The sequence below is a fragment of the Schistocerca cancellata genome, chromosome 5 (assembly GCF_023864275.1).
Source record: "Schistocerca cancellata isolate TAMUIC-IGC-003103 chromosome 5, iqSchCanc2.1, whole genome shotgun sequence".
NCBI lineage: Eukaryota > Metazoa > Arthropoda > Insecta > Orthoptera > Acrididae > Schistocerca > Schistocerca cancellata.
Window position 1 is genome coordinate 588,556,702 of NC_064630.1, and position 139,376 is coordinate 588,696,077.

The 139,376-nt window shown below is 42.9% G+C and overlaps 1 protein-coding gene across 1 annotated transcript; it reads left to right on the plus strand.

Moving 5' to 3' along the window:
• Positions 1-33,787: 33,787 nt before the first annotated feature.
• On the plus strand, positions 33,788-92,840 carry LOC126188187 (carboxypeptidase B-like). The gene is made up of 9 exons (XM_049929720.1): positions 33,788-33,858; positions 49,247-49,456; positions 55,110-55,206; positions 64,381-64,686; positions 70,561-70,648; positions 76,496-76,641; positions 85,309-85,365; positions 85,492-85,576; positions 92,435-92,840. Exons 2-9 carry the CDS (start codon positions 49,383-49,385, stop codon positions 92,623-92,625), a joined length of 1,044 nt encoding a protein of 347 aa, XP_049785677.1. The 5' UTR covers positions 33,788-33,858; positions 49,247-49,382; the 3' UTR covers positions 92,626-92,840.
• Positions 92,841-139,376: the final 46,536 nt, after the last annotated feature.

Sequence of the window (139,376 nt, forward strand, 5' to 3'; positions counted from 1 at the left end):
CTCATAAACTAACCTTAATGACAACAAGTGATATTCCAAAAGTTCTGAGAAAACGGATTACTTTACATATACCGTGCAGTAATCCTTAGTCAAAATTAAATACTTGAGGCAATATATGTACGGCAATTGGAAAAAAGTTTTCGCTCTCGAAAAGGTTTTCCATCCACGTCTGAACGTCGCTTAACGGCGAGTGGCTCTGGAAACTGGATATTGGACGAACCAGTGAAAAAAACGCGATTAACGGCAACAAGCACTCTACGGAAATCTCAACATTAACAGCGAATCACCAGTAATATCATTGTTTTCGTAACAGCTACGTGTACACAAAAAATGATTAAAATGGCTCTGAGCACTACGGGACTTAACTTCTGAGGTCATAAGTCCCCTAGAACTTAGAACTACTTAAACCTATTAACCTAAGGACATTACACACATCCATGCCCGAGGCAGGATTCGAACCTGCCACCGTAGCGGTCGCGTGGTTCCAGACTGAAGCGTCTAGAACCGCTCGGCCACTCAGGCTGGCGCACGTGTACACAAATTTGAACTTTAAATGACATGACCAACATCGTCGTTCTGGACCTGGATTCAAACCCAGCACCTATAGCCATTTCTAACTAAGCTAAGCGTTGTTTGTGCCTTATTGAGAACCGATCACTATTCATAAAGAGACGTGAAGCATAGACGTTTGCACCAGTATCAGTTATCAATTCAAATCCTGAAAATAAATGACGAAAATGTTTGTACTGAACTGGTAATCCTGTCATAACAGTTACCTTCCCGAGAACTACCCCCAACAACGTTTAATATGGTGCCATTCACAAGGAACAAGGTATGCTCATGTTTAAAATTGAAATGCCATCATGTCAAGCTTGTGACAGGGATGCGAACCCAGCATCTAATCGGATTGTTAACGAAGTACGTAAAATCATAAGTTAAATAACAAATGTTTGCACCAATAGCGAGATGTTGGAACCTTAAATGTCAATAGATTTGTTTTTGCCTGACTGGGATTCGAACGCAGCATCTAGCCCCGTCGTTTTCTAGCCAGGAACAGACGATAAATAGCTGTTTTTGGTTCACCAGTAGCGAGATGTGCGCATGTTTAGCTAGACATCAGGTGACGAAAAGTTCTGTGCTGAATGGAATTCAAACCCCGCACATGTGGTCATGAAGACACTTTAACTATCAAATTCTTTTCCAATAATAGCTAGGAGTGGCATGTTTGTACTTTCAATGATGTGATGGAAAATACTCTGCTGGCTAGAAGTTGAATCCAACAACATATCGTCGTTGGTGATCACAACGAACACAACGTCAAATCCAAATCCGTTTTCGCCAGTAGGATGGAAAGGAATGTTTGAACTTTAAAAGATGTAAGGAAACGTTTGATCTTGTTATGTTGTGATAAAAAGCTCATCATATGGCTGTGAGATGAAATGAACACGTTACAGCTGTCAACGCACGAAGAGACATTGAAAATGCAACTATTTTTCACTAGTGGTTCGGAGTGCACATGCTAGGGCTTGAAATGAAATAATGAATACTTTGTGCTGATCAGGATTCGAAACCGAATAGGTGCCTTTTGAGGAGGCCTAGAAGAGTTTGCAATCTTGGGGAACACAGTGAAATCGAATTTGAATCCCAGTCCAGCACCACAATTTCCAACGCCTCAATTTCAAATAAAGTAAGAGCCTTGTGAACTCACAAGGCCATTGGTTCATTAAATGAAATACGTTTTCTAGTTTACGACGGCTTGCTGGTGACAGAGTTTCTGTCTTCCGGGGTTTCTCCATCTATCACAGCTCAAACGAAAGCCGCTCTGCCCCAGTCGGCAGCAAAGGGATCTTTACTGCGGATATTGAACTACGGAGCTTACTGGTGTTCTGCACTTGGCGTTACTAGCGGTGAAGGAGAGTTACTTGTGTGTGTTAAAAATCTACGCCTGACGTGAGATGTGAACCTACATGTTTTACACATCAATACAAGATTAATCCACCAGACCACAGAACCCTCTGCCAAGCACATAATTATGAACTGCAGAGTATTCAATTAGATGTAGATGCATATGTCAATGGACAGGTAACAGGAAGGAGGGCAGAGTCTGGGAACGGATAGAAGTGCTGAAGTGCAAAATATAAGCGTGAAATGCTTGCAAAGTATTACTTACTTAGATGTGTGCCACAGTTCGTTTTATCTTAGGACCGAGACATAAAGAAGGACTGTTTTCAGAACGAAGAATGGGTTATAGGGAAGGGGAGACCAAAGAATAGGGTTTCATAGGTGTTGAGAGGAATGATAGAGAGTAAAGACAGCAGAAATTAAAAGAGAAAATGTAGAGTCAATGGAAACCGTTAGATTTGTTTATAAAGTTTTGGGGAAATGGAATAGAAGGGCACTTGCGGCGATAGTGTCAAAGGGAGAGAGTGTGAGAGAGAATAGAGGAGATATTAACAACGAGTAAACATAATATGAAATCGTTTGCGTATTGTGTGGAGGACGGAGGGTGTATTCATGGATGGAGGGGAAGAGAGAGCTGTCTGAAATAACAAAAACTGCTGTGACAGAGTCCATTTACGCTGATTAGTTTGTAAGTATCTAGACAGGGTATAAATGAAATAAAAATAGAATATTTAACAAACTGTATATTCAAAAGAAACCCACTTGAATTAAAAAGGCAACTCAAAGGAAAACTAACCCATATTGTAACTTTTCTGTTGCCACGCGATCTTCCACTAGCTCCCAATGAGGAAAAATGACGAAAAAGAAGACATAACAAAACATTTTGAGGACTCTAATATTTTATCCAGAATCCTTCATTATTTTGTACTTCTGTCATGCGTCTTGGCATAGAATGTATAAGCCGTCGGACGTAACAGCCTGAAGAAGCAGCTTCCTCCCAGGCTTCCAACACTCAGTCCCAAATAGTGTCCGCAGTAGTTGGTTGGTTTCGTGGCCATTTCTCTGTTAATGTTCTGGCAACCTCAGCGCACATGTTTTTAATGAGGTTTATATCAGCCGCCCGTGGCAGCCAGTCCATGACGTTGATGCCAATCATGAAGCGCCGCTGCTGAACAAATGCAGACTTGTGAATGGGAGAATGGTCCTCTTGCAATGTGACGTCCTCTTCTGCGTATAGCATTAGCACTGACGGAAGCATCATATTTTCTAATATGTGGGCATACTGCACGCTGTCCAGAGTTCTTTTATCCTGTAAAGAATTCCCGCCCCTCTCACAGAAATCCAACCACAGCAGGTAACAAATAGCCGGGCACTTTTTCTCGCCGTGTTTACATATTCGCGTCGATGGCGAGTCCCTTGCGGCTTGTAAACGATTCGTGGACCGTCGTTACTGGTGGAAAACACCTGCTCATCAGTGAAAATGACGTTGTCCCACGACGCCCTCAGATAGAGCTCCGCAAATGCCAGCCGGTATAAAACGTTGTCTTCGCTGAGCTCTTGTTTCACGGCGGATCGTCGTGCATCCAGTCCAGCGTCCCTCAGCCTTCGGCGAATCGTGTTACTGGAGCCGGGGAAGTTGGTCTCTCGCCGCAACTGCTTCGCGTTCAGAAAGCGATTTTCGCTGCTCCTAGACACTAGGTCCCTGTCTTCCTGCTGTGAGCTCACTCTCTTCCTGCCTGAGCCAGGAGTCCTGTTGGTGGTGCCTCTTTCAAGGCAGATCCTCCACCATCTCGTTGCAGTGGTATATGGTACGCCATACCGTCTGCCAGCTTCTATGATGGAACATCCTCCTTCTTCAATGAGAGCGACGACTCTGTCTCGAATAGACTTCTCCCAGTGGGCCATTATGAGAGACAGCCTGATATTTATTTATTTTATAAATTTTTTTTCTTGATTGTATTTCCATTCCCCATCGGAGCGGGCTGGCAGCAGCATATGCGCTGCTCTTCAGCCGAAAGACATAGAACAAACAATAGAAGACATTTAAAAATAACAAAGGAGAGAATATGGTGAACATGGATATAAAAAAGGGGGAACGTCATAGAAGGCAATAGACAAAAAAAGGGGCGATTGTAAAATGGAGATAAAAAACTGTTTAAAATTAGCGCACACAAAAAGCCACACACTGCGGCAATTAAAAGAACACAAGGCACAGGATGGCTGGAGCATAAAAAGTATCGACAGATGGCGTAGCACATAACAAACACTGACGTCGAACATCAAGGCAGTACACAATTAAAATTACACCTCTTGACGCACAGGAGAAACAGCACTAAACAAGCACCGACATGGCCCCCTGACAATGATCAAAACAGAGGATCTGCCTGGTGCAAGGTGATGAGGGAGAACGAAAGAAGGGTGGGAGGAGGGAGGGAGGGGAAGAGAGGGAGGAGATGGGTGGGGGGGGCGGGCTGAAGAGGGTCAGGTAGGGAGGGATGGGGGAAGGAAAGAGGCAAGTATAGGGTGCAGGGTCTCAGGGGGGGGGGGAGGAGGAAAATCCGCTCTGGGAGAAGGAGGGGAGAGGAAAAAGGGGGCCTTGTGGAGAGAGGGGGGGGAGCAAGGCCAGGTTATAGTTGGAAGGAAGGGTAGATGTCACGGCGAAGTTCGTCATCTGGGCGGGGGAGGCGCTGGAAATTGCCCTGATCAAGGAGATGGAGGATGTGGAGGTGGAGAGAGGGAGGGATACAGCGATAGAGGCGCGGCAACGGGTGGGGGGTGGAGAGGAAGGAGGAAACCAGAGGGTGGGGGAGGATCAAGCCTGCAGACAATGTAAAGGATGCGGAGATGGTGGAGGAACAGGCGGAGGTGGGGGAAGGGGATCAGTTCATACAAGAGCCGTGTGGGGGAAGGAAGGAGGATACGGAAGGCAAGGCGGAGCACATGGTGTTCAAGGATTAGGAGGGCCCTTTAAAAGTGGGTGGGGCAGAGATCCAGACAACGCTGGCATAACAGAGGATAGGATTGACAAAGGATTTGTAGGTGTGGAGGATGGTAGAAGGATGCAATCCCCATGTCCGGCCAGACAGGAGTTTCAGAAGGCAGAGGCGGGAATGGGCTTTCTGCTGGACAGTCTGGAGATGAGGGGTCCAGGTGAGGTGTCGGTCGAGGGTGAGGCCAAGGTATCTCACGGTGAGGGTGAGTTGGATGGGACGACTATAAAGGGTAAGGTAGAAATCATGGAGGTGAAAGGAGCGAGTGGTGCAGCCTATGATGGGTGCCTGGGTTTTGGAGGGGTTGAGACAGAGGGGCACTCGTTACACCAAGTGGTGAACTGGTTAAGGTGGATTTGGAGGGTACGTTGGGACTGTTGAAGGGTAGGATAGAGAGCCAGGAAGGCGGTGTCATCAGCATACTGGAGAAGGTGGACTGGTGTGGGTGGCTTGGGCATATCAGCCGTATACAAGAGATAAAGGAGAGGGGAGAGGACTGAGCCCTGGGGGACACAAGCCATGGGATAAAAGATACGGGAGTTGGTGTTGTGGAGGGTGACATAGGAAGGACAGTGCGAGAGGAAGGAAGTGACAAGATGGACAAAATTTATAGGCAGGGCGTAGGTTTGGAGTTTAAAGAGGAGACCGAGATGCCATACACGGTCATAGGCATTTTGGAGGTCAAGGGAAACAAAAATGGCGGAGCGACGGGAGTTGAGCTGGAGGGACAGAAGGTGACTGAGGTTTAGGAGTTGGTCTTCAGCAGAAAAGGAGGGTCGGAAGCCACACTGGGTAAGGGGGAGGAGGTAGTGTTGAGTAATGTGCTGATGGATACTGTGGGAGGGGATGGATTCAAAGACCTTACTAAAGATGGAGGTGAGGCAGATGGGACGATAGGAAGATGCGACAGAAGGGGGTTTGTTGGGTTTGAGGAATAACAGGATGTGGGACGTCTTCCACAGGTCAGGGTAGAAGGCAGTAGAGAGGATGAGATTATAGAGACGGGCGAGGACAGTCAGGAAAGAATAGGGGCTTTCTCGAAGGTGACGGTAAGTGACACAGTCATGACCAGAGGCCGTGTTGCGTTTGGACCAGAGGGTAAGTTTAATGTCTTGTGCTGTGATTGGAGTGTTTATGTCGGAGGGGGCAACTGCCCCAAGTACTGGAGACTAGGAGCAAGTGGAGTGACCGAGGCATCGGCATGTTCCATGACGGTAGGGAAAAGAGAAAAATCAAAGTGGGGATCATCTGGGATGGAGAAGACCTCGGAAAGGTGGGAAGCGAAGTGGTTGGCCTTACTGAGGTTGTCAGGAAGAGGGCGATCGTTATGGAGAAGGGCGTAGTGGGGAGCGGAAAGGGAACCAGTAAGGCGATGGGAGGCGGACCAGTACTTGGAGGAGTTGATAGGGAGGGTGGCGTTGAGTTGTGTGCAGGTCTGACGCCAGTCTCGGCGTTTCGTTGCTGTAACAAGGTTCCGTACATCTCGCTGTATTTGCCGGTGGCATTGGAGTGTATCCCTGTCACGAGTGCGCAGGAAGGAGCGATAGAGGCGACAGGATTCATGGAGGAGGAGGACAGCCTGCGTAGGGAGAGTGGGACAGTGTGGGTGGATGGTTTTAGTAGGTAAATGGGCCTCCACGGCGTCAGTAATTACCTTCTGAAGGAAGGAAAAGGCGTGGATGATGTCGTCAGGACAGCGATAGGTAAGAGGGTGGCTTTCGACCTGGGTGGAGATGGAGTCCCGGTAGGCATCCCAGTTGGCACGGTGATAGTCATGGATGACGTTGGGAGGGGGTGCAGGGTGCGGAGCCGGAGGGGGGCGGTGAGCGGACGTTATGGTGAGAAGGACAGGGAGGTGATCGCTACCTGTGGGGTCAAGGACGGCGACAGCGATACGCCCAAGGAGGTTGGTGGAGGCAATGACAACATTGGGGGTGGTGTCACTTTCAGGTCGGGTGTGCTGGGGAAGGGAAACAAAATCACCTTGGATTGTGGAGAGTAAGTGTTGCCACCGCCGAAGGGCAGCGGGAGTGTGGCTATGGATGTTGAGGTCAGCGGCAATCACATAGGTGGAGAAGATGGGGTCAATGTGTGAGATGAAGTCATAAGGAAGAGGAGCAGTGGAGCGGACGTAGATGGTGGCACAGGTAATGGTGAGGGAGGGGAAGAAGACGCTGAGGGTAAGATGTTCAATGGGGTCATTGAGGAGAGCTGGCTGCTGTGGCCGAGCCGTTCTAGGTGCTACAGTCTGGAACCGCGCTTCCACTACGGTCGCAGGTTCGAATCCTGCCTCGGGCACGGGTGTGTGTGATGTCCTTAGGTTAGTTAGGTTTAAGTAGTTCTAGGGGACTGATGACCTTAGAAGTTAAGTCCCATAATGCTCAGAGCCATTTGAAACATTTGAGGAGAGGTTGTGGCCGGATGGGGATATGCTTAAGGTGGCCAATCGTGACTCCACCCTGCGCACGAGAACCAGGAGTGTCAGTGCGGTGGAGGATATAGGGAGAGGTGCGGATAGAATGGTGGGACTGGAGAAAGGTTTCGTTCAAGAGGAAGGTGTCGACCTGGTGGTGGGTGAGGGTGTGCATGAGTAGGTATCTGTTGGAGTGGAAGGAGCGAATGTCCTGGAAGAGGATGCGATACTTGTGCCGCACTATGACAGGTAGGAGGGGGGGGGGAAGAGAGGGAAGGGAAAGGGCTTAAACTAGGATGTCGAGGCGGGTGAAAGTGAAGTGGGCTTGGTTGTGGGAGTAAGTGGCGAAGGTGTTCAGGTGGAAAACGGAACAAGCGGCAAGGGAGATTTGTTGGAAGGTGTGGGGGCACTGAAAACGGTGAATGTTTTGGAGTACAATGGTAAGGAACCGGATGATGTCCTTGGCCGTGGGGGTGGACGGAGGGAATTGTTGGGATGGACAGGGGGATCAACGGGATGAACAGGGACTGTAAGCTCTTGTGGGAGTAGGTGGGATGGGGGCCATTGCAGGTGTTACAGGAAGGAGGAGCAGAGAGGTTGGGGCAGTTCTTAAGAAAGTGGGAGGCTTTGCAATGGGGACAGGTGGGGGGGGGGGTTTGCAGTTGGGAGTCAGGTGGTCATTGTACATCAGGCACCGCTGGCAACAGTAGGATTGGGGAGGGGATTTGGAGGATTCAACAGGGTGGCGACAGTGGCATATCAGGGCACCCTGGGTGATGAGATGGTCAATGGATGGGGCAGACTCAGAGAAGACCTGCACGAGGTAGGTGGGACCAGAGGCATTGTGGATACAGGGAGCAGAGAGGATTTCCAAATCCGGGTGGGAGTTCAGTTCTGCCAACACTTCATCCTCCATGATCACTGGGCTGAGCTCAGTGATCACAGCGGTATAGGTGGGGGGGGGGGTGACAGGGAGGCTGGGGCTGACGAGGAGTGGGAGTGGAAAGAAAGGATGTCAGAGAGGCGTGGGGGCCAAACATAACTCGTGGGAGTTTTCGAAGGAGGTCTGTGTGAAAGGATGGGGACGGGGACTCGATAAGGACTGAGTCCCTGCGGGGAATGAGGTGGGAGATGGGAGCACCAGGTAAGTACTTTTGTATCTCCACGGTGTGGGCACGAGCGTCGAGGAACTTAGGATCGGGAGTTGACAGGACAAAGGTGTGGAGGGTGGGGGCCGGGATGTGGGTGGCTGGAGGAAGGGTGGTGTTCATGGAGGTGACAGGAGGAGGGGGAGGTGGTGTTGACTTTTTGTGGGAAGTGGCAGGAGCAGAGTCAGTAATGACGCGCTTTTGGAGTTTTTTGGAGACTGGAGGCTGGGAGGAGGGGAGAGGGACGGGGAGGAGAGGGAGGTGGTGGGTGGCAGATCCGTGTGGCGTAGTGGAGGTGCCGGAAGAAGGAGCCGGTTCAATGGTGGCGACGGTGGCTCGGCGCGACGTGATACGTGCGAGAGATGCAGATGACGAAGCGACGAGGTGTGTGAGAGAGGGGCAGCCGACCACTTGAGGGGTGGCAGCAGAGGTGGCAACAGAAGCGTATGTGAGGGTGGAGCTAGTAGTGGGAGCTGTTGAGGGTGTGGAGGCTGGTGGAAGGGTGTAGAGGTGTTGGTATACAGCAGGGGAGGAGGTAGGGGTAAGTGGGGAAAGGAGAGGGGAGGTGTAAGGAGGGAGGCCAGGGGCGGCACTCCAGGAAGTGACAGTGGAAGTGGGGGAGGTGGAGGTGCAGATGGCAGTGGAGGTGGGAGTACTCATGGCAGACGAACGGCGACGGTCAGACGGACGGGCAGCAGGTGGTAGCGGCGGCGACGGCGGCGACGACGACGATGGACGGCGAGCGGGCAGGCGAATGGACGAACAGCTACAGCAGCAAGCGGCGGGCGGGCGGGCGGGCTTACAGACAGACAGGCCGACAGACAGACACAATCTTCGAAGATGGAGATTCCACCCTGAGAGTAGCCCTGGCTTTGCAATCTGACGCTTTCAAAGGAGGGGATCCAACCCTCTAGATGCTGATATATATTTCTGCTTGCCGCTCTTATACTGATGCCAGGAGAGGAGGTAAACATATTTATGTCAAACGGAGCGGCAGAAGCAAGGGCATGAGGCGCAGCCGTGCTGGCGCGTCCCGGGCTATTGGCCCACCAACGCCACCACCAGCTCGCTCACCTCCGTTGCGCCTTGGGCAGCCTGGCTGGACCGTAGCTCGCAAGCCGCGGCTAGTACAGACCTGGGCCGCAAGGCCATGATCAACCCTTGAAGGATCAAACGTTACACCTAACCTACCCAAGTCTGTAGTATAAACTAACGCAGCTACAACTATTATGCTATGACATGTCCAGGCACACCTACAGGTGACGATTCATTCAAATATTTGACGAACAATACGTTCCAAAAAAACATTCATTTTAAACATAGCTACCACAAAATATTTCACCTAGCTAGCAATAGCATGCGCAGCAAACAATTCTTTCTTGTAAGCGCTCTGCATCAGATGTAGCCTTAAGAAAACGTGTATTCAACAACGAGTACTAAGCGGAATGTAAAAGTAAAGAGGTTTGGCGGCAGCTTCTCCAAATAATAGTACATTCGTAGTATATAATACACATTTTGTGCGCTTACAACATGTACTCAGTGTCTCTGAAACAATAAGTGCTGCACGACGGAAATTACTTTCTGCTGAGGCACTTCATTTACATCTCAATGATACACGACTACTAGAGAACGTTGCTCTTTACGGAAGTCAATCCACTTGTAAATTAACACCATGATATCGCAGATATTAGGCAAACGTTACTAGGGATGAGAAAGGCCTTAAAGTTTATAACTAAACATGCTACTCCTCGCTACTACTGAATAAGAATTTGATTATTAACGTTTCTTCATAACCATGTCGGCGGCGTCCGACTCTCAGTCAGCATAGACGTTTCGTCGCCTTATTTCTAGTTAAACGTGCGCACATCTCGCTAATGGTGGACCAACATTAGACATTTCCCGGCTGTTCCTGGTTAGACAACGACGGCGGTAGGCGCCTTGTTCGAATCCCGGTCAGGCAATACAACTTCAGTCGTCATTTAAGGTTCCAACCTCACTATTGGTGACAAACTATGATATCTACATTCTGATTTTAGGTACTTATTCAACTTTCCGATTAGGTGTTGGGCTCGCATCCTTGTCACCAGCATTACATGATGGCACTTCAATTTAAAACATGTGCATCGTTTGTTCCTTGACAATGCAACAATATACAACGTCTTTCGAGGTTAATTACCAAGAAGGTAACTGTCATGTTAGGATTCCTGGTTCCGTACAAACATTATCGTCATTTACGTTCAAGTTAAGAATTGATAACTGATACTGGTGCAAACGTCAATATTTGACGTCTCTTTCTGCCTAGTGATCGAGTCTCGATAAGGCACAAAGCTTTGCTTGGTTAACGATAGCTTTACATTCTGTGTTTGCATCTGGATCCAGAACGAAGACGTTGATCATGTCATTTAAAGTACAACTTTGTGTACAAGTAACTGTTGATGAGTAATGTGAACAATGATATTGCTTGTGGTTCGCTATTAATGTTGGAATTTTCGCCGTTAATCACGTTTTCTTTTAACTGCTTAGTATTACATAAAGTTGATGCGAAACCACTCCCCGTTGAACCTTGAACGACGTTCAGCATGTGTTGGGTAAAACTTTTAGACAGCAAAGAACTTGTTTTCAATTTAATAAATCCATATACTGTCTCAACTATTTAATTGTGCCTAAGGATTACTGAACGATTTATGTGACAAAATTAGATGTCCAATAATTTTTGGAATGTCACTTGTTGTACTTAAGTTTAGTTTACAAACGTTAAGGACTGTCTGATCTCTTCTGTACTGTCGTGGTGTTACTTTACATCTGAACGGTCTGTCATAAAGACTGGTGTTCTCAAGTAGTCTCTAGCGGTACCCATTGTGTATCTTACGACGACTGTACTGTGGAGAGTTGCGACGATGTGCAACACAGATGTGTTATGTTGGTTGCATACATGCAGGTGCAGCTTACACTTTGGAATTCAGGCATGAGCCACGTTTTATGCTGTCGAGTGTACTTTTCAACACGTTTATCAGTTGCTTAGAGAAGATCGTTTCTCTAACACGATCTGCAGTTTTCCCCTGAAGAATTATGGATATGTAAGGTGCATAATAGCGTGTCTCTAGAACTTGTACAATGAAACTACGAGGGTTGCCAAGAAAGTAATGAACCGCATTTTCTTCTTCAACAATTCTTTATTGAACATAATGAGAATTGCATATACGAAAGAATGGTGTTTTATCTATGCACCATATTTTTCCACGTAATCTCCACCCGGTTTTATGGCCTTCCTCCAGCGCGAAGCAAGGGCGTGAATGCCCTGCCGGCAACAATCCTTGTGGCGGTGGTGTAGCCAGTGCTTCACTGTGTGAATCACCTCCTCATCATCCTCAAAATGTCTTCCATGAGTGGCATCCTTTAATGGCCCAAAGAAGAGGAAGTCTGAGGGGTCTAGGTCAGGGCTGTAGAGTGGATGAGATAACACTGCCCAACCCTGTTTTGCGATGTGTGCAGCAGTCCTCAGACTTGAGTGGGGCAGAGCGTTATCGCGTTGCAGCAGAAAATCTCCTGGGTAGCTGTGGCGCGGAAATAGCCAGAAGTGGGTCTTGAGTTTTGTTAATGTGTTGACATATGCTTCTGAATTAATGGTACCGCCTCTTGGCAACACATCACTGGGAGTCACACATTCACAGTCCCAGAACACCGTGATCATGACCAACCAGCGGATGCAGTTGCTTTGAACTTCTTCTTCTGTGGTGAGTGGGAATGGCGCCATTCCATCGACTGTCGCTTTGTTTCAGGCTCAAAATGGTGAACCCAGGTTTTATCACGTGTCTCAACGTGGGAAAAGAAGACCTCCCTCTCAGCCGGCCGGTGTGGCCGTGCGGTTAAAGGCGCTTCAGTCTGGAACCGCGTGACCGCTACGGTCGCAAGTTCGAATCCTGCCTCGGGCATGGATGTGTGTGATGTCCTTAGGTTAGTTAGGTTTAATTAGTTCTATGTTCTAGGCGACTGATGACCTCAGACGGTGAGTCGCATAGTGCTCAGAGCCATTTGAACCATTTGAACCTCCCTCTCAGCTTCAAAACGTTGCAACAAATCAAGACAAATGTTTCTTTTGTGCGATTTATGATCCACCGTTAGACACTGCGGGTCCTATCTTGCACACACTTTTGAATATTCAAGAGTGCAGATAACTGCACCATCACTTCCTTTGCTGATTGACAGATACAGCGCCAACTGCCGAGCCGTAATGCGTCTGTCCTCGCGAGTGACACCAGCTCGCTGCAACATGTCAGATGTGACAGCCGTGGATGGTCTCCCCGACAGCTGCAAATCGTGGAGCTCCACGGAAGCGCCTTCTGATGACCTCACCCTCCGTGCCCAGCGAGTAACTGTACTTCTGTCGACGGAAGATTCTCCATAGACTTTGCAAAAGCGTTTGTGAAATTTCCCCACAGTTTCTTTCTCTGCAGTGAGAAAGTCACTGACGGCACGTTGCTTGTAACGTACATCAAATACAGACGCCATTTTGAAACTGTCCTGCAGCTATGCTATCTGTAGGAAGTGACAGAAACTTGGTGCACTCACTCAGGAGATTTCAGATAATACATTCGTAACGTTTCGCATTCGTAGCATTGTTTTCGGCTGAGAAAAAAATGAGGTACATTACTTTCTGGGCAGCCTCGTAATATTAATAGTGGACCTATCTGTCATGAATCCATTTCGGTCCCCTCGTATGAATACTTTAGCTACAATCTTTTATTTACTATTCTAGCATACAGTTTGTGCACGGTATTGAGGAGACTGAGCCCTCTGTAATCCTTTCGTTCTCCTCTGTTCCATATACTAAACAACAGAGTTATCGCTGCAGTTTTTCGCTTTGCCGGTAGTCTACCTGTTAGCTAGTTACAATAAAAAATGGCAGCCGGAACCTTTCTCATAGTTGTTTTGGACCCATTTCGATACTATATATAGGTTTGCTTCGTTTCAACATCATTGTTCTGCAGCGACTTTAAATAATACGTTTACGGACTTTTTGCTATTCTAGCTCAAAGTATCATTCTCTCAGTCACCTGGCAGATATTCAGCCAATATTTTCTGTCAGAACTGTCTGAAGCTCTCTTCCTGCAGTAAACGTATTTTATAGAATTCGTCCTGTATTGCCTTTTGTCCTTTTTTTATTTTTCTTCCTTTTTCGTCACAATCTAACTTTGGCTACAGAATTATAACGATTAGAGGTAATTCACACCCTCTGTTTACTGATATTTTCCACTTTAGCGGGTTCAGTTTATCGTTTATGAAGGCAAAAAGGGAAGTTTTTGTATGACATTATTGGCTGTGGTATCCCATGGGTTAGGTTCAGCCGGCTGTAGGAAGACCTATTCATCCCCAGCACACACCTTTTTTTTTATTTACAGCCAATATTCGACTCATGTTCGTGGATTGCTCATGCGTGGTGTGAACAAGTCGTTTCTGAAAGAAGATATCAGCGTCTTTCAGATTGTTTAAACCAGGTAAACTATCATAGCTCTAGAATATTTGAATGAACGTTACTCCCTACACAATTAGTAAGTACGTCTATTATAGTTAAATTTATCACGAGAGCGTTGTGGTCTCCTCAGACTTCTTTATATATTATATAAGCCTTGTCCTTGTGGATTCGTCTGTGTATTCGATCGTCACATGTATTGACCACACCTCCTCCTCTTGGCCCTCTAAGTGTCTACCTCTTCCTCCCTGTTGTCTGACGACCTCATCCTTCCACCTCTTTGACTTCTTCCTCTCCACTCTGTCTATCTCTCCATCTTCTCCCCCCCCCCCCCTCTCATTGTCCGTTTTTACGAACCACCCTCCCTGCCCATATCTTCTCCCACCCTTCCCTCTAACCATATCCTCCTCTACTCTGTCTTTCCATATCTACCTCCCCCTCTTCCTTTCCACCTATCCACTATTTCTCTACACCTTCCATCTGCTTCATGTATCTCCTGCTCCTTCCACCTCTCTGTCCATTTGTCATCCTCCTGCTTTGTCCATCCCCTTCTCTATCTATCTCAACCTACCCCCAGGCTTGTCTATCAGCACGTGTAGTCTCTCCACCACAGGTCGTAATGTAGACTGATACTACAATACTCTCATAACATGTACGTCATGTAGGGCAGGCTATACATCAGGCACTTGAGAATCATGCATTTACCAACTGATGTATGGGCTGCCAAGCAAAGCAGGTTGATAAATCAGGGTGATACTACTGCGACGCAAAACACCTATTATGCAGGGCAACATACATCTCAGAGGCCAGAAGGCCATTTCTTGCTCCTGACATGTAGGCTGCCCTGAAAAGTGGGTTGATTTGTTAGCATAGTAGTTCCCACACAATATTCCTGTTGTGAAGAGCAGCCTATACACCAGGATCTGGAAAAAACACATGTCTTTGCTCGTATTGGTATTATGAGGCTATAAACCCCACAGTACTGACACTCATGAGACCGCTGTTTCAATGCCAAATTTGGTTGAAGTAGATCTCAGAATTTGCAAGGAGATCACTGACATACACACATTGACATACACACTTTGCATTATATACTGCATATAATAACAGAATTATTTTTGTAACTGCATGCAGAATTGTTTCTATAAATATATTTTTCTGTTGTTGTTAGATAGTAACTACAACTTTCTAATATTAAGCATATTATTCTCTCATTGGAAATGATGCAGTATTTTATTCTGGTCTTACAATTTTTATGTATAGATATGAGTACCCTGGATTTAATTCTCTAATATTCTGTGACACACCCTATAAATAATTGCGTAGTTGGTACATCATTTAGGTCTTTTCAATTTACTTTTTCTGTATCTAATAGAATGTTAATTAATTTCTTATGAATCGTAACTTCTACTTCAGTTTCTTTAACATTTAATCGTCTTACGTTCCATGTACAATTTTTAATTACTTGAAGTATCAAAACATTTTTTCTAAGCTTGTATCTATTTCCATAGTCAGCAATTTTACCTTTCCTTTTACTGTGAAAGATTCGAGTTCTTTTCTGTCTTATGTGGATTATACTGGTCAACAAAAAACCTCTTTTTTGCTAGAATAATACACATTGCCTTCATAACATAATTCGCCCCCAGATCGAGATCTAATTTCCAAATGCTGCACAGGCCTCAGTTTTCACATAATAATGGTTTCTGTAAATTTTTGTGGCAGTCTATCTATTATATGGATCTGCCTAAATGACACATTCTCACAACAAGTCTTCCAAATACAAATGGCAAGAGAGTTGACCTTACAATAAGCAATCAAAGAAATCAGCAATCTAAAATCATACCTAAAAATATTTCATTTCCCATTCCCTACTACACTTTGTTCCAGAAACTTTGTTTCGTAAGGAACAGCAGTAGTCGTACTACATTGAGGTGCCCTATTTGCGTTAAAGAAGTACTTACATTTGAGATATGTCTGGGTGGAACTGTTCAGCAAGTTCATCACCAACGGCGCCCAAGTTACCCAAGAAGAAAGCGAAATGATCATTCAAGAAATTTAGATTAAATGAAACATTAAATCCCACAAGATGGTACGATGTCATCTGTGTCAGTACGCTGTCCTACATTCGATTAAAAAAAATTCTGCAGGCTGTAGTAAAAAAAAACTATGCAATTCTTTCAAAATCACACAACATATCAAGAAAATGTTCGTCAAACTATAGTTCCCCAATTTGCGGTCTTACAAAATCCTTGAAAACATCGCTCGCCAGTATATGAACCCACGTGAATTTTTGACCATGGCTTTCACAAAGTTTTCAGTGTTCCTTCAGAAAATTTCACTTTTCCTATAATAATGGTTCTATCTCTGCTCTCGCTCTTCCATAAAGAACAACAGTGCTTTATGTACGAGAACTGCACGAAGAGAACAGTTACAAGAACCTTAAGAGCTCCATATACAAGCAGTTTATATTTCTCTATCCAAATAAGTATGAGTAGCACTTTAAAGCTTTTTAAATGAGCAATCTGAACAGAATGAAGCATGTTCCCAATGTGCAGAAGTACTTCTTTAGAATATTTAATATTAAAAACAGTCTTGATCACGATTTATTTATCAAGGTGACAGGTTTCGACCACTACTGTGGTCATCTTGAGACCTTCAAGTTGTATAGAAAGCTTTAATTAGAGGGCTACATATATTACAGAAAATACATAAAGTTATAAAGCTATAAAACGATCAATTACCATTGAGTAGGAACTTGTTTCTGTTGGAGAATCATTACTGGAGAAACCAGTGCACGTCTTACTATATGTAATGGAGGCTCCGCCCACTTCTGATGGCATGATGTCATTACTAACCAATGAGTTATAAGTCGAATAACAATTTAAAATTTCTTAGTTAAAAGAACATTGTCAAGAATTAAAAATAAATACACACTAAACTTAGCTTATTAAACAGCTATTGTCAGTAAGAAGCATTAAAATATTTAATTATGTAGGATAAATGAACTTCGGTTTGGCAGTACATGGGTTGCCCTCTCAAGGCCTGTTAGTGGACCATTTGGAACCAGTGGTTGCCATGGTGAAGTTGGACGCCGTTCCAAAGATGTGGTAGCAGGCTTCTTTCTAACAAAGTTGTTGCGAAAGTGTAATGGCGATGACTGTCACATCAGACAATGTATTATTGAGCAGCAACATGTCTTTACCGAAACAATTTTCGATGAGTAGGCTGTAATATTCTTTAGCCGACATGTATACTACATGCTGCACAAATACGCTACGAAGTTGTTGTCCATATATATTAAATATTGTCTATGAAGTTCGTATGTAAATTACATGTGGCAGTTTTTAAAAGGCATTGCTATTCCTTTTAGCATTAAGTTTTATGCCAGTCTTATAAACCAATAAAAATAATGAAAATGGTAGGAATTTAACATTATAATACTACGAGGCATAGTGTCAAAAATAAAAGGATGTGAATTAGCAATATGCAGTCTGAAAGCATATAAGCAAAAATTCTAAAACAGATAGTCATTAATAAATTAATATTTGGTGAAATAAAATTACAATGTAAAGATAAAATATTTCCTAAAAGTTTTAATTTTAAAAAACAAAGGACAGAAGAGTAAACATTCTAAAGGAGATCATCGAAAAACTCAAACAAATGTTTGTCTTTGAATTGAGGTTGTTCGTTTAAAACAGGTAATGGATTACTTTTGTGAAGTGAAAAGATTTAAATTTCTTCTAAAGTATTTAGCAGTGGTCCTTTTGACACAGTATGTAATATTTTCAAATTGTTACAAATGCAACCCTCACAATGATTGTATCCATCAAGATGTTGACCAAATATTGATTTGGTACGTGCAGTACTGGTAGTATGTTCTTTAAAACGTGTTAGAAAGTTATGGTCAATTTGGCTAATATACTGTTTCTCACAAACGCCAGACTTTTGGTACATATTTGAGTCCCCAATTGTGTGTTTCAGTTTCATCTGTAGGGGGTTATTAGTTTTAAATGCTATTGTCACATTTGTATTCTTAAATAATTTATTTATTTTGTTTGAAATAGGTCCCATGTATGTCATTTTTGTAAATCTCTTCTTGGAATTTAAAACAGCATCATTTGTTTCTTGTAATTTTTGATATAACAGATCAACCTGATGGGAATTATAATTTTAGCAACTGCTATCGGTTATAATGTATCAATTTCCTTCTGGATTGCATCTCTTCAACCAATTCCCGTCCTGCTCGCCAACCTTATACTCACAGCTCTTACAAGAGAATTACTTGTAAGTTCCTGTTTTTGCGATTTCATAGTTAATCCTTCAAAGAAGGAACAAACAATTTACGCTATTTTGACAGGTGAGAGGCAATTCTTTTTCTGAATTAAAACAAACCACAAACACTCAAGAACACCAAGCAGTCACTGCCAGCAACTATCAGAATTGTCATTGCCGCGATGTAAGTGATAAAAAACAAAGCATGGTTGTACATGTTCAGGTACGACCCATCTGTAGTGCTGCCAAACCTCTTTAATTTTCTGGAGATTCATTTCTGAACTGAGGGCCATGTGTGATAATCCTTTATAGATATTTAGGTTATTTTTCGACAGTAAAATTCGCAGAATATTTGTGTTAAGCCACAGAAAAATAAACAATATTTCAGTGTTTCGCGGAATTCGAAGATGGTATAGTATCAAAGGGGACACCAAAAATTATTTTCGAACTCAGCACCCATGACTTAGCAAAGACTGCCATTCATATTGTTTGTAACAAAAATTCATTGACCAGTGTTACCAGTCCATAGCTAGGTAGCCACAGGCTGCTGTTGTCAATGTATACCCTTCAGATTTGCTTGTTGAGATGATTTGGATCTCTGGAAGGGAGATGAAAGTTCGTTTATGTTTTATGGTGGATTTCAAAGGGTGATTCTTCATCAGCGTCTCAGCTCAGAGTGGGTGCAGGTTTTGAATGATAGTTACTGTCACTCCTAGTTTTAAAGTACCAGGTGATCAAAAGGCCAGTATAAATTTGAAAACTTAATAAACCACGGAATAATGTAGATAGAGAGGTACAAATTTACACACATGCATGGAATGACATGGGGTTTTATTAGAACAAAAGAAAAGTATTGCAAGACGCGTGAAAGATCTCTTGCGCGCGTCGTTTGGTGACGATCGTGTGTGCAGCCGCCACTTTCGTCATGCTTGGCCTCCCAGGTGTCCATACCTCAGTCCGTTAGATTATGGCTTTGGGGTTACCTGAAGTCGCAAGTGTATCGTGATCGACCCACATCTCTAGGGATGCTGAAAGACAACATCCCACGCCAATGCCTCACCATAACTCCGGACATGCTTTACAGTGCTGTTCACAACATTATTCCTCGACTACAGCTATTGTTGAGGAATGATAGTGGACATATTGAGCACTTCTTACTTTGTTATGCTAATTATTGCTATTCTGATCAGATGAAGCGCCATCTGTTTGACATTTTTTTAACTTTTGTATTTTTTGGTTCTAATAAAACCCCATGTCACTCCAAGCATGTGTGTCAATGTGTACCCCTCTACCTACATTATTCCGTGATTTGTCCTGACTTTTTGATCACCTGGTACTACAAATAATAAAGATTTTACTATTAATACAATAGCAATAAAATATATTAAAATAACTATTAGTATTCGTTTATATCAGCGCTGGATACGTTCAACAGCACAAAAAGTCGGTCACCAGCGAGCTCCAACGTGTAGGTTGCATCTCACTGTATGGAACCAATATAGTACAGCTGTGTCGCAGGTCCTCTGAACCCTCTGCAGTACAGTCGTTTAACTATACACAGTGGGTACCACAAGAGACTATTAAAGAACTCTGCACTTTGTAGCAGTCAGTCTAGATGTAAAGCAATACTGACATTCAACAAATGTTAGAAAACACGTTATTAGAGATGAGACAGTCCTTAACGCTTGTAAATTGAACTTCATTACAATAAGTGACACTCCATAAGTCTTACCACAATCATTAAATAACATGACGAGTTGTTGTTCATGATCCGAATGTTAGGTCACTGTTAAAAAAAGCTTGCGCGTCTGATCGAGACTGAACCTGGCACAAAGAGACGTCAAATATCGACGTGTTCACCAATATCAGTTTCCAAGGTCGAATATCCGAACCCGGAAATAAATTATGATACAATAGCGCTGCACCTGAAACCCCATGGAGGTTATTTTACCCCTGACAAGTCACCACTAAAAGTCTGTAATAAAGTGCAATGCACAAGCGTGAAACGGCATGAAGGAAAGTTGTGGTCATGGACGCGAAGTAGAACACACTACCTATAAGAATTGTTGACTTTACAGAATCAGATGTCAGATGTTAAGTATATTCACCAATAGCGTGATATTGGACCCCGAAACGACAATACAGATGGTTTCTGTTGGTAAGGATTCGAAACCGGCATCTTTCGCTATCGTCTCATAGCTACGAATAGATATGAAGTATTTATTGATCCCCCAGTAGCTATATATGTACATGTTCAGCCTGGTACTCCAACTCCACGCATATCGTTGTAGTTGAGCCCGCACGAAGAGGTGTTTGCTATCTAATTCCCTTTCACTAGTAGTTACGATCGCACCATTCGTAGAGACGTGGAGGAGTTTGGCACCGTGAGGAAATAACGAAATGATAGGGCAGTTCCTTCTCGAGGAGTTCAAATCCAGAGAAAAACTGGACTCAGAGCTCGAATCCCAGTCCAGTGCTAAAAGGAACTCGTTAAACTTCGGTTAATCAGTCTAATCTAAAAGCCGTAAATTCAACTAAATACCTAGGTAGTACAATTACGAACAACTTAAATTGGAAAGAACACACAGAAAATGTTATGAGGAAGTCTAACCAAAGGCTGCGTTTTATTGGCAGGACACTTAGAAAATGTAACATGCCTTCTAACGAGACTGCCTACACTACGCTTGTCCGTCCTCTTTTAGAATAGTGCTGCGCGGTGTGGGATCCTTACCAGGTTGGACTGACGAAGTACATCGAAAAACTTCAAAGAAAGGTAGCAATTTTTGTATTAGCTCGAAATAGGGGAAAGAGTGTCACAGAAATGATACAGGATTTGGGCTGGAAATCATTAAAAGAAAGGCGTTTTTCGTTTCGACGGAATCTTCTCACGAAATTCCAATCACCAACTTTCTGCTCCGAATGCGGAAATATTTTGTAGACATCGACCTACATAGGGTGGAACGATCACCACGATAAAATAAGGGAAATCAGAGTTCGTACGGAAAGATATAGGTGTTCATTCCTTCCGCGCGCTATACGAGATTGGAATAATAGAGAATTGTGAAAGTGGTTCGATGAACCCTCTGTCAGGCACTTAAATGTGATTTGCAAAGTATCCATGTAGATATAGATGTCGATGGAGTGCCAATATTTTCAAAATCTCAAGATCACGTAAAATAAGAAACGAAGGTCCTATGAGCTTACGTGACGATTGGTTCGTGAACTAAAATAATATTAGTCGTGTAAGAAAGCTTGTTACAGACAGAATTTCTGCAAGCAGCGACTTCGTCCACTAACTGCTAAATCTCGTCCAACTCTGTCCCAGTTAGTAACGAATGGACACGATTAATGTTGATTTGGAACCACGATACAGTCCTGCGTTCTTTACTTGGCGTTACTGGAAGTGAAGAGTGTCTGTTTGTGGACGTTAAAAACTGGTACCCCCAGCGGGAATCGAACCCACACTTTACCCATCACAAGCTAGCCTCATTCCAACCAACCATCAAATTTCACATGTTATCATCATGATTTTGACATAATCCGGTATGCAGCACACGGTATGAGAAGTGTTGACTTCCACTAGAGCTGTTGTCGTGAATAACTTATTCGTCGTCTAGTAGTGAAGATCATGCAGTGCGAACGCAAAGCCGTAATGTCAACCCATACTCTTCTTCTCTTCCGTCTATATGCTAACAGCATCAGTTTGTCAGAAGGTCAGAGACAGTTTCGATCGTTTTCTAACCAGCGAGTAACATAAAAATCTTGAAGATACATGTTTCTGAAACAGCTCGCGGGTATCTGTCATGGGAAGACCAATTTCAACATCAACAGCCAGCGATAGCTTGGTATGGACTGGCGTCCGTCCAACTATTTGCGACGCATCAGACATAGAGCCTCTGAACTCCAGCGGACTTTTCTTTGGTCGAATTAGCAAGCATAACACTCCAGAATGAGACTTTCTCTCTGCAGCGGAGTGTGCTCTGATCTGAAACTTCCTGGCAGATTAAAACTGTGTGCTGGAGCGAGAGTGGGGCTCGGGACCTTTGCCTTTCGCAGACAAGTGCTCTACCAATTGAGCTACCCAAGCACGACTCACACCCCGTCCACACAGCTTTTAATTCTGTCAGTACCTCGTCTCCTACTTCCAAGCTTTACAGAAGCTCTTCTGCGAACCTTGCAGAACTAACACTCCTGAAAGAAAGGATATTGCGGAGACATGGGATAGCCACAGTCTGGGGGATGTTTCTAGAATGAGATTTTCACTCTGCAGTGGATTGTGCACTGATATGAAATATCCCGATTTCGAGTCTCGGTCCGGCACACAGTTTTAATCTGCCAGGAAGTTTGAAGCATAACACTATCTGGCGTTGCGTATGACGTAATACTATATTTCAGCATGCTCCGTGGCGACTTTGTATGGCATAAGCGTATTTAACTATATCTTATTTTGTTCAAGTTTGTGGTACAGCTCATATCACTGTTTAATTTATGAGGAGCTTTGTGCTCGCTTTAGAAAATAGAATCTAAAACGGAGTGAAAGCTAACATTTGTGATATTCTGTTCTGTTTGAGTTTAACAAAATGTTGAAAAGAGTGGAGGCAATTCCAAACACATGTGCCTTGTAGAGGCAATTCGTAACACTAGTGCTCTCTACGGAGTGAGTGCTATCGGCTAAGTCAAGTTGAATCGTTTGAAGTACGATAATTTTGAGATACATTTATGACCTTGTTCGGGAAGAGAGATAGGCGTTGTTGAACTAAGTTTCTGTGATTTATTAGTATGGTCAATGACAGTGTGACGACCAATTAACTTTCGTGTGACACGTCCCTTCAGCAGTCACATTGAGGTTAAAAGAAAGGAAGGAGGATTACGGTACAACTTCTCTTCAAAGACGAGATTGGAAGTGAGGCAGAATCTCGAGCTGGGAAGGAAGGAAGTTGTCTGCGCCCCTTGAAAGGATTTATCCTGCCATTTGCCGTCATAGCTAACGATGTCTTTGTAAACCTAAATCAGTACAGCATAATGGTGATTTGAAGTGCAGTATGGTAACTTTATGAGGATAAAATAGAGTAGTAGGTATGCCGTAACAAACTTTATCTCAAACAATGGCCTGTATATGCCCGCAGTATGTACTATTATCGATATGCATCTCCTCCTACAACGTTCAGTAACAAGTAGATCTAGAGGTAAGAAACATAAAATACTGCAGAACTGCTACAGAAAATACGCAGATCTGTTATTGAAAGCTTACCACTGAATATTCTTTTAACTCTGTCTCATTCAGCAACTACTCTCACAGTCACGTTGTAGTCTGGTACAACTACCTGAGTATCACAGAAGACTTCGTGTTTAATTAAGGTAGCCTTCGTTGTATGGTATTACTATGAGACACGAGTAGTATTAGAGTAGTGCATGTTAACAGCGCTTCCCCTTAGGTTATAGTCCAACATACACACAAATATCAGAGAAATTGTCAACATTGTATTCCACCTCCTTGTCGAAAACCTTCTTACGATGCGCAAGTAGTTTTTCGATCCCACTCATGTAGCTACTTGCTGATTCTGAGAATCCACATTTAAAGAGTATGCTGTACGGAGAGAGGGACTCCACATTGCAAGAGGACTATTCTACCGTTCACAAGTCTGCATTCGTTCAGCAGCAGCTCTCCATGATTAGCGTCAACGTCATGGACTGGCCGCCATGGCCACATGGAAAACATGTGAACTGAGATTGTCAGAACGTTGACAGAGAAATGGCCGCGAAACCAGCGTGCTACAGCTGACGCTCTTTGGGACTGCGCCCTTGCAGCTTGGGAGGAAGTTGCTTCTTTATACTGTTACGCCCGATGGCTTATACGTCTATGCCAAGATGTATGTGGGATTCTAGATAAAATCCTAAAAACGTTTTCTTGTGTCGTCTTTTTCTTCATTTTTCCTCACTGCGAGGCAGTAGAAGATCACTTGGCAACAGATAAAATAAAAAAGTTACTTTTCTTTTGAGCTGCCTTTTTAATTGTTGTTCTAACAACATTCCTTCCTTTTCTCTCTGTCCTAGACCTAGAATAAAACGAACTGTGGCGTACGTCTAAGTAAGGAATAATTTGCAAGTTTTTCACTCATATTTTGCACTTCTGCTCTCGTATCCATTGCTAGATTCGTCCCTCCTTTCTGCTACCCCTCCACTGTCATTTGCATCCACACCAAAATGGATACTCCAAAATTCACAATTAAGTGCTTGGCAGGGGGGTCTATGTACCACTGTCACATTAGTTCTCAACCGTTCTACTCCAAAAAAGTGCTTGGAAATAACGGAACAACCAAACCTTTTCGTGCAGGTACTGATGTCTCTTACCACAATGGTCAGGTCTCCTATGTAGTCGGGTAAACAAAACAGCGTGGCATTCAGCGGAGCAGGTTGGCGATTGTAATTTATTGAAAACACCTCGCCGCAATGTAAAACGCCTACGTTTCCATGATTTACACCATAACTTCTTTACCGTAGCCGTGTCACAATCTCTCCTATTTCGTGATAATACAAAACGAACTGCCCTTCTTCGAGATTTTTCTATGTCTTCTGTCAGTCCCACCTCGTAGGGATCAAATACCGCACAGGAATAGTGACGAAGAGGAAGGACAAGTGTGTTATAGGCGGTCACTTCAATTGATTTGTTGCATTTTATAAGTATTCTAACTATAAAACCGTGTTTTTGGGTTTTCTTCCCGCAATATTTTCAATATAACCGTTCCAATTTAAGTTGTTCGCGATCATAGCTCCAAGATATTTATCTGAATTGAAAAACTTTAAATGTGACTGATTTATCGTGTAAGCGAACTTTAATGGTATTCGTGTGGAGAACCTCAAAGGAGCGTCACGTTTTGCATCGCGAACATATATTTTAAACATCATTTTGCGATAAGCTTTGGTCTTCTGAGCAGTTTCCTAGACGGCAGCATTAACTGCCATAAATCTAAGAGACATGTTCTGATTGTCTGCGAAATAGTTTATATACTGTGTGTCCATAAATTCTGATGGTGAATTCTAATAAATATTCTGTACTCTATAAACATTAATAAATATTAATAAATAAATAAAGAATAATGAAATAAATTCTATTAATTCTAATAAATTTTGTTTTTTTTTCTACATTAAACGATGGCTGTGTCCAAAGAAGAATGAGTGGAGTTGGTACTCTTAACTGGACGAGAAGGGTGGTCGTATCGCTAAACTTGTAACGCTGGAAATGCATATCCTCTTATTTCCATCTAGTGTACTGTAATTTTTTTCCTTGTTTTGTTACCTCAAGATATGACATTTCTGTCTCTTTATATATTGTAATTGTTTTACTGTTTGTATATATATATATATATATATATATATATATATATATATATATTTATATTTATGCATTTATGTTGGTTTGTTTCGTAAATATTATTTGTATTTTTACGCTGGGTCTTGCCTAGGGAAAACTACGCTATCGAACGATTACATCGATAGGTCGTGTGAAGAATCAAAGTGTGTTGGATCTTTGGTAGTGTTAACCCTGCCGCGTGGCTGAGCAGAGAGAGTCTGGCTGGAGTAGCGAGTGGAGCAGGTGTGTTGTGTGAAGCTCCCGCGAGTTGCCGCGCTTTCGGGGTTTGGCAGCATGTAATTGCGCTCGACTTGCGATGATAGTTTCTGACATGGTGTCGCGGACGGGGAGCATTAGCTGGCGCACATCAAGAGCCCGTTTCGTCTGGTGACCGTACAAACTGCGGAAGAATTTAAGCACGTCTAATGTCGATCTCGCAAAACATTGACTGTAATTGGTCATTAATAAATGACTTTGAATATCTAATGGACTATTTCTGTTTAAAATAGGTAGTCCGGCTTTTAGGGCTAAATATATGGCTAAGTACACCACCAAGTCTGGCTTTTCTATTTTTGTGCCTAGCAAACCATATTATTCGACATACTGGTCCCTCCTAGCCACCACCAGGAGACGCGGGAATAGCACCACCCTATAAAAGCAGCTCACTCGCTCTTGATGATCAAAAATGGCTCTGAGCATTATGGGACTTAACATCTGAGGTCATCAGTCCCCTAGAACTTAGAACTACTTTAACCTAATTAACCTAAGGACATCACACACATCCATGCCCGAGGCAGGATTCGAACCTGCGACCGCAGCGGTCGCACGGTTCCAGACTGAAGCGCATAGAATCGCTCGGCCACATCGGCCGGCAAGAATTTTACCTTAGACACCCTCATCGTTAATCTATTTATTTTACTACTGTCGAAAAATTAATCACCAGATTTAAAGAAACAGGTAGTGTGTTGGATAACCCCCATTCCGGACGATCAAAGACTTCAGTGGAAATAATAGAGGCTGTCTTGGCCAAGGTTTATGGAAGACGAAAGTAATCGCTTCGTCGGACACTCAAGGAGCTGGCTGTTCCAAGGTCAACCATCCACAAAACCCTGTCAGAGGAGAGGTTTCATCTGTACAAGTTACAGATACTGTCACTTAAATGAAGATGACCCCGAAAGGCGCATGCAGATGTGTGAATGTTTTGCAGATAAGTTGGATGAAAATATCAGTTTTACTAAAGACCGTATTTTGTTCAGTGATTAAGCTGTGTTTTATGTCAATGGTGAAGTGAACAGACAAAATCTTCGATATTGGGCTCAAGGCAATCGACATTGAATGAGTCCATAGACACACCAGGGCTGCTGGAACGTGGTGGTGTGCTATGGTTTGTGGAAAGCTCATGTCATAGTATGGACATGTAACAGGTGAGACTTATCTGAACATGCTGAGACAAAAACTGATGCCTCAAACTCAGGGTCTGGGTGAGGGATTTCCAGAATGGTTTCAGCAGGGTAGGATCCCTGCCCATTATCAAAATGATAATGTTGGTTGAATGACAACTTTCCTCACTGGATTGAGAGAAGACGTCATGTGGAGTGGACCGCTCGTTCGTCAGATCTTTCTCCCCCTGATTTCTTTTTCTGTGGTATGCTGAAAGAAAAAGTTTAATCGATGAAGATTACGAATTTCAACAACCTGACACAACGCATTACCATTCAGTGTGCTAAAATCAACGCAATTCAGACCTATTCTATCGAGTTCACGTTAAGGGGCTCCGGAAAGGCTCAAAATCATGGAAAGTTCAATTTTTACTTTTTTGCGTTTTCTGAATCTGCAGACTATTATCTTTTGATAGATATATAATTTATTCAATTCCGAAGACTACAACAATTTTTAAATTTTTTTTGAAATGTGTTCTACATGGGCGTGACCCACTGTGGCGCTGTTAAACCGCTGTCAAATGGTGTTATTATTAACGTCCGTGTTCATCAGGTACATTTAAGTGATGTGAGATAAAGTATGTGTTGTGGCTAACCTGTGATGGTTCAATATATATCGCTGGTGTGATTGTCGATTGTTTCATATTTATTTACTCTGTATTATATCTCGAAAATATTCGTAATTAATTCTGTTTCTTGAGTCTCTGTTTTGTTGAAGTATAATAATGAGTAAAAGTAAAGTTATTAGAAATCCTCTGAAGGCTTTTAAGAAAAGGAGAAATGTTGGAAAGCCAAAGGTATGTGTTATTACTGTAAATAATAACATTCTAACATGGTACGCTACATTGCTTTAGACAAGGAACGCCTTCGGGCTGCAGACAGGGCTGTAAAGAGTCTAGAAATACAAGCAAGAGTAAACAGGAGGAGGAAGAAGAAAAAGCTGGAGGAGGAGTTTGCAGAGGATGAAGATAATCCATCCTATGGACCTGGAATGCACTAAAAAGTTAATCCAATCTTTGTCGCTCGATTCCCAAAACTTTTATTTTCTCATACTAATTACATGTTTTCTAAGGATATTCCAAACATATTTGTTTCAAACTTTCAGTAAATGTTACACAGTACCTTCTGCATAATTTAACAAGGCCTTTTTCCAAAAAACTGTATATTTTTGAATATATAAATAAAAAACTGCAAAAAAAAGTTGTGAATTTTCATTACAATTGAAAAAAATCATCTTTAATAACTGAACTAAAATTTTGTAAAATCCCTGTGTTAAGTTGTAGCCCATATTCCAATAAATAATCTGTAAAAAGTTCAACTTCCTACCTCAAATACTTTGTGATGAAAGATGTAATTTATAAGCGTTATTTTAACATTGCAAGTATAGGGCGTTCCGGAGCCCCTTAATCTTGCAAAGCGCATCAACTTATGCATTGAAAAGCACGGAGAACATGTTGAAAATATGATTTATTAACATTAAAGTGACTAAAATTTGCTTTATTATTTATTAGAATTCCCTATGTACCAGAATTTGGATACCTCGTAGATTATAAATAGCAGAAGTTCTACATCACTTTACTTGCGGAATCACATTTATCACTTCCGTTTCAGTAGGTGACTTCCTGACATTTCAGACAGGAAATGACGAGTCCAGTCCCAGAACTGAGACGATAGTCCACAGGAAAGGAATGTGTTTGGAAGCCGCTTATAAGGAATGATGTCAAAAGCCTTTTTGAAACTCTGAAAATCGAAATCCATTAGAAAATCTCTGTACGAAGTACGTCGTGCAAACAAAATGCCAGCTGTGTCTCACAAGAGTGAAAATTTCCAAATACAATCAGGTTTGATGTCAATAGGCAATATACTTCTGGGTATTTCATAACGTTGTGCAACATATTTGTTCACACGTCCTGCTACATGTCGATGTCAATGAAAGGGACCTCTGACTCAGTGCTTTTTTATTTCGCATGTACTGCTGTGTCCTGTGCAACGTACCATTCTTCTCCCTCACTATAAACACTAGAATACTCATCATGATCTTGTAGGAAAAGTCATTAAGCCGCTGCACAAGATGCACTCCTAAATTGTTATCCCACCCAAGAAAGACATAGTCTGTAGGAACATAATCGTCCTGCTATGACTACGAAAGGTCATGACAACGTAGTGGAATATGTCTGGTGACGCTGTGATAATTTTGTTGCTTCCTGGAATGCCAGATAATTTTCTTGCAAGATTCACTTGAGCTATTCGTGGTATACCAATCAAAGATTCTGAATGAATTCCGCTTTGGTGCGTCCTCGACTTATCAGATACATGTTTACACACAGGGAAGATTACTTTCTCACAGCAACTACAACTAATCTCATTGTCTACATTGCGAATTATCTGTATCAGTTATCACAAGGGCAGCGAGGACGCGATGAACGCTGCCATTGGTCGCTTGGTCCATGAAAATTTCAGCGCAAACAGGCGCGATAGAAACAATTTAACTCCTCAGTGACAGGGCTACAAACAGCTACATTGAGCTCAGAACATCTTTAGAAATTTTGTCGTTATAAGAAGTCTCGCTACGTTCAGTAACCAGTAGATCTAGAGATAAGAAACTTAAAATACTGCAGGACTGTTACTGAAAATACACAAGTCTGGTAATGAAACCGCGTCACTGAATACTCTGTTAACTGTTTCATTCAGCAACTACTCTCACATCCATATATTCGTATTTACATTGTAGTCCGGTAAAGCTACATGAGTACCTAAAAAGACTTCATGTTTAATTAGGATAGCCATTCGCTGTATGATGTTATGATGAGATACCAGTTGTATTAATGTAGTGCATGTTAATAGCGTTTCCCGTTAGTTAACTGAACAAAATAGAGACAAATATCATAGAAATTGTCAACGATGTTTTCCACCTCGTTTACTGACGCGCAAATAGTTTTCCAATCTCACGCATATAGCGAGTTGCTCATTCTGACTTAAGCCACGTTTAAAGGGCAATCACCAAAATTAAAAAACAAAAGACACCAAAAACTGTCTTTCTTGGTGGTTGATCGATAAGGGGCGATAAAGGTAAACACGTGGGTGTGCCAGATTAGAAGACGAGCGGTAAGCGTGTTTGCCAACCAAGTTCCTTGGTGCTGTCCTCCAGGTCGAATTTGTTATTCTGCGAGTGCAAGGCATCTCATTTGTTGCCAACGAATGTCAACTGTGAAGGACACATCCCTGTGAAGCAGTTCGTAACACAAAACACCTTCTTTGTGCCACGAGATGTATATCAATAAAAACAGTGCATTTTGAGGACGGATACAGGCCATCATTTGAGATAATGTTTGCTATGGAATACCCACTGTTTTCTCCTTATAAAGTTAGCATACGGTACTTCATATCGCCTTCAGGCCGCACTGATTTGGGTTTACAGTAGCCTCCTTAAATATAACGGAAAATGCCAGAATCAGTCCTTTGAATGGCCACAGATGACTTTCTTCCCCATCCTTCCCAGTTCGAGATTCTGCTTCGCGTCTAATCTCGTTTTCGACGAGACGTTGTTTCGTAATCCTACTTCCTTTCTTTTAACCTGAATATGACTACTGAAGGCAAGTGTCCATGAAAGTTAATTGATCGTCACTTTTGCCCATATATCGGATATACTGTCACTGACAACAGATTAAATCGCAGTAACGTCATTCACCAACACCTGTCTCTCTTCATGGATATGATGTGTAATTTATCTCAAAACGATCGTGCCTGAAGCACCTTTGTCGATAGTACACACTCCGTACTGTGCACAGGTGTTTCGAATTGCCTCTACCGCCTTCAACCTTCTAGTAAACATATACTTTACTCCATTTGTACTTCGTCTGCTAATCCATAAACGAGGCTCCTCATAACGTCAAAAATGAGAAATATTCAAGTTATCATGGCAAGAGCTATAATACAAACGTGAACAAAATAATACCGCAGTTAAATACGCTCATACCAAGATGCCATACGAAATCGCCATAGCATTAGATCATAATGTTATACTTGCTAATCCGAGCACAGAATAGTCCGCTGATGATCATAAGCTTCAAGATGATACTGTCCCATCATTTCGTTGTTTCCTCACGATGCCAAACTCCTCCAGGTCTCTACGAATGGTGTGATCCTAACTACTAGTGAAAGAGAATTTGATAGTTGACACCACTTCGTGTGGGGTCAACAACGACAATACGGGCGGAGTTGGAGTTCCAGGCAGCACCAAACTATTCGTTACGTTACCTCTAGCCGAACATCTGCACTTCTCGCTACTAGTGAAGGAAGAATAAATATTCCCTGTCTATTCGTAGCTATAAGACGATAGCAAAGGTTACCTGGTTCGAATCTCTGCCACGCAAAAACCATTTGTATAGTCGTTTCATTCCAATATCACGCTATTGGTAAACAATTTAATATCTGACAATTGATTGTGCTTAGTTAACAAATCGTATAGGTACTGGGTTCTACTCCCCGTCCATCACAGCAACTTCATTTGCGCAATAACGTTTGTTTTATTTTAAAATAGTTCCACATAAAAAATTAGGAGTCATTAATATTCAGCACGCCTTCGTGAAAGCTCATAAGTACACGTGTAAACTAATTTAAGACCAGTAGTAGCAACACTCCGTCACATCTTGGATCATCATTTGGTTATCTCCTTTGTGGGATGTTATACTTCATAGCCCTCCATTATTATCTGTCCTCTGCTTTCTCTTCATTCTTTGGTGCCCTCCTTGCGGTTTACTGATGTCATCGAGTGTCTGGTAGCTTCTTTTGCCCTTCCCTCACTCCTCTGGAATAAAATATTTACTTGTCCCTACTAGAAGGCACCTTTGACCCAAATTACGTCCTCTCCAGTTTCCTGTTCTTCATTGCCAGCAACGTCGTTCGATGATTTGCAACCCTCTTCAGTACCTCGTCATTCCTGATTTTCTTAGTCCAGCTGATCTTTTCCATTCTGCGCCGTATCCACATTTCATAAGCTTCAATTCTCATCTACTTTCAAAATTTCCATGTTTCTGATCTGTAGAAGGCCACGCTCCATATCCGACATTTCACTAGTCGCTTACTTAAATCTATGTTCAAACATTAGCTAAGAGAGTTTTCTGGTTTTGAAATGGCTCTTTCAATAGCGCCATTCTGATTTTGAAGTCCTGTTCACACTGCATATCTTCTCTGAGCTATCATCCCTAACTCTAGACTGCTTTCACCTCTTCTATGATTTCTGCCCCTAACTTACACGTCACTCTTCTTTTCCTTAAATCTGTAAATATACATTTAGTTTTCTATTTATTTATTTTCGTACCGTATACTGCAAAAGCTTCATTCAGCTAATTTAGCGTCTGAAACAGTGTCACTTCATTTTCCGTAAGAATCGCCATGTCATCTGCGGATTTTTGACATTTAATTTTCCGTCCACCTATCCTGACGCCTCTTCTCCCATCCAAAACATTATTATTTCGTCCAAATAACTGATAAGTAGGACTAGCGAGAGCCAGCAGCCCAATCTGGCTGCTCTCCCGATCTTGCTGTCTTGGAAGTCTCGTTTCCTATTTGTACACCTGCGCTCTGCTTCAAGTACAGACTAGCTGTCCGCCTTCCACATTATTCCCTTTCTGTTCAAGATATCAATCAGCTGATGCCACTGCACCCTGTCGAAGGCGTTTGGAGGTCTGCGAGGGCCGCAAATGCTTCTTTGCCTTCTACAATATTAGGTTGATGGTCCTGTGTTCTTCACACTTCTTACAATTCATCCTCTTTGGAACTAGCGCTATTGTAGAGACAAGAAATTCCTCTGGCCATTCCCATTTATCGTAGATGAAACTGCAAATAGAGTCAACTTCTTTCTGCCCGTTTGTCTTTGACAACCTCATAATTTATCTGTGCTACCACATAAAGACAAGTCGTTGTTTAACGTTTTTCTCGAAAAGTGCCTGACAGATTTATTTCAAATTTTTACGTGATACTCTAACAAACGTTGGACGGCCATAGGCTACAACTTTTTAATACGGGTTTCAATTCCGTCTGAAGACATATGTTGTGGAAATCTCTGAAGCAAATCGGTCAAGGACCTTTCGAAATTTATGCTAATAACATTGCCCCTTTACATAGAATATCTGGACAGATGGACAAGTAGGACGATGGGGAGGAGGGGGGGGGGGTGGAGGATGGACATAGACAGGGGGCAATAGGAGATTGACACAGAGAAGAGGGAGGAGGAGATGGAGAGAGTTGGTGGAATGGTGGAAATGGACAAAGAGACAGGGGAGACAATGACGGATAGAATTGCAAATTGCGAAGCACTGCCAGGTATGTCCGCATACTGTGAACATATTGTGTATACAGGTCTGGCAGTTTGGGGCTATAGGAACGTGAAAATGTGGGAATACCTCTTCTTTCGCTTGCTTCTGTATATGTGTGGGGAATTTTTTTGAACACCTTGCCATTATCGAGACTCGTAGTTGTTGTTGCCACTTTAGTCTACGATATTGACTGAAAAATTTGGAAATCAGTGTAAGTGAACATAGAAATGTTCGAAGGAAACAGAGAAATGCCTATGTAAACCATTCTTTGGGGAGGGGGCGAGAGGGAGGTGAGAGGGTTCCTGGCGCTGGTGACGCCAACATTGCATTCGCATTTACGCCGGGCTTTTCGAAGAGCGTGCGTGAGTAACAGCGGAAAGTGAGGTAAGCTGTCGCTATGGCCATCGGCGGCCCACTCAGTACGGTGATAACGCCGCCTATATATGCGACGACTGCGCGCCAAGGCGGCAAACGGCACAATGCGCTCCTCAGGACTAAGTCTGCTGCTGTTGGTAGCACTGCTAGCTACCGCGCTGGCAGCCGTCTCCTACCAGGGGTGAGTGAGTCTCGCATGTGCTCCTTCATATGCTGTGCTGGCATGTCTCAAATAGCATTCTGCACACACTTCTTATTTCAAACATTTCAGCCGTTGAAGAAAATAGAACTAATCTACATCTACAGCTGCATGACTACTCTGCAATTCAAGCTTTCGTGCCTGGCAGTGTGTTCATCGAATCACAAACTGTTTCTCTAGCATTCCACTCTAGAATAGCGTGCGGGAAAATGAACATTTGAATATTCCGCGCGAGCTCTGATTTATTTTATTGCGATAATCATTTCTCCCTAGATATGTGGGCGTTCGAAGGAATAAGGTGGTGATTATCGTCTGCGGTTGAATCGTGATTGTTTTAAATACTACATTAACAGTTCTGTTGTAATGGTTTAAGCAGTAGGACGTACAACATCTTAGTCCAATAGGCTGGTTGTCGTAAACTGATCACTACAATATATTCAAGTATTCTTGTGAAAGGAGTGAGCTAAAATATCTTGCATAATGCTGAGGTAGAGCACTAGCTTCAAAATGAAAGTCTCAAATCTTCAACAAAAAAGTAAGCAAAACACTACATATTTTCTCTATATTTCATTCTTAATATCTGCGTCTTAATATTTGTCACGGCAAATATTTTCCCGATGAACGAGAAAGTAAAAGTTAACCTGTCTCACCGTTGTAGTACAGATTGAAGGTTAGAGTTTACTCCTTTGGAGACACCATTCCAGTTAGATTATCATAACTGTTGGGTGTGCAGTTATGTACACTCGTAAACTGCATTTTCAGCAGCTGTACATGTTTGAAACTAGAGGCTGTTGGTATAGAGTGTAAAGTACCTTGGATGAAATCTGACGTATTATTTTTATCGCGTCTGATTTATATTTGCATTCAGCTGAAAATACTGTCTCTATTTTGTTTTTGCAGTGAAGTTTTGTATGTGGAGAAAAAAAATCGATGGTACGGTCATTATAACAACTGTTCCATTAGCGAATGGAACAGGGAAGGGGGGATCAGTTAGTTGTAACCGAAATACCTTCCGGCATACCAGAAGTACTCTCCGCCACACACTTTCAGGTGACTTGCGAAGTATTGATGTAGATGTAGATCGAATTTTCGCGAAAATGATCCCGTATGAACGAAACACGCCTTTGTTTTAATGATAACCACTTTAACACGTTTACTATATCCGCGACACTCTCTCCCATTGTGATAATGCAATACGAGCTGCCCTTCTTTGAAGTTTTTCGATGTCCTATCTGGTGAGCAGTACTCTTGAACAGGATCGATAAACATAAAGCAGGCAATTTCTTTACTAGATCTGCTGCCTCTTCTATTTACATTGCTAGTAAAATCCAGTCTTGCGTGCACTTTATCCTTTCAATTTAAGTTGTTCGTAATTGTTATTTAATTGAATTCACAGCCTTTAGATATTTATCGTGCAACCGAAATTAACGGGTCTCCTTTTAGTACTCACGTGAATGATCTAACAGTTTTCATTATTTAGAGTCAACTGCCAGTTTTCTAACCTTATGGATATTTTGTCCAAATGATTTTGTAATTGGTTTTGCTCTTCCCGTTATTTTACTGGACTTTAAACAACAGTACCATCTGCAAACAATCCAAGAGGGATTCTCACATTTTCTGCTTAATCGTTTATGTGGGTTAGGAACAGCGGAGGGCCTATAACACTTCCTTGGAGAACGCTAGATGTGACTTCTGTCTCATTCGACGACCTTCCGTCCGTAACTCCGAACTGCGAGTTTTCTGAAGGATTATCACGGATCCTGTCGTACAAATGAAGTGAAACTTCACAGGGACGCAATTTGTTTAGAAGTCATTTGTGGGAAACGAAGTCCATAGCTTTTTGGAAAACTAGAAATATGGAATCAATTTGTGATCTCCTGTAGGTAGCACTCGTTACTTCGTGTGAAAAAGAGCTAGTTCTGTTTTACAAGGACGGCAGTTTTCTGAATTCGTGTTGTCTATGTAGCAATAGATTATTTTCGTCTAGGTGATTCATAATGTTCGAACACAGTATGTGTTTCACAGTCGTACTGCAGATCAGTGTCAGTAACATAGGCCTGTAATTCATCGGATTACTCCTATTTCATTTCTTTAGTATTAGTGTGACCTGTCCAGTTTTCTAGTCTTTATGTACGGCTCTTTCATTGAGCGAGCGGTTGCAAATCATTGCTAAGTATGGAGATGTTATATCAGCGTACTCTCAAACGAACGTAATTGGTATACAACCTGGACTCGAAGGCTTCGCTTTATAAAGCGATTTAAGTTGCTTCGCTTCAGCGAGGATATCTGCTTCTAAGTTGATTATGTTCGCAGTTGTTCTTGGTTAGAATTCTGGAATATTTACTTCGTTTTCTTTGGTGACGGCGTTTCGGTTCAAAAGGTTCAAATGGCTCTGAGCAGTATGGGACTTAACATCTGAGGTCATCAGTCCCCTAGACTTCGAACTACTTAAAGCTAACTAACCTAAGGACATCAGACACATCCATGCCCCAGGCAGGATTTGAACCTTAGAGTTTCATTGTGGAATTATTAAAAACATTTCGCGTACAAGCACGCGTTAAATTTCGAGCTTCTTTAAAACATCGGGATGTTGCGGTATTCTCTCTCAGTACAACGAACTTGCGCTCACTGATCCCTGTAAACGTCGTGATGCTCAAAATTTGCTGAGGATTATTTGTTGCTAAGAGATTTAATATGTTTTCGCAACGATTTACACTTCGGCGAAAACGTTCAGTACGATTTCGGAGGATGTTTCATTTCGCTGCTTTACTGTCAACGTGTATTTCATTGCATCCTCACTCTTCTAATTTTTCTTAGCATTTCATGAACTTGTGTTTACCACTTCCAATGACCCCAGTCTGTATCAATTATTGGTTTATTCTTTGGTAAGAGCGTGACTAAGATGGGATTTTCCACTGAGTTCTACTCTACGGTAAATTTTAATTAACACATTTTACTTTAAATTAGGTATCTGTAGCTGCGTACACACTTACCAATGAAAACAAAAATAGTGATTGTTGCGTAATACGCCTCCATCTTGTCGACCAATTACAATAAACTGAAATAGTGTTTCAACTAAAGCGAAGTTTGTAACTGAGAAAATCACTCCGCAGGCAATACATCGTTCAGTATTGGAATGTACTATCAGCCAACCATCTTCTGGCATTCACGCAGCTGCGCGCTCTTCCGTCTGATATCAGGAGATGGAATGCGGCTAAAGTTAGGTAAACAATATATGAGAGATGATCGCATTCACTCAGTGACAATGCGCATGGCGTCGTTACGTGAGGGCTGTTAATCTAGAAAGACTCACAGTACTCTCCTGCTGAGTATACAAATCCGAGTGCTGATACCCGAAGAGTGTCTGTTGACGGTCCCAACGATTGTCATAAAGTTTATGAATATCGTTGTTTCTGCATTTGAGCTAAGCAGATGTTCGTGTCAAGTGTTCCTTAGAATAAAGTAAACTATCAAACGTGAACCCAAGGTATTTTGGATGCATGTTACGGTGAAGTTTATCCCCCTCAAAATAGACATCGAGGTCTCAGTGCGTCAATTTGCTGGAGAGACGAAAGCATGAAATTTCTGTTTTATTAGAGTTTGCTTGTAACCAACGAAAATATAGGCTTAAGATGTCTAGATCAGAAGTTTTGATCTTTTCAGCTGATTCCCAGTTGTTGCCCAGTCATCCTCACAGTCAAAGTTTCTGGAACGTTTTGGAGGAATATCATATACATATAAATTAAACAAGAGAGGAGCAAGAACAGATCCATGTGGTAACACATTATTCAATGCTTTTGGACGGCTAGTGTCTTTCCTTAGTATTACTGTTAATGTCTTTTCAGCTAACATGTTATCAAACAGTTCTGCTGTCAGTCTGCATGGAACAAGTTGTGATAATTTATAACGCAGTTCATGTGTGCCTACAATCGATGTCATATGCTCGTTGGAAGCCCCTACAGAAATAATGAGCTATCCTTCCTCCATAACCGACCATAATAGCGGAAATGCTGCCGCTACAGGATTTTATACACGAACTAATCTCACGATCATATCCCAAGAATGTTCAATGGGATTCATGTAGAGTGATCTGGGTGGCCAAATCATTCCTTCGAGTTCTTCAGAATGTTCTTCAAACTAATTGCGAACAATCGTGGTCTGGTGAATTCGCGCATTGTCATCCATAAAAATTCCACCGTTGTTTTAGAACATGATATTCATGAATGGCTGCAGATGTCTCCAAGTAGCTGAACATAACCACTTCCAGTCAATGATCTGTTCAGTTGGACCAGAGGACCCAGTCCATTCCATCTAAACACAACGCATATCGTTACAGCCACACCACTAGCTTACACATGCCTTGTTGACAATTTGAGTTTATGGCTTCGTGATGCCTGCGCCACAATAGAATCCTACCACCAGTTCTTGCTAACTGAAGTCGGGGCTCATCCGAGCAGGCCAGGATTTTTTGTCTAGGGTCCAGCCGATTCGCCGACGAGCTCAAGGGAGGAACGACAGATTTCACCGCACTGTCGTAACGGATACATTCGTTGTACGTCCCACATCGATTTCTGCGGTTATTTGACTCACTTGCTTGTCTGTTTGTACTGACAACTCTATGAAAACGCCGCTGATCTCGATAGTTAAGTGAAGGCTGTCGGCCACTGCGTTGTCCGCGGTGAAGAGGTTCTGCCTGCAATTTGGTATTGTCGGCACACTCTTTACGCTGCAGACCTCGGAATATTAAACTGCCTAACAATTACCGAAATGGAATGTCCCATGCGTCTTGCTCCAACTGCCATTCCGCGTTCAAAGTCTATTAATTACCGTCGAACGGCCATAATCAATTCGGAAATGCTTTCACATGTATCACCTGAGTACAAATGGCCGCTCTGCTAATGCTCTGCCCCCTAATACTTTGTGTTCCGGCATAAAGTCAAACATCGGCACGCCAGTCGGGAACGTTGGAGCAGAGAGGGCTGTGAAGTAGGCGAAGAGAACATTAGCACCGTGCCGACTGGCCACGGTCCAGTTCTACAGAAGCGTCAAGACCAGCGACTTGGGTGGAAGCATACACTGTATTACTTCACTTGTATTCGAATCGTTATACTGAAGTACACTGATTATATTGCGTGTCGCCCTTTGCTTGCGACACATCTATGTATTTCTCAAAGTCAGGTAGTGTTATTGATTTATTTCGTAGTAAAACTCTTTGAGACGATTTGCTTGAATTGTTGTCTATCGATCCGAGAAGCAGGTGTCCTAGACACCCCATCTTTTACAACTAGGCAGGATACAATACTTTGTTTGAGCGATACCATCGCCATCTGTATATGTGCATATGGCTATCGCATGACTTTTATCACCTCAATGTAAATGCTTAAATGTAACTGTAGAGATATGGTAAAATATGGTTCAAATGGCTCTGAGCACTGTGGGACTTAACTTATAAGGTCATCAATCCGCTAGAGCTTAGAACTACTTAAATCTAACTAACCTAAGGACATCACACACATGCATGCCCGAGGCAGGATTCGAACCTGCGACCGTTGCGGTCGCGCGGTTTCAGACTGTAACGCCTAGAACCGCACGGCGACTCCGGCCGGCTATGGTAAAATAGCTCAATGCTTAGAATACCTTGAAAATCTCAATAAATGACATTAAAAAGCAAAGTGGATAAGCATGATGAATCAGGTAATGTGGTACATCTAGGGAAATGAGAGGAAGAGTTGAAGATCAAGAGAGGGGAAGCTGAGTTTATACGTTTAATAGTAAGTGCGGGGTGTCAGATGTTTATTAACATCAAGCCATGTTTCGGCCTTTTTGTACCAAGCCCAACGTGCCTCGTATCTGTGCGGCTGGTACCTGAGACATTTATTTAGCACACGTGGAGGAGACTTCTATAACCTGCAGATACGTTCTAGTTTATGCAGTATGACTATCACCATCTTGCTCCTAGGAGACAATTATCAGCTATTGTCTGTAAACCAAAATGCTTTTCACTAGATGAATGGATTTTTAATGGTCCGCAGTTTGTGCCGTCATTTGCAAATATGTAATTTTTACGACAAGTAGCGACGACAGAATTCATCGACACACACACTTGCTCAAGATAGTTTGTTTCTTTATTACAAATCAGTACGGGGCCTTTGTTGGCGCTCTGTGTTAAAAAAAAGCTTTAGCTGTTTGTTGCAAACGTTTGTACTTTTTTAATCCCTTCCTCTCTTCGCTCGCTCGTTCCCATGTCACTGAAAGACAAAAGAATCAAATACTAAATGTGAAATCAATAGATGGTGTGCAGTCTCAGCCCTGTTTTTATCCCTAAGTGGTCTTTGTTTGACAATGCATGCAACTTTCTTGATATTCATTTTGTTACTAGAAGCAAAAAAAGTATTGCATAGGAAAGCGGTATCAATAAATGTTAAGAAGAAGTCTAAAACCAAAAAAGGGGCATGCTCTAAAATAATTTGCTAGCAATGGAGCTAAAAAGCGTTTCTCACTATACGTCAACATGCCTCTGCAATTGACCTGTATTTTCCAGTGCATTCTAAGACGGAGCATGCACGTCAGTTTGTAATATTGATACTGGTTCCAAGTCTGCGGAAAGTACTAAATTCTTGAAACATCTCTCACTGTTTGAAAATAACGAATGCTTATAACTGGAGAATTGAGCGGTCTGGTGCCAAAGGGATCTGCCCCCATAAGTAGATGACTGGGAAAATAAAGAGAAAAAAGTTGTGTTATAACAAATGTTAAGTTTTAAATTCTATATGTCCACCACATAATGTATCTAAAATCAATAAACTAATAACATTTCATACCTCTACTTTTTCGGACACTAACTCTATTTTTAAGGCAGTAAATTAGTGTTGCGAATGGGCGAATTCGAATCGGAACCGTTAAATCATTTTATTCATTTATTTATTTTTTTAAAGTATTAAGTCTCTTCGGCACATTCATTGGAATCTTCATTGCTAGCTACTGTAAAACCACCATGAAACTGGTAATAACTTCATGAAGAAAAAAAATTCATGAACAATAAATCTCATAGTTTCAAGGTAGCAGCGTATCTCCTTTGAAAGACAGGAGCTCAGTATCATCTTTACTTTCGCCCTTTGTTGCTTCGTTTTTTCCCATCACAACCTGAAGCTTTACCTTCTTCCTTCATTTACATGATACTGAGACTCTTGGATTCTTAAAATCAGTGCTTTCCTATTAGTAGCTGTGGATGGCAGGTGGAAAGTACCACTTATTTCAGCACCTGATACACTCATGTTCAGAAAAAACAGAACACCTTGAACAACTAGAGGTAGGGCGTTCATATTAACAGGGCATGTACATTAATATGTTCTCCATAAATGGTTAGCATCTGAACCATGTCGGCCCGCGGGTTTAAGGCCAACACCGATATCGGCGCGCAATACCGCCTGCCGGTAAAATGTTCCTGCAGCTCTCGTTGTCGCTATAAACCGGAGGTTATCGATCAGTGGTCGGCCGGAGTGACCGAGTGGTTCTAGACGCTACAGTCGGGAACTGCGAGACCGCTACGATCGCAGGTTCGAATCCTGCTTCGGGCATGGATGTGTGTGATGTCCTTAGGTTAGTTAGGTTTAAGTACTGAGTTCTAGGGGACTGATGACCTCAGAAGTTAAGTCCCATAGTGCTCAGAGCCATTTGAACCATTTAATGGATCAGTGTGACTCGAGCAGACATGTAGAGTGCCTCGCAGATGCATGAGCGAAACATACTGTCAAACTAGTGGGTTTGAAAGAGAGCGCATTATTGGCATGGGAGACTGTGATGCAGCCAACCGAGAAACTGCTGCTCGTGTGGGACGAAATGTTTCCGCAGCACAACGGATGTTTGCAGAATGGTTCACGGAAGGCTGCAGTACAAGACGAGATGCGTCAGGTCGTACCACTCATACTTCTCCCCGAGAAAATCGACGCCTCATTCGAATGGCATTGCAGGACAGATCTGCGTCCTCCTCGGTTCTGGCATAACAGTGGAACAGTGTAGCACGTCGTAGACTATCAGGTTGACAGTCTGTCGCCGTTTATTTTGGCATGGGTTACGTGCACATCGTCTACTCCTCTGCTCACCTTTGTGCAGAAACATGCCAGACGGCAATGATGTTTGGAACGACGTCGCTGGGGATAGGAATGGCATCAGATAGTGTTTTCGGACGAATCCAGGTTCTGTTTGTTTGAAAGTGATGACCGCATTTTGGTTTGCCGCAGACAGGGGGAGTGGCCTCACAGTGACTGCATTCGCCCAAGACGTGCAGCTCCAAAACAAGGCCTTATGGTGTGTTCTATTGGGTACAGCCACAAATCACAGTAGGTAGGTAGGTGTCCAGGGCACTGTGACCAATGTCATGTACGTGAATGACATCAGCAATGCGAACCTATACCCTTTCTGCACAACACTCCAGATGCCAATTTCCAGCAAGACAATGCACGATTACATGTTGCTGCAGGAACACGTGCCTTCTTGGTTTCACAGGCTGTCAGCCTTTTGCCCTGGCCCACCGGATCACTAGACTTGTCGCCAATCGAAAATGTATAAGATGTGGTGAAACGACGGTTACAGTGCTGGAACCAATGCCAACCACCCCAGATAAACTTTGGAACCAGGTGAATATAGCACGGATGGCTGTATCACAGGACGCCATTCGTGCCTTATACGTGTTGATGCCATCACGCAGGATCCATGGCAGACCCAGTGCCTATTGAGCAACAGGATACATGCTGAACCGAGGCGACAGAAATGCTCGTCATTTCTGAAAAACATACCAATATATATGTCCTATGAATATGAACTTTCTACCTGTAGTCATTCAAGGTGTTCCGTTTTTTGTCCGGAACGTGAGTGTACATGACGACATGAGCTCCGAAAACCTCCAAAAATTCATTTCTTTTCGAGGTCATATCTTTCTGTGACATCAGTCTTTTAGACTAACTGGTTAAAAGAAGTTGCTGAAAATTCGAATCATTATTTCAGAGTGGCTACTTAAAGCTCTGCTAGATAATATTGTAAAGTGAGTCATGATAGTTTCTCAACGGGTGATGGCGATTATCTTACTTGATTTAGAGCAGGCCATGTATGATAAGGCCGGGGGGAATTTTGAAGTAGAAAGATAAGTTTTTTACGAGATAATGCGCTTATATACGACAGATAAGAATTCAATCTGATACGCTGAACACTTCGTAAACAAAATGGACTGGGTTCCCTAGAAACTCAAGCCCATTACCCAGGCGAATACAACAGGTTATCACGTTGTCTTGAGTAACAAAAAGTTCAAACAGCTTGCATGTTCTTCGATTTTTCGTAGTGGATTTTTATAGACCTGTCCATGAATTTTTTCCTCTAAGCTAAATGGAGCTATGATTAACGCATACTGTTCCTTTTTCTTTCATGTCACTAAAGCTGATATTCAAGCTCGACTAGAGACACCAGCTGCAAATGGATGTGGGATGCGGTAATTATTCAGACATGAAGGGACTTGCACAGGATAGAATAGCTTACAAATCTGTATGAAAAACATCTTCTGGTTGGAGACCACAAAAGCAACATTACTAGTGAGCCTCTATTTGCGACATTAGTGCTTCCAATCCAGTCTATAAGTTCACATAACGCTATAAATTAATATTGGCTGGGTAGAATGTCGTAAATAGGCTCGTCGAACGCAGGGGCTACAAATGAAAGGTCTCAGCGAATATTTTACATTTCGTATGAGAAAACAAAACACGCATTCACGTATCAGACTGAACAACAAGAAGGATTGTGTGTGTTCCTCAATACTGTTGAAACATAGACAAATGTTTTTAGACGCAATTGAAATAATGGCACTAGCTGCCAGTGAGTATTGAGGAAAGTTGAAAATATGTGCTGAAAAGAACGAACACCACATTTATATTTAAGGTGGAGACGACTAAGTGATCACTTCAGTGCGGATGCACACCACTCTCGAACTCTTAGGAATCGAAGAAGTGTCGCGAGTAATGAGTATAATGGGCAAAGGGCACAACATGAGTTGTGCGGGAATTTAAGTCTGACAAGAGGTGTCGTCCGTGTAGGAACACTCGTCACTTGTGTGGAGGGCACGTTGGTCAGTATTTGTGCCAAATACGCAGGAGACGTGGGATCGCATCCCGATACGGCACATATTTTTAAATTTCCCCATTGAGTGTTAAGTCTATACCCACTGGCAGTTAATGTCATTAATTTATTTATGTCTTGATTCATAGTGGATGCAGAATCAAAATGGTATCTGTTTTTTCCGAACGTGTCCAAAAGAATGGACGCCACGGTTACAATTGTTTCTTTCTGTTGTGAGATGCTGCTCTATCTCAGAACTGTTTCCTGTTTCCGAGACTCTGGAGAGTGTTAACAGCGCGTGAGGGGAGTGACGTACATGTAATGAACAACGGAGACCCCAGCCTAAAAGCGTGTAGCAATATTTTACTTCCTGTTTACTAGTCTAGGAAAGTCTTTCACGAGACATCGAAGTGTTGGGAAGCCAGTCGAGTTCATTTTGTTACTTCTACGTCTGTTGGTGATTCCCCATACAAAATAACGTGATGCGTTCTCCCTGCCAAGAAATCCTCAGTCCAGTCACACATGATCAGGACTACTGCGTCTGTCTGATAACTTTGATATATGGTCTCTGCCTCGTGATGGCTGGGTGTTGTGTGCTGTCCTTAGGTTAGTTAGGTTTAAGTAGTTCTAAGTTCTAGGGGACTGATGACCATAGATGTTAAGTCCCATAGTGCTCAGAGCCATTTCAACCATTTGATACATGGCTTTCAAATGTCGTGTGAACAAGACACGAGTTGTGTTTCGCATAACCAACGTGTACGGAATCCATGCATGGAGGAGGTATTTCTGTTTGAAGTGCCTCATGACATTTGAGCTCAGAATATTTTCTAAGCTGCTGCCACTGACAGATGTCAGCGATACTAGACGGTAATTTTGTGATCACTTAAGCTGCCCTTCTTTTACAAGGACGTAAAGTCTGCTTTCGTCCATTAGTCACTTATTAGTGACTGTTTCTTGTTAAAGTTATGTACGGTGCCTTATGGTTTGTAAAGGGGTTAACTCAGCTACAGATTTCGTTTGACAGGAATTCCAACGCGCTCGGTGTTCCTTTCTTTATTCTAGCAATTTAAGCTATTTGTTAACGGCCCTGATACTAATAGCTATATCATTCATCTATTTTGGAGTAGCTCACCAAGTCAAGCTAAAATTTTCCGAGTCCGAAAACGTCTAAGATTAAAGAAATGTGGCTTGAAGTCATGAACGTCCTCCAAATAAATTTGGAAATTTATGGTAAGTTCCTATGGGATCAAACTGATGAGGTCTCACACTACTTAACCTAACTAACTTACGCTAAGTACAACACACACACCCATGCCCGAGAGAGGACTCGAACCTCCGACGAGGAGAGCCGCGCGGACCATGGCAAAGCGCCTGAGACCGCGCGGCTACCCCGGTCGGCTGTCCCGCGCAGACCCGTTTAGGGACTAGAGTTCGTGAAAGCAATACTAGCGCTGAATTTCTTAGCAGAACCGACTGATGTGTATATGTTACTAATAATATCAAATAATGTGATTATTACCTACTATCTGACTTCCGTACAAATTCAGAGAAGTAATGCGATGATTGTAAGTAAATGTTGTAAAATGATTTCTCTTTCATGATTCATGGCAACAACAGTCTAGAAATTATCATGTGCATCTCAGTGTATCGGGCCGGCCGCTGTGGTCGAGCGCTTCTAGACACTTCAGTCCTGAACCACACGGCTGCTACGGTCGCAGGTTCGAATCCTGTCTCGGGCATGGATGTGTGTGACGTCCTTAGGTTAGTTAAGTTTAAGTAGTTCTAAGTCTAGGTGACTGATGACCTCAGATGTTAAGTCCCATAGTGCTTAGAGCCATTTGAACCATTTGAATCAGTGTATCGGAAACTTACATATTTTGTGAAAGTTTGTTGTTCTCTATAAAATGAAAATATGTTTACAATTATTTGACTTATTTCACATACAGGAGGGCTGTTTCACTTGGGATCTTTAGAAAGTACTTAAGCATATCTGTTATTATTTGTAAATGTTTATTGCGTGTTCTTGTTTTATGAACTGTTCTACATCCTGGAGGTTCCCCCTCACTATGGCTAAGTTGCATCGAGTAATACACCAAATCTAGTGTTTCAAGTGACACGAGGATAAACTGGGTCAGTACTCGTTTATCTTCGTAAATAGACATTTGAAAAATAACATTCGAGTTCAGCATGACTGAGATTGCTTTGCTACTCTCACTTTCGCTGTACATGTGATCCAAGAGTTATAGATTTGGTGCCACTGAAAGACGTATTTCAGAAGCGCATTTTATTTAGCAAATATCTATATGCTAGCTTTGTTTTGCTTCCACTTTGTACTTGTCCCTGTTTCTTCAGCCACGTCTGAATTTGCTTGGCAGAGTTTCTGTAGTGAGGGGGTCTCTCCCTTCATATAGATTTCCATATATTTTCTATCCCATTATCGGCGCCAATAAATTAAAAAAAAACAGTATGCACTAATCGTGCAAATACCGGAGAACCCCTTGCAAATTTTTCGGATAAATCCAAGGTTGATGAATTTGCAGAAAATTTATTGCCAGGAAATGATTCAGATTACAAAGCAATGAACAACACAAAGACTCAGCAGCACACAGCTTTGCGTGGCAGGGGATCGTCTGTGTCAACAAGCAGCTCAACCAATACAGTCGTCAAACGATTTGGTAAATGTTTTATTTCATATATTTCTTCAAGCGTGTTCTAGTTTTCACAAACGCTATTGTTTCCTGTCTGATACAAAGTACCCGTACACTACTCCGTAATGCGGAATTAACCACTAGATGTCACGAGAGGTGGAGCCGCAAGAATATAAGAATTATATGAATTCGTTGTGTCTGTTTTTTCGTAAACGTGCGAAAGTGTAGACACCATGCATTCATATAATTGATTAGCCTAGCTGGGCAATGTATGCACCTTCTTCAGTCCGGATGCACAAATACGTTCGACCTCCTGTAGGAATCTCAGAGTAGCGAACGCGGAGGACATGGACAGGGACTGAGGGTAGGTGGCGCACGATGGGAATGTGGGACGGCCGTGAGATCTGCCAAGATATTCTGCGCAGTGGCGCTGACGCTGTGTACCGGATGGCGCAGTGGTTAACGCACTGCCTAGTACGAGGGGCGTTTGAAAAGTCCGTGCAAAGTCCGAGAGATGGCAGCACCGGCTCGTATCGAGGTCATGTTTAGTTAGTAGCACCTTTGTAACGAACGCATACGAAGTTTCAGCCGTATTGGTCTATTTATTTGTGTTTGGCATTCGTGTGAACCAAGGAAGTCGAGTGATTGTCAAAAATGGACGAAAAATAATTTTGTGTGGTGATTAAACATTACTTTATGAAAGGCAAAACGCCTCAGGAGACTAAAGAGAAGCTTGATAAACATTACGGTGTCTCTGCACCTTCGATTAGAACAGTTTATAAGTAGCTTCTAAATTTTCAGAGTGGCCATATGGGCACAAGTGATGATGAACGTTATGGTCGCAGTGTGGAGGTTACGACTCTAGAAATAATTGATAAAATCCGTGATATGGTGATGGATGACAGAAAATTTAAGGTGCGTGAGATTGCTAGTGCTGTGGGCATCTCGAATGAACGGGTACATAATATTTTATATAAACATATGGATATAAGAAAGCTATCCGCACGATAGATTCCACGATTGCTCACGCTTGACCAAAAACGGAATCGTGTGAAGTGTTGCAAGGATGGTTTGCAGCTGATCAGAAGGTATCTGCAGGACTTAAATCGTCGTTTCGTCGCTGTGGATGAAACGTGGATGCATTACTATACCCCTGAGACCAAACAACAATCTAAACAATGAGTTCCCAAGGGAAAATCTGCATTCGGCCGGAAAGGTTATGGCGACTGTATTTTGGGATTCGTAAGGGATAATCCTCATAGACTATTTGGAAAAGCGTAATACTATAACAAGTGAATATTATTCATCGTTACTGGACCGTTTGAAAACCGAGCTGCTAGAAAAACGACGGCGATTGGACCGCAAAAAAGTCCTTTTCCATCACGACAATGCACCGGCACACACTTCACCGGCTGTGGTCACAAAATTAATGGAAATAGGATTGAAACTCGTTTCACATCCCCCCTATTCTCCAGACTTGGCTCCCTTGGACTACTATTTGTTCCCCAATTTGAAGAAATGGCTGGCGGGACAAAGATTTTATTCAAACGAGGAGGTGATTGGAGCAACTAATAGCTATTTTACAGACTTGGACAATTCCTATTATTCTGAAGGGATCAACAAATTAGAACAGCGTTGGAATAAGTGTTGTACAAGTCCAAAAGGAGACTATGTCGAAAAATAAAAATGTTTACTCCATACACGTAAGTAGTTTTTATTTTTGCAAGGTCTTTTCAAACGCCCCTCGTAAGCAGGAGATCGCAGGTTCGAATCGCGGTCCTGTACACATTTTCGCTCTTCGTTGCGGATTCTGCGTAATGCCCCGATGCATCTGACAGCATTGATCGCCTTCCTCTCATAAAAGAAGGCGGGGAGTATTGTGCTGTCAGCAGAGAATCAGTAACAGCAGAATGGATCCCATCATTAGAACTCATTGACAACGAACGTGGACTAGTTATTGGATATCAGCTGAGTAACAAATCCATCAGTGACATTTCAAACTTCCCAGAGCCACCTTAGTCGAGTGTTACTCGTGTGTAACGCCAGCTATAACGTACGGAGGAGGTGGTGTTACGGTATTGGGATGTTTCTCGTAGGTAGGGTGTGGCCCTTTATTGGGCTTAAGAAACCGATAAAAGGAAAGAATATGAAAACACTTTATACCATTGTGTACTGCGTATTCTAGAGAAACTGTTTGGAGATGGCGGTAGTATCAGCACAACAACGCACTGTCATAAAGCAGATTTTGTGGGAATCGTTTGTGAAGGATAACATTCAATGAAAAACCTGTCCAGGGACCCGACCTCCACCCAATGGAATACCTTTGTAATGCGTTACAACGCCGACTTCACTCCAGACCCCGCTGTCCGATGTCACTACCTTTCTGTTTTTGACTCTTGACTCTTGACTCTTAGACACATTATTGAAAGCGTCTCCAGTAGAGTAAAAACCGCCATAAAATCGTAAGTTAGACACACACGATACTCTTCCTCATTAATAGGTGTCCATATACTTTTGACCTGATAGTATATGATCGTTCCTTGGCAGTCCTGAAGCAGTCTATATATTCAATCAGATGTTTGGATGAACGTAACGAGGCAGTTGTTGTGTTTCTGTGGCAGACACAAAGTCTACCGTCTGGTGCCGGCGGAGGAGCAGCTGCAGGCGCTGTCTCAGCTGCGGGAGCACCCGGCCCTCGACTTCTGGTCGCGAGCTCACCGCGCCGGCCACCCTGTCGACGTGAGGGTGCCGCCCGACATGCACGACCACTTCCGAGGATTCCTCGATCGCCATGGAGTGCTGCACCACGTGCTCATTGATGATCTCGAGCAGTAAGTTTTCGACTCTCTTTCACACGCTGAATGCCGCAGTTCTCTTTGATTTCGCAACTGTTCCGTGTCCCATGCTGAGGGAATTACATTTGGAAATGATACACTAAAAGTAGTAGATGAATTTTACTATTTCGCAGAAAAATAGCTGATGATCTCCGATACAGAGAGAATACGAAATGGAGACTAACTGTAGCAAGAAAATCATTTATGGAACAGAGGAATTTCTTAACATCGAATATAAAGTTAAGTGTTAGGACGCGTTTTCTGAAAGTATTTACACGGAGCGTAGCCTTGTACCGAAGTGAGACTTGGATGACTAATGAAAGAAGGTGAATAGAATCTTTTGAAATTGGGAGAACGCTGAAGATTAGATGGGTAGATCACGTTACTAATGAGGAGGTACTGGATAACATTAGGGGAAAATGAAATTTATGGCGTAACTTGACTAAAAGAAGGGATCGGTGAATGGGAACATGCTGAGGTATCAAGGAATTGTTAGTCTGGTAATGAAGGGAAGCGTAGGAAGTACCCGAGGGATTAATACAGAAAGCAGATTCAGAAGGATACAGGCTACAATAGTTACTCAGAAATGAAGAGGATTGCACAGGATACAGCAACGTAGAGAGCTGCATCAAACCAGTCTTCGGACTGAAGACCATGAGAACAATAAAAAGCACAGACTTTCACAGAAACTCTACTTTAAAATACGTTGTAATATATTTTTTAAAATGTTGTTACGCCTAATGCACGCAGCTATGATGAACGCAAATTATTTTCGTGCCTCTAGAACGTCACTGAGTCCAGCCAGCGTGGACATGCATCAAATCAAATAATTTGATACCCCTGATGATTCCTGAGCAACTAAAGGGAACTTAGAAAGAAAATTAATTCACGGCGAATAAATTCTATCTACAAAAGAAGGCAAATAATTTACAATGGTGAAATGTTGCTACTAATAGTAACTACAATTAGTTTGTTGACGCCGCAAGTGTTTATTGAGATAATTTACTGAACAGTTTTGGAACGTAAAATTTGAGCAGAAAGCCACTCCAGGCAGTGCTACTGACTTTACTTTTGAGGTGTGTCCATACCGTCAAACATTAGTATAGATAAAAGTACTACACGTTATTTTTTCCCTTTTTTAAAAATGCGACGTAAACTGCTACTGCCAGGAATGCAGATCCATCTCAACCAGCTTCTGAACAGATATTGCGAAGGGAACTGCATGCATGAGAGTTTTGATGCTCATAAAAGTCATTACTAAGAGCGGTAGATGAAGCTGCATGTCTGCAATTCATTCAGGTTACTGAGAGCATGAGCCAGGATGTTTATTTCATCATTCTGGGTGAAGAGATGTTTCCAATTGTTGTACATATAAGCTGTGGAGATATCTGTCTTACAGGATGACAACAGCTCTATTCACAGGACTGGACGCATTAGTTAGTAGTGTGAGGAACTGTTAGACACGCCATTGCACCTTGACTGACCCGCTAAATTATTCGATATTAATCCCACACAAAATGTCTGGACCATTTGGAACAGTGGGTAAAATTAAGCAATTCCATCGATGAGTGAGATACGGCATATCCACTGAAATTGGTGTACTCTCTTCCTAGCTGAACTGAGGCCATTATACTGTAGAGGCTTGCGTCGGTGTTACACGGTAATAGAGTGTGGCTCTGGCGGGTGAGTAAATTCCTGCCCGTGTGCTTGTGAGAAGTGTGGCCAACGTATCCCTATTCCCAACACAGACCTATTATGGTCAAAATTACAGCAGCTGTACCACCACGTACAGTATATCTCCAGCGGCAGTACAGAGTCAAGTGAGCTGATAGGAAAACACTGTGGAAAACATTTGAAGGGTTAGTCTGTGAAACATCCCCACTTAAACAGTCAGATGACACTTCTGTCAGAGACAGTGAGCTCGTCTCTACTCGACCAGCCGCCTATGTCCAAAGAAACAAAGAACTGTTTCTAGTCCGCAGCTCGTGGTCATGCGTTAGCGTTCTCGCTTCCCACGCCCGGGTTCCCGGGTTCGATTCCCGGCGGGGTCAAGGATTTTCTCTGCCTCGTGATGACTGGGTGTTGTGTGCTGTCCTTAGGTTAGTTAGGTTTAGGTAGTTCTAAGTTCTAAGGGACTGATGACCATAGATATTAAGTCCCATAGTGCTCAGAGCCATTTGAACCATTTTTGAACTGTTTGTACCTCGATGACGCAAATAATCACGCAGAGAAAATCATTTGATTAGATGGAACAAAAGATTACTGACCCGCTTGAATGTTTGTACGAGTACCACTGCTATCAAGACAAACAAATCCCGATCTACGCTATTGATCATCGCATCTAGAAGCCTCAATAAAATGATGATGTCATGGCGAGGTACGACACTGGAGCGCTGTCGCAATTCCATTTACTTGAGAATTATTCTGGAGAATTTGAATGTTCCAGAAACACTGTTCCAACATCAAATCGGAGATCGGTGCTGGAACTAATATACTTTGAACATTAAAGACCACTACTTGTAAAGCCAAAACATCGGTTATGAAAATTATAGCTTTAACAATGAGCGAGTATAGGAGTCCAGTGTGGTATAAAGTAACACATTCCATGAAAGTTGACTACGCTGCAAATGAAAGCTGCAGATTGGTGACTGGCTGACTACGACAAACCCTAATTCTATAGAACTCGGCAACCAAACTATCTACTTCCACACAACACTTACTCCATGATACAGAAATTTAGGCACAGTTTTATTAGATGTTGTGTAGATTTCAAGGAGCAAGACACTGATTGGAGAGGCGGACAGAATCCGAGGAACAACACCGGATTCCACAAGCGGAACAGCCCGCTGGACACAAACAGAGGTGGGCCACATGGAAGTCTTTTAGACAGTTTCGGAATAGAGATCATAGTGGCAACGTAACAGTATGTAGCTAGGATTTCGTTGACGGTAGAAGACTTTGCGAGTGAGGTGATAAACAGTTACGTATATGTACTCCGCTAACCGTTTTTCGGTGAAGTGATTATGTAAAGAGCTCATATCAGCTTAACCGCGTGCAGTCGGCGTGGCCACATTCTGAGTTACAACTTTATCATGCTGGAACCTGCAGTCATTTATTAGTTTTTTAGTTTATTATGAACCGTAGTGTTTATGATACATCTGACGGCATTAATAATAATAATAGTATTTCCACTAGAAACGCCCACAAAAATCAATCCAGTTTCACAAGCACTAAATAAAGGGTAAACTGCTAGACAAATTGAAAGGCTAAAAAATAACAAAGCATCTGTTGAAAACCTTAAATTAGCTGGTCCAAAAACCTTAAAGAAAATTACATTGTCCATGCAAAACTTTTGGAGAAACGTGAAAATTCCGCATGATTTGAAAATTGTAGGGATACTTCCACTACAGAAGACTGGAGACAGAACCGTCGTTAATAGTTACAGAAAGAGTTCCTTTCTTGTTGTCCCGCACCAAATTCTCTCTCAATGTTTCTTGGACGGAATAGAGTAACAACTTGAATGCAGAACTGATGAATGTAAAGGAGGTCTCAGACCAAAGGGAATATGCCTAGAATAAATTTCAGTTCTGAAACTAATTCTCAGACGTTAAGTAGTTTCTGCCTGTGATGATTTTTTTTCTTTAAAAAGTTGTGATTCTGTAGACTCTAAGTCTCCTTTCCAAATTTTGAAAGTTCAAGGTCTGAATCGCAAAATCACTGCAGTTATTAGTGAAAAACTAAGTAAATGGTACAAAATATAAGATAAAAATTCGGAGAAGAAATTTCCGAACATTTTAAAATTAAAACAGAAGTGAGAAAGGGGATGGAATCCCTCTATTTATTTTCAACTGCATCTTAGAGAAAGCATTTTAGAAGTTTCGGAAACTAAAATCGAAGTTTAAAATGGACGAACCAATCAAATCAGGCCGAACTAGTATTAGGATAAACTGCTTAGCTTTTGCAGACGATCTATCAATTCAATTTGAGGACCTAAAGAAAGAAAAACCCGTAAAGGAACAGTAGAAACATTATGTCTCCAATTATCATTTAAAGTAACAAAATTCTAAAAACTAAATACGGGAAAATCGAGAAGTTTTTCCCAATTCAAATGTTTAGGTGAAATCACTCAGGAATCTTATATGTAAAAGACTAGTCACGAAATTCGTTGCCACAAAACGGAAACAGCCTTCAGACTTAAGAAATAAATCTATAACGGAAAAGTACCTCAAAATACACAAAACTCAGACATTACAACACGGGCATAAAACCATATGACTTTATGGGACTTAAACAATCGTTTTAAACAAAAAGAGAATTCTCAAAAAAATCCAAAAGAGATAGTGAAATGTAATATGGATAATTTTAGCTGCAAATTACAAAAAAAATAGGACTATACAGATGAAGAGTAAATAAAGAAACTGGAAATACGGAAAAATGTGTTCTAAAATTGATGGGCATATTGAAAGAATGGACCAAAACCTGGTTAACTAGAATGCTGTGAAATTCTACGACGGTCGCAGAAATAGTTGAAGTGGAAACAATGAATCGGATCAATGCGGTAAAAGTAGCACTGAAGGACGCAGGAATAATACAAGATGCTATACCAGACAGAAAAAATTTTAGGCAAATAATTCACGACTGGACTGCTGGTGTGCCACAATTAAACTTGGTCTGGCGAGAGGGAGAGAGCCCATTCTGAGAAAATGAAGGTGATATAGGAACCAAGGAAAGCTGACACAGAACTCCTAAAATTTACATTGTTGCACCAATACATCACTTGTTTCAAACTATGTGAAACACTTCCTCATAGAATATAGTCATACTGAAATAAAAACACCTCAAAAACATATGAGCAAAGTGATCGAGGCGTACAAGAACTTTATGCAGATCAAGATTACACTTCATTCATGTAGCAGATTCCTCACTGTGTACTGCCTGCTATCTAACCGACACCAAATAACATCAGTTTCTATGTGGCAATGCTAACAACGTATAGATGTCCATGAGAAAAAAAAATTGGAAAGTTTTCAAAGGACGCCCAACATGATCACACCAACGGATCTTCTACATGCAGATGAAGATCCTTACCCCAAAATGAAGAAAAATACCGCCGACTGTTTAGAGTGAAAAACAATATTTCACATGTTCTCAAAAAGAGACAGGACTGGAGAAAATTTCTAGTTGTGTATAGCTACGCAACACCACAAACTACAACAGTTTAACAGTTATGAGAAATGTGTATTCTTTCTCAAAACAACAGTAATGTGAGTTCTATGCAGGTGTCACCTAAGAATTTACTCAATTGACAATTTCTTACAGATCCCGGTATTACAGACGTAAATGGGAATATTTGTAGAGTACAAACTATTTATAAAATGGATTTTGTTATTTGATACGTTCTGGTATGTGATATTAAATCACATCAGGTTAAATAAATAAATGTCAAAGTTTTGAAAAAAAGGAAAAAGAAGGGCACAAACATAAATACTACTATTAGTACTGCTACTACTACTAATACTACTAGTTATTATTATTACTATTATTATTATTATTATTATTATTATTATTATTATTATTGAGATAACGATACGTTCTATTATAAATAGAGTAGTTTCTATGGTTTACAAATAATATCATTGTCAATTTCCAGGATCTTTGAGAAGGAGCGAAATATGACGCTGGTGAAATCCATTCCTAAAACCCCCGAGAGTCGCATCTCATTCACCGAGTACCAACGCTATGATGAAGTGAGTATCGCCCGAGCTGAAAATATTTTGATTGGCTCCCTACGACAGCCGAAGAATGAAATCTACTTGCATTTTTGGAACTCAGTACTTTACTATACTAACGTATGAATTGGAAACAGTTACCTAAAAAAATAGAAAAATCGCTTGACATTTCTTTTGTAATTGTATGTTAACTATCCTGAACAATTTTCTTGGACCTGCTAAAGGATCGGATATAAATTTTACCGGAACGGTGCTATATCTCATTTTATACGGATGAATTACAAAGAAAGATTAGGAGACCTCACACAGCGAGGCATTTAAGATGATAATCTATAGTGTGTAAGTGGTATGTGAAGCGTTCCAGCATAGTTACAATGCTTGCCAATCGTCTTTTCATCGTTAAAGCAAGGCACTGATTCATGGTATAGATGTTTCCATGTCGTAAACGTTGCCACGTCATGATAAAGAGTGGAACAGCATTATATAGAAGATGAACCTGATAATGACACTAAATATATGGAAACTGGTCATGCGAGTTAATAAATTTAAACCTACTACTAGTGCCCTCATAACGAAGTGACAACTTTGTAAGTTGTGACACGCCTACCACGCAAATACATCTTTTGTCGTTCGCTGCAGTAGACATCACGTCGACCCACGTCAGAACTTTAAGGCGGGGGGGGGGGGGGAGGGTGGTAGGAGGGGGGCAGTACATTAACTCCCATTAGAAGCACCATAAAAGTTTGCGTGTGACCTTAGTCGAATGCGGTGGAAGACTATGCTTATTGTGGAGGACAGAACCATTTTCAGCAACTGCTATACGACACTATAATAGGCATCCTTCACTGTCATTCCACTCGCGTCAACATCAGCTTGTGATAAGTACTTGTGATTCTAGAAATAAAGATTTATTGTACAGTGTTTTGATACTACTTCTCATTCTTCTGGTTCGTGCCTCATAATGATATGACATTATTCCTTTCTCATATCACTGCGTGAACATCGATAGAGAATAAATCGGATGCCATATCGCTCTTGCCCCCAGATTCAGTTTAAAATTAAAGATTTTGTATTTGTAAAATATGAGGACGAAGCCTGGGCGAGTAGAATCATTAAAGTTTGAGTTGCATGGCGAGAAGTGGGAAACTCTGGATTTGGTTTAATAATTAATTTCTATTTTAATAATACTTGAAATAAAGACCTGGAATAACAGTAATGTACCGTTCTCTTCATTAGCACTTGAGAAGCAAAAGAAGTAATTTGAATGTCATATAGACACAGTCCAGTCACATTAATGTGACCACCGCTCAAAATAACCACTCACTGACAGCAGGCGGCAACACTACAAGTGGAAGATATACACTCCTGGAAATGGAAAAAAGAACACATTGACACCGGTGTGTCAGACCCACCATACTTGCTCCGGACACTGCGAGAGGGCTGTACAAGCAATGATCACACGCACGGCACAGCGGACACACCAGGAACCGCGGTGTTGGCCGTCGAATGGCGCTAGCTGCGCAGCATTTGTGCACCGCCGCCGTCAGTGTCAGCCAGTTTGCCGTGGCATACGGAGCTCCATCGCAGTCTTTAACACTGGTAGCATGCCGCGACAGCGTGGACGTGAACCGTATGTGCAGTTGACGGACTTTGAGCGAGGGCTATAGTGGGCATGCGGGAGGCCGGGTGGACGTACCGCCGAATTGCTCAACACGTGGGGCGTGAGGTCTCCACAGTACATCGATGTTGTCGCCAGTGGTCGGCGGAAGGTGCACGTGCCCGTCGACCTGGGACCGGACCGCAGCGACGCACGGATGCACGCCAAGACCGTAGCATCCTACGCAGTACCGTAGGGGACCGCACCGCCACTTCCCAGCAAATTAGGGACACTGTTGCTCCTGGGGTATCGGCGAGGACCATTCGCAACCGTCTCCATGAAGCTGGGCTACGGTCCCGCACACCGTTAGGCCGTCTTCCGCTCACGCCCCAACATCGTGCAGCCCGCCTCCAGTGGTGTCGCGACAGGCGTGAATGGAGGGACGAATGGAGACGTGTCGTCTTCAGCGATGAGAGTCGCTTCTGCCTTGGTGTCAATGATGGTCGTATGCGTGTCTGGCGCCGTGCAGGTGAGCGCCACAATCAGGACTGCATACGACCGAGGCACACAGGGCCAACACCCGGCATCATGGTGTGGGGAGCGATCTCCTACACTGGCCGTACACCACTGGTGATCGTCGAGGGGACACTGAATAGTGCACGGTACATCCAAACCGTCATCGAACCCATCGTTCTACCATTCCTAGACCGGCAAGGGAACTTGCTGTTCCAACAGGACAATGCACGTCCGCATGTATCCCGTGCCACCCAACGTGCTCTATAAGGTGTAAGTCAACTACCCTGGCCAGCAAGATCTCCGGATCTGTCCCCCATTGAGCATGTTTGGGACTGGATGAAGCGTCGTCTCATGCGGTCTGCACGTCCAGCACGAACGCTGGTCCAACTGAGGCGCCAGGTGGAAATGGCATCGCAAGCCGTTCCACAGGACTACATCCAGCATCTCTACGATCGTCTCCATGGGAGAATAGCAGCCTGCATTGCTGCGAAAGGTGGATATACACTGTACTAGTGCCGACATTGTGCATGCTCTGTTGCCTGTGTCTATGTGCCTGTGGTTCTGTCAGTGTGATCATGTGATGTATCTGACCCCAGGAATGTGTCAATAAAGTTTCCCCTTCCTGGGACAATGAATTCACGGTGTTCTTATTTCAATTTCCAGGAGTGTATTAAGCGTCCTGGGGAATGCGGAAAACAGTGAAAACTCCATAATGCGGAAACGGAGAGATTTATCTGACGTCGTAAAAGGCATCACCATTGGTTTTCGGGCTAAAGGTTGAACCATTTCCGAAACGGCTAAGTTTGTAAACTGATCGCGTGCCACAGTGGTTAAAGTATACAGTGCATGGTAAAATGGCGCTACCCAAAATTGGAACTGAAGCAACTGATACGAATAGACGCGGAAATGTAGAGCAACTGACCGTCCAGGTCAACCAAGGACTACCAACAGTGTCTCCTGAACGACCGTTTAAAACGAACGTTTCTGCGTATGAGCCGCCTCAGCAGACACCTGTTTGTTGCAACCATGCTGATTATTGTTCATCTGCGACGAAGGATGGATTTTGCACAACAATACTGCAACTATATGTCCGCTGTATGGCGACAGGTAGCCTTTCAGATGAATCAGGTTTTACGCTCAATCGAACAGTGCCCGTTGGCGTATGCAGCGTGAAACTTCTGGAACCAAACTCGCTGCAACAATCATCGGAAGGGTCTCGGGAGTGTTTTGGTTGCATTCCATGGGTTATCTCGTCGTTCTGGAAGGTATAATCAATTAACACACGTACGCATCTACCCTTAGTGACCATGTCCACCCCTGCGCATTTTGTTTTTCTTCAGCAGGATGGCATTTACCAGCAGGACAATATAACCTGTCACACAGCCCGTAGTGTACTTGTGTGATTCGGAGAGCAACAAGATGAGTTTTCTATACTTCCATGGCCACCAGACCCCCGTATTTAAACACAATCGAGAATCTGTGTGGCCTCTCAGGCTGCTCATGCCACGATCCTCAACCGAGAAACCTAGTGCAGCTGGCCACAGCAGTGGAGTCGACATCGCTCCACGTCCCTGTCGATATCTTCCAGATCCTCACTGACTCTCTTCCTGCTGCTACAAAAGCTTGATATTCAAGCTATTGACTGGTGGTCGTATCAGTGATATTGAGCAGTGCATTTGCTCTGCAGACAAAGTGACAAAATACTCTGGAAAATGGATCATGGTTACGAGAAATTACGGTACCTGAAATGCCCCCTTTCATCTTATCGTAACCAACATACTTGCTCGGAATTAAGGTTCCAACTCAACATATCCGACCAAACGTCCCATACATCTTCTAACACATGCATCCCATCTATCAGATACTTCCCATACAGCCGTTCCATTTCATTTCCCATATAAAATCTTCTCCAATACTTCCCACATTCATATCCCTAACCACAGTTACCAGGAGCCCTCACAGTATCACCCATAGTGAAGGGACCGAGAGGTGGCACTGTGGTTAGCACATTCTACGCATTTGGGAGGACGACGGTTCAAATCAGCGTCCAGCTATCCAGATCTGGATTATCAGTGAGTTCCCTAAACCACTACAGGTCAATTCCAGGATTGTTCGCTTGAAAGAGCACGACCGATTCTTTTCCTATCCTTGAAACAATCGGAATTAGTTCATCAATTATGACCTCACTGTCGATTGCACATTCTAATCTTCTTCACTTCCTTCACAATGAAGAGAACCTACAGTCCTTCACCATCATCCTGTGGGGTCTGCTGGTTAATCGGAGGTGGCATGTTAATTTTAAGGTGTGGCTAGATGCCCTTCCTGTCGCCACCCCGTACCCCCCAGGGAAGAAGTAGCGTACCCCAACGGTCTGCGGCTATTTTAATCCACGGAATAGTGCAAGTGTGTTCGTATGTCTGTGAGCCATGTAACTGAGGCGGAACGTGGGGACCAGCTCAGTATTCGCCTAATGGGATGTGGAAAACCGCCTAAAAACACATCCAGTCTGGCTGGCAAACCGACCCTCGTTGTTAATCAGCTGGGCGGATTCGATCTGGGGCCAGCGCGCTTACCTGAGTCCAGGAAGCAGCTCGTTAGCGCTCTTGGTTACCCTGGCAGGTCGATTTTTTATACTAATACAGTAAATTCTATAGAAAAATTGGGGGAATGTAAACAGAGCGACCCCAGGAGGGGCAACGTAACTCTTAATTAATAATAATAATTACACAATAACTGACTGCTTTCAAATTTCAAACACATCATAGTTCTGAAAACTTCGTTTAGTTTTTCCAAACTCAGTTAGGAGATATTAAAATTCTGCTTATTTATTTTGCTGCCAGTCCTGTCGTTGTATTCAATAACACTACATACAAAAATATATTACGTGGTTCTTTGTCAAAATTATTAATTTTTATGTGTTAATTGCATGTTAGTCTTATTACTAATGATGTATACAAGCATATTGTAGCCAAACAATGCCTATTTCTCATAGGCAAATTCGCTAACCTTACACCCAGTGGTTCTGCACAACTGTACTGACTACGATAGCACGCCTCTCTCCTCAATCCAAATTCGCATTCATGCATCAGGCCGACTAGTATTCCCTCTAATGCAATGCTGTTCTAGTTTAGGGGGAATACCAAGCGGGCTGAGGCGTGAATGGGAATTTGAACATAGGAGGCAGGCGTGCTGGTGTAGTTTGTGTAGCTGTGCAGAGCCAGGATGGTGTAGTAGTCAGCGCATCTGACTAATGAGCAGGGGGTTCGAATTCCAGCCTTGGTACAAATTTTCATTTGTTACTTCAGTCTCCATATACAGAGCATAGATGTTTGAGACTTGGAAGGGTCTGTGGAGCCATAAGGATTCGTTTGATAAAAGCAACTATGTCTGGATTTCAGAGAGTATCTTCCGTTTTGTCTGATGCTAAGTTGCTATTCCAATACAACTGGGGAGCCTCTGCGCTGCTGTTCGGGTTTAGAGGGAAAATAAAATGGGCTAAGTATAGTGGCATAATGTTTTGCACATCTACAGGAGACTAGGGTTCGAATCCTGGCCTTGTTACAAATTTCATTCGTCGCTTCAGTTCGCATACGTACAGGGTGTTTATAATTAAAGTTAAACTTTAAAACCACTGTAGAAATAACACCACTGGTGAGAATGACTTCAAATTGCAACGGAATATCATCGGATAAGGGGGAAAACGAATGGCAGAAGAAAAATAAATAGTTCCAAATGTAGCTATTGATGGCTCTCTAAACATCATAATTTAATAGTGGTCGACAACAAATGACAAATTCATCATACAATAATGCCTAAGGTGTACGTTTGACGTTAAACAAACCGTACTACTCAGTGTGGGTGTACAGGTGTGATACTGTTAGTTACGTAAGCCCATCCACCACGGCAAGGTCATATCAAATCGGATGGGGAAAATAGGTTTTTAATTGACCTGAGGCCAAATTTCTTGTGACTGGTGCAAAACATGTTTAGTATGCTGTCCATCGTTTTCTGCGACAAGTTAAAATTGAGAAACAGCATGTTCCACAACTGATACAAGTGTTTCCGGGGTCACGTTCAGAATGTGTTACGCAGTGTGTGCCTTCAATGCAGCTACGTTTGCAATCGGAGCACTGAACACAACATCTTTCAGAGAGCCCTACAACCAGAAGGCACACGGATTAAGATCAGGTGATCGGGACGACCAAGATGTAGGGAAATGACGGCTGATAATTCTAGCATTTCCGAAATGGTGCTTCAGCAGCTGCTTAACTGAATTCGCAATGTGTGGAGATGCGCCGTCTTGCATAAAAATGACCCCGGCCACACACCCACGCTGTTGGAGAGCTGGAATGATGTGTTTGCGCAAAAGACACTCATAGCGCTTACCAGTGACGGTACAGGTAACAGGACCTGAAGCGCCTGTTTCTTGGGAAAAATATGGTCCTATGATAAATGATGCCGTGTCCTTTTTAGGATGTAGTGGTACTGGTTGATTTGCTTGTGGATTTTCGTTGCTCATATTCGACAATTGTGTGTATTGACATATCCTGACAGATGGAAGTGCCCACAAAATCTTCCACGGCCAATCATTGTTCACTTCCATGTTAGCAAGAAATTCTAAAGCAAAGGTCCCTCTTGCTGAGAGGCCAACAGGAAGCAACTCGTGCACATGGGTAATTTTGAATCGATAGCAAAGAGGGATGTCTCGTAGGATTTTACGCACCGTGCGCACGGGTCTGTTCAATGTTCGGGCAGTTCTTCGTGCACTACACGTCTGCGCACCACCTCTCGTCTCCTCCTGCACTGCTGTGGCCACTGCTTCCACTGACTTTGAACCAATTCGTGTCCTCCCTCTACTAGGTTGAACATCAAAAGAACACGTCTTTTCGAATTTCCGAATCATGTTCTCCAGACCTACAGCAGTCATCGGACCAACGCCTTTTTTAAAACCCTTTAGTGTCCGGAAATTCTGCAGATCGGCGTGTGCACAGTAATCATTCTTGTAATACAGCTTTACAAGTGAAATCCTGCATTGAGATAGTGATGGCGAACGTCGCAGACGCGAAAGGACGAAAAGCCGTGCACCCGGCGTGTTTGTACCGACGTCAGTGGGTCGTGCGGATGACAGGTGTTTTTATTTACGTATTCTGACACATACAGCGCCATCCATTGATCAATTTTCACACTAATTTTTCCTTCTGTCATATGCTTATCCTCCTTTCCCAATAATATTCCGTTGCAGTTTGACGTCATTCCGGCCAGTGATGATATTTCTACAGCGGTTTGAAAGTTTAACTTTAATTATAATCACCCTGTACATCATAGATGTTTCTGACTTGGAAAGAACGCTGGAACGATGTAGTTTCACTTCATTACCAACTATTTTCATGCTTAATTCCACACTTAATCAATTAAGTTTGTCCATTCTGCAAAAAACATATATAATAAAAATTGGACATTGTTGACTCTTTGCAGAAATTAATGCTCCAGTAATCGACAATAACACGAATATCATATTTATAGCAAAACATATACTGACAAAAATAAATGCACTATTTGCGACGAAACTGCTATGTTCCACATCCGACTTTGTCGCTCAAGTCGCTAAGTTGCTATGATCGTCTGGCTACTGGCTACTGAACAGGATCTAGGTTTACGGAGACGTTTTCACCGAAAGCATTTACTGGGAAAAGTAGGGAAGGTAGTGGCCAAAGGCTCGCAATCACACATTTTGCAGCAATGTTCTAGGTTAAATATTCAAACTCATAGTGCGAGTACGTGGCACTGTTCATGGAGCTCTGCCCACCCAATGGGAGACGTTTACCCTGTCTGGGTCCTTAGTACCGTTCGAAAGGAGTAGGCTTCTAGCAAATTTGGGGTAAACTGTGTGCTGGCATCATGCTTCATCGCCTTCTACCATTCACTAAATAGTCGTCCACCAGCTCACTGAACAAGTACTCGTTATGTGGGGCTGTATGATACTGATACACATTGTGTAAGTCATAACGGGTCATTGGGAGGCAATGGTACAAAACCTGTACTTTACTGCTGATCACCAACGCAGGATTATCCGGATTTTCCTAATTTTGAAGCGACTGAGTATGCGCCTGGTTAACACTTGAAACTTCCCCCTTTGAATGTAAAGAAAGACCTTGCTGGTAAACTTCTCCGTTATTTGATACAGAAACAGCTGAGAAAAACTGAACGTACTCAGACAGTTTTCTCTTTACTTATTCTGATAATTTCTAAACTGACACACTATATTTTAGCGCAACGCAATCCGACTTGCAATAATCCCTACAAAAGAATAGCCCTGACTAACTATAACCTATATCCTTCATGAATCACTTGCCTCACAAAAATCTTCGTTACTCGAACTACTGCAATAGAGCGAGCGGCAATACGCCAGCTAAATAAAACAATCTAACTACTGAAGGCACTAACTACTGATAGGCTCAAAAATGGTTCAAATGGCTCTGAGCACTATGGGACATACCATCTGAGGTTATCAGTCCCCTAGAACTTTGAACTACTTAAACCTAACTAACCTCAGGACATCACACACACCCATGCCCGACGCAGGATTCGAACCTGCGACCGTAGCGGTCACGCGGTCCCAGACTGAAGGGCCTAGAACCGCTCGGCCACTGTGGCCGGCCTAACTACTGATAGGCATATATATTTTGGAAATGAAAGATTTTTATAGAGAACAAACAATGTATTTGCTTTAATAGGGTCAAAAGTCATAATATATATGTAAATTCTTGACATCTATTTTGACAAATTTCCTTTTTCTGTCGTAAACACGTCCAGATTGTCCACTTATATTAACATCTCAAAACTCTGGCATCTCGCTTCCCACATCCACCACTGCTGGCGGCTCACCTCCAACTGCCCAACGCTACGGGTTCTTCACATCCAACTGCCCAACACTACACTAACGAATAATCCAACAATGAGTCCAACCAGCCACAGACTGCACACAGCCCAGTCAGCGATTTTAATACAGAGCGCTACATGGCGTCACCAACATGAAAACCTAAACAGCCTACTTACACATTCTGACTTGGGTTTCACAGGTTCGGCAGTACTTGTCGCAGCTGGCATCGAGCTATCCCAGTACAGTGACCGTGCAGACCATCGGACAGACGTACGAGGGTCGGCCTCTGGATATCATCCAGATATCCTCTGGAGGCGGCGGCTCCCGGCCGGTCATCCTGATCGACGCCGGCATCCACGCCAGGGAGTGGATCGCGCCAGCTGCCGCCCTCTACATCATCAACCAGCTGGTCGAGAACGCAGCCGAGAGCGCGCTCACAGACAGCGTCGACTGGCACATCGTCCCCGTGCTCAACCCCGATGGATACGAGTACACCTTCACAGATGTAATGACTGGTTGAATACCTCATAATCTATCGTAGGACTGCTACTTATCCAGAAATTACATTCTAACAAAACCTCTCCAGATGGCTCTATTTAATTATCTATTTCTTGATTTATTTTTCCCGTCAACGCTATGGTCATAGGAATACCTATTTTATGTTAATTGTGACATTCGCCATAAACCCATCAAATAAAAAAAAAAAAAAAGAAATCGAGGGGCTCAGAACCATAAGCGCCTACAGCACATCGTCATCGATTTTGAGATTGTAGCATGTGTGCGTGCTCGTTTCATCTGTTGATCTTATGGAAACCCCGTTTTATCTACATCTGTCGGCCCACAATGTATATATAAAACCGTTTTCAGCGATTTTTCCGATATTCATTTCCATATGGGCCTAAAGCAGAAAATATAAAATCGTTGGCCTCCACTACTCAGTTGTCATCTAGGGTCGCTAACGTAATTTATTGTCTATATCATTTATGCAGTAGCAGTACTCCGTAATTGGAGGTAAACTATGTGATCAAATGTATCCGGAGACCGACAAAAATATACGTTTTTCATATTAGGTCCATTGTGCTGCTACCTACTGTCAGGTACTCCATATCGGCGACTTCAGTAGTCATTAGACATCGTGAGAGATCAGAATCGGGCGTTGCACGGAACTCAGGGACTTCGAAGGTGGTCAGGTGATTGGGTGTCACTTGTGTCATACGTCTGTACGCGAGATTTCCAGACTACTAAACATCCCTAGGTCGACTGTTTCCGATGTGATAGTGAAGTGGAAACGTGAAGGGACACATACAGCACAAAAGCGTAAAGGCCGACCTCGTCTGTTGACTGACAGAGACCGCCGGCAGTTGAAGAGGGTCGTAATGTGTAATAGGCATACATCTACCCAGACCATCCACACACGAATTACAGATTGCATCAGGATGCACTGCAAGTACTATGACAGTTAGGCGGAAGGTGAGAAAACTTGGATTTCATGGTCGAGCGGCTGTTCATAAGCCACACATCACGCCGGTAAATGCCAAACGACGCCTCGCTTGGTGTAAGGAGCGTAAACCTAGGACGACTGAAAGTGGAAAAACGTTGTGTGGAATGATGAAGAACCACAGTACACAATGTGGCGATCCGATAGAACGGTGTGGTATGGCGAATGCCCGGTGAACGTAATCTGCCAGCATGTGTAATGCCAACAGTAAAATTCGGAGGCTGTGGTATTACGGTGTGGTCGCGTTTTTCATGGAGGGGGCTTGCACCCCTTGTTGTTTTGTGTTGCAGTATCACAGCACAGACCTACATTGATGTTTTAAGCACTTTCTTGCTTCCCACTGTTGAACAGCAATTCGGGGATGGCGATTGCATCATTCAACACGATAGACCTCCTGTTCATAATGCACAGCCTGTGACAGAGGTTTTAGACTTCAATAGCATCCCTGTAATGGACTGACCTGCACAGAGTCCTCACCTGAATGCTACAGCACACCTTTGGGATGTTTTGGAACGCCAGCTTTTTGCCCTGCCTCACCGACTGACATCGATACCTCTCCTCAGTGCAGCACTGCGTGAAGAACAGGTTGCTATTGCCCTAAAAACCTTCCAGCACCTGATTGAAGGTATGCCTGCGAGAGTGGAAGGTATCATCAAAGCTAAGGGTGGGCCAACACCATATTGAATTCCAGCATTACCGATGGAGGGCGTCACGAACTTGTAAGTCATTTTCAGCCAAGTGTCCGGATACTTTTGATCACATAGTGTATATTGTCAGTTTTATTTGAAACAGAATGTACTTAATGGAAATGTTAGTAACAGGAACCTTGAAGTGCTGGAATAGGTCATCCTTTTGAATGCTGTGCACTTAGTATCCGTTCTTAAGGTTTCGATTCCAGTTTCACATGAATTACAATGATTACAACTGTCAAAAGACAATCACTAGCCTACATATGGAACTTTTGTGAATTAACATTGGTAGTAAACATAACGCTAAATATTAATCAATATTTCGTGACGTACGAGTAAAGTGGGTGCATTCTTTTTTAATAGGAAGAATAGGAATTGAGAAAACGACTCAGACCTGTGGCGTACTGACCACTCGTCGCTTATAGGGTTCATAAAGGATGCAGAACTCTCGGAATGCTATACAACAATGCAAGCAAATCACATAAATAGTTTTCATTACAAATTAGAAGAAACTTTGAATTGACAACGGTGTGTCAAGCGACGGGCGACATGCAAACATTCAAGGTCCGTTGCTGTATACAAGGTCCGTGTAAGCAATTGATATGGACAACACGTCACTGCTATCGCAGTGCTCTCCTAATACTGAGCCAGTCCTTTCTATTACTGTCCGGCCGAGGCTGGCAGGAGCGGCTGTTATACGCTCTTCAGTAGAGGCCACTCCTGTCGAGGCGCGGTCCTTGTCAGCGGGCTATTGGCTGACATCGTCTCACTGCCTTCTCTGCTCTTTCATTCTTCATCTTCTTGCCGTCGCTTATCATTACGATGGAGCAAGACCTATGAGACTGGTGGTCTGTCAACAGATCTGACGTCCAAAAACATCTATTTTTCTCAGAACATGGTGTATGTGCTTTGGGTCTTTGTGGTTCTCACAAGGGAACATCCCCATCGCACCCCCCTCAGATTTAGTTATAAGTCGGCACAATGGTTAGGCTTTGAAAAACTGAGCACAGATCAATCGAGAAAACAGAAAGAAGTTGTGTGGAACTATGAAAAAATAAGCAAAATATACAAACTGGGTCGTCCATGCGTAAGATAGGCAACATTAAAGGGAATGTGAGGCGATGAGCGCCGTGGTCCCGTGGTTAGCGTGAACAGCTGTGGAACGAGAGGTCCTTGGTTTAAATCTGCCCTCCACTGAAAATTTTGCTTTCTTTATTTTCGCAAAGCTATGATCTGTCCGTTCGTTCATTGACGTCTCTGTTCACTGTAATAAGTTTAGTGTCTGTGTTTTGCGACCGCACCGCAAAACCGTGCGATTAGTTGACGAAAGGACGTGCCTCTCCAATGGGAACCAAAAACATTTGATCGCAAGGTCATAGGTCAACCGATTCCTCCACAGGAAAACACGTCTGATATTTTGTATACGACACTGGTGACAGCATGTGCGTCACATGACAGGAATATGTTGTCGACCCACCTAATTAGTACACTTGGCGAATGGGTGAAAAGTTTCTTCTACCTTGCCCGATTTAGGTTTTCTTGTGGATGTAATAATCACTCCAAAAAAAGTGATGAAAACATAAGAGTTTTTCACATAAACTGAAAATAAAAAGTTAAAATTTTCGGTCGAGAGAAGATTTGAACCAAGGACTTCTCGTTCCGCAGCTATTCACGCTAACCACGGGACCACGACGCTCCTCACCTCACATTGCCCTTAATATTGCCTATCTTACGCATGGATGACCCAGTTTGTATATTTTGCTTATTTTTTCATAGTTCCACACAACTTCTTCCTGTTTTCTCTATTGATCTGTGTTCAGTTTTTCAAGGCCTATCCATTGTGCCAACTTATAACTAAATCTGAGGGGGGTGCGATGGGGATGTTCCTTAGTCAGCACCTCTTTTTTTTTAAGTCTGTGAAATCATATTGGAATTTTAAGCTCTTTTCCAGTGCTTACAGAAATATAATAACAAATTAAAGGTTATCCACATTTTTGCAAGTACACGCTTTTTGTTTTTCTTTAATAGCCAACCAGGTTTCAGCACAGTTGTGGCAGCCTCAATAGGTTTCTTCTTTTACTGTTCTTGAAATACATACATACAGATATTGTATATGTTACATCAGATTTTGTTGTTGTATAAAGCACATATGCAGGGTGTTTCAGCACAACGGTTACAAAGATTCAGGAGATGTAGAGGACACCTAGACGACGGAAAATCAGATAGCAATGCATGGTCGGAATTAGGTGCAAGAGTGACGACACAAAACACATGAAAGGGAGACACTAACACCACCAGAAAATATGTTTATTATGCTTAGTACATCAATCCAAGAAATAAGAGTAAAACAGACGAACAATCGTCATCAAAGAAGGTATTCGAAATTACGACATCAGACCGTGATGCAGGATTCACATATCCGGCGCATGGAAGACCTGATATTCTGGACAAAAGATGATGTGTCCCGAACTTCCCCAGAAGCTGGCGCGATGCGTACACCTTTTTTGATTTTATTTCTCGGTATCTGCTGCGTTAAGCGTAATAAACATGTTTTCCCACCCTGATCGTATCCTTCCTTTCTTGTGTTTTGTATCGTCACTACCGCTCTAGAAAAGTGTCTTCGGTCACACATTGCTGTGTAATTTTCCAATGTCTAGGTGTACCCTATATATCCTAAAAGTTTGTAACCGTTGTGCTGGAACACCCTGTATATTTTACATTTTTATTAGATTGCGTCTGCACTATGGCTTTCTACTTAAGTCTGTCACAGGTCTAAATTAATACACTTTATCATCTGCAAACATAGAGATATTAGGGCATCGTCCGAATTGAATTTTCGTTTAGAATACAATCTTTAGAGACATATAGTCTGGCAAAATCGTGTATGTACCCCATTTTTACTCTTACCGTTGCTGTAGTTCGCTTTTCTTGAGCTGTGGCTGGTTTTTATTTGTCTGCAAAACATGTTTTTGTATGTGTATTTAGAATGACATAGGGACACCGGTGAGAATTTGGCATGGAGAACTGTTTGATGTGGTTTGTTATTTGTAGATTAATCTATAACTAATAAACCACACCAAACCGTGAGCATGGTCAACACAGAGATCAGTACATTGTAACGCCAACGCACAATACGAATCAATAGCGAACTTCGTACTAAGTTGGAAAGATTCGTACATTGCCGGTAGCATATCAAACGTCATTTTCTTCTTATTACAATTTGTTTACTGCAAGTGTAGTAATAGTAAAGAAGATTTCATGACTCTTAGACTGTCCATAGTATTTATTACGTCAAAAAAGGTTTCTAATAATTATATTTGATATTGAAAAACTAATAGTTTTATGCCTAAATGTCGAGAGGTCCCCTATGTTTACGAATACTAAGTTACAAACACTCTGACGACGAGTTCTGTTCAATCGCATCCATTGCTGCCACACGTCACACTTCAATTTCACTTGCCCAACAACAGTATCTATTATACCACTCTTCACAAATAACTATTTTTTTGCTTTAGTTGTTTCTGTTTTTACTGTTTCTATCATAACTATTTCTAATTAATGTAGTCCACACAAAATGTAATAAGCACTAGCCAGGAATCCCTCTCTTACTTGCTTGATTTAATTGAGTTCACAGGGAATTCCAATTTTATATTGTGATTTTAGTGTAAATTTATTGTACTTTGTAAGCCTCTTCAATAAAACGATTTCCAACGTCGAACTTTTGAGCATATGTCCACCAATCGCGGCAATTGAGAGATATCTCCTCGGCTACTTCGCGTCATGTGCCATTAAAATGCACGTGTCATGCCTGCGATTTATTGAATGTTCTGTAAGATGTACATTGCACGCATCCTTTATGGGTTTCAGGTTTCGAAAGAGCAATGCATGTTCTCTGACACTGATTTTATTGTGTGTACTGCAGCGAATATTGCGAGTTTTTAATCAAAACTTACGCGCAGCACGTACAAAATGTTATGTAAATTTACTTTTATAAACATTTGTAAACTGAAACTGTTGGGTAAGACAATCATGAGGTATTTGTCGTTATCTTCTACGATCAACGTATTATGTAAAGAAAAGCTAAATCACAAAATCCTTGTTCATCAAGTATTAAACTTCTCTGTCAGGCAGTGCAGTTTGCCTCCTTTCCTACCTGTGTACCATTGCTGATATGTACATTTGGATTTCACAGGAGCGCATGTGGAGGAAGACACGATCAAGAGCATCCATTTTGTGCAAGGGGGTGGACGGCAACAGGAACTTTGATTTCCACTGGAATGGTGAGCAAACATTTAGAAACTGCATATGAATTGTTGGCTTCATTGTCTTAGATTCATACATGTTGAACACTAATTATACAGAAAACAGAATTTGATAACCTTCATTGTGAAATCCTGCAACGTTTCGCTTCTTGTTCGTTGAATGCGGTAAAGCTTGTGGACCAGTCAGACCTCTCATATTGCGAAAACAAGATGTTTAAGCGATACACCGGATTAAAGATACTTCCAAAACACGTAATTTTTAGTATGGTTTGTCTGATAAAATGTCGGGAAATGTGACGTGTTACCGTTTCACATTGTGCTGCTTTCAGCCTGCTGTAGTTGTTCAAAAGAAAATGAAACTCACAAGAACTCAGCATACGACAACCTTAAAAGAAAGAAACTTGCTAATAGCGCACTTCGTCCTGCAATCGCCATTGGAAAGGAAGGAAAAAATCAGGATAAATGGGAGTAGAACTCGCGCACCTAGGGCTCTGTACAAACCTAATTATGTACATAGATAGTTCATCCATCCTGAGACGATTTTTGCTGTTATCGATATCGATACTGACAAGATGTGGGTCATCGGACTTCCAAGACTTTCGAGAATGAGAAAAAAACAGTTTTTTCGTGTGATATAATTTCAGATGAACAGTTTTTGGACTTTTTCCTTCACTTATACTATAAAACCTCGCTCCCTGCCAAATTTCATGATTCTAGTTCAATGAAGAATACCAAACAGTTTTTGATGAGTAAGTTTGTATCAAAATATGTGACATAAACATCCTTACCTTGTGACTGTTTTGACTTAGAACCCTACAATTTAAACGCCGTCAAGGGACTATAGACCTTAGCATGCGACAAATTTTAACTTGATACGTCAACCCGTCCCTGAGAAAAGGCATCTTAATCGACGGACAGACAGACAGGCGAATTAAAAAATGTTAATGTTTTTTCGTGTTATATAATTCCAACTTACAAACTTCGCATTTTTTCTTTTACTAGTACTGTGAAACCTTTTATTTTCACAAGTCCGTCTCGATCATATAGATTTCTTTACATGAAAATCTTTTCGGGTTTGCTGCCGGATCCTAAAATCAACTTGACTCGATATTTCGGCGATCCAACTGTTCGCCATCTTCAGGAATGCTGCTTCTGCTGATGAGTCCCGCTGAGAACTGAGTAGTTCTCAGCGGGACTCATCAGCAGAAGCAGCATTCCTGAAGATGGCGAACAGTTGGATCGCCGAAATATCGAGTCAAGTTGATTTTAGGATCCGGCAGCAAACCCGAAAAGATTTTCAAGACTTATTACGCCGGGAAAGCTTACGTAATCAGATTTCTTTACACTTTATGACCAGTTTCGGCTTATCTTCAGATCGTTAAAATATTCTGATATAAATCATCGTTAAGTTAAACACGTGACATGCGACATTTTAACGATCTGAAGATGGCGATAAGCCGAAACCGGTCATAAAGAGTTAAGAAATCTATGTGATCAAGAACGACTTGTGAAAATAAAAGTGCTAAAAATAAAATGATCGCGGACTTATATACAGACTTCATGTCATGAATTGATAACTGTGAAACCTTGCTTCTTCCCAAATTTTATGATTCTAGGTCAACGGCAAGTATCCTGTAGGTTTCGATGAATGAGTTTGCGAGTACCAAAATATGTGTCATGAATGGCCATATCTTATAATAGAATTAATTCAGAAGCTTAAGTTTCTTTACACTTTTACATCATCAAGGGAACAAAGACCTTACTATGTCACATAAATATGAACTTAATACGTCTACCTGTTGCCGAGGAGAAGGGATAGACGGACAAACATACAGTCACATAACAAACGATATTTTTTTTCGTTTATATAATTACAAATTCACAGTTTTAAGATTTTTTTCCTTTAGTTGTACTATGAAACGTTGCTTGTTAGCAAATTTCGTTGTTTTAGGTCAACGGGAAGTATCCTACAAATTTAGAAGTGTGTTTGCGAGTATCAAAATTTGTGGCATAAACGGCCGTATCTGTCGACTGCATTTACTTAAAAGCTTCAATTTTTTACAATGCCAGTGGACCATCGACCTTAGTATATGACATAAATTTCAGCTTGATACCCCACCCGTTCCTGAGAAGATGGGTTTTAAACAGTAGTACAAACAGATAGAGGGATGGACAACAGAGTGACCCTATAAGGGTTCCGTTGCTACCTACTGATGTTCGGAACACTTAAAATGAAGGCAACAGTCTCATACCATTACTGGCAAGAGACCCCATCTTGGTCGATCGGATGCTTGGTGCAAGTCTTCCTACTTGACGCCACCTTGGAGACATGTGCGTAGATGAAAGTGAGATGGAATGATGAGAATAACACTAACATCCACACATCGACCGAAGAAAAATCTGCGACCCGGCCGATAATCGAACTGGGTTATCGGGCTTGGAATCTTAAATAAATAAATGAAAATATAGCGTCCATCCTTTCCTACTGCACTTAGAATGCGAGCTGCGGACAGAAGAAACGGAAATTCTATCAGCTGAAGGTAACGGCACATGTTTCGCTCCTTTATTTCCTGCCCCATGAACTACAAACAGTGTTAGGGTGGGCTAGCTTGTGTGCCCCAACTGAAGAGATAGTCGTACGTAGATGTAACCACAAGGGAGGGGTATCTGTTGAGAGACACGACAAATGTGTGGCTCATGAAGAAGAGCAGCGGTATAAAAAATAAAATAGTGATAATACAGGAGTAGGCCTAATAATGAATAAGAAAATGGGAATGCGGGTAAGTTACTACTTGCAACATAGTGAACGCACCACCGCCGAGACAGACACAAAACCAAGGCCAACCACATTAGTGCAAGTTTATATGCAAACTAAGTGACGAAGAGACTGGAATAATTTGTGATGAGATTAAAGAAATTATTCAGCTATTTAAGGGGCAGGAAAATTGATTGCGGTTGTGAATTCCTTGGTAGGAAGAGAAGGAGAAGGATAAAGAACAGCAAAATATGAGTTGTAGGAAAGGAATAAAAGAAGAAGCCATCAGGTGAAATTTAGTACAGAGCATAATTTAATCATCACTAACACATGGCTTGAGAATCATGAATGAAGGCTGTACCCGTGGAAGAAACCTGGAAACATAGGAAAGCTTCATATTGATCATATAGTGTTAAGAATGAAATTGTGGAACCAGATTTTTAAAATACAAGACATTTCCAGGGACAGGTATGGACTCTGAACATAATTTATCCTTTATGAACTGTGAATTAAAACTGAAGAATCTAGAAAAAGGTAGGAAATTAAGGTGAGGGAGACCTGGTAAGTTGAAAAAACCAGATGGTGTTGAGCGTTTCAAAGGAAATATTAGACAAAGATTGACTGAATAGAGGGGAAATAATACAGTAGAAGACGAATGGGTAGCTTTCAGAGATGACGTAGTGAGGACAGAAGGATCAAAGAGGTACAAAGACAAGGCATAATAGAAATATGTGGACATCAGAGATATTGACTTTAATTACTGAAAGGAGAAAACTTAAAAACTTGGCAAGTGAATTGAGCGAAAGGGAATACGGATGTCTAAAAAGACGACAATGACAGAGAGCGCAAAATGGCTAAGACTACAAATGCAAATCTATAGAAACTGAAGGGATCTGTTGAGAAAAGGAATCAGCTGGATGAATATCAACTGCCTAGATGGGAAATAAGTACTAGGCTAAGAAGGGAAATCAGAAAGGTTGGAGGAGCATATAAAAGAGCTATACAAGGAAAATGTACTTGAATGCAATGTTGTAGAAAGAGAAGGGAACGTTGATGAATATGAGATACGAGATATGATACAATGAGAGGAATTTGACAAAACGCCGAAAGACTACTTCGAAACAAGACCCCTGGAGTAGACGACATTGCCTCAGATCTCCCAACAGCCTTGGGAGGGCCAGCCATAACTAAATTATTCCAGCTAGTACGCGAAATGAGAGAGGGGAGAGATCCCCAGACTTCAACAAGACTGTAATTATTTCAGTTCCAAAGAGGGTAAGTGCTGACAGGTATGAATAATAACTAACTTTCAGTTCAGTAAGTCATCGTTGCAAAATGCCGATACGTATTAGTCACAGTAGAATGGAAACCTGGTAGAAGACGATAGATGCTGACCCTACGACTTACCTTAAAAGGTAGGTTAGAGAAAGGCAAATGACGATCTTGATTGGAATATCCTCTTTGAGATTCTGAAAGCAACAGGGATGAAATACAGGGAATAAAAAGTTATTTACAGCGTGTCAAGAAACCACATGCACTTGAGTCTAAGGGCACGAAAGGGAATGAGTGGCTGAAAAGCGAGTGAGACAGGGTTGTACCCTATCCCCGATTCTGTTCATTCTCTGTAGTGAGCAAGCAATAAAGGAAGCCAAAGAAATATTTGGAGAAGGTATTAAAGTTCAGGGACAAGAAATAAAAACTTCGGGGTTTGCCTATGACACTGTAAACCTGTCAGAGACAGTAAAGGACTTGCAAGTGCAGCTGAACGGAATGGACAGTGTCTTGCAGGAAGGATATAAGATGAACATTATCAAATGCAAAACAAGTGCAATAAAATGTAGTCGACTTAAATCAGGCGATACATAGGGAGTTAGATTAGACAGATGATATTAAAGGTATATTTGCTATTTTGAGGAGCAAAATAACTGATGATGGTCGAAGTAGAGAGAATACAGCTAAACCAAGAGAAGACATATTAATGGAGGGGGGGTTGTAAAATATTTCATGAAATTAGCGGAAAGATCACTCGTGTAGTTCCAAAGCGCTACTAGTAGTCGATCTAGCACAAAGACTGTGCGTAGGCAGTCAAAAAGAATAGGGTGTAATGATCGAGCAACTCATCAACCGCCACACATTTCTGTAGTCGATGCTAAGCAGCGCTCGAAGAAGTGTTAAGGACAGAAGCCACTGGACAGTGGAAGAATGGAAACGAGCGATTTATGTATCTCCTTACTGCGCACAGTTATGAAGACGGTCTGCAGCACTGTGAACTGCGTGCAGCAGAGAGACAGTTCGGAGACGATTATTGTATCAGCAAGCCCATGCAACCTGTCATAAATGACAATGATTTGTGGACAATATTATTCCTGAAACAGACTGACCTAACTAGAATCGCGGGCTGAACTCATTGGAACACCTTTGCGATCAGCTAGGACGTCAATTTCGCACCAGACCGCAGCATCCAACATCAGTATCCTTTCTGGTTTCGCAACTTGAGAAGGAACAGTCTGACATTCCTCCACAGACTTCACACACATCACTGAAAGTGTCTCCAGCGAGTTGACGCCAAGGTGAATGGTGGATTCAAACGGTTCAAATGGCTCTGAGTACTATGGGACTTAACATCTTAGCTCATCAGTCCCCTAGAACTTAGAACTACTTAAACCTAACTAACCTAAGGACATCACACACATCCATGAATGAAGCAGGATTCGAACCTGCGACCGTAGCGGTCGTGCGGTTCCAGACTGAAGCGCCTAGAACCGCTCGGCCACTTCGGCCGGCTGAAAGGTGGACACGTCCCATTTTAACGTACGCTAATAGATGTCCGGACACTTCCGATCAGATAGTGGACTCACTCCACGACGTCGGCGAAGAACTTGGTGATAAAAAATCGTAAGTCATGAAAGTGCCTACTTTTCCTGTTACACAGCAAATACGAACATTTCTTTCGCCATCAAAATCCCAGCGGGACTTCTAATGATCGACCATTGAATTACTAGTATATTGATTCTCGTCAACCGGTAGAAACACAGCTGCAGCTGTTCCTACTTACCGACAAATTAATCTGGAAACCTTCGATCTCTGACCAGTCCTTGCACTTCTTTCAGAGGCTGGCGCCAGCAGCTACCCCTGCTCTGACACTTACGCCGGTTCTGAGGCGTTCTCGGAGTCTGAGACGCAAGCTCTCAGAGACTACATCCTGGCCAACGCCAACCGCATCAAACTTTACCTCACATTCCACAGCTACGGACCCGTAAGTAACAGATACAGCATTGTCTAATTAACTCATAAAAGCTGAAATGATATTGATGTGCATTAGTTGCCAACCATTCCTATAGATAGTTGCACATTAACATATTATCCAGGAAAATGGGCATTACTACGAAATGAACTTAAAAAATAAAATTACGTTAATTTCGCTGTATTGTTAAATAGCGAGATATACTATTACTTATCTTGATTATTGTTGAACAGACTGACGTTGTCATGCCTCGGTACTGGTTTATATGCAGTGGCTGTTTTTTAGTTCTTTTTTTATTTTTTTAACTGCTGAGAAAACTAATATGGCGTATCATAAGGTTGTAATTTAAATAATGATTCAACTCTAACAGACTGCACATAGTAATGCACAGCTTTTATTGTGTTATTGTTACGTCACAGTTTAACACAGTTTACAGCGTTACCACCTCTAAAGCGGTACAGATCACCTCAAAAGTGTTGTTAACAAACTGACAGCAGGGTACAAGCCGTCTCAGCTGTCTTAATTTGAATAAATCCTGCACTTAAACAAATTTCCGGTACACCGTTACCCTCTACGTTATTTTACTTCACAAATTTCCTTTTTTGTTTCTTGTAATTTATGTAGTCTAATAATGGGTTTCCAATGTAACTAATAGATTCGCTAGCTTCAGCTGTTAAGAATTTACATACAGGGCTCAATTTATTAAAACATCTTTTGACTTGTCCTGATATAACTATAACTAATAATTTTTTTCAATATTAGTAAAATACAAAAAGGGCCAATTTCATAAAATAAATCATGTTAACTTATTAGAGTACGCTGAAAAAACATAAAAAAACATGTTCCCCAAAAAATTGCACTAAGAGTAATAGACATGTTTTGTAATTCAGGAAAATAACTGACGATGGCCGAAGTATAAAGTGAATCAAATGCAGGTAGGCAAGGGCAAGAAAGGCAGAACTCGCGCTCTGAGGGATCCGTACAAACCTAATTATTTATAGATAGTTCATCGAGATCCTCGACGATAGTTGCCTGTTATCGACATTGATACTTGCAAGATATCAGTCCTGATATTTCCAACACTTTCGAGAATGTTTTAACTTTAAGTTACTTCGGATAACAAATAACAAAATTAATTTATTTTCGTATAGTGTGATTACAAAGTAATAGTTTTAGGATATTTCCCTTATGTGAAACTTTGCTTCTCGGCAAATTTCATGAGTCTACGTCAACGGGAAGTGAATTATGTGTTTCGATGGGTAAGTTTGCCAGTATCAAAATATGTTACGCAGATGGCAGTATCTTCTTATTGCACTGACTGAGAAGCTTACATTTATTTCTCAGAGAAGGGACAATAGACCTGAGTATGTGACATAAATTTCAAAGTGGTACTTCCGCACATTCCTGAGGAAAAGAGTTTTAGCAGTAGGGCAGACAGGCAGGCAGTGAGGCGAAGGTGTGTTCTATTTTTATCGATTCAGGCACGGAATCCTAAAAAGTTATATTTTAATGTCTACTATAAATAAGAACAACAAAGAAAAGATCAGAGACATTAGGGCCCTAATGGAGGCACGTAAAACGTCGTTTTCCCCTCGATACACTTGCGAGTGGAACACTAGTAGCGGTACAAGATACCATCTTCCAACCCTTATACGGTGGCTTGCAGAGTATGGATGTCACTGTATATGTAGAAATATAAATGTTAAAGAGTGTTTCCTGAATTTATTTGTCTGGAGTGTAGCCTTGTACAGAAGTGCAATGTGGACCATAAACAGTTCAGACACGAAGAGAGTGGAATAAAAAGAAACTACCTGGTCCCAGAGACCTTTTAAAGTTTCGAATATCTCTGATGTACACAGGGTGAATCACCTGAAACTTTTTCACCGAATGGATTGGTAGTCAGGGGCTCGTGTTGTTACCCAATCAATAAATTGTAATAATACTTAAAAAGTGTATCATTTTTGTTGACATACACTTTTTTAAGTGGAACAATGCCTACACTTTTTAAATGGAACAATACCTACTGACATTAACATACAAACCTGGATAAATTAGAATGTCAGAGGTGTTTATTTCAGGATTCCAGTGTGAGTCGTTTACGAGAAATCGTATTTTGAAAAGTTCCCATATCAGCTCTTGTACAATTCTTGTGGTAGCAGACACTAAAGAACAATACAAGTGTACATACTAGTTATGAGGATTCTGACCAGTAACGAGACAAGTGACCATCACAGGTTGAGTTCAAAGTGACCGCCGGCACCGGTCTGGCACGGAACCAGTCTGGTATGGAACGAATGCTGCACACGTGCTAGTATTTCAGCGGAGATGTCCGAGCAGGCTGCAGCAATATGTCGTTGCATAGCATTGGGTGTGGTTGCTACGTCCTTGTAGATGCGTCTTTCAGCTTTCCTCAGAAAAGTCTGCAGTCGTCAAATCCGGAGAACGGGTTGGCCAAGGTACAGGTCCTCTGCTTCCAATCCAACGACATGGAAACAATTCGTGAAGACATTCTGCACTAATTCGTGCGCCCTGCAGTGGACAGAGATCATGTTGGTACCACACATTCTTCCAGGTCTGCAGAGAAACGCCTTCTAGCATCCGTGGAAGGATGTAATACTTGTGGGCGTTCAGTGTTCCATATATGAAACACAGACCTCTAAGCTGATGATTCACTATGCCGCACCACTCGTTTACAATCCATGGACGCTGACGTTCCACCAACGGGGATTGTCCACAGACCAACAGCGCATGTTTCGATAGTTTACATGGCTATAATCGGTAAATGCGACATACCTTTGGAGTATTCGGTCTGAATGCCCATGTACGGAAGTTAACACGGTTCTCGATGAGGAGAGACATGATAAGAATGGAACCTATGCCGATGGAGAAAGCGTAGGACACGTGCTTGACTCATGCCACTTGCTCGTGTGATTTAGTGGAAGCTAACGTGTGGATCAACTGCGACAGAATAAGAAAATTAATTTCATATTTTCTGTCGTCACTTGCTTCCTTCTGTTACGTTGTCTACGTGTTGCGTTGCCATTTTCACGTAACTGGTTGAAGAAGATGATAAATAATTGCCGATATGGTTGGCGTCTACTGGGATATCTCGTCGCCTACATCGGACAAGAAATAACTCCATATACCATGATCATGTCGGCCTTTTCTGCACTGTTAAATCCCATCGTCCACTACCGCTTGAAAGTCACACGCTAACGACTAAAAAGCCGCAATGCTCTTAAAGAACACACAAGCACATTGTAAGCAAATATAACAACATTGTACCTAGCAACTACGCAGACTGAATGGTACAAAGAAGCGCCGGTGTGGAAACTTTTCAAAATACGGTATCTCGTAAACAGAATCTTGCAACAAACAACACTAACATTCTAATTTACCCTACAATTAATTTTTTAAAGTCAGTGGACATTGTTCAGTTTAAAAGAGTATGTCTGTCCAAAAAATAGACTTTCTAAGTATTAACACAATCCCTTTCTAGGCTAACAATACGAGCTCTTGACTACCAATTCAATAAATGAAAACAGCACATCTATTGTACTTTCTATTTCCGCAAAGTTTTCGGTGCAAGTTTCAGGTGATTCATCCTATGTATACAGATTGAAGTGATGAATAAATATTTGCAACAAGGCCGAGACTCGAACCGGGGTCTCCTGCTCAAATTGTCATTCATACCAATCGGTATACCCCCTAAACTCAAAGAACGTTGTTCAGACTCGCCAACTGTATCTGAATAGCACTGGGCGTGCCTTGGTATAAAGTTACATTCGTCACTGCAGCCTTCACATGTACATCAGAGATGTTTGAGACTTGGGAAGGACTCAGAAATCACAGTTTCATTAAATTAAGGCACCTACGCCTGGGTTTCAGGCAGGTTCCTCCATTTTATTCGATGCTGCAGTGGCATTCCAGACAAGCTGAAGAGGCTCTGCAATGCTGTTTGAATTTTGGGGGAATACCAAGTGGACTGAAGCGTTAATGGGAATTTGGATTTAGGGGAGAGACGTGCTAAGGCAATTCGCGCAGTATTGCAAAGACACTACAATCCTATAACATTCCCATTCCTCCTGACACACATTCAGTACCTTTACATTTCCTATGCCATCCGTAAACTAAATTCCAGAAACCCATTGTCATCCCTCTGATCACCAACCATGGTACACCGTTGCACCTTCACAAAAAACATGCCTCCATTCCTACTCCTACACACACTCCATACCCATCACAACCCAGCTTCAGCCAACTCCCTCTCCGAGACAATGATAACCGCCATGATATTTATCCCTCCTACCAATCTTAACTTTTCCCCATCCATCCTACTGCAGATCAAGGCCACTGTCTCCTATTTCCTCTCCATTAATACCTCCCCATGTACTACACTACTCTTCATCCTCTGTCTTTACCACTGCTTGTCTTCCCCCTATCGGCCTTTCCATATTTTCCCTATACAACAGACCCACTCTCTTTATTCAAACCCCTAAAACCTATGGAACGTATTTTCTCCTCCGACAAGACTTCTCACTCTGTGCAGGTCCATCAGAGTGAAAGCTCAGTTCTTCAGTCTTTTTATCAGAAGAATTTCAACTTTCTATGATGTCTTACTAAAATGGATACATTTTCGGTTTTCAGCTTTCTGTTTTTGATTTTTTATTTAAAGCAGAAAAACAGCCACAAATATTATTTCTCTTGCTGTATTTTTTAATTCGCTTGACTTAAGAGCGGACTGAAAGCCGACCATCTTCCACGTGTGGCAAGGGGCATGAAATAGCGAAGGAAAGGAAAAGATATTATGTTTAATGTCAGTCTGTGCACACATAATATTTATATTCTCGATGTTGCATTGACTACCAGGACTCTGAAATAACGTACTTCTTCACATAGACCTCAGCATCGAGATTAGTTTTGTAATTTCTTTCGAATGGAAGAGGGATTTTTTCGAAGCTGCTCACCATCAATGTAAATGATATTTACGGGCAAGATACGAACATGATCCAATCCATAAGTCAGAGATAGGAAGACATATTTTACAGAAAGTTTCATAATAGCAAAAACGTCCAGTATGTAACTTGTGCTTACTTTCAGACGTAGACTGTCAGTCACGTTAAGATTTCTGGCCACTGGGGAAACATTCCATTCGTTGGCCTTGTAGCAAATACACTATTTACAATAAATAACCTATACATTTGAGATAGTACATTAATCAACAAGAAATGCCTAGAACCTTTTAGAAAACGAAAGGTGGAAAAATGGTAAGGAGGTGCATGGGAACTTGCCAGTTTTCTCTTCATAACTCTGCACTCACGGCACTAACCTCGGCGTTACAGCCCAACGTAGCAACAAGGCCTACTTACGATGGTTGGAACTTTAATAGTGGCAACTATTTATTTACAGCCCGTACGAAATAGATACGTGTTTCAAAGTTTTACTGACCTCCCAAGTAGACATTGATGGAAAACTCCATATCGGTCGTTGATGTTTTTAGTATTATACTTGAGACTTACGAAAGTATACCACTTCAATGCTATGCCACAATGAACATATATGAAAAACGCGGTTTTTTGGTGCAGTCTGCATATTAACCATCAAATAATGACACATGTGGATACAGTCTTTAGAATATGTATGATATATAACAGGGTTGGAACTTGAATAGTGGCAACTATTTATTTACAGCTCGTACAAAATAGATACGTGTTTCAAAGCTTTACTGACCTTCAAAGTAGTCACCAGCATTGTGTGTAACCCGCTCCCAGCGATGTGGAAGTCGTAGGATACTCTTAGCAGTGCAGGAACATCTTGCACTGTATATGCTTGAGCATTGTCCTGCAAAATGATGGTCAGGTTCTGCAGAAAGTGTCATCACCTCTGTCTCTAAGCCGGTCGTAGGTTGTGTTCCAAAAATGAACAGCATAGAGACAGAAGTGATGACACTTTCCACAGGACCTGACCATCGATTTACAGGATGGTGTGTGGATGCAAGCTGTTACTGATTTGTTTGACTGATGGAGCTGCTAAGTGCTATACCATCTACTGCACTCCCCTGACTTAAGCCCTCGTGAGTTCAACTCGATTTCTAAACTGAAGGAAACACTTCACGGCATTCGCTTCAGAGCTGCTACGAATTCGTCGGCCAATAGACCGCGCCGCTCGAACTGTCAGCACAACTGGCACTGCTAAGAGTATCCTACGACTTCCACATCACTGGCAACTGGTTATACACGATGCTGGTGACTACTTTATAGGTCAGTAAAGCTTTGAAACACGTATCTATTTTGTACGAGCTGTAAATAAATAGTTGCCACTATTCAAGTTCCAACTCTCTTATATATCATACATATTCTATTGACTGTATTCACATATGCCATTATTTGATGTTTAATATGCAGACGTACCAAAAAAACCGCGTTTTTCATAGATGTTCATTGTGGCATAGGATTGAAGTGGTATACTTTTGTAAGTCTCAAGTGTAATACTGAAAACATCAACCACCGATATGGAGTTTCCCATCAATTTATTATAACAAAGCGTAGCTAAAACGGCGCGTTTCCGAGAGATCCTCAGTTTGAAGATGCTTTGAAGCAGTTTGCATTCATACTATACACTGTATGAGAAAGAGAATCTACCAAATACGATGTTTAGGGACATGCAATGTCGCTGCTCCGATATTCTCCCTGTAACGTAAAATGATGTGCATCTCACTGGCCACGTTCCTCTTCAAGAGGCAAAATCTGACGAGCCAGATTTTTTATTTCACTCTGCGCAGTATCGTGGAATTTGGAACGAGGTGATGTAACGTCACCAGCTCCTCGTCCACGTGCGTATTTACGTCTCGTGAGACGACGGCTTAAGACTTAACACATAAAAGATGAAGGTAAACGTTGGATTTACTGTGTAATACATCATCATAAGCATAAAGTAGACTCATATCAGAAGCTAACCTGTTCTTACACCACAACAACAAAGGCAATTCTGTGTCAATTAACAGCTGACCCTGAAGATGAAGCCTCGTATATGTAAGCTCACAGTAATCTCCTCACAAAAGCTGACGTTATACGTACTTTTATTCTTGATAGTTTTTTCTTGTTGTCAACAATTTTTTTCTGAGAAATACACTACTGGCCATTAAAATTGCTACACCACGAAGATGACGCGCTACAGATGCGAAATTTAACCGACAGGAAGAAGATGCTATGATATGCAAATGATTAGCTTTTCAGAGCATTCACATAAGGTTGGCGCCGGTGGCGACACCTACAACGTGCTGACATCAGGAAAGTTTCCAAGCGATTTCTCATACACAAACAGCAGTTGACCGGCGTTGCCTGGTGAAACGTTGTTGTGATGCCTCGTGTAAGGAGGAGAAATGCGTACCATCACGTTTCCGACTTTGATAAAGGTCGGATTGTAGCCTATCGCGATTGCGGTTTATCGTATCGCGACATTGCTGCTCGCGTTGTTCGAGATCCCATGACTGTTAGCTGAATATGAAGTCGGTGGGTTCAGGAGGGTAATACGGAACGCCGTGCTGGATCCCAACGGCCTCGTATCACTAGCAGTCGAGATGACAGGCATCTTATCCGCATGGCTGTAACGGATCGTGCAGCCACGTCTCGATCCCTGAGTCAACAGATGGGGACGTTTGCAAGACAACAACAGTTCGACGACGTTTGCAGCAGCATGGACTATCAGCTCGGAGACCATGCCTGCGGTTACCCTTGTCGCTGCATCACAGACAGGAACTCAACGACGAACCTGGTGCACGAATGGCAAAACGTCATTTTTTGGGATGAATCCAGGTTCTGTTTACAGCATCATGATGGTCGCATCCGTGATTGGCGACATCGTGGTGAACGCACATTGGAAATGTGTATTCGTCATCGCCATACTGGCGTATCACCCGGCGTGATGGTATGGGGTGCCACTGGTCACATGTCTCGGTCACCACTTGTTCGCATTGACGGCACTTTGAACAGTGGACGTTACATTTCAGATGTGTTACGACCCGTAGCTCTACCCTTCTTTCGATCCCTGCGAAACCCTACATTTCAGCAGGATAATGCACGAAAGCATGTTGCAGGTCCTGTACGGGCCTTTCTGGATACAGAAAATGTTCGACTGCTGCCCTGGCCAACACATTCTCCAGATCTCTCACCAATTGAAAACGTCTGGTCAATGGCGGCCGAGCAACTGGCTCGTCACAATACGCTAGTCACTATTCTTGATGAACTGTGGTATCGTGTTGAAGCTGCATGGGCAGCTGTACCTGTACACGCCATCCAAGCTCTGTTTGACTCAATGCCCAGGCGTATCAAGAACTTTATTAAAGCCTGAGATGGATATTCTGGGTACTGATTTCTCAGGATCTATGTACCCGAATTGCGTGAAAATGTAATCACATGTCCGTTCTAGTATAATATATTCGTCCAATGAATACCCGTTTATCATCTGAATTTCTTCTTGGTGTAGCAATTTTGATGGCGAGTAGTGTAGATAAGAACTGACTTTCGTTTTTACCATATAGTTTGAAATGTGGTCGCTGGCAAAGTTTGGTGAATACAAATATGTTGTTGAACAATTTTTACTTTCTGAACAGTAGCATGTTCTATTACCAGTTCATTAATTCAGTATTATGTGAATACCATGTCTTTAATCTCTTTCCAGTACTTACTCTACCCGTGGGGATACACTAGCGAACTGCCTGACGACTGGGAGACTCTGGTAACGTCTTTTATTATACTTACCTCTTTCTCTGCATGATTTTTCATATTGATTGTGTAGTAGTATTAGCTCAACGGCAGAAATTATCCTACATTTCTAATCTATTCTCGCTGTGTCTTACAACAGGACGCCTTGGCACGCCAAGCAGATGCCGCCCAGCAAGCTGCAGGGGGTCCTAGCTACACCATCGGTAGCTCCACAAACGTCTTGTGTAAGTAATGTTGCGTTTTCAGTTGACCTCATGAAACGGGAGTTATAGTTGAGAATTTTTTTTAATCTGTTTGTAGCATCAGAATTTAGCCATCGGGATTGTGTTACAGACAGTTTCCACCTTGCTCCGAATTTTTTCAACTTTAGTCTACGAATTTTCGGCAGTACACTGAATACGAGTCTGTGATTCATTTTCTTGCCTATTTATTGCAAAGAAAAATCATTCATCCCTCTTTTAGTTCTCTACTTTTTTATTACTACTATTTAATTTCACGACTACTTTGAACTTGCGTTCTGCACGTATTGAGCGTTGGTTAGGAATTCGCCAAAACCTGATGAACACAGTTAAGTAAATTGTGTCTTTAATTTTTCACGATTTGTAACACAAGATCTACTGCTATTAACACTCATGCATAGCTGCCTTAAACAGAGAATCTGATGTAGTGGAATATTTAAAGGTCACGAAGGTTAATTCATATGAACCTTAATAATGTCCGCACGCAACAATCTTAGGTGAGTGCAATTAAATTGCTGTTTTCCCTCAGTTACCCTCCACAATCGATTCTGCCACTGTAAAATAAAGTAGCTGTGAAAACGTCAGTATAATTACCAACCGTGTTAATCTCCTTGTCGTAAAAGCCTCTCTTGGTCGACTTTCGACCCCTACACTTCTGTATGTTGTATTAAAGCAGACTGCTAAATGTCTAACACGCTTCTGGAATATAATTTCGTAGTCTTTCGTGGCCGGAGTCAATATCCATAAAAATTAGTCTGGGTTCTAGAGCGCGTCGTGATGTAAAATGATGAGGCATAAGTTATATTAGTGTGTACTACTACTGTAACAAAGCTGTCTTCATTTCTGCGCCCACAATTCCTTAAATGGCGTAAATAAGATTCATTTTCTGACTGCGTGTCAGAATTGCAGAAGAAAGCAGCTGTTGTTTTTTGTGAATTGAACTTTAACATGGTGCGTAATTGTCCTGTTTTGACCATTAAGAGTGAGGTGCTTTTATAGTGTGACGCTAATCACGCGTCGTCTGGTGGTGGCTAGGAGGGATATGTATGTCGAATGATATGGTTGTCAGGCACAAAAACAGAAAAGCCAGTCTTGGTGGTGTACTTAGCCATATATTTAGCCCTAAAAGCCGGACTATCCATTTTAAATAGAAATGGAGTCGATTAGATATTCATAGTCATTTATTAATGAACAATTACAGTCAATGTTTTACGCTAAAAACATAGTCAGTAAACAGGCTTATAATTTCGCAATTATGATAGCTACTAAGTGCTCAGACTTCTTAATTGCTCGTTCGGCCCACGAAGAAGAACATAGACTACATTTATAGCACTAGTATTGGTTGATACACCTATGTATACTCATGGTGTATGTCCTTATTCCTCCGTATACTTATTCCGAGACTAAGTCATCAGTTTGGAACGGGCCTGAGTTGTGCATCCTCTACTTCATCGCTGAAAGGCCCAACAGAAGCCAGACAAGGCGGAGTTGCAAATATTTGGCCGGACTTGACTAAAAATCCGGACATGACATTATATAGCTGACATGATGATAGTGGTTTGTGAAGCGCTCAACTGCGTGGTTATCAGCACCCGTGCATTTTCCCAATCCTTGCACTATCCAATCTCGTAACTTTCCAGAATTATCATGATATGATGAGGACAACACAAACACCCGGTCCTCTTGCGGAAAAAATTACCAACCGACCAGTAATCGAAGTCAGATTCTCATGATGCAGAGGCAGCAACACAAGGCACTTTTTTTCGGAACCTTCCTGGCGCCCAAAGGGAGGGGTGGGGACAAACTGGGAAGGGGTCACAAACCGAGGGCCTGGCCACCATGTACCGTTCTCACCCTCCAGGAACCAACGAAAGCGTAGGGAACGTGGAGCAGAGGTACAACGAATATCGTTTATTTATTTATTTTCCTTTTCCTTCATTTTTATTTTTATTCATCTATTTACTTTTGTCATTAATACAACCGAGGATTTCAGGGAATCGCCGTCATGCGATGAAGGCGCATCAAGACGACAGCCTAATTGAGGCTATGAACGTATAATTTTTCCGAGAGTAACATTCTGATGACCAGTGAATATATCGGTTCGAAGTGTGGGAAAGGCGGGAATCAACTCTTCGTGACAAGAACACCGCAGCTCTCGGGTGGGTTAAGGAAAACACTGCAAATGAAACTGGAGAAAAATTATCTGTATCTTGGATTACGGGCAACTGCACAATTGTGTTCCTTAAAGGAACTGCCGAAAGTCAAGGATACTTTTCTCGCCATCAGCAAACAAGCAGTGTACTGCGTGTCCACAAATCCACTTCACAGAGTTCGTCTTCGCTTAAAGGAAGTACCCCGCGCCTAGAAAGAGTAGGAGTCGAGTATCTGATGAGGAGTCGTACGGGTAATTAGGGACAACATCTGTCACACCAAGAACCATATATCTCTCGCCTTCTGCACACCAGGTGGGGTGCTCCTCGTCTGTGTTAAGCAGTGAGGGGTTTCGAACCCAGGATAGCCACTAGACCACGAGTTGCGGACGATATATCCGACAAGTCCGGACATGTGGCAACCCTGCTTTACCTGTAGCCGCGTGTGACGGACCAACCCCGTGAGCGCCTCTGCCAGCCAAGACGATGGCAGGCTGTGTCCATCCTCGCGATTCATGTTGTGGGTCTGTCCATTTTCCATCTTTTTCACGTTCAAAAAGCATCTACATCAACCAGGTAGAGTTAAGAACAATGGAATACTTACCGCTAGTTCACGTTACTAAGGCTACAACGTTTAAACGCACTATTGTTTAATTTCTGCTTCGAAGAAGCGTCGAAGGAAAACCAATGGCACTGGATTAGAAGTTGAAGTTTTCGCGACGTAGATCTTTTGCCCATTAGAAGAAGGACTAAAAACTCCCCCTCTCCACTTCGAACATCCAACCGTATTATAAATTCTTTTAAGGAATTATTGGGCTAGGACTGAAGACAGTACTCCCCGAGTGAAAATGAATTATGGTGTGACTAGGGCATCCCATCGGGTAGACCGTTCACCGGCCGCAAGTCTTTCGATTTGATGCCACTTCGACGACTTGCGCGTCGATGATGATGAAATGATGATGATTAGGACAACACAACACCCACTCCCTGAGCGGAGAAAATCTCCGACCCAGCCGGGAAGCGAACCCGGGCTCTTAGGATTGACATTCTGTCGCGCTGACCACTCAGCTACCGGAGGCGAACATACACCTAGTAATATCACATAACTTGCTGAAGCCTGCTTACAATTGGGACCGAAATGCTTTTTTTATATTAGGGTGATTCTGGTCCTATATGATAAATGCATACAGTTTCTGATCAAAAGTATCGATAGATAATGCGGAACAGATGACTGGACATCACGAGAGGCATTTATAAAAGAAGGCGGGAAGTATCGTGCTATCAGTAGAGGAGGTGTAACAACAGAATGGATCGGACTCCGACCGTGACCTCCTTGCGTAACAAACCCAGGAGGAACATTTCAGCACTTCTAAAGCTGCGCGACTGTTGGTAACGTGGTTGTGAAATGGAAACGCGAAGGAACAGCCGCAGGTAAACCTATGCCAGACGGACCTCATATGCTCTTGGACAGGGAACGTCAATCATTGCGGAGGGTACATGTAAAGAATTGCGTGAAATCAGCGCAAAGACTCAGAGTTTCAACGTGCTAATGGGAGTCCAGCTGACACAATGTGCGTAGAGAGTTACACTCTAATAAGACAGAAGAAAACGACACATCACGAAGAAATTGTGCAAATGGGACGGAAGTATCGTGTACTAACAGAAATGGTTACAGTTACAGAAAAATGGGTGATTTATTCAAGCGAAAGAGTTCGTAAACTAAGTCAATAACGCATTGGTCCACCTCCGGCAATTACACAACCATTTATTCGGCTTGGCATTGATTGATAAAGTTGCTTGATGTCCCCCTGAAGGATATCGTGCAGATTCTGTCCGATTACGCCCTTAGATCGTCAAAACACCGAGGTCCCTGCCCATAATGCCCCAAACGTTGTCGATTTGGGAGAGATCCGGCGACCTTGCTGCCCAAGGCAGGATTTTAGCAAACACGAAGGCAAGTAGCAGAAACACCCGTTGTGTAGGGGCGGTCATTGCCTTGCTGAAATGTAAGACCAGGGTGGTTGGCTATGAAGGACAACCAGACGAGGTGTAGAATGTCGTGTGTGATGTAAGCGTGCCTTGGATTACACCCAAAACAGTCCTGCTATGAACAGAAATAGCACCCCAGACCATCAGTCGTCGCTGTCGGATCATATGGCGGATGACAGTCAGTTTGGTATCCCACCGATGTCTGGGGCGTCTCTAGACAGGTTTTCGCTGGTCATCAGGGCTCAGTTCCAAGCGAACCTGGTCACTGAAGACAATATGTCACTCACTTCCAACAGTCATTTCCATCTGTAGGAGTATTAGTGCCGTGGCTGCATTACAGAAATTCTTTGGATAAAATAGCTCTAGCAGATCAACACTGTTCTTTCATCTCAACCCTTCCCATCCCCATTCCAGCATTACAGGAGCAACAGCTGTTTTGACCGTCTGCACTGTCAATGCCGATAGAAAAAAAAGACATAATTACTCATATCTGTACCCGGTTCGACAAACATTTCTCCGGGTTTTCCATTTTTATTTCAATAGGAACACACACACACATACAACTATGTAACCTAAATTACACTGCATGTCCTGCACAATTTAGTGTTAATACCTAAGAGAAGATTCGAAACTGTATGGGACTAGTCTTAAGTATCTTCAGTGTTTTAGAAGACGACTCCCCAAAAGTTGCGAGACATACAGAATATATACACACATCAGTGCTCAGTATCGGCTACGTTTGTAACGTGGCAAACATCAATACGTCGCTGACATGAATTGCCAAAGAAGGCACATGAGCAGACTTATGTAGATATGTGTTCACTGTGATGCCTGTGTACAGGTGCGAACTAATTCGGCGCAAGAGCGTGGAGAGAATAATATGTGAACATGTACTAACATTCCTACCGCTACTGCAACTACTCCATGGTGTGTATTACGGATCGAAGCTTGGAGAGCTGCTGCATCCAATGATACGTGTCATTTTTCTGTGTGTCTTGTAGTTGAGTAGTTGTCTTCTGAAATCGTGGAGGTACTTATGGATAACTCTGTATACTATAGATTTCTCAAAAGAAAGCAGAACAATATGTGAAGAAATACTTTTCAGCTTAGCTTTATAATCCATATTATAAAAATTTTACGCAATTGACCCCCTATACACAGTTAAAAAAAAGTGGGCGAAATGAAATGTATTATTTTCTTATTAAATGCATGAGTTGGCAGGTTAAAATATTCAGCATTGCTCAGTATTTATTTAGAGCTGCGTCTGAGACTTATGAAACGTAGAAGTTATGTTTTACTCACGAAGCACCTTTGCACGCAACGTTTGAGGAAGTATGATTGTGGACATCAGCGAAGAGCTTTTTTGCTACGCTATCCAAATAGGTTTGGTCGTGCGAAAAGCGACTGACACTAACGTTCACGCCTGCAATACGCATACTCTAGCCTTGTGCTTTGTCTATGGTCATGGCATAACACAAGCTCACCGGGAATTGTACATGTTCAAAGCGAAATGATAAATAGTTAGGAATAAGCGGGATATAGCGTGTAAAAACTCCCTCGCCTGCGCTCCTTCCCGTCAAAATTTCCGCTTGTATAATGTTGCGTCGGAGAGAAGGAACTTTAAGACTCTGTGAGTGAAGGTCCTCAGAAGCGAGATAATGCGTGACGCTCTTGATCAGAGTCAAGTCACGCCCTGTTTTCAGAAGTAGTTTCCAAAGAGCGATGTTCTCGATGTTCTCGAGCAGCAGCAAATTTCACCTCATGATCTTCATTTGATACTTCATATCGCGTAGGCCTCAGTCTTTTAGCCATTCTGATGTACTCAGAAAGACTCTACCGTTTTCTAAGCATTTTTATTCGTAAACAAAACTAAATCGAAATGTATCGAGCTGGCACCAGAATCGCAAAGTAGACTTAGTAAATTCGTTTTTTCTGGAAAAGAATACAAATAAAACCTATCGGCAGAAGCAGAGAAATGTCACGTTTTAATATATAAAGCGAAATCAATAAATCCGTAAATCCTAGCCAAGTAATTTCGTAAAGACAGGATTCCGGTGCTTAATACTGGGAGTGAAGTAAAATTCGGAAAATATATCTGTTGGTGAGGTTAAAAAAATTAGAAGGGGGATCCACTGGTTTTTTGGCGTACTACGAAACTAACGGCACCATCTGTTGGTTGTTTGGTGTACTACACCTTGATGGTTAAACATCAACTATTAAGCTGAGAACATAATTTTAGATAAAACTTCAAATTATGAAATCTTTTATTCCAGGTCCAGATTTTGATTAAATGAAGCCTACATGTTGCCGCAAGCTACAGTCAACTTGCATGTGAGAACCCCATGAAAATTCGTCTAGTTTTGTAGAGTAGTGTGTTCGAACAGAAAAAAAACACACAGTGACGACGTACTTAGATGAAACATTAGATAACGATATTTTTTTCGTAATCCTATTTTGATTAAATAAACCTTATACGTAGTCCCAAGACACGTTCAAGCCACCGGTGAAAACCTCATGATAATTAGTCTAGTATTTTTTGAGATTAGGTTCTTCAAATAGGCAAACAGATAGACATGACGGTTTTACAGTTTTTTAGTAGTATAGCTATAGATGTAAAATATCTGCTTTGCAATTGCAAATGCACAGTGTTCCATGTTCGTTTTGTTACTGAGTCACCACACTGTACCTTACGTTGTTTCTACAGACGCCGCGGCTGGCGGCAGTGATGACTGGACGAAGGGTGTCGGCGGAGTAGCCCTCTCCTACACCATCGAACTTCCCGGTGGCGGTAGCCTGGGTTTCAATCCCCCAGCGTCTGACATTCTCAACTTGGTGACGCCATTCTTCGAAGCCGTGCGCGTCTTCGGCCAATATGTTGCTGATAACTATGGATAAAAAGAACCAGTACTCACCGATAATTTGTATATGTTACATGTTTTTTCTGTAATAAAGAGAGATTTCTCTTTAGGTTTTCCGATTAATGCAACACTGAATAACAAACCTTTTAATGCATCAAAAATATCATGAACAGAAATACACATTTCTAAAAGCATAAAAAAAATCTCGTGATCTGTTTTTACACTTACCACTGAGCAGGTTACATTTGGATACATTATGCATTAGATTTAGCAACGAAGGCCTTTCGTCAGTCGTAGTATCTTAACAAAGATGGAGAATATTTCTGGTTTCCTCTTTTCCTTAACGCAAACATAAAGGAAGCAGTTAGAACTTATTACAGAATGCTGGAAAGTAAAGCGGGAATACACATTCGTGTCTGACCCATTTGTGGAGATGACGACAACCTGACTTAATTTCAATAGAATTTCATCGAAAATTCCATATTTTTTAATGTTAACCCTTATTTTCATTTGCAGGTCTATAGCTAATAAAAGTTTTATTCTTTTTTAAAATAGAAATTACATAGCTACAATCTAGTAGATGTCAACTACGAAACAGCTAGTACATTTCTCCTTCATAAAAAAAGAGTTTCATTGAAAAATTCCATTTTTGCAATTATTTTCCCCATTGTATTAGAAGGAGAATATTATTTTCGGGTCTAGAGTTGATAAAGTATCTTTTACACGTTTTTATTTTTATTTATTTATTTATTTTGGAAATAGAAGTTTCACAGCTACTGTTTATTAACAGCATAGTTGTTGAACTTGTCTTTCCAAAACAACTTTTTACCAATATAGACCCAATAAAAAACTCTCCTTCAAAAATAATGGAGAAGATAGTAAAAAGTGCACCTGCCAAATTCTATTAAAAAAAACATTTTGACTGAGGTATCATGACCACAGACGGGATAAAAATTATCTCTGAAGAAACTAACTGGCCTGAATTACGACTTTAGTTATTACTACAAATTCACATGCATTACTGATTAATTCTTTTCTAACGAAGTCAAATGACATGGAGCGAAATTGTCTTAAACAGTTAATTTGTCACTCTTCAGTGATAAATTAAGATTTACCTGTATCGAAAATCTCAAGGAAGCCACTGATCACAAATTTAAGCAAGGAAATGTTTGCACCAGGAAGACAGATCGTAATCAATTCACTTTATGGACTAAAACTCAAATGGTTGTTTCTGGGAGAGCTTTTCGTAGATGGAATGTTATGTACGTAAATTAAGGAGATGAGCATTGCATATATTCTTGATTGCTTTTTTTTCCGCAGCTTTCATCAATATCATTAAACGTAACTAGGAATATCCAACACATTTCGTTTCTGTGACACCACATGCTATTTTGACATTCTGGAAAGTCAGTAATAATAGTACAATGGTAACCGCGTGAATAGAGCTTCGATCATGAAGTTAACAATGCACTGTTTTAAATAAGTCATATTGAAGTTCGGTCGACAGGACACGAATGGTCAAGAGACTTGTATCCGAAATATACTGAGTTTGCTGGTGGAAAATATAAATTCCAACGTAGAAATGATCGGTGAAATAGAGACTTATTCTGATGCGTGTCGCACGAGCGATATCTTTTTTCTTGAAGTTTCTATGTTGTGGCTTTAGAGAGAAGCCACATGCTGTGGAATATATTTACAACTCCGGTCTCACACGCTAAGAGGCAACTACTGCTACAAATCTCAAGAATCTAGGAAAAAATTTGGGTGTCCGTGTTAACAGAAAGCATCGACCTAGCAAAATCTTACTATAACTGCATAATAACACTGTACTACCACTGCTACAACATAGGCTATATTTCCATTCATGCATCGTGAAGCTTTATTACTTGCATGAAAAACGTCGAAAAGCTACGCTCTTATCTGGAAAGGAAAGTCAACGTCGGCCCCATGTAAGTGCAATGCACCATTCTTTACTCATTTTTCCGCAATGATGTTTTCAAAATATCGGGAAATAATCTGGAAACCAAAAGAAAGATCTTTTCATTAATACAGTATACACTATACTGCAGTACAGAATCAGTTATAAGATGCATCTTGACATTTCTGAATAATTTTTAATTTTTCATTGATGTCTCCCTTTACAACCTGAGGATATCACAGAAATTATATATCATTGTCATATCCAATGTCTAATACAACAGTAGCAACACTCCAGCTCTTTTTTGTTACCCACAGTGATTGCAGCGCTCCAAGTGGAAAGGAAGTTACATTGTTAAGATCGGAGAGATAATGTGAAAGTGAAAGTGAATCATAATTGTTTGTATTGATCTGTAGAATGGTTTTTACAAAAGGGGGCGTCTGTAGCGTAATGAAGTGCAGCAACAACAACAAAAAGACACCAAATTTGTCTTTCTTAGGTTTACTAACGATCTTAGGAGGCGTTAATTGCTACATCACGCAATAGTTTATTCACGATTTTCTTGTAAGCTATAGATATTTGCTGGGAAATTTCGTGTTCTCTAAGAACAAAAAAGCTGCTAGTAAACAGTAGAAGACGTGGCCTTTTGCAGAAAGGCTTTGTATATCTGCTCAAAGTCGTGAGATTTTCTTCACTACAGTTCCAGTCAAATCAGTGAATGCGGCACATAGAAAACGTGTGTGGAGTGAATGAGTACATTGCTTAACGCAGCAGATGTCCTACAACTGTAGCTGAAGGAAAAACCACACAGACGAAATAATAATAGAATAAAAGCAATGAAACTGTTTCCCAACACAGAAGAAACAAATTCCACCATTCTCTCTACATCTGAACCACAAATGGCAAGAATCTTGTAACATATTCGCCTTTGAAGCAAAAGTAATTACATTTACCAAAATATTTATATATTAAAAAGTCGATTGAACTGTAAGACTGTGCGAAACATTAAGCTCCATACAATGTTGCTACGTGTCAACGAAAGTGCATATCATAATAAGAAGACAACAAAAGGAATATATTCTTTTCATGCATGAAATATGAGTTTATATTCTCTCGTTTTCAGCGGAGTAAGCTGTGATTATACACATATACGAAAGTATTTCTTCATCGTTAAGTTATAAGCTTATGTCACTGAATCAGGGACATTCGGCTGTCATTACATGTTTTTCATGATCATTCAAGTCTCTTGATTATTTACTAATGCTTGGAACGCAAAAAGTAATAAATATTTCTCTAATTAACTAGAAAAATAATTAACAACAAACAGTAATCTTCCGGCTACTTTCTCGGTGCTGGGGGCGCGCGTGTCGCACGAACTGTCAGACAGTAATAATTTTCACTTCAGTGATTGACGCGGCTGTGTATGTTAGATTGTGGTCATAACTGAAAACCAAAGAACGTTGTACAGTTTTATAACGTCGCAGATACCGCATAAGTAACCTGTCGCTGACTCTCTTGTCTCTCTTTCTAGTTTCCATCATTCACTGTTAGTTGACATTAGTGTCGTTTCGTTGGACCGAAGCGGTCGGCATGGAACAAACAGAAACAAATGATTAAATTTCTCTCACTTAAAATCTGCCGAGCTTATAAAATAAAACATTTAATTTAAATTATAATTTCTTTTGTGTGTTGAAATAATATCTGCGACTCTTATTGAGAAATACAGGGAGAATAATATTGAAACTCGCTGCATGTGTTAACTTTTAATTGACAGACCTCTCCCTAGTCCTGAATGGGCAGAAGTCGATAGACGTCGGAAGGCTTCGGCCGGCACTGATGTGTTTTTTGGCTGCAGCCAACATCGTGTTGCGCGAGGTAGCCATTGTCGTCTGCTTCGTTACTGTCGTACACTTAAGTGTTCTGAGTGTTTTTATTGTGCAATACGTGATTAAAATAAGTGATGCGGAGTTCCTGGCACTTCTTGAAAGTCACCTACAATGTCTACCGGTAGCTCTACTATTAGAAGAAAATCATTGTTATTGATCGCTGCTCGTAAAATTTACGTTGCTTGCGATTGGATGCTGCAAAACGGAAAGGGAACGGAAATAATTACTTAACCCCTGCTACAAATCTTTCCTGAGAGCTTCACATACATAGGACAAAGCAAGCATATCATTGGGAGATTCGAACAGTTTCAAAGAATCGTCCTGCCGAATCATCGAAAACGCCTGGACAAAAAGAGGAATTTCCATTTCAGATAGTTTGTTCGAGATCGCTCTTGTAGGAGCCCTGGATTTTCGTGCTAATCACTTTAAGTGTAACTCCTTTATTGCTCTATTGTTTTGTGTGGAAACACCGCTGGCTATTGTATTACTTCGAAAGACATTCATATTACAGTACAGTCCCACTGTCGATGAAGTAATCATTAATACAGCCACATCAGTTGTTAGAAAGAATCAGACAATCAAACAGAAGATCAAGACAATGAAAAGCGAATGCCAGCATGGTTTGAAATTTTTTTATAAAAGTGTGCCTAAAACGCATTCATTGCATTGTAAATTTTATTTCTGTTTCATGCTGCATCGTTTCCTTGCGATAAGTGTATTTAATTGATGCAGTCGGGATCTTTATTAAACATGTTAATCCGAAAAAATTGATTTCAGATTCGTTTACAAACAATATTTAAAGTTATTTCTTTTTTCTTATACTTTTGTGTGTGACTTCTGCATTTGAGAAAGCATCACCCTCTGTCTGTAGTGCCAGCACTGTTTCTTAGGGTCCCTGCTCTAACCTCTGAACTCGGCCTTCTTGAAGTTAACACACAATAATCATCACTCGAGAAAAAAAGCGGCCACATGCGAATATGTTGGGCTACAATTCCAATATTTATGAACTTCAATGTAATTGCAATACGTTATTACACTGCAGAGCCAAAGGAACTGGTACACCTGCCTAATCTCATTTAGGGCCCCCGCAAGCACGCGGAAGTGCCGCAACAAGACGTGGCCTGGATTCAACTAATGTCTGAAGTAGTGCTGGAGGAAATTAACACCATGTATCCCGCAGCGTTGTCCATAAATCCGTAAGAGTACGGGGGGGGGGGGAGGGGGGAGTTCGGGGTGGAAATCTCTTCTGAACAGCACATTGTGCGAGGCCTCCCAGATATGCTCAGTAATGTTCATGTCTGGAGAGTTTGGTGGCCAGGGTAAGTGTTTAATCTCAGAATCCTGTTCCTGTACGACGGCAGTGAAGAAGCACTGAGAATATCACAGGTCACAATCCAAGATTTTCTATAAGCACGGCTTGCGGCGCTACGACTACGCGGAAGTACCGGCGCGTCCAGTCGCTGTCGCGTCCCGAGCGGAACTGTCACTCGGCTACTCGCTCACTTGCCAGAATAGTGAAACTATTCTGTATTAAAGAGCTGTCGAAACTTTAACAGGCAATATTTCAAAAAACGAAGTCGCATTGGCACCTACAATTTTAGAGTGTGATAGGTGCCTACCCACACTATAAGCAGGCGAAGTGGGAGCCCATACCGCGATGCACCTCTCAGAAGGTCCCCTCGTGAGAGAAGCACAGTAAATTTCATAATTGATCGTTGCAACATGAGGGAAGACATTAAACGGAATAACCCCCTAAAAGTCGCAGAAGACCGTCGCCATGACTTTACCGGCTGAGGATGCGGCTTTGAACCTTTTCTTTTGAGAAGAGGTGAAGGGGCACCACTCCGTAGACTGCCGTTTTGTTTCATGTTCGAAGTGATGCACCCTTGTTTCATTGACTGTGACGATCTTCGACAAAAAAATTTCACGATCAGTCAGGGAACGCCCAATCAATTCCCCACAGATATTCCTTCGCTGCTCTTTATAGTCTTTTGTTAGGCGGCGAGGAACCAAGTGGTCACACAAATTTGAGTACTCAAACTGGTGGACGAGTGTGTCAGCATTACCAACAGAGACCTCCAGTTGAGCAGCGAGGGCTTTGATTGTGATCCGTTGATCATCTAGAATGAGAGTGTTCGCACATTCCAAAGTATTGGAAAAGGGCACAGGTCATCCCCGTTTTCAAGAAGGGACGTCGAACATATGTGCAGAACTTCAGACCTACACTCCTGGAAATGGAAAAAAGAACACATTGACACCGGTGTGTCAGATCCACCATACTTGCTCCGGACACTGCGAGAGGGCTGTACAAGCAATGATCACACGCACGGCACAGCGGACACACCAGGAACCGCGGTGTTGGCCGTCGAATGGCGCTAGATGCGCAGCATTTGTGCACCGCCGCCGTCAGTGTCAGCCAGTTTGCCGTGGCATACGGAGCTCCATCGCAGTCTTTAACACTGGTAGCATGCCGCGACAGCGTGGACGTGAACCGTATGTGCAGTTGACGGACTTTGAGCGAGGGTGTATAGTGGGCATGCGGGAGGCCGGGTGGACGTACCGCCGAATTGCTCAACACGTGGGGCGTGAGGTCTCCACAGTACATCGATGTTGTCGCCAGTGGTCGGCGGAAGGTGCACGTGACCGTCGACCTGGGACCGGACCGCAGCGACGCACGGATGCACGCCAAGACCGTAGGATCCTACGCAGTGCCGTAGGGGACCGCACCGCCACTTCCCAGCAAATTACGAACACTGTTGCTCCTGGGGTATCGGCGAGGACCATTCGCAACCGTCTCCATGAAGGTGGGTTACGGTCCTGCACACCGTTAGGCCGTCTTCCGCTCACGCCCCAACATCGTGCAGCCCGCCTCCAGTGGTGTCGCGACAGGCGTGAATGGAGGGACGAATGGAGACGTGTCGTCTTCAGCGATGAGAGTCGCTTCTGCCTTGGTGCCAATGATGGTTGTATGCGTGTTTGGCGTGGCATACGGAGCTCCATCGCAGGGCCAACACCCGGCATCATGGTGTGGGGAGCGATCTCCTACACTGGCCGTACACCACTGGTGATCGTCGAGGGGACACTGAATAGTGCACGGTACATCCAAACCGTCATCGAACCCATCGTTCTACCATTCCTAGACCGGCAAGGGAACTTGCTGTTCCAACAGGACAATGCACGTCCGCATGTATCCCGTGCCACCCAACGTGCTCTAGAAGGTGTAAGTCAACTACCCTGGCCAGCAAGATCTCCGGATCTGTCCCCCATTGAGCATGTTTGGGACTGGATGAAGCGTCGTCTCACGCGGTCTGCACGTCCAGCACGAACGCTGGTCCAACTGAGGCGCCAGGTGGAAATGGCATGGCAAGCCGTTCCACAGGACTACATCCAGCATCTCTACGATCGTCTCCATGGGAGAATAGCAGCCTGCATTGCTGCGAAAGGTGGATATACACTGTACTAGTGCCGACATTGTGCATGCTCTGTTGCCTGTGTCTATGTGCCTGTGGTTCTGTCAGTGTGATCATGTGATGTATCTGACCCCAGGAATGTGTCAATAAAGTTTCCCCTTCCTGGGACAATGAATTCACGGTGTTCTTATTTCAATTTCCAGGAGCGTATATCTCTAACGTCGATCAGTTGTAGAATTTTGGAACACGTATTATGTTCGAGTATAATGACTTTTCTGGAGACGAGAAATCTACTCTATAGGAATACGCATGGGTTTCGAAAAAGACGATCGTGTGAAACCCAGCTCGCGCTATTCGTCCACGAGACCCCGAGGGCCATAGACACGGGTTCCCAGGTAGATGCCGTGTTTCTTGACTTCCGCAAGGCGTTCGATACAGTTCCCCACAGTCGTTTAATGAACAAAGTAAGAGCATATGGACTATCGGACCAATTGTGTGATTGGATTGATGAGGTCCTAGATAACAGAACGCAGCATGTCATTCTCAATGGAGAGAAGTCTTCCGAAGTAAGAGTTATTTCAGGTGTGCAGCAGGGGAGTGTCGTAGGACCGTTGCTATTCACAATATACATAAATGACCTTGTGGATGACATCGGAAGTTCACTGAGGCTTTTTGCGGATGAGGTTGTGGTATATCGATAGGTTGCAACAACGGAAAATTGTACTGAAATGCAGGATGATCTGCAGCGAATTGACGCATGGTGCAGGGAATGGCAATTGAATCTCAATGTAGACAAGTATAATGTGCTGCGAATACATAGAAAGAAAGATCCCTTATCATTTAGCTACCATATAGCAGGTCAGCAACTGGAAGCAGTTAATTCCATAAATTATCTGGGAGTACGCATTAGGAGTGATTTAAAACGGAATGATCATATAAACTTGATCGTCGGTAAAGCAGATGCCAGACTGAGATTCGTTGGAAGAATCCTAAGGAAATGCAATCCGAAAACAAAGGAAGTAGGTTACAGTACGCTTGTTCGCCCACTGCTCGAATACTGCTCAGCAGTGTGGGATCCGTACCAGATAGGGTTGATAGAGGAGATAGAGAAGATCCAACGGAGAGCAGCGCGCTTCGTTACAGGATCATTTAGTAATCGCGAAAGCGCTACGGAGATGATAGAGATACTCCAGTGGAAGACTCTGCAGGAGAGACGCTCTGTAGCTCGGTACGGGCTTTTGTTGAAGTTCTGAGAACATTCCTTCACCGAGGAGTCAAGCAGTATATTGCTCCCTCCTACGTATATCTCGCGAAGAGACCATGAGGGTAAAATCAGAGAGATTAGAGCCCACACAGAGGCATACCGACAATCCTTCTTTTCACGAACAATACGAGCCTGGAATAGAAGGTAGAACCGATAGAGGTACTCAAGGTACCCTCCGCCACACACCGTCAGGTGGCTTGCGGAGTATGGATGTAGATGTAGATGTAGATGTAGATGATGAAGTCACAGCTGTGAGCGGCTAGTCGCCAAGCGGAAGACGGAGAGGTTTGCGCGACATTGTTGCGATGATGGTAGACGCCTCATGCAACGACTCACCGTGGTTTTGCTCACTGCCAGGTCTAGCCTGTGAATATCTGTGATGTTCTGGATTTCCGCCAAAAGGAACTCAGTGACAGCTCTCTCATTGAAACGGACCTCCGTTACAGAGGCCATTTCGAAGGCTACGTACCGTCGTCGTATATCGCAACTTCGCGAAACTATAGGAGTTCAAGGGAAATATTCCACGATGTTCCACGAAAAAATCCCCATTTTTTCAACCGATACTGGCGAGGAAAAAGAATGTGGTCCATAGCTTATTGACCGCCCCTTCTATTCACATATCGTGTACACGCTCCATAGTGTTGCCTGTAGTTTAAAAATACGAGGGTAATCCCAAAAGTAACGTCTTCTATTTTTTTATAAGTACATAGACCTGTTTATTTCTACAATGGTTTATATCAGCTTACAGCTTGAACATTCAGCTATTTTTCGACATAATCACCATTTCTGTCGATGCATTTTTGTAGACGCTGTGGCAGTTTCTGTATGCCCATGTTATACCAGCTCGCCGCCATGTTGTTCAGAAAGTTATGAACCTCTTCTTTCACATCGTTGTCGGAGCTAATCGCTTTCCGGCCAAATGTTCTTTGACCCTAGGGAACAGGTGATAGACACTGGGAGCCAAGTTACGTCTGTAGGGTGGGTAGGTGACTATGTTCCACTGAAACTGTTGCAGGAGGGCAACGGTTTGCCGAGCGATGTGTGAGCGAGCGTTGTCATGGAGAATGTGTACGTCCTTGCTCAACATTCCACTTCTCCGGTTTTGAATTGCCCGTTTGAGTTTTTTCTGAGTCTCACAGTACCTGTCAGCATTAATTGTGGTCACTGCGACTCAGCTCCGACAACGGGTGAAACAAGAGGTTTATAACTTTCTGGATAGCATGGCGGCGAACTGGTATGACATGGGCATACAATAACTGCCACAGTGTCTACAAAATTGCATCGACAGAAATGGTGATTATGTCGAAAAATAGCTAAATGCTCAAGCTGTAAACTGATTGAAACCATTGTAGAATTAAACAGGTCTATATACTTATAAAAAAATAGGAGACCTTACTTTCGGGATTACCCTCGTACATTAGGTATTGCATCCATCAATGATATACGCTGCTGGCCATTAAAACTGTAATAAGGCAGAATTAATAAACGTCGGATTCCCGTGAAATGAAGTACATATTTGAATACGAATAATGACCAGCATTACAACGCAACTGTGGAAGTTATATAGGAGTGACGCAGCTGTAAATGAGTATGATATTGAAGTGGATTTGTCAGAAATTGTATCTGAATGTTATTTGTTTATGAAAAGACAGTGTTGTGAGTTGTGTAAGGAGAAACACTTAGCAGCAAGTATCTGAATTCGACACTGGAAGGATTTACACTCGGCATGGGGATTCGTTGTCAATGGGATCAGCAGAACCATAGCCAACACCATGGGGCATCTCAAGGGACACAGGTGACTAGCGCCCGAGAGGACAGTAATAGTGTTTGCTCGGCCTACAGGGTCGTACAGTCACGTGAGGTGTCTTGAGTTAGGTAATGAACTTGATAGCAGGAAGATTAATAACCAGGTGGACAGTGCGAAGACTTTTGCATCACAATGAACTACCAGCTAGACGGCCAGTGTTGAGGCTATCCCTTGTGAGGCAACGTAGAGAGGAACACCGACAGTGGTGAGCCCAAGGACAAAAATGGACTCAGCAGTCACGTTCTCAGATGAGCCCTAGTACAGCATTAAGACGATGTATCCGCATGTGGAAACTTGAAGGAGGATAAACGTTGCCGGCCGCTTGGGGTAGCCGCGCGGTCCTGGGCGTCTTACCATGGTCCGCGCGGACCCCCGTTGGAGGTTCGAGTCCTCCCTCAGGCAATGGTGTGCGTGTTCTCCATGGCGTAAGTTATAATAAGTAGTGTCTAAGCTTAGGGACTGATGACCTAAGCAGTTTAGTCCCATAAGAACTTGCCACAATTTTACAATTTCACAATGTAAATGTTGCCACATTGCGTAAGGCCCAGCACCTGGCTTGACGGTATGGAATACCCTCACCTTTGATCCCCGTAACTGATAATTTGGACAGTAGCTGTTACAATTATGACGTGTTCTATCTTTGAGGTGAGGTCTCCATGAAATTACTCTTCGACAAGGTAGCGCGAGACTGCATATTGCAGTAAATGTAACTCCATCCTATGTCCGGTGTGCGGAGCTTCGGCTGGTCGATTTCCAATAATGAAATAGCAACAGGCGTTATTTTCGTTTTGTTTGTTAAGCGACGAGTCTCGGTATTACATTGTGCCATCTTCAGGCCGGCATACGTTTCTAACACAAGGGCTACTCTATATATGCAGGCCTGAAGATGTCATAAAGTAATACCGAAACTCGTTGCCTAACAATTAAAACCAAAATAACGGCTGTTGGTATTTTATTATTGCATATTTAAGATACTGTTCTAAACCACCTCGTTACAGACGGAGAGCCATAGCTCTAGATCTCTCACCCACTGAAAACATCTGGTCATGGGTTGGCGAGAGACTCATATGTCGCTATTCGCCATCCACTAAGAAAAAATCTGGCTCAGAGCTGAAGCAGAAGGGAATTGCATGCCTGTATCTGTGACTCCAGCTCAGACTCACTTCCCAACAGGGTTAGAGCCATTGTTGCTGCCAGATGTGATAGCTCCACGTACTAGATGCGGCAACTAGTATACTCCCAAATAACCCACAGGTTTAACCATTTTTGTCCATAAGTGGCACATCGGAAAGTTATCCTCTTCTAGACCTGCGCTGGTGTGAAAATCGGGAGTTGTAAAGGAAAGGATTGAGCAGTCAGTGTGAAGTCGAGTGGTAGAGTGGTACAGTTGTGAATTGAGACGGAGTGATTGAAGATTATTGAGCTTCCTTGCAGGCAGAGTGTGATACTATGTCCGTGGACAGCAGAGAACTGACTTGGTGCATTAACTTGAACACTTCTGCATCTAATACTTTCGCTGTGTTAAACGTCCAGCATTGGGTGGCATAACGCCGGATCATGACACCGATGAGCATGATGGTATCGACTAATTGACAGTATGTGATCCTATTGTATGCCGCCTAACATTCTTATCTGGCCATAGCCTTTTTGAATTTCACACTATTGCTTACATTTGTTGATCTGATACGGCATATGCTACTGTGTCCGCAAAAAGGCATTGTAAATCAGAAAACTTGTACTACTTGTTGGCATAAGGACCCATAAATTTGTAAAGGATTGCTGTATGTTATGTCTGTGCGACCTTTTCTAAAGAAACTAATATTTTGTTGGTGTTTAAGTGTTTATGAACACTGTCGTGTGATTGCTATGATGAGTGAAATCGAGAATAAGTAAATCCTTGTTAATGTTACCGTAGTGATGTGGTAACTTTGGATTCGCAGTGGCTACCAGTTGCAAGCCTCTTGTTTCTCAAGTGTTAAATCTTGTCCTTTCCAGAATATATAAGGAAATGAGGTGTTGGATGGGCATAGGAGGTCCAGTAAGTGTTTGGCTTTGAAATGATCCAATATCAGTTGTCACCAACTACAGTGTCACGACTTTTAGCAATATTGGTCTGCAACGGACTGGAGCCGCTTGAGTCTGTTGTTCTAGGTTCGGTCATAGGAAAGGACTTTACTTGATGGAGCCTTGTATTTTATGACAGTTCAAATCGTTGTCATTGCATTTGTCTGTATCATAAGTTTTGAATATTTGCTTCCTTGCAGTGTGCGTAAATGACTTCTTAAAAACTTATTGTTTATAGTTATGGATTACACATGGAATTTGTTTAAATTATTAGCCTATGATTCAAAAAAGAAAAGGGTATGTTTTATAGAGTGCCGTATGAATTTAAAAATTCTGAAATGTGCTAATAAACTCATCTCCTCCCGAACAGGCCATGAAGGCCCAACGGTACCGACCGGCCGCCGTGTCATCCTCAGCCCACAAACGTCACTGGATGCGGATGTGGAGGGGCGTGTGTCAGCACACCACTCTCACGGCCGTAAGTCAGTTTACGAGACAGGAGCCGCTACTGCTCAATCAATTAGCTCCTCAGTTTGCCTCACAAGGACTGAGTGCACCCCGCTTACCAACAGCGCTCGTCAGACCAGATGGACACCCCTCCAAGTGCTAGTCCAGCCCGACAGCGCTTAACTTCAGTGACCTGACGGGAACCGGTGTTACCACTGCGGCAAGGCCGTTGGCTGTACAACGTGCTATTATCGTGTAAATGTTTGATTCTTATGAAAGATTTTATGTCTTTTTCCTTTTTTTTTTTTTTTGAATTCGTCCACTTGGATGTAAAGATTCAGAAAGTCGTAATTAATGTTTAGTTTTAATAAATGTCTGAAAGTGTTAGTCTGCTTTTGGCACCCAGATCTCGCTCCACTGGTTACTTGCGTATTCGGCCACCATATATGCAGATTTGCTTTGCGTGTCAGCCTCGGCCCTTGCATTACCTCAGGCAGCTGTTTGTCAACAGATCCACCGAAAACGCTTACCACCACGCTTCAAAAATGGTTCAAATGGCTCTGAGCACTATGGGCTTAACATCTGAGGTCACCAGTCCCCTAGAACTGCTTAAACCTAACTAACCTAAGGACATCACACACATCCATTCCCGAGGCAGGATTCGAACCTGCTATCACAGAAGCAGCGCGGTTCCGGACTGAAGCACTCAGAAGCGCTCGGCCACAGCGGCCGGTTAAGTTATTTCTTACAGTTTGTTGGCATCTGCGTTTCCTCTTATCTTGTCTGGAGACACGTACCGAAAACAGGTATAAATCATATACAAGGTAAAACTTGGGAAGGCAGATACATAGGACAAACAGGCAGAACATTTGATGTCAGATACAAAGAACACATGACAGCCTGGAAGTATGGGTCAAACCACTCCACATTTGCAGAACACCTAAGAGAACATGATCACAAACCAACCTTTAGAGAAGAAAACATGAAAATAATTAGAATCAACAATAAAAAAACTAGCCCTTCAAGAAAATTATCACATTCAGAAAACCAAAGCAGAAAAGAAAACCCTGTTGAATGATCAACTACACATGGCAGAAAATTCATTGTTTACACTAACAGATAAAATAATAGAATGACACTCCAAAAGAATATTATTATCATAATAATAATTATGCAACCCAACATCTTTTCTCTCACTTGTCCATGAATCCCTCCACGGAACATTTAAACCAAAACTTAGATCAGCTGATTACCGAAGCTTTCAATCACTCTCTAACAACTAGTACTTTCATATTCAACACTCTCTAAGAGAATGGGGGAGGGTGGGGTTACAGTTTCGTCTGCGTTTGCTATTCCTACCCACTCACCTCGTAAATCTAATCGTCATTCGCTTCTTCCGTTGCAGCCTAGGAGCAGCAGCTTGAGTATTGCTGTAATAAATGATAATTAACAAGGGAAACAAAGGAGTGCCAATTACCAAAATTTAAGTTTCAGCCTTGTATAATCCACTGATGTATGTTCTAACACTTGCACTACATAGGGCTGCACTGTTACACGCTTCACAAAGTAAAAAATACGTTAATACACTGATACATAGAGTAACACTACACCACAATACATCATCCCACAATGCAATCCAGATGCGGCGTTCATGGCAGTATAGGTAATCCAAGTTTCATTTACCGGCGCGGATGAGATGCTCGCGTGCATTTAATCATGTTCTCGTGGTTTTTGACTTGGCGAATAGCGGATTACGTCTCGTAAGGTACACGAATGATTACACAGCATGTAACATCTTAATAGTCACAAAATTTGCTTGTTCTCTTAGCCTGATTCCTCAGCATCTTCACACCAAGCACACGGTTAAGCACGTCCGCGTGAACCCCTCGCTCGTTCTGGCGCGAAAAAAAAAAAAAAAAAAAAAGACGCGACCATAGCGTTGTCATCATAATCGATATCAGCGCTACTCGATACATGCTTACAACTCTACTACTCAAACCACCAACACCTCCCCACCCGCCCAGTCCGCACACACACACACACACACACACACACACACATACACACACACTCATATACATAGACAACAACAAAAATATACACAATCAGCTCTCGCTCTCTCTCTCTCTTTTTCTCTATCTCTCTCTCTCTCTCTCTCTCTCTCTCTCTCTTTCAAACGCACACACACACACAAACACACAAGAGCGCGCGCGCGCACACACACACACACACACACACACACACACAGATATACTTTGTTAGCTTGCAACTTGTAGGTAACCAAACCAAACTGCAGGAAACAAGGAAACAAAGAATGATGTCACGAGTTTAAAAGTTTTCGAACAAATATCTATAAACAGTGGCAAAAGAGTAATAGCGCACGCACAAAAATAAAGGTAAACATGATGAACAATGTGAAGAAAAAGTTCGGAATATAAAAATGTACTTCTGTTTCGGAAACGAAGTGATAGTGTGACCTACAGAACAGATGAGAGAAAACGCAGATGCCAACAAACTGTAAGTAATTCCTTTTTTACGAAAAAAGTAAGTAATTACTTATTTACCAAAAACTTGACGTGAACTGTCTGATATATCAAAACAAAACTGTTTCGTTCTAGATCCTACTGAAGATGCCTTAGAGTAAAAAAAGGAGAAAGGTGCCTGGGAGAAATAAATTACAGTGCAGGAAGAAAAGGTTGTTTTATTTACAAAACAAATATTTCTGTGCTTGCTGCAGAGGTTCCCCACGCAAACTTGTTACATGAAATATATTCGCACTTGTATGCACAAACAAACATTGCATCGTTTTTAATAACGCAGGCACTGCAATATCATATTTACCCGCTGATACCAGGCAGCGATTTTCAGTTGAAATGCCCCTCTCCTTCCCTCTCTACAAGAATTACACAATGTGTGTTCGAGTACAGGTTGTGACGCGGGGGTTGGGATGGGTTGTTTGGTGGAAGAGACCAAACTGCGAGGTCATCGGTCTCATCGGATTAGGGAGGGACGGGGAAGGAAGTCGGCCGTGCCCTTTCAAAGGACCATCCCGGCATTTGCCTGGATCGATTTAGGGAAATCACGGAAAACCTAAGTCAGGATGACGTGGGATTGAACCGTCGTCCTCCCGAATGCGAGACCAGTGTCCTAAGTACTGCGCCACCTCGGTCGGTTGTGACGCAGGAACGGCGACATACGGAAGTTTAGGTCTGGCCATGTCTGGCACGGACAGACAAAGCGATTAAGGCGGTCTCTAGCGTAAAGCGGGATATCAGGGTTCGATACCTGGTCTCTACAGTCATGCATGCATGTTCAAAGGAACATTGCATCGTTCTTCTCAAAACCACAGGCACTGCAGTATGGAATACTTAGGTCACCGCTGAGCCCTTCGACGGGCTGGTCAGCTACGTCCCAGAGACGGATCGCCAGCTACGCCCGACACAACGCGACGGACTTGGACGCCTCCTACTGTGTCGCCCAGCGCTTCAGCAGGCTCCCAGTCGCCGTCGCGTGATCACCACTCTGGAAGACCCCACTTCCTCAGCTCATAGCCGCTACACGATCAGGACTTCGTCCTAGAGGGCATCGACTACTCACCATCACACAGGATCATTGCCGTTGTACTCTTCCATTGTCAAAGAAAGAGATTTTAGTTTATTTCATAAATCGATCGTCGTCCTCGTATTGTACGGAATTTAGCTCATGTTCAATAAGCAAACAGTGTTACTTCAATCATAGTAATCAATCACTATATTAGTACACCATTCGGCAGGACGCTTCACATACTATACTGTATATATACACTACTGGCCATTAAAGTTACTACAGCACGAAGATGACGTGCTACAGACGCGAAATTTAACCGACAGGAAGCAGATGCTGTGATATGCAAATGATTAGCTTTTCAGAGCATTCACACAAGGTTGACGCCGGTGGAGACACCTACAAAGTGCTAACATGAGCAAAGTTTCCAACCGATTTCTCATACACAAAAAGCAGTTGACCAGCGTTGCCTGGTGAAACGTTGTTGTGATGCCTCGTGTAAGGAGGAGAAATGCGTACCATCACGTTTCCGACTTTCATAAAGGTCGGATTGTAGCCTATCGCGATTGCGATTTATCGTATCGCGACATTGCTGCTCGCGTTGGTCGAGATCCAATGACTGTTAGCAGAATATGAAATCGGTGGGTTCAGGAGGGTAATACGGAACGCCGTGCTGGATCCCAACGGCCTCTTATCACTAGCAGCCGTCATGACAGGCATCTTACCCGCATGGCTGTAACGGATCGTGCAGCCACTTCTCGATCCCTGATTCAACAGATGGAGACGTTTACAAGACAACAACCATCTGCTCGAACAGTTCGACGACGTTTGCAGCAGCATGGACTATCAGCTCGGAGACCATGGCTACGGTTACCCTTTACGCCGCATCACAGGAGCGCCTGCGATGATGTACTCAACGACGAACCTTGGTGTACGAATGGCAAAACGTCATTTTTTCGGATGAAACTAGGTTCTGTTTACAGCATCATGATGGTCGCTTCTTTGTTTGGCGACATCGCGGTGAACACACATTGCAAGCGTGTATTCGTCATCCCCATACTGGCGTATCACCCGGCGTGATGGTATGCGGTGCCATTGGTTACACGTCTCGGTCACCTCTTGTTTGGATTGACGACACTTTGAACAATGGACGTTACGTTTCAGATGTGTTACGACCCGTGACTCTACCCTTCTTTCGAGCCCTGCGAAACCCTACATTTCAGCAGTATATTGCACGACCGCATGTTGCAGATCCTGTACGGGCCTTTCTGGATACAGAAAATGTTCGACTGCTGCCCTGGCCAGCACATTCTCCAGATCTCTCACCAATTGAAAACGTCTGGTCAATGGTGGCCGAGCAACTGGCTCGTCAGAATACGCCAGTCAGTGCTCTTGAGGAACTGTGGTATCGTGTTGAAGCTGCATGGGCAACTGTACCTGTACACACCATCCAAGTTCTGTTGGACTCAATGCCCAGGCGTATCAAGGCCGTTACTATGGCCAGAGGTGGTTGCTCTGGGTACTGATTTCTTAGGATCTATGCACCCAGACTCCGCGAAAATGTAATCACATGTCAGTTGTAGTATAATAGTGCAATAGTGCAATGAATACCCGTTTATCATCTGCATTTCTTCTTGGTGTAGCAATTTTAATGTCCATTGGTGTATATATAACAAGAAGTTAAGTTATTTGATATCCTTATTGATATTACAGTTTTATGACCAGCAGTGAAGGAACTACGCAGTTAGTTTCATTAATCGCAAGTCATTCTGCATTGTGATTGTGAACTGTTATTCGATTAATCATATCCTCATAAGTCTCTTATCATATTTCAAAATCGAAGAGTAATTATCTGACTGCAATTTCGCTTTTTAAACAGGAAGTGGTACTTCACAGATAAAAAATAACTGCCTTTGAAAGTGCTTGGCACGTATTTGTCACTGAAGAGATAATTACAACACTCATATATGTTTTCAGATTTATCTCAGACGGCCTAATCTTTGATGCAAGCTGCTATACTGGTGCTCGACTTGGACGTAGTAGATTGCAATATTTTTGGAAGAGGAAAGCTACGTCATCAGTATGTGGACCTAAAGAATAGGAGATGTAATGTCACGTAGTTCTAGATCGCCAGACTGTGCATCTATACGCTGGTTTGATTCCCAACCTCTCACCAGTCTCTTATGATGTGACTGAAGATGGCAGTTTGCTGGCGACCCATTTACTGAAGGATGGCCTCCTCTAAGGAGTTTCAACACCACTGCACCTACTGTTTCTGTAATTATACATTCTTTTAACTTCTTCTAAACAAAATCACAGGGAAACCTTTTTAATTGTGATAGGTTTCGTCCGTTGTCGCAGCCGCCTTTTCTGTCATTATTCATAAAATTTGTAAGTGGTTTCTTGTTATTAAAATATCAAGTGTTAACTTGTAATCAGCCAATATGAATGCTCTGTCATCTATTCCCGCAGCCTATTAAGTATTTTGGTACAAAAGCGGATATGTAATGTTGAAAATATAACCTTGCTTCTTGTGTTGCCAGGTTATAAGAGCTAACGAATGACTCGACTTATCAAGTAAAACGTGTTTGTTACACCTGTTTTTGTGTTTAAAATACATCTAAGACAAAAAGACGAGATACAACAAAGGAGTTATCCGAATGCGACGAAAGTGGCAGATATGATGTACATGAACAGACAAAAATAATCATATTTTTTTTAAAAAAAGAGCGGTTTATTCAACAGTAACAGCTTCACAAACTGAGAAAGTCAACAGCGCTTTTGTGCCGCTCTGGCCCTGACGCAAGCAGTTGTTCAGTCTAGTATAGGTTGACAGAGGTGTTCGATCTCCTCCGGGAGAATATCGTATTAAATTCTGTTCAATTTGAGCGTTAGACCGTCAAAATACCGAGCTGGTTAGACGACCCTGCCCATAATGGTCCAAGTATTCTCAATTGGGGAGAGGTCCGGCGGCTTTTCTGGCCAAGGTAGGGTTCGGCAAGCATGAAGACAGACAGTAGAAACTCTCGCCGCGTGCGGGGCGGGCATTATCTTGCTGAAAAGTAGGCGCAGGATGGCTTGCCATGAAGGGAAAGATGACGGGGCGTAGAATATCGTCGACCTACCACTGTGCCGTAAGTGTACCACGGCTGACAACCAAAGAAGTACTGCTACGAAAAGAAACGGCACCTCAGGCTATCATTACTGGTTGTCTGGCAACATGGCGGACGACAGTGAGTTTGGTATCCCATCGCTGTCGGGGGCGCCACCAGACAAGTTTTCGCTGATCATCCTCGGTTTATATTTCAGTGAGATAATGCCAGCCCACACTTGGCGAGAGATAATACCGCTTGTCTTCTAGCTTGCTGAACCCTAACCTGGGCAGCCATGTCACCAGATATCTCCCATACCGAGAACGTTTGGCGCAAAACTGTCAGGGCTCACTAACCATCTCGGGATTTTGAAAATCTAACGCGCCAAATGAAAAGAATTGGGCACTATATCCCTCAGGATGACATCCAACAATTCTGTCAATCATTGCCAAGCCGAATAACTGCTTGCATATATGCCAAAGGTGGATCAATGCTTTATTGACTTGCTCAGTTTGTGAAGCTGCTGTCTCTTGAATAAAGCATCCTTTTCTGTGTACATGTAAATCACGTCTAACGATTTCCGTCCCATTCGCATAATTGTTTCGTTGTTGTTCTTGTTTTTGGTTTCAGAGTGGACGTCTATATCCTCCCATGAACTACACACGCTCCTTTCCACAAAAATTCAGCAAGGATTTTTTTGTCATTCAACTAACTTTGCACTTGAATATCCCTCAAAGGCTAAAACTTGTACTTTGATAATATTTGTTCAGTAGCTCTTCACTTTGTAAATCACTTGTAGAAGACAAATCCTGTTTTGTCACATAGAGCACTTTAACTATAACTGACTGCCAGTAGTTTCTTAATTTATAGATTTCACAACCATCACGGAGGTCCCGTGATAGATATAGCACATGGGGTCAGCAGGGGACAATCATGTATGTTGGGTATGTAACCTATAAGTTTAAGATCTGAAGGAACACCTCGTTTGCTGGAGATAATATTCTTAAAAACTTAAGACAAGTATTTTCCAAAAGAGATACAAAGATGTGTTGAAATACTACATACGAGAACTAACATACATAGAAGAAAATAAACATCAGATGGAGAATAAAAGCTCAAAACCCAATAGGAAATACAAAAATAAGATTACGCTTGTTTTATCTAATAGGCGTAGCACAGCAAATGCTATCGAATTTCAATATAGAAAGATACACATTCTATCTCTGCATTATATATAGTATGACGATCCCAACAAAATAACAGAACGGTTAGGGCTGCTCATGGTATCAGCCACCACCAAGAATACGGTTCCCATGAGTGGAATCACATTAATAATTTCAGAGCTTCAAGAAAGACGCATTTCTGAAAAATTATGGTGACAGTAGTTCAAGAGTTCCACAAACCTGCACCCCAGGAGTGTATTTTAATGATTATTGAAACGTATCTAAAATTTTTCTAGGCCTTACCTGTGAAAATAGAGATGGGGAGGGACCTTTCACGGGTACTTGAACAATCGCTGTAGATGGATATTAGATGATATTCTTCAAACCTTAGAACTGATCATAGTGGTGAGTTATGGATATATCAAAACTATGCAGGAGCAGTTTGGAATAAGCCAATACTCATCATTCTCCCAGATGAAGGAAAATTTCACGGCAGATTTGAACAGAATGGTAAAAACCTATTTTGGATGCATTTTTATCTTCATTGGTCATATACGTGGATGTATTTTCTTTCACAAATAATTGTTTGGAATAACTGAACCATAAATCGAACTATAAAAAAGAAACAAATTGATGTTCATGATAATGAGCTACTAAATATAGTATACAATGCTATTAAAATGGTGGATCCTCGCATGCAAGAAGTTAATGCAGGTGGTGTAGTATTTATTCCTTAATACAAAACTGGATTTGCGGAATCATACGTACCAAACTGGTCAATAGATATATTACGGTTTCCAAAGTGCAACAGGGAAAACCTAGAACATACGTATTAAAGGATAACGTATTTAATTGACTAGCTGGTAGTTTTTACGAAGATGAATTACAGAGAGACAGTGAACCAGACTTGTTTCTTCTAGGGCATGTCATAAAACAATGGAAGAAAAAGGTCTTAGTTAAGTGGTTTCGCTTCCCTTCATTGTACGACAGCTGGGTGAATGTTAGAGACATGCTATATAACAAGCCACACCAACCCTACAACCATGCAATTGTACAGCGTGCCTGTTATGCACGTTCAGTGCTGATTGGGTGTAGAGTAGTCAGTGCCTTGCGGTTCCTGCAAAGCATAAACTGGGTCAATGTTTTGAGCTGTCTATGTGTCCCTTGCTCCACTACATGTTGCTGCTGAGTCTTCCCACTATATGGCTGGTACTGTATTTATACGGAAGAACAGACGTTAGTACTGTGTGATTTGTATGGACCATTACTCTGAGTAAGGCTGATTATATGATTATTACAGTGTTAGTAACCAACTCATTAAGAATGATCGTACCTGTGTCTGATTACAAGGGCTTATATTATTTCTAACTGATCATCCATTTTGTGATTAGAGATCTTTGTACATGTGGGTAATAAAACTGTTTTGCGGTAAATAAGGCTTCGTGTAAACCTTGACTTCTTGTCTTCCTGTTTTCTGGTAAGCCTGGGGGCACGGTTACGACAATAACCTTTACGTGCATTTTGTGTCTTGTATAGTGTGATTTTATTAAACTTCTGGTTCCATTTGCTTCGAGCTTATTATGAAACTTGTATATTATTTTTGAACATTTTTCAGTCCATGACTCTGCCAAGTACAAATTAATGCCTTATTTTTAAAGTTATGGTTATTTCCATTTATCTTTTGGCGCTTATTCTTTCACCCGAATTTTAATTATTTTTGTAATCACTTTTTATGTTTCCTTGATTGACCAAGCTTTAGTCTGTTGGTAAATATTTGTTTTTAATTGGCGCGTTGGTGGGTGTTTTAAATTTATTATTAAGGTTCTGAATTTGTCGGAAATTGAAAATTCATGCATGTTCTTTAATAATTCACTCACGGCTCAACCGGCCCAATCACTTCCCTGTACCAGTATGTAATGGTGGCAGAACAGGATTATGTTGTGATGAGCTGTGAGTGAAAGAACTAATTATTTAGAGATTCTTTGCTAATTGTAAAGTATTAGACCCTACCATCGTTTTCGGCAAATACTGCTGTTGTATTTTCTGCTTCAGTATGACCAGAACGGCGATGACTGGGTTGATGGATCTGGAAAAGGACGAACTGCGTTACCAACTGGAAATCCATAACTCCGAATTGGGGAAAGCTCATGAGAAATGATGTAGTGGCTCTAAGACGTATTCGACTGCCCTGTGGCACTACTGGACCTACAGCCAGCAGAGATGACTCTGGCCGTTTCTCACATACAAATCATACAGGTGGCACTGGCAGAGTTGTCATCTGTCATTGCTGTATTAGAAGTCAGTGAGCTACCACGTTCACAAACGACTAGAGTTTGGACCAAAGTCTTACGTTATACGAGGGTCATTCAATAGGTAATGCAACATATTTTATTTTCTTGGACAATGGAAAGCGCTTCAGCCCCTATAGTTTCATTAAATCTCGATAGGTGGCGGCGCTTTACGTAGCCTTCAAAATGAAGGTGCGTTGCAAGCAGAGACCTATCATTGAGTTTCTTTTGGCGGAAAACCGAAACATTGCCGATATTCATAGACGTTTGCAGGATCTCTGCGGACTCTTTGCAGTGAACAAATGCATGGTGAATCGTTGGGAAAGGCGTCTGTCATCATCATAAGGTCTCACAAACCTGTGGTAGAATTTAAACCACTTGGCGCAATACTGTAGAGCAAACGCGCGTGCGTCAGAGATAACTTTCTCGGCAACAGGATCTTCAGTCGCAGATAAAACTTCGTGTATCTAAGAGTAAAACAAAGGAAGCAAATTTACAGTACTTCTGAATTAAGTGGTTGATTATCAAAATAGATGGCACGCGCCAGAGTGCCAGGCATTTAAGACTCAGAACAATAATTCCTCTGAGAGGGTAGACGTGACAAGTGTGGTTTCCATGATCTGTCTAGCTGGAACACTCGGCTTCGTTCAGCGCATTGTCTGCTCATTGTATTTCCACAGCTTGCTTGACCACTGAATCCCAACATGTATCCATCAAAATACCACCTGGCCCCTGGGTCCCTTTATCAGTACTACAAACACTTTTTCAGCACAGTTATTCTGGGAGTTGCAAATGCCAATTATGAGTTGTTAATGCTGGATGTCGGAGCGAATGGTCTTGTGTAGCGGTGTTCTTCATTATTTGGAGACTTGTTTAGATCTAACAAACGTAGCATCCTACCAGAAGAAGGCCTACCAATGAGTGTCATCTCTGCTTCTTTTGTATTCGCCGGGGATAAAGCATTTGCAATGACAGATATTTTGTTGAAGCCTTATAGTCAGATAGAACTGACTACGGAACAGATTTTCCAACTCCCGTCTCAGTCGTAAAAGAAGATTAGGTTTAACGTCCCGTCGGCATCGAGGTCATTAGAGACGGAGCACAACCTCGGATTGTCTCAAGGATGGGGAAGGAAATCGGCCGTGTCCCTTCATTGCCTGCAGTAATTGCTTGAGGAGGAGGAAATCTGTATCTTAGTGCCACACAGGTCAAACACATGGTGACAAGGAGGAGAGACGTACGATAACAAGGATCATGGAGAGATTTAGTTAGTTTTCAGCCCACATACACAAAAAAATTTGTGACAAAGTTGCAAAATAATCAAAGATTCTGTCTGTAATTACTTCAATAAGGAGGATAAAGTATATTGACAAGATAAAATGTGTTACTTGTATTTGAAAGGATTATGATAACCTGGCATGTATTATCCAGTTCTCACGGGCACCTAATATTTTTTATCTACATGTGTAGTCATTAACGTACGTGCGTTTCACATGGATATAAGAAGTCAATTACAAAAATATTTACACAAGTGTTTTCGTTAAGCTCTCTCTCACATGCCACATTGCTAGAAATGATCTAATCTAATGAAAAGGTTCTCTCCCTTTTTTACTACTTATTCCAGACTCTCAAAACACTACACAATAGCAACACAACACAGTATTACAGAATGAGTTATGGAAAAATGGCTTGGAATAACAGGCCTATATAAACGTACAGAGTCTAGGAGGTACAATTGCAAGCATTTTAATTAGTGACTGAGAGCAGTGTACTGGGCAACATTATATCAGAATTTACTTCATTTGCAGACTAATAATTATAGCTACTAGGAGAGGTATGTTTTTAGGTTGGTACATGTGGCAAGAACAAGCAGTTAATGTTTATTTTCTCTTGGGCGACAGGAGTGTTGACGTGCGGACGCAAAATGGTTAGCCTACAATGACAGGTATAGTCCACTTAGTGCAGTTATGACGGTGCAGAAAACCTAAGGTAGAAAAATTATGTGACTTTTTTTAATTATTTGCATATTTTTTATGAAATTGCTTAATAATGTGCCAACTTTGCGTAGTTACAAAAACAGAAACATAAAGCATGATGATCACTATAAAGTGTTACTAGTAGAACACAGAGAAAGTTAGCCGTGCGGGATTAGCCGAGCGGTCTAGGGCGCTACAGTCATGGACTGTGCGGCTGGTCCCGGCGAGGTTCGAGTCCTCCCTGGGGCATGGGTGTGTGTGCTTGTCCTTAGGATAATTTAGATTAAGTAGTGTGTAAGCTTGAGACTGATGACATTAGCAGTTACGTCTCATATGATTTCACACACATGTGATACAGAAAATAATTCTTTAAGGACAAACAAACAGAAAGAAGTGAAAAAGAATAAAATATTCCATGGTAACTAGTGCAGGCTCTGATGAAGTGTTGGAGCGTACTTTACGGTATTTCGACGAGAATAACATTAATGAACAACTCAAATAGCGAAAAATATTGCGCTGCATCCGCTGTGTAGATTGTTATAGTCTCCTGTCGACTCACTTCGTCATCGCCGAATTCGTCCAAATTTATGGTAAATGTAAGGCGTGGTGAGACAAGAAAGTGCCCAAGTGCAAACTCCAGAGGGCCAAGAGTTTAGGAATAAAAGGAATTCTGATACCGATCTATCACCATGTGCACCTTATACGTTGTCGCTGTCAGGATGTGAGCAGGAGCAGTCTGCCCTTGGCAGGGCAACAGAGCGGACGCGTCCGTGTTTACCATGTGCGGAGCGCGAGCTCGCCTTGTTTACAATCTGACGGCCGTTGCTTAAGTGCCGTCTTACCGTATACGATACATGGCGAACCGCTACCGCAAATTTACACTCCGATTTACCTTCTGCAACGATTATGCCCGACCCAAAGCACTCGAGGTGGAGCGTTTTCTGCGAGAGGAAGTGAATATCCCGACGACCGATATTATTGGCATACATTTGTCGATCGTGAGCAGCACGGTCTATGTTAAAATCATCAACGACACGGCGTGCGAACGCATCCTACTTGAGACCAAACAGGGGACCCATTTCTGTCATGCTAATGGCAATGTGGGGGCGACCACGTGGGCTTAGGTATGCGTACGATACGCATTCGAATTGCCATTCGAACTTCCTGCTGAGGAAGTCGTCGCGGCACTCCGACCATACGGCACAATCCACAGCCACACTGCGGAGAAGCGGACATATCCTGCCCTAAACGGCGCCCGACAGGTCACCGTTGATCTCCGAAGCCACGTTCCGTCCTACTTACAAATCGTCGGATGCCGTGCAATAATTGTATACGACGGCCAGCTTCGGACCTGTTCCGGGTGCGGCAGAGAAGGCCACCCGATACGAATGCCTACAACGGCGTATTACGCAAATTTCAGCTGCCGAAGGACCAACCAAGTCGCAACCTACGGTGCTACCGGTGACCTACGCTGCTGCTCTTGCTTCTCTAACCGCTTCGCAAAGCCGCCCAGACGCGACAAACGAGCCCGACCAGACCTCGACAGAGAGCACCTCGGACAGCCCGCCGCCTCGGCCGGACATCGACGCCGCTCCGACGATGTCGACGCGATCGCCCGCCTACCCTCCCCTCGGCAACACGACGGAGATCAACTCGATCATCGTACGTACGGCGGCCTTCCTGCCAGAGCGAGGCGACTCCCTTCCGTCGTCGGACACGGTAGGTCGCGTAGGGAAACAACGTTCTCCGAAACGTCGCAAGAAAAGGCGCCGCACCGTTTCCGGCCAAGAGTAGACGTTGCGAGTCGAGGATGATGCAACCGTCGACCAGCACGACGCCCCCCAATCCGCTACTGCCGACGAAGACGTTATGAGTGCGGAGACATCAACCACTGTGCCTGCGCCCGTCTCCCCGACGCCTCACGCGGACGCTGAAATAATTGATGGACGTATCACAGCCGACACTACACCACGTACCATTAAATCATCTTCTGAAGACATAATAGACGATACACCGGTGCCCGCCGTCACAGCGTGGCACAAGGAGGAGGTCGAGGAGCAGGACCCGTTACGGGAGCCTGCGCCATCGGAGCCGATCCACTATTCACACTCTCACCAAAATCACCTGTGGGCGAGCGGGATAACGTTCCACTGCGACGCCCACGCCCTTGCGCTGACGCCAGAATGGACCAGCCTCCATCTGTTCTGGGGTGAAAATACGCCTTATACAGGAGATGTTCTGGGCTACTGATGTTGATTTCGACCTTCTGCAGGAAGTTCACTTGGCCAGTCTCCCAGATATCAATAGCTATACCACCCACGCCTCCACGGGTGATCCTGTGGGCCGTGGAGTGGCCATCTACGTCCGCCACGGGATTTCTGTCGCCGACGTCGCCTTCCTTCCATCAGCTCGGAGCAAGTCACTCACTGCCGTAGGGGCATGTATCATTAATGTCTACGCTTCTTCAGGCACCGACCAACGACATGAACGGGCCCAGAAGAAATTGCCCCCCTGTTTTTAGGACGATATGACCATTGCCTACTGGGAGGTGATGCGTTCTGCACATCAAAGATCAGATTCCACACTATACTACATGCGAGGAACTACGTATAGTGGCGCGGGACTGCCTCCTTCACGACACCTGGGAAGTTCAACACGGCGACCGTTCTGGCCATACCTTCTTACCAGTCCGTCTAGACAGTACATATGCCATACAAACTCTAAGATCTGCAATACGGAGCGCCGAACACTGGCCACTGGCCTTTTCCGACCAATGCGCTTGCATCTGTACGGTCCTCGTTCCGCCCCAATCTGTATATGATGTTGCGGTTATTCGTGATGTCAGTAGTGTACGCATTGTTAAGGAGCACAAAAACAACCCTTTCAATGCGAAATCCGATCTCTTACCGATTTTTTTTAATGGTTAGTTGACCGGTAGGGGCTCAGGGGGCAAAGTGGGCAGGGATCGAAACACGAAGCCTGGCCACATTGTCCCACTCACCAACACCATCGAGCCCGTGGAGCATAGGAAAGTGGGAGACACATGAATCAACAGAAGTGGAAGTCGTTTATTTATTCGCATTTTGTTTTTGTAACATTCACTATTATTATGAAATTATGTGGAACATAATATAAATGCTGGGTAAAGAAAAATAAAATGAAAATAAAAAAGAAATAAAATCCGCGCAATCTACGACGCACACTCCCATCCGCAGAGGTCAGAGGTAGAATCGATCATAGGCGACTTAGACACCACCGGGGGGGGGGGGGGGGGGGGGGTAGGTGCCCTCAGCTCCAGGCACCCCCCAACTTAGTGGAGGTCTAACAAAGACCCCTCGAAGATAGAAAATAATGTTCGGTAACGTGGCGTGTTTTCGAGAGCTGCATGGGCTGTTTGGAAATAGATTCAGAAGTCGAGGCGGGATTTAGGTCCCTCATGAAAGAGATAAGCGACCGCCCACCCTCTTACCCACGTAAATGCATGTCTTTTGGCGGCGGTAAATGTTTGTCCTCCGGGTTTAGAAACATTCGAGGTTCGATTGTGTCTGGTGGCACTCGGAGATAGCAGGTAACGATTTGCTGCACGAAGCGCCAGACATCGTGCGAAGACGCGCATGTCAGACGGTGGTCATCAGTGTCCAGTTGCTGGCAAAGGAGACACAAGAGGGGAATCTGACAAGCCAATGTTGTGCAGTCGCTGTTTCGTGGTGAATTTCCTGTTGACTATGTGATACCAAAGTGCCCGGACGTCCACAGGGAGGAAGGGCTGGTGGATCGTAGTCCACACTAAGGGCCACTGGATGGACGGATGTTCGGTGTCCATCACATTATGGGTATCACGGCGAAATAGTAAGCTGTAAAAACCCTTAGCCCTGGGTGGACGCGTATCTGGGAGACTGGTATGTGTGTAACTGTAGTCGACGAAAACGGTCCAAATGTGAGACAAATGAGGCACGATGTGGCCGACAGACACCGGTGGTAAGGTGGAAGCAGGCAGGAGGACCCCAAGCAAGCTGCGTGTTAGAGATGTGCCCCGTCCGGTCCACTGTCTTCTCATGGTACTCATATACAAGACCGCAGCTCACAGACGGACACTGACGAGCCCGAGGCCACCATCCCCTGGGACAGGGTTAGTGTCTCATAACGGACTTTATACATGGAACCCGCCGTGAGTTAATAGACAAAGGCCGCCTGAAGGTTGCGCCCAATCGACGACGGCAGAGGGAGCACTTACGTGATGTGGACCAATTTTGACGCCACATAACGATTTAAGAAACTCAATGCATTGAAGTGTGTCCTGTCAGCGCAGGAGGTTCTGGTGGGCGTCGTTGCGGATGACGTGTAACAGGCGACGGAAATTCGTTGCCGCTGTGCGTGAGACCGTTGGGGTAAAGGTTATGCCCAGATACCGGAAAGTCCGCACAAGTGCGCCACTTCACCTTCCCGGAGTCCTCGTCCAATAAGCATTGCAGAAGATTTGGTTACATTCATGGCACTGCCAGTGGCAGCCCCATAACTTGTGATCAATTCGAGGACTGCTCGAATCTCAGAGCCGGAACGAATGAGGAGGAGGAGCTCAGTAGCTTATGACCGAGAGCGAAAAGTGTGTTGGCGAAGGGTGAGGTCAGAGAGTTTGATTTCAAGCCCCTAATGAGGGGCTCAACGGCAATGGCATACAGGAGGGTAGAGAGTGGGCACCCTTGCCGTATGGAACGGCAGATGGGTACCGGCCCCGCTAAACGTCCATTGACTTGGACACGTGAATTGACACTGTTGTAAAGACGCCGGGGGACGTTGAGGAATGGAGGGGGATGCCCATTCGGGCCGCCACTATATCGAAGGCGCTATCGAAGTCTATAGCGACAACCGCTGCACGGAGTCTGCAGGCCGCCGCCATCGCAATTAAGTCATGGCATTCCCCTGTGGCAGTCTGTGTTTTAACCTCCCCCTAGGTGTCGTTTTCTCTGGGGAGAGGATATGAGGGAGTATTGGTCAGAGACGCATTGCCAGTAAGCGAGGGAAAATCTTGTAATCAGCATTAAGCAGGGTGAGCGGTCTGTAACTCGTGACCGTCGAACCACAGGCTTGTTTGTGGACTGGAAAGATGATGCCCTCAACAAAGGTCATCAGTTCTTGATACATAATCCACCACTGCGGTGCCATGAGGTCCTTGAAGGCACGGTAAAACTCAGTCGGTAAGCCGTCAATGCCGGGCGATATGTTGACGGCACCCTTGTTTATTGTGTTTTCGACTTCTTCTAACATGACCACCATTGTCAAAGCATCCGCCCCCGTGTGGGGAATGGTGCGCATGACGTAATGCAAAATGGAGATGTCTGTTTCAGTATCAGCATCTTATTAACTATAAGTACGACGGTAGTGTTCGACGAATGCGTGGAAGATGTCATTCTGATTCGACACTTGTGTGCCATGAGGCGTGGTCAGAGTGTTGATGATCTGCCGACGACGCCATCGTTTTTCGGACACTATATGATGCATGGATGGAATTTCAAAAGCCGCATGATCGTGGCAGCGTCCCTATCACAACTCCTTGCAATTTCCTGCGTGCCAGCGCAATTATCCTCGCCTTAGTCCTTTGCCGTACCAACTGGTTGTCTGGGGATGGCGGCTGAGTGTTCAGATCTCGAAGAATCGCATAATGGAAGTCAACAGTGTTGCGATGCCAGTCGGCCAGTTCCTTCCCGTATTTAATCAGTGTTCTCCAGATTGCTGGTTCGGCGCATTCCATCCACCACGTCAGTGTCGAGCGGTAACGGGGAAGGCGTCGTTCGCAGGCTGTCCACGTCTCAGTGACCTGTTGGCAACAAGTCAGGTCATACCAAAATGGTTCAAATGGCTCTAAGCACTATGGGACTTAACATCTGAGGTCATCAATCCCCTAGACTTAGAACTACTTAAACCTAACTAACCTAAGGACATCACACACCTCCATTCCCGAGGCAGGATTCGAACCTGCGACCGTAGCAGCAGCGCGGTTCCGGACTGAAGCGCCTAGAACCGCTCGGCCACCACATCCGGCCAGGTCATGCAGATGAGAAGTATTTAGTTTCCATGGGGCACGGCTGCGCCATACAAGAAGTATAAGCTAGGATGAAATGCGGGTCTGCAAACATTTAAATTTACATACACGATGTTCCCGTGTAAGCATTAACTATAACCCCTTTTTTTAATGTTTGCAGTCCCACATTTCATCCTATGCCTATAGTTCTTGTGCTTATATAAATTAATAAAATAACCTATATGACGTTGCGGTTATTTTTGATGTCAGTAGTGTACGCATTGCCAAGGAGCACAAAAACATTTGCCACCTGGAGGAGTCGAACCTGCGACCCTTTCAATGCGAAATCCGATCTCTGACCACTGAGTCAAACACCGCTTTCTAAACACACTCTCACAGGGACTATTGATATGGTACTCACTGTGATACATCCTTATCAAAATTCCTTTTATTTGCTAAACGCTTGGCCATCTGGACCTTCCACTTGGGGCACTTTCTTGTCTCACCACGCCTTACGCGTACCATAAATTTGGACGAATTCGGCGATGTCGAGTAGGCGTCCTTTCCTTATCAGTGCTGTTGAGAGAGAAGAAGATGCAGAGAGGAAAGCCGTGGTTGTAGGAGGTGCGTACGAATTTCCCGTTTGCCCTTCATATAATATTTGATGAATTGCTTTCTTGGGATTTAGCTGTTGTTCTGGAATCATTCTGTCCAGCTTCACAGATGTGGCAGTTGGCATCGTGTCGCTTCCGGTGGTAAGCAGGCACTGACTGCTAAAGTTACTATCTCCTTTGACTCGACAACTTCTAATTCCTTTTGACTGGAGACAGTGCACAACCTGCAGCCTCGGTTTCATTGACCTGCAGCAAAGTTTATCGGTAATTAGAATGACGCTAAATTGAAAGCGCAAACAACTTTTCTTGTCTTATATGTCACTTCAATAGTGAGGCTAAAGTACGTTGGGAAGATAAACCATGATAGTATCGCTTCAATATCTTTTGATAAACTGACATACGTATTTTATAACCTGACATACTTATTATCAACAACTGATGTGTATTTCACACGAGTATAATAAATCAACCGAAAAATACTTACGCAGCTGAGTGGCTCTTCCGGGCCATCTACAGAGACCAGTCTGCTGCCGAGTTCACTACAAGTTGGACGAGAAGAAAACTCATTTCATCGAAATACCACAAATAATACTTCATGCGAGCCAGCACCACTTTTCCTGGAATCCTTCATTCTTTTCACCTCTTTCCGAAATGTCGTCCTTAAAGAATTAAACTCCTTACCGTCTTCCTCTCCCCATGGACCATGGATCTTGCCGTTGGTATGGAGACTTAAGTGCCTCAGCGATACAGATAGCCATACCGTAGATGCAACCACAGTGGAGGCGGTATCTGTTGAAATACCAGACAGACGTATGGTTCCTGAAGAGGGGCAATAGCCTTTTCAGTAGTTACAGGGGCAACGTCTGGATGATTGACTGATCCCCCCTTGTAAGATCAACCAAAACGGCCTTGCTGTGCTGGTACTAAGAACGGCTGAAAGCAAGTGCAAATTACAGCCGTAATTTTTCCCGAGGCCATGAAGCTCTACTGTATGGTTAAATGATGATGACATCCTCATGGGTAAAATATTCCGGAGGTAAAATAGTCCCCCATACGGATCCGGGAGGAGACTACTCAGGCGAAGCAAAACATCGGAGCGTGGAATGTCAGATCCCTGAATCGGCCTGGTAGATTCGAAACTTTAAAAAATGAAATGAATAGGTTGAAGCTAGATATAGTGGGAATTAGTGAAGCTCAGTGACGGGAGGAACAGGACTTCTGGTCAGGTGAATACAGGGTTATAAACATAAAATAAAATAGGGAAAACGCAGAATTGGATTTAATAATGAATACAAAAATAGGAACGCGGATAAGCTGCTATGAACAGCATAGTGAACGCATTATTGTAAACAAGATAGTCACGAAGCCCACACCCACCACAGTAGTATAAGTTTATATGAAAACTAGCTCCGCAGATGACGAGGAGATACAGGAAATGTAAGATGAGGTAAAAGAAAATGTCCAGGCAGTTAAGGGAGACGAAAATTAACTAATCATGGGGGGACTGGAATTCGCTAGTAGGAAAAGGAAGAGTAGGAAAAGTAGTAGGTGAATATGGACTGGGAGAAAGAAATGGAAAAGGAAGCCGCCTGGTAGAATTCTGTACAGAGCACAATTTAACAATATTTAACTCTTGATTTAAGAATCATGAAGGAAGTTTGTATAAGTGGAAGAGACCTGGAGACACCAGAAGGTTTCAGACTGATTACATTGCGGTTAGAAAGAGATTTCGGAACCAGGTTTTAAATTGTAAGACATTTACAGGGGCAGATGTGGACTCTGACCACAATTTATTGGCAATGAACTGCAGATTGAAACTGAAGACACAGCAAAAAGGTGGGAATTTAAGGAGAGGGTACCTGCATAAACTGAAAGAACCAGAGGTCCTAGTGAGTTTCAGATAGAGCATTAGACAACAACTAACAAGAAAAGAGGAAAGGAATATAGTAGAAGAAGAATGAGCAGCTTTGAGAGATGAAATAGCAAAGGAAGCAGACGATTAAGTAGGTAAAAATACAAAGGCTAGTAGAAATCCTTGGGTAACAGAAAGGATATTGAATTCAATCGATGAAAGGTGAAAATATAAAAATGCAGTAAGTGAAGCAGGTGAAAGGGAATACAAACTTATAAAAAATTAAATCGACAGGAAGTGCAAAATGGATAAGCAGGAATGGCTAGAAGACAAATGCAAGGATGTAGAAGCATATATCACTAGGAGTGAGACATATGCTGCCTACAGGAATATTAAAGAGACCTTTGGAGAAAAGATAACCACCTGTATGAATATCAAGGTCTCAGATGGAAAACCAGTCCTAAGCAAAGAAGGGTAAGCAGAAAGATGGAGGGAGCGTATAGAGAGTCTATACAAAGGAGATGTCCTTGAGGGCAATATTATGGAAGTGGAAGAGGACGTAGATGAAGATAGAAGGGAGATATAACACTGTGTCAAAAATCTAACAAAGCACTGAAAGACTTAACTCGAAACAAGGCCCCGCGAGTAGATAACATTCCGTTAGAGCTACTGATAGCCTTGGGAGAGCCAGCCGTGACAAAACTCTTCCATCTGGTGAGCAAGATGTATGAAACAGGCAAAATACCCTCAGACTTCAAGAAGAATATAATTCCAATTCCAAAAAAGCAAGTTCTCAGAGGTGTGAAAATTACCGAACTATCAGTTTAATAAGTCAGGCCGCAAAACACTAACACGAATGCTTTATAGATGAATGGAAAAACTGGTAGAAGCCGACCTTAGGGAACACCAGTTTGGATTCCGGAGATAAGTAGGAACACGCGAGGCAGTACTGACCCTACGACTTCTCATAGAAGATAGGTTAAGGAAAGGAAAGCAGTGATGGAGAAGGGAGTGAGACAGGCTTGTAGCCTGTCCCCTGTGTTGTTCATTCTGTATATTGAACAAGCAGTAATGGAAACAAAAGAAAAATTTGGAGTAGGGATTAAAGTCCAGGAAGAAAGACTAAAAACTTTGAGGTGTGCCGATGATATTGCAATTTTGTCAGAGAAATTTGAACGGAATGTCCAGTATCTTGAAAGGAGGCTACAATATGAACATCAACAAAACCAAAATGAGGATAATGGAATGTAGTCGAATTAAATGATGTGATGTCAAGGAAATTAGGCTGGGAAATGAGACACTTAAAGTAGTAGATGAGTTTTGTTATTTGGGAAGCAAAATAATTGATAATGGGCGAAGTTGGGAGGATATAAAATGTAGACTGGCAATGGCAAGAAAAGCGTTTCTGAAGAAGAGAAATTTGTTAACATCGAGTATAGATTTAAGTGTCAAGAAGTCCTTTCTGAAAGTATTGGTACGGAGTATAGCCATATATGGAAGTGAAACATGCACGATAAACAGTTTAGACAAGAAGAGAATAGAAGCATTGAAAATGTGGTGCTACAGAAGAATGCTGAAGATTATATGGGTAGATCACGTATCTAATGAGGAGGTACTGAATAGAATTGGGGAGAAGGGAAATTTGTCGTACAAACTGACTAGATGAAGGGATCGGATGGTAGGACACATTCTGCGGCATCAAGATATAACACTAACGTGCCGTGAAACACGCAAATCCTCTGAGAGGATTTCAAATTTTTCTGCGCGTGTGTATAATGGACAAAGGTATTGGACTATAATTCTGAATATGGTGAAATTAACAGAAAAATTAAACGAACTTTAACCTTGAGAGTTAATGAAAGGGGTAAAATCATAAGTGAATGCAAAAAAAAATGAACGGTCACCGGCCCAATTAGGTAAATTAATTTGGAAACGTATGTTTAAGAAAATTGAATATTGGTTATTAAAATTACTTTCGTTGATATTTCCCTTTGAATAGCACACAGGATACAAACTGACACAGTGCACTCTGAACTGTGTGTAGCAGCAGTTACCAATAACACACACACCAGTGAATTACAGGAAGCAAATTTGCACCAAGCTTATACTAATGACAGCTACACTCAAGATCATTACTTAATCAAATACTGAAATGTTACTGCATGAAATGCAGAACTAATCTGGCCATGAGGGGCTTTTATCTTAACTGACATAAAAAAAAGCAAATAAAGATGAATAATATTATAAATTCGCTGTTTAAACTCCTCTACATATATCAGTTTTCCTTAGCAACAATAAGAGTTTAATTTTTTTCTAATAGGTGGAGAATATGATGGGGACCCATAAACTAGTGTAGTTTCACGAGTCAATGCTCTTTGATTATTACTGTGGTGTCACCGCCAGACACCACACTTGCTAGGTGGTAGCCTTTAAATCGGCCGCGGTCCGTTAGTATACGCCGGACCCGCGAGTCGCCATTATCAGTGATTGCAGACCGAGCGCCGCCACACGGCAGGTCTAGAGAGACTTCCTAGTACTCGCCCCAGTTGTACAGCCGACTTTGCTAGCGATGGTTCACTGACAAATTACACTCTCATTTGCCGAGACGATAGTTAGCATAGCCTTCAGCTACGTCATTTGCTACGACCTAGCAAGGCGCCATTACCAGTTACTATTGATGCTACACTCCTGGAAATTGAAATAAGAACACCGTGAATTCATTGCCCCAGGAAGGGGAAACTTTATTGACACGTTCCTGGGGTCAGATACATCACATGATCACACTGACAGAACCACAGGCACATAGACACAGGCAACAGAGCATGCACAATGTCGGCACTAGTACAGTGTATATCCACCTTTCGCAGCAATGCAGGCTGCTATTCTCCCATGGAGACGATCGTAGAGATGCTGGATGTAGTCCTGTGGAACGGCTTGCCATGCCATTTCCACCTGGCGCCTCAGTTGGACCAGCGTTCGTGCTGGACGTGCAGACCGCGTGAGACGACGCTTCATCCAGTCCCAAACATGCTCAATGGGGGACAGATGCGGAGATCTTGCTGGCCAGGGTAGTTGACTTACACCTTCTAGAGCACGTTGGGTGGCACGGGATACATGCGGACGTGCATTGTCCTGTTGGAACAGCAAGTTCCCTTGCCGGTCTAGGAATGGTAGAACTATGGGTTCGATGACGGTTTGGATGTACCGTGCACTATTCAGTGTCCCCTCGACGATCACCAGTGGTGTACGGCCAGTGTAGGAGATCGCTCCCCACACCATGATGCCGGGTGTTGGCCCTGTGTGCCTCGGTCGTATGCAGTCCTGATTGTGGCGCTCACCTGCACGGCGCCAAACACGCATACGACCATCATTGGCACCAAGGCAGAAGCGACTCTCATCGCTGAAGACGACACGTCTCCATTCGTCCCTCCATTCACGCCTGTCGCGACACCACTGGAGGCGGGCTGCACGATGTTGGGGCGTGAGCGGAAGACGGCCTAACGGTGTGCGGAACCGTAGCCCAGCTTCATGGAGACGGTTGCGAATGGTCCTCGCCGATACCCCAGGAGCAACAGTGTCCCAAATTTGCTGGGAAGTGGCGCTGGGGTCCCCTACGGCACTGCGTAGGATCCTACGGTCTTGGCGTGCATCCGTGCGTCGCTGCGGTCCGGTCCCAGGTCGACGGGCACGTGCACCTTCCGCCGACCACTGGCGACAACATCGATGTACTGTGGAGACCTCACGCCCCATGTGTTGAGCAATTCGGCGGTACGTCCACCCGGCCTCCCGCATGCCCACTATACGCCATCGCTCAAAGTACGTCAACTGCACATACGGTTCACGTCCACGCTGTCGCGGCATGCTACCAGTGTTAAAGACTGCGATGGAGCTCCGTATGCCACGGCAAACTGGCTGACACTGACGGCGGCGGTGCACAAATGCTGCGCAGCTAGCGCCATTCGACGGCCAACACCGCGGTTCCTGGTGTGTCCGCTGTGCCGTGCGTGTGATCATTGCTTGTACAGCCCTCTCGCAGTGTCCGGAGCAAGTATGGTGGGTCAGACACACCGTTGTCAATGTGTTCTTTTTTCCATTTCCAGGAGTGTATTTATCTTGTGATGCATGTACCGTCAGACCGATGTTCACCAATTATGAATTAAAGTTAAGTATTCCAGTAGTTACTTACGTTCTTTGCTACTATAAATTCGCTTAACTCTTCCAGACCTCACGCCAGCCTGCGTGAGTTTAAACGCCTGCGTTTCGTCTTCCTCCTAGTGGCTTGGCTGTCTTGCCAAGTCACAACAATTACAGTAGAAAAGACTAATTCAAAAAGCTAACCATTCACTTCACTTGGAGTAGTTCATAAGTTACTTTGCAAGACAATAAAATACAACACTCGGTTTAATAAACTTCAAAAAGGGAAATAAAAACCACACTATTTTTAAAATGAGCTTAACTTTTTGCCTTTTTGTCACCCGTGAAGCAGGTATTCCAGATAATAATGTTTACACAATCTTGCACTGTAATCCTACAAAACTATATTTTGTAATAAACTAAGGAAAATTTAGTAAAAGGCTATCCAACTTCACTTTTATGGTTTTAACTTTAACTTTTACTACTCCTTTTATATTATTGGTGGCAGCCATATGGCGGATAACTGTACCCACGGCTCTTGATGTTCGAATGCTCTATAAATTGTCTCCTTGGCGTCGGATTTTCAACATACTTAGCCATTCCTTTATGCCGAGAATACAAAATAATAGCCAGATCCACATCCAAGGCAAATCCTCTGCAAAGCAGCTTCCAGTTGCCTCTCTTAACACCGTCGAAGTGTAGCGTGCTACGGCTACCCACATATTGCGTCACGTCCACACCAAGGAGCCGCTCAGTTCGACCGCCAAAACCAACTTTTACATCGCGCCATTCCACTTCCGTTACGGGGGGAATTCCCTACAGCTTTTACATGTTAAAAATACGAGTGCCCTAAGCATGAACCAGCTTTCAATAAATATTTTCTTTTTATGAACATACACATATTACAATAATTTATTATTTTAACGTATATTTTTGCTTTTTTCGTGTATACATTACAAAGTCTAATTTTCTTGTCACATATCAAGGAGTTTAAATAAATCAGAATACACACTCCATAATTTCAGATGAATAGTTACATAACATAAACCTACTTGTAATCGATATAAGTGTTACAAAGGGATCACCAATTTAGTACTGGAGGGAAGGCTTGGGGGAGGGGGTAAAAATGGTAGAAATACACCAAGAGATGAATAGAGTAAGCAGATTCAGAAGGATGTTGGTTGCAGTTGTTAGTTGGAGATGAAGAGGCTTTCAGGATAGAGTAGCATGGAGAGCTGCAGTCTTTGGACTGAAGACCACAACAACTTCTGTGTATTTTGTTAGTAAAGCTTCAAAGCACTCATTATTCGTATTACTGTATTTGTATCTTCCTGATTTTACATCCCACAGAGCGAGCATTGCTTTGTAGAGCTCTAGCTACTATTAAGAAAAGTGTTCTCTCTTCTCGTTTTGCGGTCATTTTAAATTTCCCAAGCTCAGCGTCGATGACAACACCGAAATGTGAATACAAATGTCCCCAGAGATTGTAGCGCCAGAGACACTGTGAAGAATATTGTCAATACTGCCCACAGACGTTACCATATTTCCGGCCAGCACAAAGTGTTTCAATTGTTTTTCATCTTCTCAATTTTATTGCGCAACTCCTCAATCTCGCCTCTAAATGATCAATACTACTGCGCTAAAGGAAAAATTGTGCAATATTATCGACTACCTACAGGCCGCTTAAGAGTTCCGTAATATTCTCAGATCCACTCGTTGGTAACTAAGAAATTATAAAACATGAAATCATTAATATTCAAGGCCCTTTTATCGCGCACTTCTGATTGATATCATTTGCGTTCGTTTCTGACTGTTCACTTCGTATATCGTGCAAATAGTAAATATTCGACGAATACGGCGTATCCATCTAACGTGCCATTGACATGTAAACACCATTCGACGGTTTCGCAATACAATACTAATAGGAACGGTAAGACTAGTATCGTCGAATCAGGCGAATGTGAATGATGTGTTCCTTTGAAGAACAAGTCGATATGCTTCTCATTTACGTAAAATGCCAATGAAACTCAGCGAGAGGTAGAGACATATACGCTGAAAGATATCCTCAACATACTTATCCTACACGTCGTACATTTAAATATGTGTATGATGAATTGAGAGTAACTGGATCTTTAACGCATCGGAAACATATCCGGCAAAGGAAAGTTACTGACGAGGAAACGGAAATTGGTACTCTTGCTCTGTGGTTCGAGATCCCTGTGTTACTACGCGTCAAATCGCAGAAGAATCTGGCATGAGCAGGAGTAGTGTTGTTCATGTTCTGCATCGCCATAAATATCATCCTTACCATATCAGTCTCCACCAGGAATTGACTGGTACGGACTGTATGGGTCGCATTAAATTTCGCCGATGGGCTCAACTTCAGATTCAGACGGACGACACATTTATTAATTTGATTTTATTTAGTAATGAGACTGCATCCACGAACCATGGAAATGTTAATTTGCATAACATGCTTTATTGGGCAACTGAAAATCCATGTTGGCTGCGGCAAGTTGCACACCAAAAACCGTGATCGGTGAATGTATGGTGTGGGATTCTGAAGGATAGAATTATAGGCCCCTATTTTATCGAAGGAAATCTTAATGGCATGAAGTACACCACATTCCTGCAAGAAACATTGTGTCTGTGGGAAAAACACCTTTAGGAACAAGGAACAGAATGAGGTATCAACACGATGGGAGTCAGGCACATTTTTCGCTGATGGCTAGAAATGAGTTGCGGAGACAATTCCCAAATCGTTGGGTTGGACGCGGAGGAGATGGGTCGTGGCCGGCTCGTTCGCCAGACTTGACGCCTCTGGATTTTTCTTGTGGGGACTCGTAAAACACATTGTTTATAAAGACGTTCCAACTTCACCTGAAGATATGCGAGAGAGAATTGTCATACCATGTGCTTCAAGAAGTTCCAATGTGTTAAGGAATACCACTAAATCCATGATAAGAAGATTGCAGCACTACATTGATACCAACGGTCATCACTTCGAACACTTTCTGTAAAAGGACGTTCATGCCACCATTGTGACCTTCGTTGACCTTCAAAGACCTAATTGTTGCAGATCATTGGATTTGTCTCGATAGCCGTTCTCAGAAAATAAGTACCAAACTATAGCATCCTATTTAAAGAAACAAAGTTGACCTTCATATCTCTGAAGCGACCCCACCTAGTAATAAAAAACCAACGTCATATTAAGGCCCCTTTGTCCCATGCAAATTTTGTCCCACAAACTTTTAGCTCCAATAATACTTTCGGAGTTATTCTTGGTGCTAATACACTACTGGCCATTAAAATTGCTACACCACGAAGATAACGTGCTACAGACGCGAAATTTAACCGACAGGAAGAAGATGGTGTGATATGCTAATGAATAGCTTTTCAGAGCATTCACACAAGGTTGGCGCCGGTGGTGACATCTACAGCGTGCTGACATGAGGAAAGTTTCCAACCAATTTCTCATACACAAACAGAAAAGTTGACCGGCGTTGCCTGGTGAAACGTTGTTGTGATGCCTCGTGTAAGGAGGAGATACGCGTACCATCACGTTTCCGACTTTGATAAAGCTCGGATTGTAGCCTATCGCGATTTCGGTTTATCGTATCGTGACATTGCTGCTCGCGTTGGTCGAGATCCAATGACTGTTAGCAGAATATGAAATCGGTGGGTTCAGGAGGGTAATACAGAACGCCGTGCTGAATCCCAACGGCCTCGTATCACTAGCAGACGAGATGACAGGTATCTTACCCGCATGGCTGTAACGGATCGTGCAACCACGTCTCTATCCCTGAGTCAACAGATGGGGACGTTTGCAAGACAACAACCATCTGCACGACGATTTCGACGAAGTTTGCAGCAGCATGGACTATCAGCTCGGAGGCCATGGCTGCGGTTACCCTTGACGCTGCATCCCAGACAGGTGCGGCTGCGATTGTGTACTCAACGACGAACCTGGGTTCACGAATGGCAAAACGTCATTTTTCGGTTGAATCCTGGTTCTGTTAACAGCATCATGATGGTCGCATCCGTGTTTGGCGACATCACGGTGAACGCACATTGAAAGCGTGTATTCGTCATCGCCATACTGGCGTATCGCCCGGTGTGATTATATGGGGTGTAATTGGTTACACGTCTCGATCACCTCTCGTTCGCACTGACGGCACTTTGAACAGTGGACGTTACGTTTCAGATGTGTTACGACCCGTGACTCTACCCTTCTTTCGATCCCTGCGAAACCCTACATTTCAGCAGGATATTGCACGACCGCATGTTGCAGATCCTGTACGGGCCTTTCTGGATACAGAAAATGTTCGACTGCTGCCCTGGCCAGCACATTCTCCAGATCTCTCACCAATTGAAAACGTCTGGTCAATGGTGGCCGAGCAACTGGCTCGTCAGAATACGCCAGTCAGTACTCTTGATGAACTGTGGTATCGTGTTGAAGCTGCATGGGCAGCTGTACCTGTACACGCCATCCAAGTTCTGTTGGACTCAATGCCCAGGCGTATCAAGGCCGTTATTATGGCCAGAGGTGGTTGCTCTGGGTTCTGATTTCTCAGGATCTATGCACCCAAATTGCATGAAAATGTAATCACATGTCAGTTCTAGTATAATATATTTGTCCAATGAATACCCGTTTTTCATCTGCATTTCTTCTTGGTGTAGCAATTTTAATGGCCAGTACTGTATAATTAACGAGCATGGAGGACATGGACAGGAACGGCAGATAGGTGACGCTATGTGGGAGTGTTACTCGGCCGTCGAGCGTAGAACGATAATCCGTACATTTACAATAAACTGTGTCCTGGTGGTGCAGTGGTTGACGCCACTGTCTAATAAGCAGGAGATCCTGGTTTCGAGCCCCGGCCCGACACACTTGATCACTCATGGCCGCTGATTCTGCACATAGTTCCCATGCAGCTGATATCGATAGTTCGTTTCCTTTCCTTATTCCCCGTCCCCCTTCTGTTTACATAATATATAACATACCTGTGGAGTCTGGGGGGTGTCTGTTCTTTCAGACATGTTCACTTAATACTGTGTTTCTCCGAACAACTGACTGTCGCAGCACCAGTCTTAGAGTAACCCAAGACTTGCCAGACGTCGGTGAGTTGTAGAATACGTCAACCAGCATCATATACCATTAAATTTTTCTGTGTTGTGCACGGCGACGTACTGTATAAATTTCAGTCTTAAATTACTAATAGCCTAATGACAAACAACAGCGCCTTTCCTTTTCACGCCTGACAATCAGTCAGTTAAATCAGACGAATTTTACTTACGCTCCTTTCAGTGAATTATTCAGCAGTTATGAATATAGCATAAAAGAGTGAAGTAGCTTTGCCCCAGTGGTATTACAAGGTCTTTTACAATAGTGGCCCTAATGTTGGTTAATGATTTTACAGCATGATGCTGTCTAAAACCCAGACGAATTTTGTAAAATCAGAATGACTTATCGTTTTCTATGCAAGTGAGAGAACGATGCCAACAGGGCAAGAGTTCAACCTCCACATAGCAAGAAACACTTACAATAGATTCTTATCGTCCAGGTAAATAAGAAGTCTGGCGTAAACACGAACTTTTACTTCAGATAAGAACTTCGAGGGCTTTCGAATTTCACAATCGATAACTAATACGGTTATTTCACAAGCAATCACAATATTCTGAATTAAAATCTCAATGTTGTTTACTTAAGATACATTATGTGATAAAATGTATCCGGACACCTGGCAGAAAATGACTTACAAGTTCGTGGCGCCCTCCATCGGTAATGCTGGAATTGAATATGGTGTTGGCCCACCCTTAGCCTTGATGACAGCTTCCACTCTCGCAGGCATACGTTCAATCAGGTGCTGGAGGTTTTCTTGGGGAATGGCAGCCCATTCTTCACGGAGTGCTGCACTGAGGAGAGGTATCGATGTCGGTCGGTGAAGCCTGGCACGAAGTCGGAGTTCCAAAACATCCCAAAGTGTTCTATATGATTCAGGTCAGGACTGTGAAGGCCAGTTCATTACAGGGATGTAATTGTCGTGTAACCACTCCTCCACAGGCCCTGCATTATGAACAGGTGCTCGATCGTGTTGAAAGATGCAATTGCCAACCCCGAATTGCTCTTCAACAGTGGGAAGCAAGAAGGTGCTTAAAACAACAATGTGGGCTTGCGCTGTGATAGTGCCACCCAAAACAACAAGGGGTGCAAGCCCTCTCCATGAAACACACGACCACACCATCACACCAGCGCCTCCGAATTTTACTGTTGGCACTACACACTCTGGCAGATGACATTCACCGGGCTTTCGCTGTACACTCACCCTGCCATCGGATCGCCACATTGTATGCCGTGATATTTCACTCCACACGACGTTTTTCCACTGTTCAGTCGTCCAGTGTTTACGCTCCTTACACCAAGCGAGGCGTCATTTGGCATTTACCGGCGTGATGTGTGGCTTATGAGCAGCGGCTCTACCATGAAATCCAAGTTTTCTCACTTGCCGCCTAAGTGTCATAGTACCTGCAGTGGATCCTTATTCAGTTTGTAATTCCTGTGTGATGGTCTGGATAGATGTCCGCTTGTTACACATTATGACCCTCTTCAAATGTCGGCGGCCTCTGTCAATCAACAGACGAGGTCGGCCTGTACGCTTTTATGCTGTACGTGTCCCTTCACGTTTCCACTTCACTATCACGTCGGAAGCAGTGGACGTAGGGATGTTTAGGAGTATGTAATTCTCGCGTACAGACGTATGACACAAGTGACACCTAATTACCTGGCCACGTTCGAAGTCCGTGAGTTCCGCGGAGAGCCCCATTCTGCTCTCTCACGATGTCTAGTGACTACTGATGTCCCTGATATGGAGTACCTGGCAGTTGGTGGCGGCACAATGCAACTAATAGTGCTGGCAGAGGGTTCAATGAACCACCTTCAAGATGTCTCTCTACCTTTCCACTCTCCAACGACGGGCGGGAAAAACGAAAACTTAAATTTTTCCTGGTGAGCCCTGATTTCTCCTATTTTATCATGAAGATCATTTCTCTCTATGTAGGTGGGTGCGAACAGAATGTTTTCACAGTCGGAGGAGAAAGCAGATGATTGAAATTTCATGAGAAGACCCCGTTGCAACAAAAAACGCCATTGTTTTGATGATTGCCACTCAACTTCACGTACCATGTCTCCGGCACTATCTCCCCTATTTCACGATAATACTAAACGAGCCGTCCTTCTATGTACTTTTTCGAAGTCATCCGTCAGTCCCACCTGATGCGGATCCCACACCGCGCAGCAATGCTCCAGAATAGGACGGACAAGCGTGGTGCAAGCAGTCTCTTTCTCTTTAGTAGACCTGTTGCACCTTCTAAGGGTTCTGCCAATAAACCGCAGTCTTTGGTTTGCTGTACCCACAACATTATCTGTGTGATCATTCCAATTTAGGTTATTTGTAATTGTAATCCCTAAGTATTTAGTTGAATTTACAGCCTTCAGATTTGTGTGACTTATTGCTTAATCGAAATTTAGCGGATTTCTTTTAGTACTCATGTGAATAACTTCACTCTTTTCATTATTCAGGGTCAATTGCTACTTTTCGCACCATACAGATATCTTATCTAAATCTTTTGGAAATCGTTTTGGTCATCTGATGACTTTACAAGACGGTAAATGACAGCATCATCTGCAAACAATCTAAGGCGGCTACTCAGTCTCCTATATCGGTAATATAGATTAGGAACAATAGAGGGCCTAGAACACTTCCTTGGCTTTCCGTCTATTACTACGAACTGCTACCTTACTGACAGGAAATCACGAATCCAGTAGCACAACTGAGGCGATATTCCATACGCACACAGTTTGGTTAGAAGACACTTGTGAGGAACGGTGTCGTAAGCCTTCTGGAAAACTAAAATTATGGAATCCATTTGACATCCCCTGTCGATAATACTCATTACCTCATGAGTATAAAGAGATAGTTGTGTTTCACAAGAACGATATTTTCTGAATCCGTGCTGACTATGTGTTAATAAATCGTTTTCTTCGAGGTACTTCATAATGTTTGAATACAGTGTATGTTCCACAACCCTACTGCAAATCGATGTTAGTGATATGGGCCTGTAATTCAAAGAATTACTCCTACTTCCCTTTTTGGGTATTGGTGTGACTTGAGCCGTTTCCAGTCTTTAGGTACGGATCTTCCTGTGAGCGAGCGGTTGTATATAATTGCTAAATATGGAGCCATTGTATCAGCATACTCTGAGAGTAACTCGACTGGTATACGATCTGGACCAGAAGCCTTGCCTTTATTAAGTGATTTAAGTTGCTTTGCAACACCGAGGATATCTACTTCTATCTTTCTTATCTTGGCAGTTGTTTTTGATTGGAATTCAGGAATATTTACTTCGTCTTCTTTGATGAAGGAGTTTCGGAAAACCGCGTTTAATAACCCTGCTTCAGTAGCACTGCCATCAGTGATTTCACCGATGTTATCGCGCAGTAAAAGTGTTGACAGCGTCTTGCCACTGGTGTCCTTTATGTATGACCAAAATCTTTTGGGTTTTCTGCCAGATTTCGAGACAAAGTTTCGTTATGGAAATTATTAGAATCATCTCGAATGGAAGTACGCTCTGTACTTCGATCTTGTATAAAACTATGCCAGTCTTGGGGATTTTGCGTTCTTTTAAATTTGGCATGTGTTTTTCGCTGCTTCTGCAACAGTGATCTGACCCGTTTTGTGTAGTATAGGGAACCAGTACCATCACTTATTAATTTATGTGGTATATGTCTCTCAATTGCTGTCGATATTATCTCTCTGAAACCATTCCACAACTTTTCAAAACTTACATGACCATATCGGAAGGAGTGAAGACTGTCTCTTAAAACGGCGTTAAGAGCATTTTTATCAGCCTTTTTAAATAGATATACTTTTCCGTTTCTCTTTGGTGGTTGTAGGTGTGGCAGAGACTGCCTTGTGGTCGCTAAATCCCTGTATTCGTCACGATACTCACTATTTGTCCATGATTATTTGTTTGCTAAGAGGTCAAGTACGCTTTCACAACCATTTACATTTCGAGTGGGCTCATGAACTAACTGTTAAAAATAATTTTCTCAGAAAGCATTCAGTACAATTTCGGATGACATTTCTCCAGCGTACCAAGGGTAGAGTGTATGAGTGTGGTATCTATTTGAAATTGGACTCAAGTTATCTTTGAACTGTTCAGCAACTATATCTTCTGAGTCGGGAGGACGTGAAAACGATCCATTTAATAGTTTAGTCCGATTGTCAGGTATAACCTCTACCCATACTATG

Bases quoted from the DNA above. Each gene is read 5' to 3' on its own strand.
- LOC126188187 (XM_049929720.1), top strand. From the start codon at position 49,383: ATGCACGACCACTTCCGAGGATTCCTCGATCGCCATGGAGTGCTGCAC. The intron at 55,207-64,380 runs GTGAGTATCGCC...TGGGTTTCACAG, and splicing joins AGTACCAACGCTATGATGAA to GTTCGGCAGTACTTGTCGCA. The intron at 85,366-85,491 runs GTAACGTCTTTT...GTCTTACAACAG, and splicing joins CTGACGACTGGGAGACTCTG to GACGCCTTGGCACGCCAAGC.